Consider the following 142,649-nt stretch of genomic DNA (forward strand, 5'->3'; position numbering starts at 1 on the left):
AAATTGAGTCACCTGAAGTGATAGTAATAATATTAAAAAGGATAATTTTTATTCGGCAAAGGTTATACATCAAAACATAGAAAAAAATTCAAAGTTTTAAATATAAGAAACATAAAGTTTGAAAATTTCATTTGTATATAGTAATTTCTTTACCGTATGGAAAAATTCGGAGTTTAATCATTATATCAAGGTATTCAATTAAAAGTAAATATTGACTTTACATAAAGGATTACAGATCAGCATTGTCGTTTTTAAACAAACAAAGAGTTAGAATTGTTATACGAGGCACATTTCTTATCAGCTATTGTACATGTGGCACATCAAAGGTTGCTGACAAGTAAATATTCTGCACAGTTTATTTGTTTAGTAACGAAATTTGACTAAAAAAATTATATATTTAATACGTATAAAGTGGCCTTCAGATGTGTGTCTAGATAAAACTTGCATGTCTAGACACATGCCTGCCAGTGGCGGTTTTAGTTCTGGGCAGGAGGGAAAGCCCCCCCCCCCCCCACCGTTTATCTGACATTAAGTTTCTTTTATTTTATTATTTTACGCTCCTATGGTATACCTTGCCCTCCTCAAGATTATGTGGCGCAAAAGAGTTACTGGTGCCTGTACAGACGTCAGTATCCAGACAGTTCTCGTTCATAAGTCAATTTTGGTGCTTGGCTTCACCAAGTTGCAGATAAGTATCCAGGTGAATATAAGATCTTTGTGTCTAGGGCTTCAAATTCTGCCAGTTTTGGGGCTGATTCATGACGAACAGTGTCGACTTGACTTGTATAGAAAGTGGGGGGCTGAAATCGCTTAGACTCACAGGCGAACAAATGACCTAACCCTAATAGACTTGCCTGCTTAGAGGCTCAGGTGGACTAACGTGTTTTAAGAGTAACACCTGACCGACAAGTCCTCTGAACTCGCAGGCGAATGGGGAGATCTATAGATTTCCAAGCGTTTTGGCAAACGGCACAGGTAAGAAGGGTGGGAGTAGCTATGACTCTCTTATTGGACAATTTTTGAAAGTAAAATTAAGTTGGTATCAAGCCATGGCTAATTGGAGATAAATCTAAGACAGATAGTTAGTCTGAACGAGAGATAAAGCTACCATAAGCCTTTTATATCATGAAGAATGATGTCAACAAGCATGTCTGGACGAACTTCAATGTCTTGGGTGAACTTCCATGTCTGGGCAACAGTGAATAGCCGGACATACATGTCTAGACAAGGAAGTCTTGCTGGAGTTGCTTGAGCATCACTTAACGAATGCATGAGATTTGTCTGCTGTTTTTTTTCTAACATTGAACCTCAAAATTCGAACAATAGCAGTTCTAATATCTGGAGTTAACGAATATGTAAAATGTTGTTATGTAGATTTCATTTATATTTCGTTCATGCCGTTTACCAAAACACTTGGAAAACTATAGATCTCCTTATTCACCTATGAGTTCAGAGGACTTGTCGGTCATATGTTAATCTTAAAACACGCCAATCATCGCATAGGTAAAAAAGTCGGGAGTAGCTAGATAAAGCTAAGATAGATAGCTAGTCTGAACGAGAGACAAAGCCACCATAAGCCTTTTTCTGTCTTGCTTCTTTTCTGCCCTTTTCTTAGCCTTTTCTTGACTCTGTTTCACTAACATAAAACCCTTAAATACCTTTCTTAAAAACAAAGATTGTGCCCTCATAACTAGTTATTAGATTTTTTGACTGTGTTGAACAAAACTACTATCTCAGAATTTTGATCCGGTGATGTTGGGAAAAAGTGAGCGCGGAAGGGGGCCTAGCTGCCCTCTAATTTTTTGGTCACTTAAGAAATACACAAGAAATTTCAATTTCAGTTTGAATGAGTCGTCTTCCAACGTTCTAGGACCACTGGGTCGATACCATCACCCCTGGAAAAAATAAAATAAACACGCATCCGTGATCTTTCTTCTGACAAAAAAACAACGATATATTTTCACATTTTTGCAGATAGGAGTTTTAAACCTCTACAACATGTTACCCTGATTCAGATACCCTGAATCCGATGGTGTGATTTTCATTAAGATCTTATAACTTTTAGGGGGCGTTTCCACATTTTTTGAAAATAGGGCAATTTTGTCAAGCTCGTAACATTTTATTGGTAATACTAAACTTGATGAAACTTATATATTTAAAATGAGCTTAAAAATCTTATTTTGATGTATTTAGTGGTATCGAAATTCTATTTTTATGGCACTCGCTATTAACCAAGTGACATATACCAACCGCAAATTCTGTCAGTCGGTCTGTCTGTATGTCTATCCCAGTTTTGCTAGCATATGCACTTCCAGATAATCTAGGACAATGAAATTTGGCAGGCGTATCAGGAACCACGCCAAATTAAATTAGAAATAGTCGTTTCTAGATTTGACCATCTAGGGGGGGGGAGTGAGGGGACGGTTAATTTGGAAAAATTTGAAAAAATGAAGTATTTCTTACTTACGAGTGGGTGATCGGATCTTAATGAATTTTGACATTTAGAAGGACCTTGTGTCTCAGAGCTCTTATTTTAAATCCCGACCGGCATTAAGCCTCTGATTTTCTTTTTAAATCAATCTATTGATTCTTAGAATTTTTCTAGAGCTCATGCCATATGAACCCTTGGCTCTTCCGACCTCGTCACAAGTGCCATATGAGCTCTTAGCTCTTATTTAGAATTCCGTATAGTATTGAGTCGGGTCGCTCCTCACATACAGTTCGTTACCACAAACTGTTTGGTTCTGACAAAAGAGCGACATTTGAGCGAAATATTGTTGCATTACTGTGTATCATAATATTGGGTATTATTTATATTCTACTGAAAACAATATTTAGCTCTAGCATAGCAACCTGTTTTTCAACATATCTATTTCTACGGTAACTATATTATCGTATTCCAATACTTTTAAATCATATATAAGTAATTTAAACATGTAATACTGAAACAGGTAGCAAAAAATACATGTAAACAATTTTTTTTGAATTCGAATTTGCTAGGAAAGCCACAGCTATTCAGAACAATCACATCTTAACTTATTCACAAGCGTTAGCAGTCATCGGCAGCTTTAAATTTCCTTTAGATACAGTCTTAGCATTTCTAGAACCTTTATAATATTTTCTCATTTTCGACCTTTTCTGTGTACTGAAATACAACATTGCAAGCGGAACATGAATCGTATTATATATAAAAAAGATAAAAAAATATTTTCTTTACTTTCATCAAAAAGTAACATTCAAACAAAATATAATTACATCCCTATATATCGAATTATCTGAGTGTCATTTACGGTTTACTGTAAGCAACATTTCTTTGTAGCATTGTATTTTTCAACAAATCTCTATTTTTAACAGTAATTATAATATCCTTATTTCAATACTTTTAAGCCACATATAAGCAGCTTAAACGCATATTACTAAAATAGACAGCAAAAAAATATAAGCACATAAATTCATTGAATTCAAATTTACTAGAGATAGCCATAGTATTTCGCTGCTATACATACCATCTTAATTGTATTGCGAGAGCAACACTTTGGTTTTGTCCCGTTTTTTTTTTTTTTTTCCTATGCCGTCTATCTCAGCTTATTCCTGGAAACTGGTAAGGGTCTAACCTGTGCGGTTTTTACGGAAAGTGTGGACCTCAGGCTGGATTGATGAATATGACATTACATTTTGGAAAGCTCCGTAGAACTCTTGCCTGGGGCCAAAAAGGATGGTTTTTGCTTGTCCTCGAGCCAGAGCCTATGGTGTACGAAGTGAAGTGGAGTTGTATAGCCTATGTCAGAAAGGAGTATCTGAAGTTGTGCAGCAAAAGCTTTTGTTTCATCAAATCATGTTTCTGCTTTCGAGTGGAAAGCTCCGTTCTAGCAGGCAAGCAGGCAGGCAGGCAGGCACCAATTTCAAATTGAAGATGGACTAAAATCTATAAGTGTTAAATATATGCGGCAGTTCCCCGGCCCCACAGCCAATATATCTTCTTTGAGTGATAAATAAAAAAATTTACAGAAACAAAAGTGCGATTTTCACACGGGTCCGAAAGTGCTGCCATCTATTGTTTCTACCCACTTCTGTTCGTGATTTCAGCTGACTTTACCATTCTTTTTTTTCTACTTGGGATTGCAATAGAGAAATGGTATCAGATATGCCTCTTAAACTTTAAAAGTTCTCTCATTGCTAATGAAATTAGAATTTATCCTTTGCTCCTTTTTAAGTGGTGGTGTTAGAAAGTTGGCCTCCGGCAAAAAAGTCAACTTTTGAACTAAGACAGATAGAATTTTTTTCCAACGGCAATCGATAGACCTTGATGAGTTGATCAAAGCATATGCCATCCATTTTTTGGTACAAAAATTTCTTCATGAGATACATCACTTTGAAAGTTTCAAGGGGTTGACAACTTCATTGGTAAGGTACACACTTAAACCAAAAATAGGCCGATACCAATTGTGAGATATGTAGGGGACTTTCAAGCAACAGTCGACTATTAGCTTATAATCATCTTTGGCAATGAGGGGTTTGCAACTTTTCTGATTGGTGTACCTGTTATCTGTTTCTGGCGTAATTGATGGTAAGAACAACATGGTTCCCGATTGTAAGACATGTAGGGGAGTTGTAAGTAATAATCAGCTGTTACACTACAATGATCTTCAGTGACGAGGGGTTTGCAACTTTTGCTAGTTGGTGTACCCATTATTTGTTTTCGGTAAACTTGATGTATATCACGGGAGAGGGACTTGTAAGTAAGAATCGGTTGCTAGAGGAGGCTCATGAAGGGCTACAAATTTGTGCAAATTGGTGCACATCTATGGTATTTGATCCTGAAAAAGTTACGGATAGCTTCATAATACCAACTAGATTATATAAGATAATGTTCCAAGTTTCCATCCGTCACGATGTCTACGATTGAAAAGGATAAAGTTCAACTGGCTGCAAACTCAATTTAGTCCCTTCTTCCGATATTCTTTGCTGTTGTTTTTTCAACGCTGAAGAATTTGATCATGTGATTACTGATTGTGTTCTGCTTTGAATATGCCGTTTTGAATGCTTTGATAGTTTTGACAACTTCAGCATTTAACCGATAGCGAAGAAACAAAACCAAAGTGTTGCTCTCGCAACACTTTAATCGGCGAAGCCGGACAAAGGTTGCCGCAACACTTCACGTTGCCCAGGCTACGTAGGTCTAATTTTCATTCAGTTTGGAAGTTTTTGGCTTTAAATTTCAATTCCAACTAAGCAAATTTTTAATGAACCCTTCAGAAGCATGATTCAAGGTCGTAAAAAGAATCGTCACGACCTTGACGGTTTAATGAAACTGGACAAATAAGCGGTATCACGACTAACATCTCAAGAGGTGGAACACGGCAACTGCAAAGTAACAGTGATCTGCACAATCGTGACATAAGCTGCTGTAATAATACATAAGTATACATCAAAACGGAATATTAATAGAAGAACAGTCAACTCTTTTCTTTCTTTATATGAATAAGTCTTATCCCCGGGACTGGTTACTGGAAATTTTTAAAAGAGAATTCGATCGTTTTTTTTTTTAAATTACAAACGATGATATATGTTTGATAGTTATGAATAAAAACAGTAAAATTATTCAAAAATACACGAAACCATAGGAATAATTGTAGTAACCTTGACAAGGAGCGGGTAAAAGCTTAAATTACTAAAAGCCAAGAATATTATATAAACTATGCTCACGGTACATATTTGTAAATTCTGACTGCAGTTTTTTATATTTTTTTATTATATGAAAGCTGATTCATGTTTCTAAGTGCTTCGAAGTACTTCTAAGTGCTTCGAATCACTTCGAAGTGCTTATTAAAACAAAATGCGGCAAGTCTCACAGATTGTCTCACAACTAATACCAGCTTTGTTGTGAGAAATTATCGCATGGAACAGATTGTGCAAGGTCAGCTGAAAAGTACTATGTTGAAATGAAACAGATTTTTGAAAAATATGCTTGAGCCACAAAAAGAATCATTAATGTTGCATAATAATATCAATCTTATTTCAAGTATTTTTCGAACACTAACCACATTTTGAACTTGAAACAGAAAATGAACTGTTTAAAACGCTCCAATAAGGAAAAATGCCAATCACATTTTAAGCATGTTTTGAACAGTAATCAATAATGATATTTCGACAGAAAAACTAAGTAGGGATAGTGGCGTTTTTGGATAAGTCGTTAGAAGCTTAGTGTCTACATGCTGTTTAGTTCATAACAGCGTAAAGTTTGAATCAGACTTAATGTAATTGCGTTATTTGTTAATTAATAATCGTTAATTGTGTTATCTGATTTAAAAGATAAGTAAATAGCTCAAAATTGTCTAATATATTTTTTATTTCTTTCCTGCTCTCAGTGTATAGGTACTTCGGCAACAGAGAGAAGTGGGAATGACTCCTCTGGTTTATTTAGAAGAAACGCGTTAAAAATACTTCTAAAGCTCTCCGTTTGAAAAAATCCCTGACCTTCATTAAAGGCTAAAACTTGCTCCCCTAACATAAAATCCTTAAATACCTTCCTTAAAAGCAAAGATTGTGCTCTCCTACCATTATATTAATAAATATTTCAAATTCAAAATATTTAGAATTTATGGAAAAAAAATTGATGGCGTAGTTTAGCTATGAAAATTCCCTGGCAGTGACCGGGGTTGAATCTCACATCCATTGATTGGACGGAGCGCAACATGTCCACATGACCACTCCCAGGGTATGAGATGAAATTATTTTAAGACGTTTTGCTAATTCAAAGAGCCTTGCTTTGCTCATTAATTACTTCATTTTGTCCTGTAGGTTTTCTAATAGCTGAGCATCTTCTAGAGTTTAAGAGAAAGTTAAAAGATCATTTAATAAAGAATGGTTGAATTTGTATTTGTTTGTGAGGAGATAGGAGGTGGTAGGGAGGTCTAGTTGGCTGTGGTGGTAAGAAAGAGTGGGTGGATGGGTGGTACTGAGGGTGTAGGGTTGTTGAGTTTTTTTTCTTTTGAGGGGATATTGTGAAGGAGATTGATCTTTATTTTTTTTTGTGGTATGTTTTTCTTTTTTTGTTAGCTATTTATTACTTTATTTTTTGGTGTGTTTAGAAAATGGTTACTTTTTACTACTGCACGCCAACAAAAACTTATTTTTTTCCATCAGTGCAGTAGATGTGTAATGTAAAGAGTTATAATTGTGTTTATTAATAAAGTATTGTATCGTATCGTCCAAGGAGGGATGGAAAGAAGTGGTCCCTGGATTTTTATAAGTGGTGGGAGACAGAGTACTGCCAAACAACGGTTTTGATAGTAGGAACATTTCAACTCTACACTTTTTTATTTTGATCTCACAGTATTTTCCGAGTTTTGGAGCTTTTTGAAATTCGCATAAATTCGTTTTTGTCATTGCTTTTTGCTTTTAAGTTTATCAAGGATAATAGGTACCATTTCTGAGTAAGTGTTATCACATTAAAAAATTTCTTTTCTTTGATTTCAGTTACTATTCGGTTCTCTCTTTATTAGGATTGCTGCTACCTCGGATACAAACTATATGTTATAACAATAAAAATCAGTGTGCAAAAAAAAAACATATTTTTCAAATCCATTTCTTTAAATACTCTGTCTCAAATGTAATTGCAATTTAATATGAAATTAAATAAAAATACAAATTTCCTCAACTGAAAGTAAGGAGCAACATTAAAACTTAAAACGAACAGAAATTAGTACGTATATGAGGGGGTTGCCCCCTCCGCAGTAACTTACTCTTCACGCTCAAGTTTGACTTTTTGTTCCAATTATTTAAGAATGACTCCTCATACACAAGGACCATTTAATTGAATAATGAGCTTTTTAAAAATTTAAAAAACACTTTAGTGCAAAGAGTGAGGTACTGAGAAAGGGAAAACCCTTTACGTAATAATTCTGTTCGTTTTAAGTTTTAATGTTGCTCCTTACTTTCAGTTGAAAAAACATTCTTTATTATTTAATTTCTGATAGTTTTGTAATTGTTCTGGGAAATCCGACTTCCCTGCAATGGAAAATCCTTCCACCAAGACTTCTCTGTGGAAAGATCCTCCAGCGTAAGCACTCTCAACAGAAAATATCCCACCCCTCGAAAAAATCTTTATACTTCCCAATAGCCAATGCTGTATGTAAGCAATGGTCAAAGCTCAAAACTTGCAAACCTTCCCTAGGGGCTGTAGGGTGGGGGTTAAATGATCCTCAAAGACATAATCATTAGATCTTTCGATCATTCTGAAGAAAAGGGCTATCTCAAACTTTTGATCGGGTAATTTTGACTAAAAAGGGGGGGGTGGAGGGGAGTGTAGCATTCCTCCAATATTTTGGTCACTTAAAAAGGGCACTATAACTTTTGATTTCTTGTCAAATGAGCCATCTTTTGATCTTCTAGGATCACTGGTTCGATACAATCATCCCCTGGAAAAAAACAAATAAACGCGCATCTGTGACCTAGCCTTTTCGAAAAATTCAAAATTCCACATTTTTCTATATAAGAGCTTGAAACCCCTATAGTAGGATTTTCTGATATTCTGAATCTCATGGTGTGATTTTCATTTAGATTCCTTGAATTTTAGAGGCTGCCCCCCCCCTTTCACAAATAAAGTGAAATTTTCGATGGCTCGTAACCTCGGATGGGTAACATTGAACTTCGTGAATTTTATATATTTTAAATAAGCATCAAAATTTGATTGTTCTGATACATCTATTATTATAAAAACCTGTTTCTTACAGTTTCGGTTGCTATTGAGCCGAATCGCTCTTTGCTTACGTTACCACGATCTATTTCATTCTTGGAAAACTATGTGTACCAAATCTGGTTCTGTCATCAAGGCCGTATCCAGCGGGGTTAGGGGGTTAGACCACCTTTCCTACACGTTTGTCCGACTCGTAAAAACGAAACAAAATGAACATAAACAAGTTTTTCATACGTTTTGTAGCCACAGTCTTTTATAGCCACCCCCCCCATACAAAATCCTGGATACGTTCTTGGCTGTCACCAAAGCCGGGTCATAGGTTTGTTTGATTAAGATGGTGTTGTAAATATCTTGAATGTACCAGATATCCTTTATATTTATGTTTATTATTTTTTTCTTATTTATGAATACATAGTGTAGTACATCTAACAATAGCTTAATTTCTTTTTTTCCTACAACCTTGACGAAAATCTTTGTCTTTCATTGTTTGTTTTTCATATTAGAAAACCTCCTATATAATACTCTTTTTTTTGCTCCACTCTGAGTCAACCCCTAATTATGAGTCGAACTGCTTCTCTTACCCAGTGAAGGTCAAGAACTACCATGTTCTTATATATATATATATATATATATATATATATATATATATATATATATATATATATATATATATCAGTGTTTTACGAGTAACTATTTGTCATGGTGGAGTTATGTAGGCTGATTGGGCATGTGTATGTGCTGAAGAGTGAACTTCAGAACCTTGACCTTTCATGAAATTAAATAAAAAAAAACAAGTTTTTCAACTGAAATTAAGGAGCGACATTAAAAATTAAAACGAACAGAGATTACTCCGTGTATGAAAGGGGCTGTTCCCTCCTCAACGTTCCGCTCTTTACGCTAAAGTTTGACTCTTTCTCTCAATTCTACTTTATAAAACGGTAAATAACTTTAGCGTAAAGAGCAGGACGGAAAAATGGGGAAAACTTTTAATTTCCGTTAAAATGAGCCCTCCTGCAACATTCTAGGACCACTTGGTTGATACGATCACCCCTGGGGAAAAAACAAAAACAAACAAATAAACACGCACCAATAATCAGTCTTCTGGCAAAAAATACTAAGTTCCACATTTTTGAATATATCAGCTTGAAACTTCTCCATTTGAGTTCTCTAATACGCTGAATGCGATGATGTGATTCTCGTTAAGATCCTATAACTTTTGAGGGGTGTTTCCTCCTATTTTCCAAAACAAGGAAAATTTTCTCAGGCTCGTAACTTTTGATGAATAAGACAAAATTTAACTAAACTTATATATTTGAAATCAGCATAAAAATCTGATTCTTTTGATGTATCTATTAGTATCAAAATTCAAAAAGCTAAAATTCGTCACTTCAAACTGTTTGATTTGGAGATTTTTTCGATATTTTTTGTCATTCTCTTATCAATTTCTATGAATTGTCGATTTGCGTTGTTTTAAGGGAATTTATGAACCACTCGCAGTGATTTCTGGTCAGGATGGTCACCTGCAGTATAAAAGTTCCATTTTAGCACTATTTTAGCACTATTTCATCATGTGTAGCCCTATAGTACGTGCTACATTAAATATAGAACTTTTTCTCCTACATGACCAAATGGAAAATATAGACGTATAAAATGCCTTTACATGATGTGTCTCACATCAAAAATATGCGTCAAAACATTTTTTATCCATGGCAATAATCTAAAACATTTAAATGCAGAATAAGCAGCTGTTTCAACTTTGCATCTACATTCGCTTCGCATAACTTAATGAAATGGAGATGGCGCTGTATACCGCTTTACTACTTTTTAATTCAGAGAGGGCTGGGGTGACAAATGTCAAAGTAATTAACGCTGCTCAAGAAAGGATTCAAGAGGCTCTGAACTTTCAGGTATTGTTCCTATTTATGTTTTTACCTAGGATATATAAGGTAGTTGCTAATGCAGTAGCCTTACATCAAAATTCATTAAATTTAAAAAAGTTTTTACGCTTACTTTGCAATGCCATATTAACTTACTATTCAAGACATAAAATAATGTTACATATTTCGTATTCACTAGAGACGATACTTATCTTATCCACACTTATCTCTCGCTTTATAAAAATTTTATATATATATATAGTATTGTATTGTGCTGAAGACGGCCCTTGAACATAGGGCCGAAATATCTACATAAATAATTTCCATTGTCTTGAAAAAACTTTCCCTATTGTTTCTACGTTGTATTTGTTTGATACGGTAAAGGTTAAATATACATCAACATAGATACAAAATTTTAAGTTTTAAATGTAAATACAAATATATATAGTGGTATCTAAAGAAATATAAAGTTTGAAAATTTCATTTGTATATAAAAATTTCTTTACCGTATGGAAAATTTGGGGAAACCTAAAATCTTGGAAAATACTTAGAGTGGAGGGATCGGGATGAAACTTAGTGGGAAAAATAAGCACAAGTCCTAGATACGTGATGACATAAACAGAACGAATTCACTCTCTTTTGGGGAGTTGGGGGAGGGTTAATTCTGAAAAGTTAGAAAAAATGAGGTAATTTTAACTTACGAAGGAGTAATCGGATCTTGAATTTCATCGGAGGAAATTTCATATTTAGAAGGACCTCGTAACTCAGATCTCATGTTTTAAATCCCAACCGGATCCAGTGTCATTGGAGGGGGGGGGGGGGGTTTGGGGGGAGGGGAGAGACCGGAAATTTTGGAAAACGCTTAGAGTGGAGTGATCAGGATGAAACTTGGTGGAAAGAATAAGCACAAGTCCTAGATACGTGATTGACATAACCAAAATGGATTCGCTCTCTTTGGGCGAGTTGGAGGGGGTGTTAATTCGGAAAAATACAAAAATTGAGGTATTTTTAACTTAAGAGCGGGTGACCGTTCGTGGGGTATTTTTGAATTTGATATTAGGAAGGAACTCATGTTTTAGATCTTTTATTTTAAACCCTTACCAATTCTGGTGACATTTGGGGAGAGTTGGAGGGGAAAACCGGAAATCTGGTTAAATGCTTAGAGTGGAGAGATCGGGATGAAACTTGGTGGGTAGAATAAGTAAATGTCGTAGATACGTGATTGACGAAACCGGACTGGATCCACTCTCTTTGGGGTGGTTAGGGGGGTCCAGTGCTTTGGCGAGTTCGGTACTTCTGGACGTGCTAGGACAATGAAAATTGGTAGGCGTGTCAGGGACCTGCACAAATTGACTTGATAAAGTTGATTTCCCCGATTCAACCATCTGGGGGGGGCTGAAGGGAGAGGAAAAACTAAAAATGAAGTATTTTTAACTTGCGAGTGTGTGATCGGATCTTAATGAATTTTGATATTTAAAAGGACCCTATGTCTCAGAGCTCTTATTTTAAATGCCGAACGGCATTAAGGCTCTGATTTTTCTTTAAATAAATCTATTGATTCTTATAATTTTGCTAATGATCTCTTGGCTCTTCCGACCTCGTCTCAAGTGATGAGCTCTTAGCTCTTGTTTTATTCATTTTTTCTCAGAAGATTTTCGACCTAGTGTCATGGTTTTTGCCACTTCATGGCGTGAAAACTGCTGCTAGAATTAGATAGGTTGCAACATCTGCCGTATTGTCTTCTAGTATATTTAAATGTGTGCTTGCATCGTGGCTACGTCCCCTTAAAAGTTCTGTTTCTTACGGTAATATTGGTTTGTCTTCTATTGCATATGCAGACGACATTCTTCTTGTTGCCCGGACTCGCCGTGGATTGCTTTCCAGTTTTACTACATTAACAGTTTTTTTGCTAAGGTTTTTACTTATTGAATCAGAGAATGAACTACTTTATTACCTTTTATCTGTGTTAAAGCCAATCCAAAGTTTATTTTTCTGTTTTCAATATTTTTTCCACCATTCCAACATGTTTCAGAATAACCCTGTATCTTTTCAAACGTGCCAGATTTGACTGAACAGTAATCACCAGAAGTTCAACTCTGCGTGCGCTGTGTTAATCCTGTCATGTGATATGTCTGATCCAATTAAGATTTTTTTGACTGCACTTAATTGTTTTGATAGTCTTTTCCTTTCAAGCTGTTGTGTTGAAAACTGGTTAAGATTATTTTCTTGGACTTCATTGGGTGTGTACTAGCCAAACAAGGGAAACGGTTAAAAATGATAAAACGGAAATTCTGCTTCTTGATTATGATTTCCAAGACAGGAATGACAGGGGGACATTTTATAAGCAAGGTAAGGGGCTAAGAAGCCTTCAGAATGGCTTTAAAAAAGGTAGCATGGGCTTGATATCAGAAATATATATATATATATATATATATATATATATATATATATATATATATATATATATATATATATATATATATATATATATATATATATATATATATCTATATATATAAAAATAAGTTGTCTGTGTGTGGATCTGTGGATGGATCAGGTGACGTCATGTTTGTCCGCATATGACGTCTGAATTATTTCACACTAATACAAAAGAAGAAAAAAAACTAAAAAAGGTAAAAACTACAAAAAAAAAACTAAAAAGAAAAAAAAACTAAAAAAGCTAAAAAACTAAAAAAAACTAAAAAAAGGTAAAAATCTAATAACTAAAAAAAAACTGAAAAAAATAAAAAAAGGCAAAAACTACAAAAAAAATAAAAACTAATAAAAAAACTAAAAAAGCTAAAAAACTAAAAAAAACTAAAAAAAACTAAAAAAAGGTAAAAAACTAAAAAAAACTAAAAACTAAAAAAGAAAAAAACTAAAAAAAAGGAAAAAACTGAAAAATAAAAGAGAAAAAGAAAACTAAAAAAATATGAATAAATATATATAAAAATAAGTTGTTTGTGGGTTATGTCTGTCTGTCTGTCTGTCGAGTGACGTCGTGTTTGTCCACATATGACGTCTGAATTATTTCACACTAATACAAAAGAAGAAAAAAAACTAAAAAAGGTAAAAACTACAAAAAAAACTAAAAAGAAAAAAAACTAAAAAAGCTAAAAAACTAAAAAAAAAACTAAAAAAAGGTAAAAAACTAAAAACTAATAAAAAACTGAAAAAACTAAAAAAGGCAAAAACTAAAAAAAAAATTAAAAACTAATAAAAAAACTAAAAAAGCTAAAAAACTAAAAAAACTAAAAAAGGTAAAAAACAAAAAAAAACTAAAAACTAAAAAAGAAAAAACTAAAAAAAAGGAAAAAACTGAAAAATAAGAGAAAAAGAAAACTAAAAAAATATTAATAAATATAAATATAATATAAATTAGCAATCAACAAAGCACCGAGACACAAATGACGACCGGGACACAGGGAGTATAAATGACGACCAGGACATAAGTAAAAAAAAAAAACTAAAAAAACTAAAAAAACTGTCTGTCTGTCGAGTGACGTCGTGTTTGTCCGCATATGACGTCTGAATTATTTCACACTAATACAAAAGAAGAAAAAAAACTAAAAAAGGTAAAAACTACAAAAAAAAACTAAAAAGAAAAAAAACTAAAAAAGCTAAAAAACTAAAAAAAACTAAAAAAAGGTAAAAAACTAAAAACTAAAAAAAACTGAAAAAACTAAAAAAAGGCAAAAACTAAAAAAAAACAAACTAAAAACTAATAAAAAAAACTAAAAAAGCTAAAAAACTAAAAAAACTAAAAAACACCGAGACACAAATGACGACCGGGACACAGGGAGTATAAATGACGACCAGGACATAAGTAAAAAAAAAAAACTAAAAAAACTAAAAAAATGGTAAAAACTACAAAAAAACTAAAAACTAATAAAAAAACTAAAAAATCTAAAAATCTAAATAAACTAAAAAAGAAAAAAAAGAAAAAAGGAAAAAAATAAAGGAGAAAAACAAAACTAAAAAACGAATGTATATACAGACCGGGACACCGGGATACAAATGACGACCGGGACACAGGGAATATAAATGACGACCGGGACACAGGGACACAACTACAATGGGGACGCCGGGGGGCACAGGGGGATATAAATGACGACCGGGACACCGGGACACAAGGAATATAAATGACGCCCGGGACACTCAAAGAGAAATCACAGACTGGAACACCGGGACACAAATGACGACCGGGACACAGGGAATATAAATGACGACCGGGACACAGGGACATAACTACAAAGGGGACGCCGGGGTGCACAGGGGGATATATAAATGACGATGGCGACTCAGGGAATGGTCGATTAGCAATCACCATCAACAAAGCTCAAGGGCAATCATTAGAATCATGAGGTATAGATCTGAATACGGATTGTTTTCCCATGGACCATTATATGTTGCATGTTCAAGAGTCGGTAAACCTGAAAATCTATTTATATGCACAGACAATGGGACGGCAAAGAATGTTGTATATTCGCAAGTTTTACGTAGTTAAAAACATATATATATATATATATATATATATATATATATATATATATATATATATATATATATATATATATATATATATATATATATATATATATATATATATATATATATATATATATATCTATCTATATTCACAGGTGGGACATAGGGACACAACTACAATGGCGCGTAACTAATATGGCGCGTAACGACTTACGCGCGCGGGGGGGCTTGGGGGGGCGCGAAGCGCCCCCACCAACTAGGTGTTGGGGTGGCGCGAAGCGCCACCCCAACAGCTAGTATATATATATATATATATATATATATATATATATATATATATATATATATATATATATATAGTATATAAATAATATATATATATATATATATATATATATATATATATATATATAAATATATATACTAGTATATATATATATATATATATATATATATATATATATATATATATATATATATATATATACTAGCTGTTGGGGTGGCGCTTCGCACCCCCCCTCCAAGCCCCCCCGCGCGCGTAAGTCGTTACGCGCCATATTAGTTACGCGCCATTGTAGTTGTGTCCCTGTGTACCACCTATGAATATAGATAGATTTATATATGTGTTTTAAACTACGTAAAACTTGCGAATATACAACATTCTTGGCTTTCCCATTGTCTGTGCATATACAAAGCCTTATGTACTAATAATGACGTCATATGCAAACGCTCTTTTTACAAACAAACAAACATGCATATATACAACTCGTTTTTATATAGATAGAGAGATAGATAGATACAATACAAATTAACTGCGTAAAACTTGCGAATATACAACATTCTTCGCTGTCCATTTGTCGCTGCATATAAATAGATTGTCAGGTTTACCGACCCTCGAACATGCAACGTACAATTGTCCATGGGAAAAACAATCAGTATTAAGATCTATACCACATTTTTCTAATGATTGACCTTGAGCTTTGTTAATGGTGATTGCAAATGCTAATCGAATTGGGAATTGCAATCTTTTAAATTGAAAAGGCAGATCCGTTGGAATCATGGGAATGCGAGGAATAAGAACAGCCTCGCCCTCAAAAGGCCCTGTCAAGATTGTGGCCTCTATTAGGTTTTCCATTGTTGTTTTTTTTTACGGCAAGTCGCGTGCCATTGCAAAGCTTTGGTGGGTTGATATTTCTTAAAAGTATTATTGGTACGCCTATTTTTAGTTGTAGCACGTGTGGTGGAAACCCTGAAAGATCCACGGAATTTAAAAATTCAGATGGATAATTAACCGCTTCATTTGGTTGCAAAATTGTGTCAACTGACTTGTAAAGGACTGCCTGGTCTCGAATCCTGGTCAAAACAATATTGTTGATTTCGTGGACGTCTATATTTTTGGGTGCAAGAATCGCTCTTTCACTTAGCCATTTATTATTTTTATAATTTTTTAGAATATTCGGAAACAATTTTTCAATCAATTCATTTTTGGACGTCACTAAATTACAGAAATCAGCAGGTAGTTGTATACGTCCTGATATTGAGTCTACTGGGAGCTTTCCGTTTCCAATTGCCAGCAATTGATCTGAAAATGTTTGACCAGAGTCATCGTTTTGCAATCGGACACGCATATTTGTAGTTAATTTTAATGTTTTTACGTGTGCCCATAAATTAGAATTTTTCAGGCAAGCATTCATTTCGTCTGCAGCGGTTGATCTAGGTATTATAGGTAATGTTTGCCTGAAATCTCCCGCAAGCAATATTAATGTTCTGCCAAAGGGTTTCGACTTCCCTCGCAAATCTTTCAAGCATTGATCCAGAGCCTCGAACGATTTTTGTGTGCCATTGTGCACTCATCCCAAATAATAAGTTTGCATGGCTACAATGCTTTACCCATCCCAGATGATTTGGAAATATTGCACGTGGGAGTTTCTGTAGAATGCAAATTCAGAGGCAATTTCAAAGCGGAATAAGTAGTTCTTCCACCAGGCAGCAATGTTGCGGCTATTCCGGACGACGCAATTGCCAACGCTAAATCATTTTTTGTTCGAATTGATGCCAGAATCAGTTTTATCACAAACGTTTTACCAGTACCTCCTGGCACATCCAAAAAGAAAATTTCTCCAACGTTGTTATCGACACAATGCATTATCGTATCATAAATGTCTTTTTGTTCCGACGTTAACTTGGAAATGTTATTTTGTACATACGACAATAGATCACTCGTACTGTAACTTTGTTCACGATCCAATTCTACACATGTCGAAACAGCAGCGATACGGTTAAGTGAAGGCATTCCAAAATCCTGAAGAGGTTTATTTGCCATACGTACGCACAAATCTTCTATAATAACTAAAGTGTAGTTATGAATTTCTGATGTAAAATCAAAAGTCATATCTGACGTCTCTAACTGTTTTCGATGGAGTATATCTTCGGACATTTTTGACTTATATTTTTCCCATAACTCTGTAGGAGCTGATGGAGAGCAAGTTGTTAAAATGATGGCAAACAATGCACGAATTTGACTTGGAGTTGACGTTTCGCACGCGTCATTGATGCAGTTATCCCAGTGTTGGTCATTCTCCAATAAATTCAGAGCTTGGCATGCACTACGGTAAGTGTCATGTATAGTACCGTTTACAGTTCTCAAATACTCAAAGGATGTCGGACCGGGTACATTCACCAAAAGCAGGCGTAGAAAGAAGCATTCATGTTGATTGGGGTGAACGGTGTAGAGTCTTCCTATCGTGGTATCTTTGAAGATGGTAGGTTGGCCGTCGACTGACTTACCCTGTTTTCGACGTTCAAATACTTTATTTTTAGTATTCCACGTGTAGATAGATAAGAGATAAGATAAGATATTTATTTCGAAAAAATCACTATCACAAGCCCTCAAAGGGCCGAATTCGGACTTTGGAGTCAACTAATAAAACAAACAAAGCAAAAAACACAAAGCTAATAATAATAAATAATCAAATTTTTGTAAAAAAAATAAATAAAAAAATATATAAGTCAGAAAAAAAAGGAAAGGGGACAAAAAAAGTATAATAACACAGAAATGAACAAGAAATAAACATATATATCTACAAATTAAAAGGGACACTAAAAAAAAATCCAAAAACTCACAAAAAAAAAGAACGAAGCATAAAACACACGAAAAACACATATGAATTAAAAGGGAAACTAAACCAAAACAGCGGGAGGCAAGCAAATTAGTGTAACGACCTAAAGCACCTCACAAAAAAAAAGGGGGGGAGGAGAAACTAGTTGGCTATTTTATTTATTTTTTCTGTGATGAAGGGGACAAAGGCTTTTTCATATCTGGAAGTAACGCAGCGAATGGGAGACAAAACTGGGATAGGCTCAGAAACAGCTCGAGGCTGTCGTAATCTGGATGGTGAGTGACGTTTGGGGAAAATACTTGCCGTCCGAGGGTTCGTTATTGCATTTTTTTGAAAAACGGAGGCACAACGATGACCTCCTTCGCTCAAGGGTTTCCAAACTAGCTTTTTTTTAGGAGCAGAGAGTAAGGCACCTTGCCTTCTTTGAAAATTATTCGCAAGGCTCTTTTTTGGATTGACTCAATTTTGTCTGATTCTTCACGGGAGATGCCAGGGTGCCAAGCTGGACAAGCATATTCAAGATGTGGACGGACAAAAGACGTGTACAACCTTAAGGAGTGAGAAGGGGGGACGCTATATTTATTTAGGAGCTTAAGGAGGGCGATAGACGCATTAGCTTTATGGATAATATCTTTAACGTGGATATCCCACTTTAAATTTGAAGAAATTGTGACTCCAAGTAATTTAACCGAGGATGCATAAATTTCAGGAGGGATAGGATTAAGAAAACAGGGCGAGGATTTGAGGAAACAAATCGGCATTATCATGGACTTAGAGGGGTTTACGGTCATATCTAGGTCCAAAGCCTCACTTCCAATTTCATTGAGAATACTCATAGGGTCACCTAGTAAATTTCTGAAGCAACTTTCAACAATCGTTAGGTCATCAACAAATTTCCAATGGTCAGGAACTTCCTTCGCAAGGCTGTTAACCATGACTGAAAAAAGGAGGGGGCCTAGGAGAGTTCCTTGGGGTATGCCATTGTAGATAGGGAGAGGATTTGAGTAATGGTTCTGGTATTTAACCACCTGTGATCTATTTGTTAAAAAGGAGGCAACCAATTTTACCAGTAAGGGATCGATATTGAACTCGCTTTCTAGTTTCTCAATTAAAATATTGTGGTTAATAAGGTCAAAAGCTTTCTGAAGGTCAATAGAAATTAAGTTTAGCCAGGAATTAGGTTTTTCGAGGATTTTCCCGATGTTGTCAATAAGAGAAACGAGGTAGTGGGAAGTAGAAGTTGATTTTAGGTTTCCAAATTGTTTCAGGTCAGTAAGAGGTAGGATTTTTTCCTTTAGCAAATCTGCAAGGAATCCTTCATACAATTTTGAAAAAATAGGAGTAAGCGTAATAGGTCGAACGCCATCAAAGCCAGGCTTTCCGTTTTTCTTTTTCAAAGGGGTAATAAAACCCTGTTTCCAAATTGTTGGAATTTGCCCAGACTTAGTAATTTCGTTAAACAGGACAGACAAGGGCTTAGACAGGAAGTCACCGAAGGCTCTAATAAGGGGAAATGGGATATCCAAAGGACAAACACTTGTCTTTCTTAGTTTATTAATTCTTCTTTCAATCTCAGACGGGGAAACAGTCGGGAAAAGAGGGGATGGGGCTCCTGTTGATAATTGGATTGGCAATGCTGGAAGGCTCTGGACAATGGAAGCGAGAAATTTATTTAGACTATTTGCAGTAACATCAGGGGGCTCTGGTAAGTTGAAATTAAGCTGGTCAAGACTCCTGCCAAATAGCTTTTTAACCTCGGAATACCAGTTTTTTGGCTTATTAGTGAACAATTCTTCGATCTTATTTTTGTAGTATGATCGTGCCAATTTACGAATTTCTCTTTTAATTGATTTTCTTAATATATTAGCTTGATCGAGTTTACCATTCTTAAACAGCTTCAATTTGGTTCTAATTAGTGTTTTTATTCAGATAACTTCGAAGACCACACTGCCTTTCCATGACGAAAGTAAAATAGTTCAAAATAGGGATGATACCTTTTTATTGACAGTGAAATATAAAATTATTTAACTGGATATTTCGAACACATATACAGTGTTCATATACAGTGCATCATATATCATATATGTGCAGCATATACAGTGAACACTGTATATGTGTTCGAAATACCCAGTTAAATAATTTTATATTTCACTGTCAATAAAAAGGTATCATCCCTATTTTGAACTGTTTTACTTTAGTGTTTTTATTGTTTGATTAATAAAGGGTTTGTCACTTGAGCACCTTTTAAACCTTTTTTCTGGGAAACAAATTTGATATTTATCAATTAGCTTTTTATGAAACGTGGCTGTTTTCTCATCAAGGTTTTGTAAGCTATAAATGTCGAACCAATCTTCAGTACTCAGCCACATACCAAAAGAAAGAAGACCAGAATTTTGAAGGGGGCGGTAAGTGCTATAAGTCTTTGAGAAAGTATGCTTAAAAGTTGAGGAGGGGGACAAAAGAATGGAAAGATGATAACTCCCACCTAATGGGGGCAAAGTTGAGGGAGGGGTGTAAAAATTATACAGATTAGTTAAAATAACATCAAGAGAGGTATTTCCCCGAGTCGTCGGTGTTTTAACAATTTGCTTTACTTTAAGTGAAGCACAAAAGGAATCCATTTTAAGGTTGTTGGCATCGCCAACTAAAAAAAGGCCAGCATTGGGGTACTTAGAAATAACGAAATCAGCACTTGCCTGTAATTGCTGGATAAAATTACGTTTTGACTCGATATTTTGATTTGGGGAGTAATAGAAAACAGCTATTACAATAATACTAAATGGACGAGGGAGTACTTTTGGTCTAACACTTAGCCAGAGGATTTCATCATACTCGGATAAGTTAGGGACTTGAATAACCTTTGGGTAAAGGTGACTCTTAGTAAAAAACAGAACTCCGCCACCTTTTTTCCCGAGTGGGTGGTCTGAAGGACGGAGTTTAATAAACTCTGAATAATTTGTCAGGTGTAGGGACCCTGGGTCATGGGATTGAACTTCAGTAACAGCTATAATATCTATCAAATGTGATTCTGAAACCACCTCGAGTTCAGTAGGCTTTTCAAAATTAAGACTTTCAGCATTAGTAACTAACAGCTTAGAAAAAACAAACCGACTGGGGAATCGCGACAGGGAAACTTGATGAGTTTGAGAATTTCCTGGGGGGTAGGGTTTTAATTTAATTTTATTATGCTTTGGAGAAGAGGGGTAAGGGAAGGATTTGCTTTGGGGATTTGGATGTGGGGGGACGGGCAAGGATATGGACGAAGCACGAGGACTTATTATATGACAATTATTGGACGGAAAAAGTCTCAGACCTGAGTCACGTTTACAGGGTAGGCACGAGGGATAAAACGAATGGGCTGGGGTTTCGTAAGGTGCTGGGAAAGGGGGGCTGGGTGGGAATAGTGATTCATGTCCGTCAAGAAATTGCTGGTTTGCGGCGGAGTAGGGAGGGTATGGGGCAGCATACTGTAAGGGGGAAGGAAATATGACTTCTGTATACGGAGAGGGAGAGGAGATAACAAGGGGTAAGGGGGGGAGTATGTAATCGGGAAGGGTTTATTAATTGTTGATCTGAGAATACAGAGGGATAAGAATGAAAGTCGACAGGAACTTGACCAAGGGGAGGAGGGGGTCGTGAGTGCCTTCGACGCTGCCCTAAAAAAGGTTGGGTTTTAAACCTACCCCCCGCGTCTGATGATACATGAGCAAAATTACACGACTTAAAATGCTTAGTAGATTTAGCAGGATTAAGGTGGCTTCTGGGCAGCCCAGTTTTGTGGAGCCTACTACGACCTTTAATTGGCGATTCAATATGAGCTTTTGTACAGCCAAAGCACCTTCCACTTGAAAACTTTTTACAAATATCAACATGGGGGTATTTACACAGACTATTTGTACAGCGGCTAAAAACAAAAAATTTACGAATGTGTAAATATTTACAATTATTAGAAATACATCTACTATCTAAGAAGTTAAAACACACATTAGGTTTATTACACGTAAAATCATTAAGCTCATTTTTTTGAATATTTGATTGCATTGTGTAAGAATTTCCGCTTGTCAGTTCAACTGCATTGTCACTTTTTAAAGATGTGTCATTAACTCTGGATTTCAAGAATAAATTATCTTCGGTTGGAGCGAGGTCAGTATGATTAGGTTGCGTAACCTTTTTAATCCCTTGAGAAAATTCTGACGAAGGAAGTTCACTAGCCCTTGCTTGATGAACCGAAGAATTTTGGTAATGAATATTTGCGGAAGTATCAGCTAAATGAGGAATTCTGGGCTGTGTAGGGGAATTTAAAGTATGTAAAGCTTCAACAATTGCGAGCTGAAAACCGACTTTTAACAATTTGATTTCTTTGTCCTTGAAATAGATTACTATTCTGGCGCTCGTAAAGATCAGACAAGCTATCATAAAGAAATTCGAGATTAATAATCCGTTTCTTGAGATTGACGATTTCTGCATCTTTTTTTAGGCAATCTTCACAGGTATGGGGCTCAAACACACTAGCCTTTTTGCATTGCACGTGACTTCATCTTTACTGGAGCAAGAAATTTGTGGGGTAATTTGGGGTTGATGGTAGGTGGTAATTTTTGCAGAATCAATCGATCCAGGGGAACTATTTTTATCATTATTCGAAACACGAGGTATGGATGGGGAATTAACAATACCAATTGGAATGATCACTTCCAGTTGATTATCCTTGGAATTAGTTGAATTTTCTTCAATAGAAATAAGGTGAGGCTTTTTAACCTCGGGTGGTTGATCAATACGAAGGCACTTCAGTATACAGCAGTTTTTTTGCAAAAGAATCATTTTGGCAAAGCGAAAAGAAAGCGGTTAACTTTGTATCCGGTGGATTCAGGGCTCTTTGTTGCGCGTTGGTTTCCGAGAAATAAACACGTTGACCATTCTGTAAATGTACCGCTAAGTGAACAACAGCTGGACTACGTTCATGTATCGGCAATGAAAGAATTCGCCAAACAGCTTCATTACTGCTTATGTATCTTCCAGCCTGATATTGTACGATTTCGTCGATATCTTTGATTTCGGGCTGCAAGCCAAAAACTGCCATGTCACTGCCTTTGTTGACGTATTTACATATGTATTTGATTGCCTTTACGGAGCTACAGTAATCAACGTTTATGTGTGCATTAAATGTTTTTGATAATATTGGGGAATATGGAACAACCCACTGGTTATCTACTTCGATGGTGGTACCGTTACGCTTCTTTATTTTGCTGTTTTACCGCCATCTTCAGTAGATCTTCTTCTATATTGTGGGTAACCATCATTGCCAGTAATTGTGTTGGATACTAAAAGTCGAAGATATTGCTTTGTGCACCTTCCTTTGGCCATGCATGGTGAATTTTCGTTCAGTGCACCGCAAGGTCCATGTATCATATTTTTTACAATAATATCATGTAACCCCTTATCGATATTTTCCTCAGGTTTTTCAGTGGAAATCACATCATCAATTTCGTTCGAAGAAATTTTTTTATGTAGCCAGATTAGTATATGTGCGTGTGGCAAACCTCGTTTTTGCCATTCCACTGAGTACATCCAGCATCGCACTGACCCAAACACTTCAAGTTTTACTATCTAGTTTATCAGTGATTTCAACTTTTGCCGGAAGACACGGGCCGTAATGTCATGTCTATGAACCGCCGATCCCAAGATTGATTACATGTAAATGTAATAAATAAATCTGGACGACCATAGAGACGAACATACGCAATAGCATCTTGAGCATATTCATGCATATCACGGGGACTGCCAGCATATGACGAAGGTAAAATTGTTAATCTTCCAACGTTTGTGGTATTACCTTCATTTACAACTGCATCTCGGAAATGAATGTATTGTTCAGAGCGGAGCTTGGTCTGATTCAGGCGGATATATAGCAAACATTCTGATTCAATTTTAGCATACATATCAACGACGTATTGGTGAAACAATTGACGGCATTTTAAAATATAATTTTCTCCATCCTGCCGAATCATTAGTCTATAGGAATAATAATGCATTGCACTGCATTTCTTATTCATTTCTTTGTTAGTGGCTGGATTCATCAATTTAATATGGATTAATATTAAAGTGATAGCCGTCGGCTCCATCCCAAAAAATGATAGGATATTGTAGGGCATCGTAGCATCGATGAGTTTCAGCAATTCTTAGCAACTGGGCGTTTCGCTTATGAAGAACAATATCTCGAGGTAAAAACTGATCACTGACCGTAACGATTGCCACTTCGTCGATAGTTGGAGCATTGTATCTACGCATATGTTGGCCAGGAGGCGTGTTGTCAGTGGAAATAACAATTTTATGCGTATCAGTAGGCATCAAATCGATGGCTGTTTTGAACAGACGCTATAAATTATTATTTTCGTGGAAAAGATGTTGCAATTGGGAAACAATTGTCCTTTTAACGTTGGGAGAAATTTCGCAACATGCATTCAATTCAGAATTTCTATCACTGATGTAGTACAATTGTAAAAATTTATGATTCTCGCCTGAGAATGGTAGAAGGGACCCTGCTTTATGATAAATTACTTTGAAAGTAGACATAAATTGATCTGGATTTTCGATTTGGGCTCCAAACGACGTCATTTGGAAACATGAGTTATATTTTCTGATTTGTGATAAGAAACGCTTAGATTCTGACGTAGTTTCAGTAAGGAAAGTCTTCAATGACTCTGGTGGTGCAGCCAATAAAGGAAGTTTAACTTTTCCTGAGAGGCAACACACTCCCATTGTTTCACCATTGAATTTCAAGACCTTGCAATAGGGACAAATTTTAGACATAGTGCCGATTTAACACATCTACTCAAGCTATAATCATCGACTGGGCTGTACCTGAATGCCAGGCGATAACTTTCAGGTTGCTCTGATTCCTCGGCACGCTTTCTTTTCTTACTTTCTCTATCAGCAGCAAGCCTGATTTCTTGCTGTTCTTGTGATTCCTCGGCACGCCTTCTTTTTTTACTTTCTCTTTTAGCAGCAAGTCTGGTTTCATGTTGCTCTGGTAGTTCCTCGGCATGCCTTCTTTTTTCACTTTCTCTTTTAGCAGCAAGTCTGGTTTCATGTTGCTCTGGTAGTTCCTCGGCATGCCTTCTTTTTTCACTTTTTCTTTTAGCAGCAAGTCTGGTTTCGCGTTGCTCTGGTAGTTCCTCGGCATGCTTTTTGTTTTTTCTTTCTCTATCAGCCTCAAGCCTGTTTTCTTGCTGTTCTTTTGATTCCTCGGCACGCTTTCTTTTCTTACTTTCTCTATCAGCAGCAAGTTTTTTGGCATAGACTCTTTGAGCATCTTCCTCGGCTGTTGCCATTGTAAGTTCATCAGTCATTTTACAGTTAAACATTAACAGATTTCTCCGTGAACGCATGTCTTAAATACCTTTAATGACGTCAGTCAACACACAAACATGATGTCACCCGACAGACCCACACACACACAGACAACTTATATATATATATATATATATATATATATATATATATATATATATATATATATATATATATATATATATATATATATATATATATATCATGAAAAGAGAAATAACCAATGCAACAGCACAAACACATAAAAAAAAAGAAAAAAAAAAGACAGCAGGAGAAAAGGAAGACTGTTTTCCTAAAGTAGTGATTAATATAGACCAGCACTTGAATCAAGCCTTAACCCTACTCATCGATACAATCACATAGTTAAACAGCACAGCCAAACACAATCAACCATAAAGAATAATCCATGGATAGCAGTCATGTCGTCAATAAGTATAAGTCGTCATTTACCAAACAATAGAAAAAATAATAAAGATCAATAATTCAGAGGCAACAACCCATCACAAGGGCTCATCAGGAGAATACACTGGCCTATAGGGTTTCGCCACTTTAAATTCTCTACCCAGCTTAGTGTTGTGGCTACCACAGAATATCCATGGCATCCCCGTGTCAGGTATCACCCCCAAAATACATACCTATGAATATATATATATATATATATATATATATATATATATATATATATATATATATATATATATATATATATATATATATATATATATATATATATATACTAGCTGTAGGGGTGGTGCTTCGCGCCACCCCAACACCTAGTTGGTGGGGGTGCTTCGCCCCCCCCCCCAAGCCCCCCCGCGCGCGTAAGTCGTTACGCGCCATATTAGTTACGCGCCATTGTAGTTGTGTCCCTATGTCCCACCTGTGAATATAGATATATATATATATATATATATATATATATATATATATATATATATATATATATATATATATATATATATATATATATATATATATGTTTTTAACTACGTAAAACTTGCGAATATACAACATTCTTTGCTGTCCCATTGTCTGTGCATATAAATAGATTGTCAGGTTTACCGACTCTTGAACATGCAACATATAACGGTCAATGGGAAAACAATCCGTATTCAGATCTATACCTCATGATTCTAATGATTGCCCTTGAGCTTTGTTGATGGTGATTGCTAATCGACCATTCCCTGAGTCGCCATCGTCATTTATATATCCCCCTGTGCACCCCGGCGTCCCCTTTGTAGTTATGTCCCTGTGTCCCGGTCGTCATTTATATTCCCTGTGTCCCGGTCGTCATTTGTGTCCCGGTGTCCCAGTCTCTGATTTCTCTTTGAGTGTCCCGGGCGTCATTTATATTCCTTGCGTCCCGGTGTCCCGGTCGTCATTTATATCCCCCTGTGCCCCCCGGCGTCCCCGTTGTAGTTGTGTCATTTATGTTCCCTGTGTCCCGGTCGTCATCCCGGTATACATTCGTTTTTGAATTGGTATATGATGAAATAAATTTTTAATTTTTTCCCTTTTTTTCCTTTTAGTTTTTTTTTATTGGTTTTGACCTTTTTTTAGGTTTTTTATTTTTTTTCTTTTTTGTTTTTAGTTTTTTTTGAAGTTTTTATCTTTTTAGTTTTTTTATTTTTATTTATATTTTTTTAATTTTCTTTTTCTCCTTTATTTTTCAGTTTTTTTCCTTTTTTTAGTTTTTTTTTCTTTTTAGTTCTTTTAGTTTTTACCTTTTTTAGTTTTTTTAGTTTTTTAGATGAAAATTTTTTTAGTTTTATTCCTTTTTTTCTTTTCAGTGTTTTATTGGTTTTTACCTTTTTTTAGCTTTTTTAGTTTTTTTTAGTTTTTTCTTTTTACTTTTTTTTTAGTTTTTATCTTTTTTTTTTTTTTTTTTATTCTTAATTTTTTTTTATTAGTTTTTAGTTTTTTTTGTAGTTTTTGCCATTTTTAGTTTTTTCAGTTTTTTTTTAGTTTTTAGATTTTTACCTTTTTTAGCCTAACCAGGATTTGAACCTGGGACCTTCATTCTCCGTTCTGACACCCTCTCTCACCGAGTGACTACTCCAGCATGTTCATTTTGGTGTTTTAAATGGTATATTATTAACCAAATTAATGTGTTTTACAATATACTAAGCATCGTCATAACAAAAATGACGACAACTAATTTCATGACGTCAGTCAACACTGAAATTAAGTTCTGAAATTAAGTCATGAAATTAGTTGCCGTCATTTTTGCTTTGACGGTGACGTCATTCAAGTTATATAAGACATATGTTCACGTAGAAATCTATTAATGTTTAAGTTTACAATGACTGATGAAGATGCTCAAAGAGTCTATGCCAAAAAACTTGCTGCTGATAGAGAAAGTCAGAAAAGAAAGCGTGCCGAGGAACTATCAGCAGCAAGTTTTTTGGCATAGACTCTTTGAGCATCTTCATCAGTCATTGTAAACTTAAACATTAATAGATTTCTACGTGAACATATGTCTTATATAACTTGAATGACGTCACCGTCAAAGCAAAAATGACGACAACTAATTTCATGACGTCAGCCGACACAGAAACATGACGTCACCTGACAACTAATTTCATGACGTCAGCCGACACAGAAACATGACGTCACCTGATCCACAGATCCACAGACAGACAACTTATTTTATATATATAGATATATATATATATATATATACTAGCTGTTGGGGTGGCGCTTCGCGCCACCCCAACACCTAGTTGGTGGGGGCGCTTCGCGCCCCCCCCAAGCCCCCCCGCGCGCGTAAGTCGTTACGCGCCATATTAGTTACGCCCCATTGTAGTTGTGTCCCTATGTCCCACCTGTGAATATAGATAGATATAGATATATATATATATATATATATATATATATATATATATATATATATATATATATATATATATATATATATATATATATATATATATATATATATATATATATATATATATATATATATATATATATATATATATGTTTTTAACTACGTAAAACTTGCGAATATACAACATTCTTTGCCGTCCCATTGTCTGTGCATATAAATAGATTTTCAGGTTTACCGACTCTTGAACATGCAACATATAATGGTCCATGGGAAAACAATCCGTATTCAGATCTATACCTCATGATTCTAATGATTGCCCTTGAGCTTTGTTGATGGTGATTGCTAATCGACCATTCCCTGAGTCGCCATCGTCATTTATATATCCCCCTGTGCACCCCGGCGTCCCCTTTGTAGTTATGTCCCTGTGTCCCGGTCGTCATTTATATTCCCTGTGTCCCGGTCGTCATTTGTATCCCGGTGTCCCGGTCTGTATATACATTCGTTTTTTAGTTTTGTTTTTCTCCTTTATTTTTTTCCTTTTTTCTTTTTTTTCTTTTTTAGTTTATTTAGATTTTTAGATTTTTTAGTTTTTTTATTAGTTTTTAGTTTTTTTGTAGTTTTTACCATTTTTTTAGTTTTTTTAGTTTTTTTTTTACTTATGTCCTGGTCGTCATTTATACTCCCTGTGTCCCGGTCGTCATTTGTGTCTCGGTGCTTTGTTGATTGCTAATTTATATTATATTTATATTTATATTTTTTATATTTATTAATATTTTTTTAGTTTTCTTTTTCTCTTATTTTTCAGTTTTTTCCTTTTTTTTAGTTTATTCTTTTTTAGTTTTTAGTTTTTTTTTGTTTTTTACCTTTTTTTAGTTTTTTTAGTTTTTTTAGTTTTTTAGCTTTTTTAGTTTTTTTATTAGTTTTTAGTTTTTTTTTAGTTTTTGCCTTTTTTTAGTTTTTTCAGTTTTTTTTATTTTTTAGTTTTTTACCTTTTTTTAGTTTTTTTTAGTTTTTTAGCTGTTTTAGTTTTTTTTCTTTTTAGTTTTTTTGTAGTTTTTACCTTTTTTAGTTTTTTTTCTTCTTTTGTATTAGTGTGAAATAATTCAGACGTCATATGCGGACAAACACGACGTCACTCGACAGACAGACAGACAGACATAACCCACAAACAACTTATTTTTATATATATTTATTCATATTTTTTTAGTTTTCTTTTTCTCTTTTATTTTTCAGTTTTTTCCTTTTTTTTAGTTTTTTTCTTTTTTAGTTTTTAGTTTTTTTAGTTTTTTACCTTTTTTTAGTTTTTTTAGTTTTTTTAGTTTTTTAGCTTTTTTAGTTTTTTTATTAGTTTTTATTTTTTTGTAGTTTTTGCCTTTTTTTTATTTTTTTCAGTTTTTTTTTAGTTATTAGATTTTTACCTTTTTTTAGTTTTTTTTAGTTTTTTAGCTTTTTTAGTTTTTTTTTCTTTTTAGTTTTTTTTGTAGTTTTTACCTTTTTTATATATTATATATTATTTATATACTATATCTTCTATATATATAAAAATAAGTTGTCTGTCTGTCTGTCTGTGGATGGATCAGGTGACGTCACCTGAAAAAACTGGATCAGGTGACGTCAAAACTGAAAAAACTAAAAAAAGGCAAAAACTACAAAAAAAACTAAAAACTAATAAAAAAAATAAAAAAGCTAAAAAACTAAAAAAACTAAAAATAGGCAAAAACTACAAAAAAAACTAAAAACTAATAAAAAAGCTAAAAAACTAAAAAAACTAAAAAAAGGCAAAAACTACAAAAAAAACTAAAAACTAATAAAAAAAATAAAAAAGCTAAAAAACTAAAAAAACTAAAAAAACTAAAAAAAGGTAAAAAACTAAAAAAACTAAAAACTAAAAAAAACTAAAAAAAAGGAAAAAACTGAAAAATAAGCTAAAATAAAGGTAAAAACCAATAAAAAACTAAAAAAAAAACTGAAAAAACTAAAAAAAGGCAAAACCTACAAAAAAAAACTAAAAACTAATAAAAAAAGTAAAAAAGCTAAAAAACTAAAAAAACTAAAAAAACTAAAAAAAGGTAAAAAACTAAAAAAAATAAAAAATAAAAAAAAACTAAAAAAAAGGAAAAAACTGACAAAAAAACTAAAAAGAAAAAAAAACTAAAAACTAATAAAAAAACTAAAAAATCTAAAAATCTAAATAAACTAAAAAAGAAAAAAAAAGGAAAAAAATAAAGGAGAAAAACAAAACTAAAAAACGAATGTATATACAGACCGGTACACCGGGATACAAATGACGACCGGGACACAGGGAATATAAATGACGACCGGGACACAGGGACACAACTACAACGGGGACACAGGGGGATATAAATGACGACCGGGACAAAAAAACTAAAAAGAAAAAAAAACTAAAAACTAATAAAAAAACTAAAAAATCTAAAAATCTAAATAAGCTAAAAAAGAAAAAAAAAGGAAAAAAATAAAGGAGAAAAACAAAACTAAAAAACGAATGTATATACAGACCGGGACACCGGGATACAAATGACGACCGGGACACAGGGAATATAAATGACGACCGGGACACAGGGACACAACTACAACGGGGACACCGGGGGAAACAGGGGGATGTAAATGACGACCGGGACACCGGGACAGGGAATGGTCGATTAGCAATCACCATCAACAAAGCTCAAGGGCAATCATTAGAATCATGAGGTATAGATCTGAATACAGATTGTTTTCCCATGGACCATTATATGTTGCATGTTCAAGAGTCGGTAAACCTGACAATCTATTTATATGCAAAGACAATGGGACAGCAAAGAATGTTGTATATTCGCAAGTTTTACGTAGTTAAAACCATATATATATATATATATATATATATATATATATATATATATATATATATATATATATATATATATATATATATATATATATATATATATTCACAGGTGGGACATAGGGACACAACTACAATGGCGCGTAACTATTATGGCGCGTAACGACTTACGCGCGCGGGGGGGCTTGGGGGGGGCGCGAAGCGCCCCCACCAACTAGGTGTTGGGGTGGCGCGAAGCGCCACCCCAACAGCTAGTATATATATATATATATATATATATATATATATATATATATATATATATATATATATATATATATATATATATATATATATATATATATATATATATATATATCTATATATATATATATATATATATATATATATATATATATATATATATATATATATATATATATATCTATATATATATAAAAATAAGTTGTCTGTGTGTGGATCTGTGGATGGATCAGGTGACGTCACCTGAAAAAACTGGATCAGGTGACAAAACTGAAAACTGAAAAAACTAAAAAAGGCAAAAACTACAAAAAAAAACTAAAAACTAATAAAAAAGCTAAAAAACTAAAAAAACTAAAAAAAGGCAAAAACTACAAAAAAAACTAAAAACTAATAAAAAAAATAAAAAAGCTAAAAAACTAAAAAAACTAAAAAAACTAAAAAAAGGTAAAAAACTAAAAAAACTAAAAACTAAAAAAAAACTAAAAAAAAGGAAAAAACTGAAAAATAAGCTAAAATAAAGGTAAAAACCAATAAAAAACTAAAAAAAAACTGAAAAAACTAAAAAAAGGCAAAAACTACAAAAAAAACTAAAAACTAATAAAAAAAGTAAAAAAGCTAAAAAACTAAAAAAACTAAAAAAAACTAAAAAAAGGTAAAAAACTAAAAAAATAAAAAATAAAAAAAACTAAAAAAAAGGAAAAAACTGAAAAATAAGCTAAAATAAAGGTAAAAACCAATAAAAAACTAAAAAGAAAAAAAGAAAAAACTAAAAAAAATTTTCATCTAAAAAACTAAAAAAAAATAAAAAAGGTAAAAACTAAAAGAACTAAAAAATAAAAAAATAAATGACGACACTCAAAGAGAAAGCGACCAGGACAAAAGGAATGTTCGATTAGCAATCAACAAAGCACCGGGACACAGGGAGTATAAATGACGACCAGGACATAAGTAAAAAAAAAAAACTAACAAAACTAAAAAGAAGGTAAAAACTACAAAAAAACTAAAAAGAAAAATTTCAAGCTCATTTTCAAAATTTTCGAAAATGTATTTTAGTAACAAATTTTTACTATTACGATAAACATTTATAATAGTTGTTCCTGAATAATCTTTAAATGAAAAGTTTTTCTCACTCGGTACTTTTTTTTCAAAAAGCATTTTTCAAATTTTCGTCACTTAAAGAAAAAAGAAAGGAAGGAGTCTAAAATCAAAAAGGAATAAAAAGAAAAGAAAACAAACCTGTATATACACTATTAACTCCATGAAAAAATAACAAAAGTAGAGTATGTGTTACAATACAATGAAATACTTTGATAACAACATAGTGTTCCTTTTCTTATTTAGATTAAATAAAAAAAAAAGTTTTTTAAATGAAAGTAAGGAGCAACATTAAAACTTAAAACGAACAGAAATTACTCCGTATATGAAAGGGGTTTTTCCTCCTCAACGCCCCGCTCTTTACGCTAAAGTTTGACTCTTTCTCTTAACTCTATTTTTAAAACAGTAAGAAACTTTAGCGTAAAGAGCAAGGCGTTGGGGAGGAAAAGCCCCTTTCATATACGGAGTACTTTCTATTCGTTTTAAGTTTTAATGTTGCTCCTTACTTTTATTTAAAAAAAACTTGTTTTTTTATTTAATTTCTGGACGTTTTTGAATTGATGCATGTTTTGATCTTGGCTCTCCGCACATAAATAATTAAAACGAAATTTGCATATTAATTAATCGAAAGATTTTGAGAAAAAAGGAGCGAGGGAGGAGGCCTAGTTGCCCTCCAGGTTTTTGATTACTCAAAAAAGCAACTAGAACTTTTAATTTTTTAAAAAAGTTTTCGTTGGTAAAAAGTATACGTAACTTACGAATTAACTTACGTAACGAATTTCTATATTCGTATGTTTATATTGCGTATATGAGGGGATTCAACCCTCGTGGATACCTCGCTCTTTACACTAAAGCTTAAATTTTGTCCCAATTCCTTAAGAATGACCTCTGAATCACAAAGGCCGTAGAATAAATAGTTGAAATTACTAAAAATACTTTAGCGTAAAGAGTGAGGTATAACGAGGAGGTAAACCCCTCATATGCGTAATAATTTTTGTTCTTTTTAAGTTGTAATGCTGCTTCTTACTCTCAGTAGAAAAAACTTTTCACATTTATTTTTTCATTGTTTTTTCAAATAATGCTAGAAAATCCTGCACCCCCTTCATTGAAATTATCTTCCCCCATGAGAAGTTTCTCCGTGGAAATATCCTCCCACGCAAGCCCCCCTCAACTCTCCCCCCAAAACAAAAAAATCCCCCTAAAAACGTCTGTACACTTCCCAGTAACATTACTATATGTAAATACAGGTCAAAGTTTGTAACTTACAGCCCCTCCCACGGGGACTGCGAGGGAGTAAGTCGTCCCTAAAGACATAGTTACTAGGTTTTTCGACTATGGTGAATAAAATGGTTATCTCAGAATTTTGATCCGGTGACTTTTGAGAAAAAATGAGCGTGAGAGGGGGCCAAGGTGCCCTATAATTTTTTTGATCACTTAAAAAGGGCACTAGAACTTTTAATTTCCGTTAGAATGAGCCCTCTTGCAACATTCTAGGACCACTCAGTCGATACGACCACCCCTGGAAAAAAAAACAAAAAAAAAACAAATAAATACGCATCGGTGATCTGTCTTCTGGCAAAAAATACGAAATTGCACATTTTTGTAGATAGGAGCTTGAAACTTCTACAGTAAGGTTCTCTGATACGCTGAATCTGATGATGTGATTTTCGTTAAGATTGTATGACTTTTAAGGAATGTTTCCCCCTATTTTCGAAAATGAGGCAAATTTTCTCAGGCTCGTAGCTTTTGATGGGTATAACTGGTCTTAATGAAACTTACATATTTAAAATAAGAATTAAAATGCGATTCTTTTGATGTAACTATTGGTATCAAAATTCCATTTTTAGAGTTTCGGTTACTATTGAGCCGGGTCGCTCCTTACTACAGTTCGTTACCACGAACTGTGATTCCTACATGTTTCTGGTTGTTTATATTATTTCTTTACTGGTTCTTACTGCATAAAGAGACGCAGAGAATACCTTCAGATATCTAGTGTATGACGTCACAGGCTTGTAAAAAAGCAGGAATGAGCTGACATAGCCAATTATTATATATAGATGTTTTGTTATTACATTTAGTATTTGCTTTTTTCTATATCTGTGTTATGTTTACTTTTGGCTTTTCAGACATCTGTTTATCCAGGTTTTTGAATACTTGCATGCTTCTGATAGTGCTTCAAATCTTACTTAACAATTAATAATTACTTATTTTGAGCCTTTATATTGTTAGCTGAGCCGGACACATATGTCAGACAGTTCAATTTCTCTAATGCTAATCCAAAGAAAGCATGAAGTCCAGAGTCTGAACCAGCGATACTGTGTGCTACTTGATTGGTTTAAAAGTAAATAATCACGAATTGTTGATTGTTGATTGTATTTAAAATAGCCCCTTTCAAAATTTTCATGGGGTGCTATTGATTTATTTTTGGTTCTTTTACTGGTCTTGCATTTTGCTATTTCCTTTTGATGCTGTTATTACTAATTTTTTTTAGAAAATTTTTTTGTTCAGTTTTAGAGTGTAGTTTTGGCGGAGGCCGTCAATCAAAATTCGCATGTATTAAAATACTTTGTCATTATGTTTCTCCAAGCTCTTTAGTTCGTCCTTTTTCTTTTTTTTTTTGACAAGGCTCTACCCGAAATTTGGTAAGCTGCAAATAGGCCAAATATTCCCTCCCCCCGATTAGCTGTAAACATTCCCTAGTAGAAAATTACAAAATACCGAGCATAATTTTTTATTCTGGTTTCCGTTTCTACATTCTGACCCAAATCCGATATTTGATACAACAAATATTAATTTAATGACACAATGTACTTTTGAAGTTATGAAGGGATTAAAGAAGTAAAGACTCTGTTATTATATGTTCGATTAGCATCCAACACCGGCCCCCACCCTGGTAGAAAATTAGAAAATTGTGAGCGGAATATGTGTCTTTCTTCCGAACTGCCAACCAAAATGAAATATTGTATGCTATAATTAAACTTTGGCGCATTAATATAATGAAATAATTTAAGCTTTGCGTTTATCGAATATTATATATGTTCGATGCTAATCGAATATATAATAACAGAGTCTTTACAAAACTAGTCTTCACTGCTACCGGCCATTAACTCCAAGTGCGATTTTGCACCTTTCCAGCTTGGTTTCAGAAAAGGTATGGGCTGCGTTCAAGCTCACCATATTGTGGGTCGGCTAATGAAACAAGCTGTTACTAAAAAAAAAAAAGTCTGCTGTATTGTTTGACTGTTGACATATCTAGTGCTTTTGACGATGTAATTCATTAAAATGCTTTGTTTTCTCTAGCAGCCTCAGGTGTTATCCTTTCTATTGTTTCCGTGCTTAAGTATTGGTATGCTAATTCTTCAGTTAGGGTGAAGTGGCATGGTACTGTAGGGGAGTATATTCCTGTTAAAAAAGGTGTTAGGCGAGGTACCGTGTTATCCCCGAGCATATTTAAATTTGTTTTAGCTTCGTGTCTCCAACGTCTTCAACCGTCAATTTTTTACAATGATAATTTAGGCATTAGTCACGTTGCATATACTGATGATGTTCTACTTCTTAGCCGGACAAAACATAGTTTAAATACCAACTTTGACCGGCTTTCAGCCGCACTATCCACAGTAGGCCTTTCAGTTAATGCCTCCAAATGTGAGTTTATTCTTTTGGGAGTCTTCCACCAGCATCACCTCTTTGCTTGGGTTCTTCAACTATACCATGTTCAGCAAGTATTAAATGGTTGGATCTCTCTTTTCCACGTCAGTTTCGTCTACTTGCTCCGCCATTACGTCCACCGTGCTGAAAAATATGCGGGTTGGTTACGGAAGAATTTCACCAAATTGTGGTCGGTATAATCGAAAAGGACTATGCCGTCTTTATTCTGGTTTTTGTGCCCCTGCTGTTTTTTATCTTTCTGGTTTTGCTTTCCTCCTTCGCAAGAAGGATACAAAGAATATACGCTCAGGATTTTTTAACTATTGCAGGCATTTGCTGCGTCTGCCTCGGTGGTGTCGAAATCATACAGTCGTTTCTAAATTTGACATCGTTGATGCGCCCTCGCGACTGAAACATTTATCTAAAGATATATCTCTTAAAACTCAGCAAAAGATTGGTGTTTTTGACCCTCTTTGGCCATTTTTTGAATTGAGGTAATTTATTTATGTTGTATGTTGTTATGCTGTTATGTTATTTATGTTGTTATGTTTTTTTTCTTGTTTTTTTGTGTGTGTGTGTTTACTCCACAGTTTAATGAATTTTGTTGGTTATAAATAAATTATTTTTATTATTATTTTTATTATTATTATTATTATTATTATTATTATTATTATTATTATTATTATTATTATTATTATTATTATTATTATTATCATTATTATTAAAAGGAGTCAAAACTCGATTATAATTTGCAACCAAGTCTGTATGTCTTTCCAAGCTCTTTAATTCACCTTTCTTTTTTTGAAAGGGTTGTACCTAAAGTTGGAAGGCTGGAAATAAACAATTTTTTCAATAAAATTAATAGGTTCTATGCTCTAGAGAGGTCATAACATTCAAAAAATTGTCTCACGCTGTTCGAAAGTCTACTTTTCTGGTTAAGAATCAATCAATACAAAAAAGTAATTTAGGGCTCAAACAGAAAGGGGGTGTTTAAGGTTGATACAAATCTACCCCTGAAACCCTTAGATGCTGCATCATATGTATTTGCCAAAAATGACTAACTTCGGGTTTTTAGCTGAAAATGAAGAGATGGTATCTTATTCAAACAGATTATGACAGGAGCTGACCAGGGGTCAGCTCCCATGAATTTTGGAATAAAATATGGTTAATAAGTTATTTTTTCTAGGGGGTTCTAGTGTCCTTTTTAATAGTTGACAATCATTGGAGGGCAACCTCACCCCCCTACTCCCATCAATTTCCCAAACATATCCAATCCAAATTTTGATATAAACATTTTGTACAGTGTAGTTGAAAGGTCTGGAAATTATGTTCAAGACCATGAACACCCCCCCCCCCACAGCTCTCATATTAAGTGCTGTGAATTATGCCCTTGGGACATATAAGGTTTTTAAAGAAAGTTTGGTCGTATAAAGTTCTAAGGGGGCTTAATGGACTCTTAATCAGTAGTTCTAGTGTCCTTTTTAAGAATCAAAGTGATCAAGGGAGCAGCTACCTCTCCTATTTTGGTTTTAGAATAGGACACCTCGTATAGAAATAGTTGTCGTTGAAATTTCGGAAGGGACTCATTCGATTGGAACTTGCAGCGTCTAGTGTCCTTTTTAATAGTCGAAATGGTTTAATGGGCAACCAGTCCCACCCCCCTAGGCCCATCATTTTCCAAAAAATATCCAATCAAAATTTTTAGATAATTATTTGTTTAGCGTAGTTGAAAGGTCCAATTATTATGTATTTGAAGATGACAACCACCCACAGCCCTCAGGGCAAGGGTCTTAAATTATGCCTTGGGGGCTATATAAAGTATTTATGGCAAGGGTGGTTGTAAGAACTTCGGTCGGGCCAATGGATCGGCAATCAGAAGTTTTAATTCACTTTTAAGAGTAAAAACTGATCGGAGGGCAACTAGCCACCCCCCTCTTATGGTGTATTTTTCCCAAGTTTATCCAAAAGAATTTTAAGACATTACTTTTTCAGAAACAGTCTTCCTCATATAACAAGGCCTTTAAGGTTGCCAAAACACCCCAGAGTCTTAGGATAAGGGCCGTAAGTTATGCCTTGGGGGTATATAAGCTTTATATGGAAGGGTGATTGAGTGGACTGTAGAGGAGGCTTACTTGATTGGAAATTAAAGCTCGAGTTCCGTTTTAAGAGTCAAAAGTAATGGAGGACAACCCTTGATACTCTTTCCCCAAAACACATTCGATCAAGATTGTAAGATAGTCATTTTATTCGCAATAGTTCAAAGAGCATATAACAAAGCCTTCATGTTGGACACAACCCTCCAGAGCCCAGGGGCAAGGGTTGTAAGTTAAACCCCGTGTATATAAGTTTTTTAAGAAATCGATGATCGTATAAACTTCAGATCGGATGTGGCTCATTTCATTGGAAATCGTAAAATCTAGTATCCTTTGTAAGAGTCAAAAGTGAATAAAGGGCAACCGATCCCTCCCCCACAATCCTGTCATTCCCCAAAACAAACCCGATAAAAATTTTAAGAGAACTATTTTGTTCAGCATTGCTGAAAGGTCCAGTAAGTATGAATTGGATATGTCAACCTCTCCAAAGTTCTCAGGCTAATGGCTGTGAGCTTGGCAATTCCTTAATTTCTACGCATAGTATATTGTTGGGGTTCTGCCGTTTTTCTCTTTTTTTTCACATAAATAACGGGTTTCATTTTCTTGATTACATTTGCTCATAGTATAATTTCAAAGAAAAAGCTAATTTCCCGTTGCCTAAGTGATGTCGCAATAAATAAACTTTGGTTAAGAAACCCTGTCCGGACATGGCCATTGATAAATAATATTATTCAAAAAATTCGTGATTTTGAAGCCCTCATTTATTGGGTTGGCCAAGGTAAATTTATGGTCTAAACCTCCAACAAATTTCTTTGTGCTGAAATAGAAATTTTTTTTAGTCAATTTTAAGAGTTCGTTTCTAGACCACAAAATTTTCTCCAGAGTTTATGTATAGAGCTCATGTTTTGTCGGAGTTATCACTTGGAGGAACAAAAGTGAGTTTTTGTCCCCCGTGTGAGATTATTTTTCCCAAGCCCAGGTAGGGTAGGAAAGGAGTCATGATAAGCACTGTGATTGATATATTGACAGGAGGGTCCGTTTAGTCGGAGAAAGAGTTAGTTGGAGAAATATGGATGGGGACACAGGGTATAATAATAATAATAATCTTTATTCTTTCCCTTTATCACAATGCAATAACATGGGTATCGTCAAACAAACAAAAAAAAGAAAATAGAAAAACGCAAAAAGACGCAACATAAAGAACACACATCATGAGCTATCACTTCGATTTGAGGATATTGTCGTTGTAGTGCTTCACGAAGTATGGAACGAAGGAGTTTAAAAATCTTGTCGTTGAGTGTGTAGGCGGACATTCTAACAGTTCTTTTCCCTCTTTAAAAGTTGCCACCCTCGTCTTGTGTGCGTGAGTCACTGAAGTAAACTGAGGCAGGATATTTTGGTGCGTTGGGGACTTCAGGATGTCAGCTCCAAACTTCATCAGTGTTTCGTACCTCCTTTCATCCAGGGTTGGGAGCCTGAGTTCGCTCAAGCTTTCTTCATAGTTTTGTAATTTGATCCAAGAATTATTTTCCAGGCTCTTTTCTGAATTGTTTTAAGCTGACTTCTTTCTTTCTCTGTGAGCGATGGGTGCCAGACAGGACAGCCGTACATGACTATGGGCATTACATAAGTTTTGTAGCACGAAAGAAGGAGTTGTTCTGTCATTCCAAACCTTTTGAGATTTGCAAAGGATTTTAGAAGACCAGCTGCTTTTGCTGTGATCTGGTTGATGTAATCTCCGAACCTAAGATCGTCACTTAGTGTGATGCCGAGTATTCTAACTGATTTCTTTATTTGGAGAGGTGCAGGTTCGTCAATGCTCTTCTTCTTTAGGAAGTTGACACGCAACACACAGCTTTTCTCAAGACTTAGCTGAAGCTTCACTTGATCAGCTTGATCCCGAAGCTCTGCAACCAGGGGCTCGAGTTGGTCGTGTGTTTGTGGAAGGAATCGTAGTAGACTTATTGAACAGTCGTCTGCGAACTTGTACCTTTTTTATGTTGTCTCATCAGTTGGTTGATTACAATGACAAATAAGATGGGACCTAGCTTGCTTCCTTGGGCTGCTCCACATGTGATGTCTTAGAAGTTGGATGCTTCCCCGTTTTCAAGTTGTACGCACTGTTGACGACCAGAAAGGAAACTTGCGATGATGCACAGCAGAAACTGCGAGACCTCCAGGGCACGGGCTTCATTGATAACAGTTTCGTGGTCAAGGAGATCGAAAGCTTTCACGAAATCAGAAATTATTATATCAGCAAGGGCCTCCGAAATTTCTAGATGCTCTAGTAGATCATGAAGTAATCTGACCAGATAATGTGTTGTGCTGTGCCCTCGACGAAAACCGAACTGCATAGGATCGATTTTATGTTCTACTTCTGCTAGTAGCCACTGTAGAATAAAGTCTTCAAAGACTTTCGAGATGATGGGCGTCTTCGAAATCGTCCTAAGGTCTGACGATGAGGTCGGTGATGTTTTCTTCGGAATAGGTGTGATAAATGCCTTTTTAAACTTATCTGGAAAAACGCCTTCCAGTAGACACTGGTTATACGTCATAGCCAATGGCGTGGCCAGGAAGGAGGAGCATGCGTGTATCAGCCTTATAGAAATTTCGCCAGGGTAAGAGGCTTTCCTAATATCTAGGGGTTCGAGTTTTCTTGGACCTGGGAAACTGTGATGACAGGGATGGTTTCAATCGGACCATTCTGTGGTAAAGTATTGAGGGGAGGCTGTTGGCGGCAAATATTTGAGAAGTGGGCATTAATTATTTATGCGGTTAAATTCTTTCCTTGCTCGTCCTTCAGAATGGATTTTGACTTCTGCTGTCCTTGGATCACTGGCTGACAACCTAGCGAATATTTGGTGTCCATACAGACGCCTAGCTTGCTTTAGTAGTCTCACTACTATATTTCTCTTCCGTTTATATTCATCACAATGGGGCTTTGTCTTGTAAAGTATGTCTCGCTCTCTCATTGCAGCTTTTATGTTCGGGTTAACCCATGGTTTGCTCTGTGGCTTGATTGTAACTCGCTTCTCAGGGAAGTTTCGTTCGTACTCTCGAGTCGTTTTCTCTTAGAAGAGTTCGGTCATGCTGTTTGCATTTTCGTCTTTGAAAAGGCGGAACCAGCATACCGAGTTGAGCCATTCTCTGTAGCCAATTATGCCTTCCTCTGTGAGCGGACGGTAAGTGAACTGATTTGGTTTACTAGGTTCCACTGTTGACTTTGGTCGCAATAGAACAGTTGCGTGGTCGCTGGTTGAGAGTGGTGCTTCCGCCGAGGGATCTAAGTAGAGATCACCAAGTGTAGTGAAGATCAAATCGAGGGTGTTTTCTCTTCTTGTTTTTACATTAACTATTTGACGAAGGGCTGTAGAGCTCTCGATCCAGTTCTGCTTCAGGTCGTTGAAGTCCCCGCAAAGAAAGATTCCAGCATGTGGGTATTTAGTTCTGATGAGGTCGCAACTTTGTTGGAGATACCCCACTAGTTGTCGCCGGTATGGTCCTCTTGAGGGAAATATACTGTGGCATATATCAGTGACGACACTTGACGAGGTAGGCCTTTCAGTCGTGCCCAAAGCCATGAAACTTCGATTTCATGGGTCTTTGGCACTGAGACATCCAGGATCCTGTAAGGCTTGTTTTCTTTGCAGTAGAAACCGACACCGCCACCGTGCGTCATAGGCTCACCTGATGCGCTGCAGCGTGGGGAAATGTAACAGGAGAACCTGTCGATAATGGCCAAAGCAGAAGACGAAATCCATGTTTTTGTCATGCACATGACGTCAATGTCGCGTTTCCTTAAGAAAACTTCCATATCTTCTGTCTTGTTGTTGAGAGAGCGAACATTCGACAGGACTATTGTTGGAAAGCGGTAAGTTTGGGTTGGCTTCGTATTAAAAACTGTTTTCTTTTTCCCTCTTTCCAGATCGCAGGAAGAAGAATCAGGAGTCTCTAGACTTAGACCTTGAGTATTTATTGATGTGGAGGCGGTGATGATGCATTTTGGATTTATTTTGATTTGCTGTGGCCAGGGGAGTCCCTTTCCGGGTAGAAGGTTATTTGACAGTCGATTTGGTTTGGGATTTACCTGTTTTCCTCCCTTTTTGCAGGTCGTCGTGGTGATTGTCAGATGGGCTCCTCAAGTTGCAGAACGCTGGGCTGGAGCTTTGTTGGTCTTGCTCCCCATTTGACAGATTATATGGTGGAGGTATGTTCCTGTAGAATTGGCACCTAGAAGACGACAGCTCAGATAACGGTGGGTTGCGGATTCCTGGCCTTTTCATAGTTGTTATTTGTAGAGTTGATGGTGGGGGTGTCAGCGGGAGTAGTCAAGTAACATATTATTAACTGTTTTTGCCTATGGTTCTTTGTTGCTATTGTTGTGTTTGATCTGTTGCTACTCGCTCATGGATGGCATTTTTAATTCTTTTGAGATTCCTTCTTTCTGCTTGAGTCTGTAGCTGGAGTCGTGTAAGATCAGGCCCTATGTAGATCTCACGGCGGGTCTGGGGATCTGCAGAATTTTGCAAAATTTTTGCATTTTTCAGAATGGTATTTCGTTTTGCCAAAGTTGAAGCGTCATCTTGGAGCTTTACAAGGAGCTTTCTTGGTTTGTCATTTTCTCTTGTTCTTCCTAGTTGCCTAGTCTCAATAAAGTTATCAATTTCTAAGGTGGCTCCTAAGCTGTTCTTTCGGCAAAGTTCAATGATTACTTGTGACTCTATTCCATTAAGATTATCAGACTCAGGAATTCCCGCTATGACTAAGTTACGTCGTTTTTCTTCCCGCAATTGCTTCTCCTTTTCAGCTAATAGAAGCGTTTCGATTGGATTGGTCACGTAGCCTGCAGTTGGTATACTTGCACCAAGACCGGCTCCTCCATTTTGAGACACATGGGAATACAGTGCTTGATCGCTGGAATTTAGGGTTGATCGTCCCTGTTCATTTGGATTGACGGTTTTCGTGCGATCTGCCATTGTCCTAACTTGTAGCTGCAGATGGGCTACATTCCGCTTGGAGCAGGATGAACACTCGTATCGAAACAAGATTGATTTTGGTTCATGAAGTTTCATCGAGAAAACAATATCAGAGTTTATTCCACGGCAGGAGGCATGCTCCCACTCACTACAGAAAAAACAGCGAAATGATGTGCTGGCTTCTGTCTGGGTGTGGCAATAACTGCAAGGTTCGCTACGAGATTGTATGGTAGGGGTTTCGTGAACCAAAGGACTTTCACCGATGATCGAGGGTTCATTGTTGTTTAAAGACTGCGTTGAAGTAGTAGATACAGTAATGGAGCCTTGATTGTGCTGCCTTTGGCTTTTCGGAGTTCCGACTGTCGTGACTTTTGGTGTGTTAGTTACTTCTTTGCATCGATGACATTGCCACTTCCCCAATAATTTTTCAGTAGCTTCTTTGCTGTAGGTGACGGATGCACAGGAGAAATGTAACGACTTCATGCAGGTACGGCATTGAATTCCGCCTTGAGCTCTTGTAACGTTTTTCTTACATCTGAGACATGGATCACCAGCCATTTCTCAGAAAGCTCGTGTATAATGTTGTTTCACTATTCCACAATCAGTTCATCAGCAAGCACAAGTCGCTACCTATAGGATAGGTTAATTATAATCTGAAGAAAGTCTATTTCAAATCCACGCACTAAGCACTGAATGAATACCCAAGTTACTGAAATAACCCAGAAAAAAGGGAAGCGTAAGGACCCCCTCACCTATTCCCTGCAATTTACGGGTAACCGAATACCGGCGGGTACAATATGGCACTTCCGGGGGGTTCTTTCCCCTCTTCTGCTTGTTCTGAGACAAAATCAGCCCTTAATGAATGGCACTTAATGAAAGGTTTCTCCAAATGTAAAAGATAAACGACTCAGTGTAATTAATCTGCGGACTTTTGGAAGACAGATACTTGGCAACTATAGACCGGCGCTATATGAAAAGCCACAAAAATATTGCTATATGAAAAAGGCGATGTAGATGGCGAGCTAGTCAATATGAGAAAAGAGATAGTGCTGATAAAAACATCCAGAGAAAAAGACCTATACTAGGAATTGGAGAAAGTCTCTCAAATTCTCCTTAGCTAAAAAATCTATCTCTACAGTGTAGAAATTAATATGAAAATAACCTCAAAGTAATGCAAAAGCTTTATCCCATTAACAGCAAATAATCAAACTCAACCACAATCACCCTGGATTTGATTTTGGCATCTTCTGCCAAAAGTTTGACCTTTGAAAAGGTAGTACGCGTTTCACACACATACTGGTGGCAACTCCAGCACCCAAAGAAGTTGTAGAATCTTTTTGATCACTCGATAACGCTAATGTACTCTAGCAACACCCTTTAGAGGTATCGGTATGGCTTTAGAGATCAAAGAATGTTAGCTTATAGAATACCATATTAAACTGCTGATAACCCCAAGGCATGCAGTAAAACAGTGGTGGTAGCTTCAGACTAAAATCACTCCTGAGCTAGCGATAGTGAAAACAATCTGCGTTTCCCGGAGATATGAATTAATTACCCTACATCAGTAGGTTATATCCAAAATAAAAATTTACTAATTAAATTTTGCACATTGCATAGTCTAGCTAGATAAAAATAAAATCTTGTGAATTAAAATAGCACGCGACTAATTAGCCTTCAAATACAATCGACTAAGTAAGACAAAACAAGTTTTTACCAGAATGCCGGAAGTAAAATTAATCATTCAAACACACTTTTTGATATTAACACTCAGTTAGGGAGGGATTTGTCCCAAGTTCCAAAATCACAAAATGTATGATGTGCTTCAATGTAACGAGGGATAAGAGTCACCTTAAATGTCAATTTACCTTGTTATGTGTAGTTTGTAGAACAGTTATCGTGGCTGGTAAGGACCAGTTATTTTTCAAACATCAGTGTCGCTCTTCTAAACGTTTTCTTTAGACATTATTTCCACGAAAAAAGATTTTTATTATGGCATCCCTGTCAAAAGGTTTTCTTTTAAATACGTATTTTGTGGCCTTCAAAATAGGCTTGAAATATAAGATAGAAAGAATTAACTTTTTAAAAATCTATTTTTAAAATACTTAATATGTAATTCAGAATTTCGAGCTAAATTTTAACGTACTTGTATAATCGTAACGCACTTGAATTATGAATTTACACCCTAGCTGAATTGTACTTTGAACTCTTATTTCTAAGCTATTATAGTATTATTCTGGTCTTCTTTTTCTTGTAAAAAACGTTACTTTTGTTGGAACGGTGAGTTCAAATCGAAAGAACTATAATTTCTAAATCTATCTCTTCTTGGCCTGACTGAACACTGCCATGGTATAGGTCTTGTAATCCCAACTGCTTTGGCCTAAATCTGAAAAATTTTGTCTTCGGGAATTTAAAAATGAGTAAAAAAGAATCCTATTGTTTTATCTTGAGTGTAGATTTGGTAAAATTCTAGTCTAGAGACTTCTTTCTATCTTGGAAATGGGTTAGGTTTGGAAAATGAAACTTTCAAGGATTTACTTGAATTTTCAGTTACCAGTTGCTTTTTCTCTGCCTTTAGTTTTGAAAATGCAATTCCTGTTATTTCAGTAGAATTCTGAGCCAAATCAATGTTTTTTTTTTCATAATTTAGGAAATGTATTTGCATATCTTTAAAACCTTATAGCCTAAATTGGGATTGAGCAAAGTTGCAAAGCTGAATTTTTTTTTTTTTGTACTTCATTCAAGCATAAGATCTATTTTGCAAGGTTTCACTTTTATAACACACATATTTTAAAGGTCAGAACCCTCTAGAGGGAGAGGGAGTTGAGGTAGGTAATTCAGAATACCTTCCCGGGATATACTTTAGCCCGTAGACCCATCCTTGAAAGTTTCATTTTCCTGACCTAACCCCTTTCTGAGATAGCAAGAAGTCACTAAACAAGAATTTTACCATAGATATTTTCCTGAAAGTCTGGTAGCCTAGTTTTAACAAGGTCCTGGTTAATTCACTAGGCTGAGCCAAAACATGATCATACCACTCAATGCACCCCTTCAAAATTTGAAGTCATACCTTGTTTTATTTTTGTCAGCAGGCCCAGCAATATGACGTAAAGAAATCTAGTTTAGGCTATTGTTTGATTAATGAACAATGACATAAAAACAGTATGCACTCATCAAAATCTAGCTATATGCAGTGATTAAAAAAAATCCCAAAAAACTAAAGTTTCCTCCCTTTAAACTTTTAACACCACATAAGCTTGCCTGTGACTAACCACAATTCCTGGGGAAAAGGGTTGCAATAATGAAAGATCATGATCTTAACAAACAAGGCTTAACCAATCAGCAAAAACTAATTTGTAAACATCAACTAACAATTCAACCAATCAGCAATAAAAGTGATGTTAAAATCAACCAGTCACAGAAAGCATAAGAGTAATGCTTGCACAGACAAGGTTAGGCTAGGTTTAAAAAGTTTCTTTTTCTTCTTTTTACTCTTTGAGACTCCGGGCCAAATAATTATTAAATAAATATAGAAAACAGACCTTGCCCCACTGCCTGTAGGGCTCATATACTGATACACTTTACTCTATAGGTTATGTTACCTGTAAGCAAATTGTAAGTTGCACTGCCTGGAAAACTGTATGATCTCTATTTCATCAGAATTAACAGAACAGTTGATAGAACAACTTTTAATTAACAGAACACAAGCTTAATATTTAAATAATTGCTGTGATTTGTGAAGTTCAAATTTCATCACAGGTCAATGTCACAACAGCTATTCTTGTAATTGTTCAGAAACAGGTGTCTAGTTTAAACTTAAAGTGAAAGCAAATCATCTTGGATATTAGCATCAATGGATCCATGAGTTTTTTAAATTGTTTTTCAACTTTCTACTCTACAGAAATTACCAGTGATTACTGGAATTAGTATTTAAAATATAATTTCATTCATATTGTACAACCTCAACTTTTCCCTTGGCTTCAAAACCCTGCCCACTTTACATATTTTTAGGTTGCCCCATAAAGGAGGAGGGTCAACCAAAAGTGGATGTGCTTCTAGAATTAGCATTTCTAAGTGCTATAGTATAGAGACTATGGTGCTTTGCAGCATAGTTTCCAGTTTAGACAGCTTGTGAGAAAAGTAAAGAATAACCAAATAGAGATGTTTTTTTTTGGCCAACCCTATTTTACCACATCATGATGCAATGGGAGGTTTGGGAGGTTAGTAACTAGAGCCCTGCCTTCTTTGGTGAAATTTCTTCAATAGCTTGTCTGTATAAATTAAAAATGCAATCTCTGTTTTGATAAGCAATTAAAAAAGAAAAAATTATAGCACTTTTTGAGCCCTTGAAAATGATGAATTTTCTATTAAAGTATGACTTATTGGTCATTTTCAACAAAAAAAAGTTCATTTTCTCTGTGCCAAAATTATTTATAAATAGGTTAGGTCAGGTTAAAAAGTGCTTAAATTTGAATCTATGATTGAAGCAATTATTGTATTCATAAAGAGTATAAAAAAAGGCATCAAGTGGTATGTTCACTTTATTGGTAAGTCAATTATATGAACTGTGATACATTTACCCATAATTTTAATATTAACCATATTGATGTATAGCTTAGATTTTTAGCTATTCATTGATGCATACAGTTTGTCTCAATTCCTCTTTGGTAACAAGGTGTAAGGGTTTGTATTTTACAAAATTTTTGCTCAATTGGATGCTGTTTTTTTACCCTTTTCCACTATATTTCACAGTCAGCTATAATGACCAAATCTGGTAAACTGAACAATCTATAAGTGTATTAATTGTCCCATGTTAGGCTTGGTAAAGTAATGTTATAATCACTTCTAAAGGAGACATGTTAATAAAATAAACTAGTAGCCTAGGATTAGATTCTTAGTCTATTATCCTTCCAAGTGTTCTTGTTACTTTTTCAAAATGTACACCCCCCCCCCTCTGATATTCTCAAATATAACCAAAGAATATATACAAAATAAAAAAAAATACTAAAGCAATAAAATTCTTAGGCTAATTTAAAATATAGAGTGTATTTCCATTAATCAGATCATCATATATGATTCCAATGTTATCCACATTTTAAATCATTTAAATGGTATTTTCATCTAACAATTATAGACCAAATGTTTTAAGAGTATTAGCAAACAATTAGGCCAAATGTTTTTCATGAGTCAAGATGGTGCAAGTATGTTCCTCCTCCCAATTTTTTTTTTTTTTTTTTTTTTTTTTTTTTTTTTTTTTTTTTAGTGTAGTGTCTTTCTCTCAGCAGCACCCTTGAAAGGTTATTTTGGGAGACCACACTGCTTGCCCATAATAATAAATAACAGTTCAAATAGGGAACTTCCAAATATCCAGTATTTTTTTGCTGTTTTTTTTTTCACTGTAATAGAATGATGTATCTTTATTTGAACTCTTATTTATTTTCCACAAAATAAATTTTTCAAAGAAGAGGTGTTTTAAACCAAAAATGAACAGAAATAAAGTCAAATAATTATTCAAGTGTAACACTACCACAAATCACCATCAATAAATAAATGAAACCTAAAACAGAGAGAAGTTACGAGATGTAACCAGGTGAAACTCAAAACAAGCAGAAATTAACATGAGTTGGACTGATCTGCATAGGGGTGCAGTTAAGGAGGGAGAGTCCCCCCCCCAAAAAAAAGTTCCAAGTTGGCAGCATGCAGTTCTGACACCTAGGAATGTGGCTTATGTTTTTAGTTTAATGTAGCTTATGTGCTGCCACACTGAATGATTTTATTGTCACATTCTTTATATCCCCCTGTATACTCAAGCTGCTCCTCCTGAAGACCAGAACATAGTTTATACTTTACTGGGGAAAAAACAGCAACAAATGAATATGGATTGACAATTTAAAATATACATACTGATATTTATTCCTTAAAGTCTTTATAATTTTGGATTTATTAAAGTTAAAAGAATAAGAATGTTCACTTTTCAAGACTTCTGGCAGCTTTTAGCTGGTTCCAATCCCATGGGTGCCCATAAGATAAACTTGGGGGGGGGGGGCTCACCTGGTCTAATCAGCACTTCCAATGTTGAATATTGATCCCAGCTTCACTCTGTCACATTACTTGAATACTGCCCACAAGAGGGCTGATTGACTGCCACCAAAGTGTCATAACACCATCAGCAGGCTGCTACTGGTTGAGGAAGCAGCATTCCCTTGATTTTGAATTAATTTGAGCCAGTTCTTCATTGTACCAACCACAATGTTGGAGCTTTTCTTGTTTGGCTAAGGATTTTGATCCTCCTGCTTAGAAATCTAGTGTGGCTTTCAAAAAAAAAAAACAAGTGCTCACACAAATAGTATGCAAGAATTCCTTGCACATCCAGGGTGAGTTTTTATTCAGCACTAGTTCTTGTAGCACATCCATTGAAAAGAAAATTGTCTTTTGAACAAACACCAGCTTAAATTCCAGGTAGGAACTTGAAAATCAAGGACCTCTTTATTTTGAGACGCCTTGGCATAGCAAAGAATCAATATTTCCTGAGTCCTTGCCATAGGTAGGCGTTTATAAATACTGATATTTTGATTCCATGACATAGCAGCATTACTTGAAATGGTAGGTTCTGAAAATTCTCAATTTCCTAACTGTTAAATTCTGAATTTCACATTAGGGACAATAATGTGTTTCCTTATTTGTCATAAACCCACCCTAGGCGTAATAACTAGGAGGTGTTTAGTTACAGGACTGGGACCTATTTCAGACATAAACAGAAATGAATAGGAGGGAAACTACAAATGCAGGTATCCCTAGTCACCATCTCAATAGTTATATTTATTATACCACCTGGAAATTTAATTCTTCATTAGTAAATCTGTCTAAATTTTCTTAATAAGTATTTCATTAGTTTGAACACTTCACCCATGTACAAATGCAACTATTTTAAATGCACAGACAGGTAATAGTAGAGACCTAATTTTAATTGCAAATTTTTAGCTTGACTCTAAACTTGGAAAATCTTGAACAAATGATCTTAAAATGAAATATCTCCATCGTGGACAGATTCAATCACTGATATGTGGTGTGGAAAATGTGGGGAAGAGTAATCATATTTAAATGGGCTTGCTTATAAGACTATAGTCAGGAAATCCCAACTATTTGCATCATGTCCAAAATTAAGAAAATGCTGTCCTTGTTTAGGGAAGATACATTTTAGTCATAACATTTGTCCAAGGTCACACACTATCCAAGTACTGGGGGTTATCCAAGTCCTCTTTCATGTAATAGATATGATCTGGCTGCTCCAGGCATTTTCATCCATTACCTCTCCCATCACTCATAGTAGTCAAACTGACCTCTACAGTTGGTTCTACCTTCTCCCTACTGACACTCCTAGATGACTTTTACAAAGTTGCCAATTGCAACCCATATCAAACTAAGTTCACATTCCTTTTCAATATCTTACCCAAGAAAACTTTTTGAGTTGTCATTAACAGTCACTGTCTGAACCTTTTTAGTTTCACTTTCACCCTCAGTGTTGTCTTCACACCAAATCTCTTTACAACCTGCTTTTTTGTTTTCTTGCTTTTGTTCCTTCAATTTTTTCTTTTCCACCTCTTCTTTGCCTTCCTTTTAGCAAAGGCAGCTTCAATCTTGGTTTTCACTGATGTATTAGTGAGCACTTTTGTTCTGCCCTCCTTTCTTATTTGTTGCATTTTTTTTTCTTGGTGGTGCTGGGATGTGGTTGTACTTGTTCAGGTATGACTATCCTTTTCACAGTGGCTGCAAAATCACAGGGTTACTGAAAGCATTGGGTGAGACAATGGTAGTGTAGGTAGGAATGGGGATGGAGTTAGAATCTGTGATGAGCTTGGCAATTTGCAACCAGCTTCATGGACAAAAAAAACATTTGGTTTGTCTGTATTTAAGAGCAGAGGTCTTCATTATCAAAGCAAACTGGATTGAAAGGGGATATACCTTCCAAATCCCTTTTGGATGTTTGATGGTATGAAACATAAGGGGAAAGATTTTCCTACCAGCCCAGCTGTGATGTAAATGGTGACGGTTCTTCTTGATAGTGACTGTTGATCGATGAAAAAAAGTACTATTAATTTTGATCACTAATTCTGTTAGGAATACATAGCTGTTAGATATTTCAACTATTATCAAAATTTAACTAAACAACTTTGCTAAAATTTTCAGCTTGGACTTGCCAATGAATACAAGAGTAACTCTGTACAATGGCAAAACATCATTGCTTCCTACTTCTAGTAGTGGTAGAAATTTAGGAGGCCTGTTGGATGACAGTCTAAGATTCCATGAAACACTGCTCAAGCAGTTTCAAAAGCAACCGCAAAATTTGGGACTCCTGAAAAGAACCTTCAATAGTCAATTTTCCACCGTTTTTCTTAAACTATTCAAAGCTATGGTCATGCCAATCCTGGATTTTGGAATATGTCTTGCTGGTCATTTCTACAAGAGCAACATCCAGCTCATTGAAGGTGTATAAAGGAGAGCCACCAAATGCATTGATGGTTTATGTGGTCAGCCCTACTGCAGTAGATTACAATCTTCTAACCTCCCAACACTTGTTTTTTGGCATATTCATATTGACATGATGATCACCTACAGGTACATCCAGCAAGCTAACCAGAAGCTGTTCACCTTCTTTCCCCACCGAATACAAAGACAAGGACTTTCCAAAAAGCTGTTTAAATCCACCGTTAAGACCAAGGTCCAACTAGATTTATTTCAGCCAGCAAGTGGTAAATGATTAGAACCAACTAAGCCATGAGACAATTTTAACAACCTCCCCTGAGGAATTCAAAAAGAGGCTCAACAATGGATCAACAAAGAGGCTTCAACGAATGGGAGGCCAAACCATGAAGATTCCAGTGGGAAAACCCCTCCCAGCCCTCACTACCACAACACTCTTGGAGGACAATAGAGGATCAGCTTGGAGGATGATGTGGCTAGTCATACCCAACCATCTTGCATGCTCAATCCAAAGTTGCTGTTATGTAGTGGTGCCAACTCGAAATTGTTGGAGAATGGTTCTTGAAACCCAACTACCATGTGATCATTGTTACTGGGTGGACTTAAATTACATCCTTCCAGCACTCTCTAGTACATCAACCACATCAAGAAAGAAAACAATCAAAAATGGGGTTTTTGAAGTTTTTGATTGTTTTCTATCTTCATGTTATGGCAGGCCAATGTCCATGTGCTGCTTCCAATGTCCATGTCCTTGTGCTTGTTTCTGTATTGGGCAGACCACTAATAATTGGGAGAGAGGCTATTTGAACGTAAATCTTTAATTAACAAAGGCAAACAGATACCTGAGAATTCACTCTGCCTTGGCTATTATGTGCCAATACAAGTCATTTTATTTTGTTTGGTAACACCTGCGTTACTGCAACCATTAAAGCTCTTTTGCAAGTTTTCAGCAAGGCAATTAAAGAAGTATATCCTCCGAAATTTGGCCATAGTAGATTCCCTTCCCCCTACTCTTTGGGGAAAAGTTTTTTCAACTAATAAAAAACAAACAAAAAACTACCCCCCTCCCAGGATATAGAAAAATACCTTTTTTGTATCATCATATAAAAAAAATGTCCCTTCCTCTATATAATGTGAATTAACACCAGTTTTTGCCTGTCTCTGACCCCTAGCATTTAAATTCCACCCACATAGTATATGTGATCTGATCTGAGAGATTTGAGTCTCCTCTTGACAGCAATGTCAGTTGTGACTTCTTTCAATATGACTAATTTTCTTTCTTCTCAGCACTTCACCATTAGCTCAACTACTTTCAATACAGCAATTATTATTTCATATCAGCTTCAAACTAAAAAGAAAAAACAATCTTCCTTTATAGCATGTTTTTTTTTAATATTACTCATCAAGTACCTAAACCATTTGTAAAACACTTAGTCAGGCAGAGTCTGCATACACATCAATCCCTTTTACATCACTATCAATATAACATTTACAATATTATCAACATCAGATAAAATCTTTTTCTCTACCACTTTCACATATAAACTTAATAAACAGGTCTATCATCCTATACTTCAAGGATTCATCATCAATCAAAATTCCTAATGCAAGCCCCACTGAATGCTCTACTAAATTTTCCTCTTTACACAACATTATCATTTCTTTTCTTAAATTTTCATATTCTTTACAATCAACATAATGGAAAATACTTTCTATCTCACTACAATTATCACACTGAGGACTATCAGCTTCGCCTATGATAAACAACCTATGCTTAATACCTACATGGGTCAAGCGAAAGCGGAAAATTAAGCAACTATATTTTCTTTTCTAATCTACTGTAATTTTTCATATCAAAACCAGGTTTCTTTTTCTGGGTAAGAGCTATGTCACTACTATTATCCCTCATTTCCTCAAAATGTTTTTGGCAAATCCTTCTAACCATCTCTCTAATCTGTTTATATGGTTCTGTAGGAGGTATAAGAACTAAATTTTGTGCTGTTTTTTTTTTTGGCATATTTATCTGCTCTTTCATAATATAGTATATGTGTTTTGTGGGTATGTTTTTTCTTAAATACAAAAGAAACTTTGTCACACCCCATTATGATTGTAACAGAGTTTTGGTTCAAAAATATTACGGATGTCCAAAAACAATGAATTCCACAATGGAGTAAATGACTGTAAAACCACATTTAAGAGAAAATGCAATTCTTGGTTTGGAAATAACTATTAATTTTCTAATTTTGTATTGTGAGCACAAAATAAAGGTCTGCAAGTTAAGGTCTTATTGGTCTTCACTTATTCAAAGATATTTGCATTTTATTTTATTTGCCAGGCTTTTTATTTCATGTGAGGGTTTCAGATTATAATCAACTACATAATCAATATGTCAGTATTACTTGCAAATAAATTCAAGCAGCAGATAAAAGAAAAGCTATTAGAACAAGATCTATGATATAGAACAGATGCAAATTTACATTTTGAGAAAAAAATACCAGCTTTCAAGTTACATTTGTCTTGTTTTTATGGCATTTTGTATTTACCAAGTGACATGTAGCAATTGCAATTTCTGTTGTCTGTTGGTCCTGGTTTCTCTACTTTGGGCACTTCCAGGTAAGCTAGGACGATGAAATTTGGCAGGCGTATCAGGGACCAGACTATATAAAACTTGAAATAGTCTTTTCCCCGATTCGACCATCGGAGGGGGAGATGGTTAATTCGGAAAAAATAGAAAAAATGAGGTATTTTTAACTTATGAATGGGTGATCAGATCTTAATGAAATTTGATATTTAGAAGGATATCGTGTCTCAGAGCTCTTTTTGTAAATTCCGACCGGATCCGGTGACATTGGGGGGAGTTGAAGGGGGAAACCTGAAATCTTTGAAAACGCTTAGAGTGGAGGGATTGGGATGAAACTTGGTGGGAAAAATAAGCAAAAGTCCTAGATACTTGATCGACATAATCAGAACGGATCCGCTCATTTTGAGGGGGTGGGGCTTAATTCTGAAAATTAGAAAAAATGAGCTATTTTTAACTTACAAAGGAGTGATCGAATCTTAATGAAATTTGACATTTAGAAGTACCTCGTAACTCAGATCTCTTATTTTAAACCCAGGCCAGATCCAGTGTCATTCGAGGGGGGGAACTGGAAATTTTGGAAAATGCTTAGAGTGGAGAGATTGGGATGAAACTTTGTGGGAAGAATAAGCACAAGTCCTAGATACGTGATTGACATAACTGGACTGGAACCGCTCTCTTTGGGGGAGTCGGGGGGGGGCACCTAATTTGGTAATTTGGAAAAGTTAGAAAAAATGAGGTATTTTTTAAGTTACGAACTGGTGATTGGATCTTAATGGAATTTAATATTTAGAAAGACCTCGTGTCTCAGAGCTCTTATTTTAAATCCTAACCAGATCTGGTGACATTGGAGGGAGTTGGACGAGGAAACCAGAAATCTTGGAAAATGCTTAGAGTGGAGATTGTGATGATACTTGATGGGAAGAATAAGAAAAAGTCATAAACTGATTGACATAACCAGACTTGATTGGCTCTCTTTGGGCATTTCGGGGGGGGGGGGTAATTTTGAAAAATTAGAAAAAATGATGTATTTTTAACTTTCAAACGAGTGATCAGATCTTAATGAAATTTGATATTTAGAAGTACCTTGTGCCTAAGAGCTCTGGTTTTAAATTCCGACCGAATTCGGTGACATTGGGGAGAGTTGGAGGGGGAAGCCGGAAATCTTGGAAAACGTTTAGAGTGTAGAGATCGGGATGAAACTTGACGGGAAGAATAAGAACATGTTTTAGATACGTTATTGACATAACTGGACCGGATCTGCTCTTTTTGGGGGAGTTTTGGGGATTTACTAGTTTGGGCACTTCCAGATAAGCTAGGACAATGAAAGTTGGCAGGTGTATCAGGGTCCAGACTAGATTAAATTAGAAATAGTCTCTTCCCTAATTCGACCGTCTGGGGGGGGGGGAGTGAACAAGTGAGTCGGGAAGAATTTTATTTGCCGATATAATAAATGATTGTTCTTCTTAACTATGGCTTGTGGTCTAGGGGTATGAAACTCGCTTAGGGTGCCAGAGGTCTCAGGTTCGAATCTGGGACCACCCCAATTTTTACATGAAGAAAATCTGAAACTAGATGCGTGATCAATATTGCGATTGCTGAAAGAAGGCAGTTATATCAGGGACCCGACCAGATTAAATTAGAAATAGTCGCTTTCCCGATTTGACCATCTGGGGGGAGTGGAAGGACGGTTAATTTAAAAAATGAGGTATTTTTAACTTATGAATGGGTTCTTAGATCTTAATGAAATTTGATATTTAGAACGACCTAGTGTCTCAGAGCTCTTATTTTAAATCCTGACCGTATCCGGTGACGTTGGGGGAGTTGGAGGGGAAAACCGGAAATCTTGACAAACACTTAGAGTGGATAGATCTTAATGAAACTTAGTAGGAAGAAGCTCTTGGCTCTTCCGACCTCGTCACAAGTGCCAAATGAGCTTTTGGCTCTTGTTCATCTATGTAATATTAGCTGTATATTTTCTTTTACCAGTCTTCTGATTTTATGATAATGTTTGAAATGGCACTTTAAGCCACTATTTATCTTTGCTTCCAAATGGACCTAGCCAACAATAAAAAGAAAAACAATTCCCTTGCATCCTTGTGAAGTCTTTCTGTCATTATAGATGTAATATTTAGATTATAGCTTAGGGGCACTTATGAATCATCCCATATTTATATCATCTGACCCCCTTTTTTATCATTCCATTTCTTCCTAGCTAAATCCCAAAGTTCATTTTGCTGGAATAAATGATATGATTTTTGTTCTAAATACACAGATTTTGTACTTTTTAGCATTACAAAAATCTTGCAAGTCCTTTGGGGACCTTGAGGTGTAAATTAATTTTATGCTTCCCTTTTTAGGAATTTAATAAATTTTTTTCCATTGTAATTGTGCAATGTAATGAAAACAAATAAGAAAGACTCCTTTCTGGCTCTTTACTAATTAAAAAGTCTATGGTGTGGGTGTGTCACGAACTAGATCAAAATAGGTCTGTTCTTATTTAGCTAATTTTTTATTAGCTAATTTTTCTAGCTCTTAGAGCTAATTTTAATTAGCTCTTATTAGCTAATTTTTCTTATTTAATAATTCACTGTGTCTGGTCAAAAAACATGCTAGTATGACTAACTGTACTGTATACCTCTTTTTAAAGGAATAAGGGACACATTTAGTTTTTATTTTAAGGTAGAAAATGGGTAGTTTTTTATTACATGCCTGAAAAAGTTAAATCAAATGCTGGAATAGATATTCAGTTAAAAGTTAACATCAGCAAAACGCTTAAGGATGGTAGTAGTACTGGTAATTATAGTTTTTTTTTGTGTGTTTGTAGCCTGGTGACATTCCTATGTGCAGTTCTAGCCAATGTTAATGTTCTAGAACTGATTATGTGTATATATTTGAAAGTAATAATGGGTGATATTAATAATAGTGAAAATAGCAAAAAAAGCCTAAATTATTCTAGTTATTATTTACATGCCTTCACACAAGGGACTGGAGGGGGCTAATGTGTAATAACACACCTTCTCCAAAATTCACCTTTTTATTGCTAGGTAGAAAGTGGTTAGTTTTATTTTTATTTTGTTTTCAGAATGACATGCCTGAAGAAGTTAAATCCAATACTGGAATAGATATTCAATTAGAAGTTAACATCAACAAAACGCCTAAGGATGGTAGTAGTGCTGGTAATTATATAAATTTTTTTGTGTCTATAGGGTGATATTTCCATGTGCAGTTCTAGATAATGTTCATGTTCTAGAACCGATTATGTTTATATATTTGAAAATTATGATGGTTGATATTAATAATAGTGAAAATACCAAGGAAAAGCATGTAACTATTCTAGTTATCATTTACATGCCTTCACACAAGGGACTGGAGGGATTTAAGGCATAATAACACACCTTCTCCAAGATTAGTATTAATCACAATCTGTACTAAGAATATTTTTTATCTTAGGTATTAGTTGTTTTTGTGACCTCTCTGTTTTCATAGTATGTTATTTTCACAGAGTTGCATGTATTATGTTGTCATAGAGTGTGTTTCAGCACTGTAATAAGTTGTAATATTTGGTGCGACCAGCTTGGTAAGGCTTTCTGCATTTGGGAATTAATCTATATATATAAAAATAAGTTGTCTGTCTGTGTGTCTGTCTGTGTGTCTGTCTGTGGATCAGGTGACGTCATGTTTCTGTGTCGGCTGACGTCATGAAGTTAGTTGTCGTCATTTTTGCTATGACGGTCACGTCATTAAAGATATTTAAGACATATATGTTCACGTACAAATCTATTAATGTTTAAGTTTAAAATGACTGATGAACTTACAATGGCAAAAGCCGATGAAGATGCTCAAAGAGTCTATGCCAAAAAACTTGCTGCTGATAGAGAAAGTCAGAAAAGAAAGCGTGCCGAGGAATCAAAAGAACAGCAAGGAAACAGGCTTGAGGCTAAAGAACGCAAAACCGCGCAGTTAGATGAAGATCCACTATTGTCGTATGTACAAAATAACATTTCCAAGTTAACATCGGAACAAAAAGACATTTATGATACGATAGACTAAATTTCAGGACGTATACAACTACCTGCTGATTTCTGTAATTTAGTGACGTCCAAAAATGAATTGATTGAAAAAGTATTTCCGAATATTCTAAAAAATTATAAAAATAATAAATGGCTAAGTGAAAGAGCGATTCTCGCACCCAAAAATATAGACGTCCACGAAATCAACAATATTGTTTTGACCAAGATTCAAGACCAGGCAGTCCTTTACAAGTCAGTCGACACAGTTTTGGAACCAAATGAAGCGGTTAATTATCCATCTGAATTTTTAAATTCCATAGATCTTTCAGGGTTTCCACCACACGTGCTACAACTAAAAATAGGCGTACCAATAATACTTTTAAGAAATATCAACCCACCAAAGCTTTGCAATGGCACGCGACTTGCCGTAAAAAAAAACAATGGAAAACCTAATAGAGGCCACAATCTTGACAGGGCCTTTTGAGAGTGAGGCTGTTCTTATTCCTCGCATTCCCATGATTCCAACGGATCTGCCTTTTCAATTTAAAAGATTGCAATTCCCAATTCGATTAGCATTTGCAATCACCATTAACAAAGCTCAAGGTCAATCATTAGAAAAATGTGGTATAGATCTTAATACTGATTGTTTTTCCCATGGACAATTGTACGTTGCATGTTCGAGGGTCGGTAAACCTGACAATCTATTTATATGCAGCGACAATTGGACAGCGAAAAATGTTGTATATTCGCAAGTTTTACGCAGTTAATTTGTATTGTATCTACCTACCTATCTATCTGTATAAAAACGAGTTGTGTGTATGCATGTTTGTTTGTTTGTAAAAAGAGCGTTTGCATATGACGTCATTATTAGTACATACGGCTTTGTGTATGCACAGACAATGGGAAAGCCAAGAATGTTGTATATTCGCAATTTTTACGTAGTTTAACTCCTGCAGACGAAATGAATGCTTGCCTGAAAAATTCTAATTTATGGGCTCACGTAAAAATATTAAAATTAACTACAAATATGCGTGTCCGATTGCAAAACGATGACTCTGGTCAAACATTTTCAGATCAGTTGCTGGCAATTGGAAACGGAAAGCTCCCAGTAGTGGGAAAGTCAAAAATGTTGTATATTCGCAATTTTTACGTAGTTTGAAACACATATATAAATCTATCTATATTCACAGGTGGGACACAGGGACACAACTACAATGGCGCGTAACGACTTACGCGCGCGGGGGGGCTTGGGGGGGCGCGAAGCGCCCCACCAACTAGGTGTTGGGGTGGCGCGAAGCGCCACCCCAACAGCTAGTAAATAAATAAAAATTAGTCTATAATGAAGAATTTGGGTCCAAAAACATGATTTTTTTTTTTATTAAAATGCAATGTAAAACTGCCGTTGAGATGTTATTATAGTAAATAATAACAAAATGCATGTTTTGGAAAGTCAATGCAAGATGCTAGTTTTTCATCAGAAAATGCTGGTTACATACCAAATATAAAAATTTGTGTCAGGAACATTATAATTTTCGATATTTGATGTATAATATTTGTTTCATCAAAATTTGACAAAAAGAATAAATTATAGCTTTGAATTTAGCAAAAAAAAAAGGGTTGTGTCAGGGTTATATTTTCCCAGCTAGATCATTCAATGTAATTGCGACCATGCCTTAGCATGTATGGTTTTGGATTTTCTAGAAACTTCCTTGGTTTAATCCCTTCATGGGGATAAGGGGCCACACTTTATTTACTTCTCTACTACCTTTTTTGTTTTGGCATATAATTGAAGATAATTAAAGAAGGTTTAGGAATTATACTAATTAATAAGTGTCACTAAAGGTTCTAATGTGGTTCCAAGGTTTTAGTGGTAAAATATGTCATTAAAAAAACATTGGTTTTCTTTTAAACTGTTCAACAAGGTCTATTCTGGACTACAGAAGATTAAATTTTGTAGGGCCTATGTATTTACATGATTTTTAACCTTTTTTCTTTTCTGCCTAAATATCTTGCAGAATCAACTTTAGTTTCTTTGTGAGAAACTGTCACTATTGTTATATGCATCAAAACTTGGAACGTTGCTATAGAAGTACAACAAAAGCATGAAATGCAATTTTCAAAGGTTCTGTGTTCTGAAAGGTTGGGTGAAGGTGCCACTTACAATAGTGTTGAAAATTGTTTCTTTGATAAAACTTTTCAAATGTATAACCAAGACAGCAAAACGGCAGAAATAATTCTTTTGCCATCTTTTTTCCGAAAATTCTCCCCCCCCCCTCAAAAAAAGTTTTATGAGCCTACTGCCATTTAGGGACCTCTCCCAAGCCACTCAGCGTGTCCCCAGGTGGTAATAGGGGAACTCCCTGCATATATTGTAGGGTAACTCTATGAGAGGCACGGACCAAGGGAGATCGCTTTCCCTGGGGGTCCATAATAGAAACAAAGACACCCTCGCCTGGGGCCATAAATACAGGTGGAGGAGGAAGAAGAAGCCTCAAATGTACACTCAACAGGGCCCACCAGCATGTCCGCACGTCTCATTAGTTACAAACCTTTTCCCAGTAATGGGTTGAATTGCATGGTGATGCAGAACACCAATGTGGATAGGAGGACAACTTCAGCAGGGCGTAAGATCCTGATCCATGGACAAAGGCCTCTGCAAAGAGTTGCCTCGACCCTTCTGGGGTATATGCAAGACTGGGGATCTTGTGGTCAACTCTATTCTCACTCGAAGAGTGGCGCCCCTCGAGGTAATTATTGCCTATTAAACGACACAACATTTACATGGAATTCTGATTAATAGATAATTCTTCTGGGCTTGGTCTGTTTTGACGGATGTTTTTGGGCTGAACAACCTCTTCCTAGCTAATTTATCTACTATGGGCTGCCTTCTCGCAGTAGAATAATATTTGTAGGCATGAATATATAATGAGTCGGAGGTAATAGGCTTGTGACTGCCTGTACAGGATTTCGACTCTTGTTGATAGAGGAGCATCACCAAGTGCTGAAAACTATGTTGTGATCAAGATTGACCCAGGATTGCACAAAGCCTCCATTCATACTGGAGGTCCCAAGGATTTCTTGTTGTCCGGTTCTAAGCCGGCCTAAGCGCTTCGGTGAAGACTTGAGAAGATATGCTAATCCCCATCCTGCACTTGTATCCGGGATCATTGTTTTTCCTGAGGCCAAAATAATTGCAATGATTTGAAGAACATGAAAATTGGAATTTCGGAATGTTTTGACGTTAAAAAATGACTATGGTATTGACATTTTGACTGACGAATTCATACGATTCCATTTGGACTTCAGAAGTTTCAGAAACTCATATCTCAGGGGTAAGAAGGATGAAATTAGGTGATAAAGAATTTGTTTACTCAGGCAGGAAGGATGGAGTTCATAGACAAGGAGTAGGGCTCATGATGAATTAGGAAGCTGCTAAGTCTTATTTAGCCTGGGAAGGTATTAATAATAGAATACTAATTGCTCATTTTATGACTAAAAAGTTCAGGTTATCAGTTATAAAAGTATATAACCGACTGACGGAGCTACTAGTGAATGAGATGAATTTTACTTACAGTTACAGGAGCAAATAGATAGGGTCCCAGGTAGAAATATGGTGTTTTTAATAGGAGATTTTAACACCCAGGTCGGTAAACATAGGGATAGATGGTATCCTAGCCTAGATAAATTTGGTGTAGGAAAAGAAAATAGTGATGGGTACAGACTGTTGCAATTTGTAGGTATAACAATCTAGTTATAACAAACATGGTGTTTGGTCATAAAATGGCCCATAAGTTGACATGGTATTCACGTGTTGGTGAGACAGCAAACCTTATTGATTATGTTATACTAAACCGAAAACTTGCAGGATCAATACAAGATACTAGGGTGTATAGGAGTGCTGTTATTGATCTTAAAAGTAAAGACCACCATCTAGTAGTGTCTAGGGTTAATTTAAAGTGGAAATTTTGGAAGGGTAACTACCTCTTGGATAGTTATTATGTTGGTAGACTCTAGGATAAGAATTTGAGAGAAACTTTCCAGGAACAGTTGAATACTAAACTTGATGGTTTAAAATCTGACAATGTGGTAGATGTTTGGAATAATTTTAGAAAAACAATTTGTGAAGTTACTGATGGTGTCTTAGAGAAGAAAGTTAAGACTTCAGCTAGGAATATTAGTGAAAAATCTTTATGTTTAATATGGAGGAGAAGGGGCTTGTACAAGAATTAACTAAGTCAAACACCAAAAACTAGAAGAACAATAGGGGATTTCTCAAGACAGTGGGAAAAAAAAATTAAAATGAATATTTCGGCCCTATGTCCAAGGGCTGTAGATTATGGACGGACGTAGATTATGCTGATGATTTAAGCATCCTAGGTGAAAGTTTGAGCAAAATGAATGAACTTTTAGAGGTTTTGCGAGTTCAGGGTGCTAGAATAGGTTTGAAAATTAAGGTAAGAAGACTAAGTCACTAAGGCTAGGAATAAGTGAAGATGAAAAGCTGATGTTATGTAACGAAAAGATTGCTTCACTTACCTTGGTAGTATTATTAGTGAAAACGGTGGGAGCAATGAAGACGTTAAAAGTAGAATAGCCAAGGCTCAGGTTGTTTTTTCCCAGAAAAAAAAAGTTTGGAAGAATAGGAAGATAAGTCTGCAACCCAAGATTAGAATATTGGAAGGTACAGTAATGACAGTGGTCAAATATGGCTCTGAAGCATGGGCGCTCCGAAAAGCGGATGAAGATTTACTAGATGTTTTCCTGAGAAATTGCCCACGGATTGTTCTGGGTACCCGACTGACTGACCGTATTTCAAACAGTAGGCTCTACGAAAAATGCGGTTCAATCCCGTTTTCTAGGGCTATGATGAAAGAAAAGTTGATATGGGTAGGGCAAGCTCTGCGGATGAAGGATGACAGATTGCCGAAGATTGTCCTTTTGGGCAATTGTCTAGGGCTAAACGGAAAGCAGGTCGTCCTCGTCTGGGATGGGAGGATGTCGTAAAGAAAGATTTAAAGGAAATGGAAATTTCTTGGGAGGGTTTGAAAAGGGATGCTTTGAATGGCTTGGGATGGAGGAGCAGCGTACGTAGCTGTGTTAGCCTCAGGTGGCTTGGTACTGTGGTGTGTTGTTATTATTAGTAATGGCACCACAAAGAAAAAATCATTGACATCTGTAAAATAGCGGAATGTGGTATGAACTGTTTGTCACAATAAAAACTGCAATAGGACTTTGAACTTGAGTTCAGATGAGTCCTTACTCAATCATATGCAATAACTGATTTGATGCAAACACCAGTGGAACGAAAAAAAACCAATAAAACAAAACAAATGAACCTGCTGTATGACCAACCTTCTCAGGAAAAATCCAAAATGCCTTATTTTGTAGATATCAGTTTTAAGCCTTTTGTAGCGTAGTTGTCAAACATGTTTGATTTCATATTATAATCTTCTTAAAAAGCACATCCCTTTTGGGGGAGTTTAAAATCCTTATCTAAAATGATATTAATTTTTGTATGCCAAGGACTTTGTATGAGCAGGTTTAAACTTAGTAAATACTACATATTTAGAATCAGAATAAAAATAAGATTATTTTATTTGTGCATTGTAATCAAAGTCTTCTTTTTAGAGTTCTGGTTCTTATTGACGAAGACTGCTCTTTACTTAAATTGTGTGTGTTTTATTTTTGTTTAACATGGTTTAGAGAATTATAAGCTCTCTGAAGGTATGTATCCATTGAAATATTTCTTGAGGAATGGGGGCGGATCTTTAATGTTGAAAAAATATTTTAGGGTTATAATCATCACGTTTTAGGTAATTCTCCCGTTTTTCATGTTTTAGATACCCCGTTCCCCTGCAAAAAAGGTCCGTCGAGACCTCTCCCTAATTGTTGATGAGTAAATATATACTATTTACACTAATTATAACTGATTGCGAATCAAAAATTAATTATAATTAATTGTGGAAGTCTCAAAGGAATCATGATAACTTGAAGCTTAAAAATATTTGTCTATAGTAAATGCTTATTTTGTATGACTCTATATGTCTTTTGGGAAGTAAATGCTACTGTATGACACTATTATCTCTACAACAAGGACACTATGTAAGTAGCTTTTTGGTTATTTTAAATTGATTGTTTGTCTCAGAATTTTTATTCAATAGTATTTTGGCCCTCTTCGATTGCAAAATATTGTGCGTACCACAGAATAGAAGAATCACCACTTTGCTATAATGCAATGTATTCTGTTATTTTGAAAGGGCACTAAAATTCAAAGTTCCTTTCGAATGGGCTCTTTTGAAATGTTCTATCGCCTCTGGTTCAATACAATCACGCATCCAACACTCCTTATATTGCAAAAAAATGACGTTTTGAATTTTTGTACAGTGGTACTTGGAACCTCAACTTTAGGACCTTCATATATGCTGAAAATGATGGGCTAAATTACATCAAGAATGTCCACATTTTTTTCTAGCTTGAATTCCCACAAACTACCACACTGACAAGAGAAAGGTGTTCTAAATTTTACAAATTGCCACAGATCTGTCAAAAATTAATGACCATCCTTTACCCTAACCGCTCCCCGCATATTTTTTCTCTTCCAACGAGGACAAAATTGCTACGACCGGCCATTAGCGGAAACAAATCCTTATTAGATTAACCTTAATAAAATGATCCTGTCTCCAAGCTGAAATCGATCATTTTCATATGCATATTGTTATCAGAATCGCTTTTTTAGTGTAAGTTCTTAGTGGCATAGTTGGTCTTTACTTACAGGCTGTAACTGCCGATTCCTACTAGTGATGTACAGGATACCCTCAAAGAAAAACAAAACTTGAATTTATCTTTTATGGAAACAAGTCCATATGTTTTTTTTCATGACATTCAGAAGATCTCCAACATCGAATTTAAGAATCCTTTAGTTTGAGGATGCTCTTGAATAGCCTCAAATCATACAGAGCAGAGCACAATTTTGAGAGCCATTTCAATTTAGAACCTACCACACTAAAATAAAATTCGCTCCAAATCTTGAACTTTAAAAATGTATTACTTTAATGCTACAAAAGTCAAAATAATTCTAACCATCTTTTGTACGGCGGAAGGAGAGGAAATCTGCGCCTTTCCCATCCTCTGGAAGATCTTTGCTCCTTTTGCCAGTATTTCATTATTAAGAAGAATTGGTTAACATTTGAGCTTGTTATTGTATCAAATTTCTAAGCAGTGAATTAAAACAAAATTGTTTCCCTCTCAGGCAGAGTCGATGAAATGTCCTTATATACTCATAGTAAATTTTTCTCTAGTTTCTGTTAAAACCTATCAACCTATTTTAATAGATGTTTCGATTACAAGAGCTTAAGCTCTCTCCCCTATTCTTCACTAAGGTAGGATTGGCTCTGAACTCTAAAAGAGCAAAGTAGAATACTAGCTCTAACTTTCATGAAGTATGATTTCACCTTAAAAACACTTCTGATAGATATAATGATGACAAAAACGAAGGAACCTCCTCAGTTTCTCTATGTAGATATAGGATTATATGCAAACACAAAAAGGTATGGCTGTGATCCTTCTTCTGTTTGGCTGTGATCTGACGACCCTTCTGGTAGATGCCTAACAACAAGAATTTAGGGACTTCTTTCCCTTACCTTGTCCTTCAAGTCTTGCTGAGATCCTTGAACCCGATGTTGTAGATGTTCTGGTACCTTTCATTTAGTATTCCTCCGCCCTGTCCCATCCCCCAAAGAGGTGAATACAGTCCTACACTCCTAAAGGCATTGCTAGGACATTTCCTCTAACTTCCCACTATGATTGGTCAAGATCTGACTGCCCATCAAGATCTGGTTGTTCCAATGAGTGAAATTTAGACTCATCAAACGGAGGTAAGCAGAAATGTAAAAAAAAAAAAACAAAAAAATATTTGTTGCACCATGTCTTATCTATATATATATATAAATAAGTTGTCTGTGTGTGTGTGTGTGTGTGTGTCGAGTGACGTCATGTTTGTGTGTCGACTGACGTCATGTTTGTTGATTGACGAAATTACACACCGGGACAGTTGATTGACGAAATTACACACCGGGACATCGGGACACAAATGACGACTGGGACATAGGGAATATAAATGACGACCGGGACACTCAAAGAGAAAGCGACCGGGACACAAGGAATGTTCGATTAGCAATCACCATCAACAAAGCACCGGGACACGAATGACGACAGTGACACAGGGAATATAAATGACGACCAGGACACTCAAAGAGAAATTACAGACTGGAACACAAATGACGACCGGGACACAGGGAATATAAATGACGGCCTCGACACTCAAAGAGAAATTACAGACTGGGAAACCGGGACACAAATGACGACCGGAACACAGGGAAACAACAACAACGGGGACGCCGGGGGGCACAGGGGGATATATAAATGATGACAGGGACACAGGGAATGTTCAATTAGCAATCACCATCAACAAAGCTCAAGGGCAATCATTAGAATAATGAGGTATAGATCTGAATACAGATTGTTTTTCCCATGGACAATTATATGTTGCATGTTCAAGAGTCGGTAAACCTGACAATCTATTTATATCCACAGACAATGGGACAGCCAAGAACGTTGTACATTCACAAGTTTTACGTAGTTAAATATATATATATATATCTATCTATATTCACAGGTGGGACACAGGGACACAACTACAATGGTGCGTAACTAATATGGCGCGTAACGACTTGCGCGCGTGGGGGGGGCTTGTGGGGAGGCGAAGCGCCCCCACCAACTAGGTGTTGGGGTGGCGAAAAGCGCCACCCCAACAGCTAGTTTCTTACTAAATTTGATTGATATCTAGCTATCCTTATGGTCGATTAATTTTTCCGGAATATGGAGGTATGATCCAATCTTTCTAAGGGTCGGGAAGGGGATTCCTAAGTTTTTGGCTTTGTCATATGTACAATAAGAGGATATTAGATCCTAATTGAACTTAGCGGAAATTATGAATGTGTCCTAGTTGTACCTTTCTGGTTCCATACTTGATATGTCCGGCTTCTTTAGGAGGAGGTGTTCTCTAAATATCGTCAGCAATTCATAGTGTAACTTGCAAACAATACATAAATACAAAATAAAAGTACTATGAAAGGGGAAATACATCTACCAGTTGCAACAAGTATGAATGATTTTTAATAAATCATTATAAACCATTATAGAAAATGTGGAGCGATTACCAAGAAGTGGAGAGGATAATGCACCAGTTGAAGAAGAACAAGCAGAAGAAGGAGAAGCAGCTGCACATTCAGCGCTTAAACCGTCAGCCACAATCCGAGAAAAAATTGGTCACCGAAGAGTTATGGAAGGTGGCCAAGTCACTTATAAAAAAGTAAGTCCGTTTTTTATGAATGCTAATTTGTTATACAAATCTGTATGCCTAAGAAGATTACTTGCTTAATAATTTTCTGACTAAAATTGTCTGCCTTCGAGTGGTTCCGCACGCAATTACTGATTGAATAGTATGAAAATTAAAGATCTTCTGCCTTGAGGTTTCAAAATAAAAATACACTGAAAATCATGCTATTGTTTAGCTATCCCATGGATAGAATTGTTAAGCTCTCCCTTACGTTCCTACTGTGGTTAAGGTCGAACTCAACAAACTTGAATTGAGAGCTACTATTACATAAAGGTGTACCATGCCCAGAAAGAAAAGACGCATGAGAATTGCTCAGTGTATCAGCATGCTTAGTGGCTACAGCATTTTCGGAGCTTGGTTAAATATTCACTCGTGTATCAAGCAATCTGAAATTGCTCCAAATTTATACGTGATTCTATTTATATCAATTTTTCCTGTATATAAGAGACCAATAAGATCTGTATATGACAGATCAATAAAGAGATGTTTGCCGCATGGCAAACCCGTCTGGTAGATCTTCTGAAGACAAAAAACCTCTTCTCCTCCCCTTCAATTTCGTTGAGATCCAACAAAATGATTTTATGGTTGTCCTGAAGACAATGTTTTAGGATCCCTTTTCAACTCTCCTTCCAGGTGAAATGCAAAGAGATGAATCAAGCCCTTATCCGCAAAAGGCATAAATGCTCTTACTTCCCGCCAAGTTTGGTCAAGATCTGGCTTTTTTGTAGGAAGCCTTTTAGCAAGGCTTTTAGTAAGCCCATCAGAAAGCCTTTTAGTAGGCTTTCTGATGACAAGAATCTACTAATTTCCTATTGTTCTTGCATTTTAAATTCTCAGTTGTCTTTGTAGAAGTCGACAGTTTTTTCATTTTTTGAATGAACTATGATAATATCTCTTAAGAGTTGAAGTAGTTTCTATATTAAGTAATTCAATTTTGTTTGACCAATTTCCACTGATGTTTAAAAATTCGTTCATTTCTGAGTGGGAGTATATAAAGTGGCCACCGAACTTGGCATAAGATTACGTATTCGAAGAAATATAAACTCTTTTTATTGTAATAATAATTTATTATGCTATTATCTCTCCCCTCCCCTCTTGGTACCTGCAAAAGAAATTCATGCCCCAGGAGCAATTTAAGAAAGAGAGAGAAAATACTCAAGCATGACAGTAACACAGAATCAAGCTATGGGCATATTGCACTTTGAATCCTTGGATGATTTCGCTTCAAACTAGGTACAACTTGCCTAATTTTCTGCGAAAAGATTGGAAGTAGGAAGAATGGGTTGGAAAGGGTTGCCACTGATGCACTTTGCCTCTTTAATCATACAAATTGAAAAACCTCACGTGATTCTGGTTTAAAAAAAGAAGCTAATACTTGAAGCATGCCAGGCGGGTGGGGAAGAGGTGAAGAAACTACCAAGAGTTAATTCTTACTTTTAGCTGGTTTTTATAACCAAAAAGGTTAAAGCTCGATTTTGAGCAGACCGATTATTTGATTTTTTCCAGCGTATACCAATACAAAGAAGTTATTAACCTCTCAAAATTTTAAGCAATGATGTACCTCCACTGCAAATTTTGTACAAAAAATTGATGAAATATATATTCATTGGCTCTTTAAAGAGCGTTGATCATCCTAAAGAAGAAAACTCTTAGATCAAAAGCTAATTTTCTTTCTGTGGGCCAACTTTCTAATTTGAATACACTACGATTAAGAAAGGAGGAATGGAGAACCTTCAATTCCTTTAATAATGAAGGAACTATTAAAGTTTAGAAAGTGCATGCCATACCTTACTATGCCACAGTCTCAACCAAGAAAATAAATTACTTTAAAGTACTTAAAGATGACTCGCAAAAAAATATGGCAGCACTTTAGGACCTGTAGGAAGTGCTTGTTTTTGGATATCTACACTTGTCCATTTATTATTGGTCGTAAGATATTGTAGTAACAGGGCCAGGAGAATTCCTAAGGACAATCAGGACTTAAACCTAACATCAATTTGAAAGCGCTGCCTGCTTTGCATTCCTGCTTTAGTGCAGAAGTATGGATATGAAAAACAGTTTCAGCTATTCCTATATGAAACAGAATATAGAGCCTAATTCTCCTGGGCTCTAGCTTAAGGTTAAGGGGAAACCATAATTTTTGCTCCAGGTAAGAATTATGCGTAACTTCCCAAAATGGAATTTTATTGTCGTAAATTTTGCCTGTGGCTGCTCTATTTGTAAAAGTGGCAGTGAAAGCCTCGCTATTTTCTCAAAATAAGCATTGATCGGCGGCATAAAAAAAAAACACAGGACAAAACCAAAGTTTTGCCCACTTTGAATTAAACCAACATCAATAGTTGCTTTAGCAGATTTCTAATCCCTCTCAGACTAGGATGTCCACATACATTGTGTTGACTGGGGACTGCAAGGGTTTTTTCAGGGGGAGCAAAGTTTTAAAGATTTTTAAGGAGGAGCAAGGCTAAAGGTATTTTTTGTCAGATGAAGGCATTTTCTTAATTATTTTGTTTGGTAATTCTAATAGAAAAGGTTTTCCTTTTGGACCCATTTTTCCTTAATTTTCGATATTCCTCAGCGTTGGAGCACACTGAGGGTCATGTTTGAAAGGAGTTTTATAGAGGTTGTAAGTTTATATTTAGAGCAATATTTTTCTTTTTTTTTTCTTTTTCTTTTTTGAGAAGTTCGCCTGTCCCAACGTAATATAATGATTCCATAAGAACTGAAAAACACCGGATTGGGTTGAAGAGCTATTGAAAGCTTTAACTTTGTTTTTGAAACAAATAGTGGCCGTGTTTTTCACTTAGAAAAATAAATGAAAAATTGATTCACAGTTAGGCTTAAGGACATAATGAAACGATCTTTAATATTTTCTGAAAGAGTTATTGGAACGAACATGAATTGATTTCATTGGTGCATTGTTGTTTTATGGAGTCTGATAAAAAAAATTCCCCCTTCACTCTAGATTCAGTCGTCGCAAATTACTGGCTCCATTCAATTGGGGATTCACCAAGCGGTCGGAGGGCTCGCATCCAAGCCAGAGAGGGACCTGTTAATGCACGATTTTTATGCCGTTGAAACTATTTATTTCCCACAAGAAGGTTCTGGCAACACGCTTCGGCATGATTACTCGCCGTTTACATTTAAAACGTATGCTCCTATAGCATTTCGATATTTTAGAGATTTATTTGGGATTCAACCCAGTGATTACTTGGTAAGTCAAACAACATTTTATTTTCTATGATCTTATTTCTCCCCTTTTTTTCCTCTCAATTGTTAATCCATGTAAATGCAAGTTTAATCTACAGTTTGAAAGCATCTTTTTGAGTGAGCATTAAAATAATGTATCTAAAATTATAGTTGTATATAATAGGGATGGAGGCTGTTCCCTCTCTGTAGTCGGGAAGTTACAAGTGAATGATGATGGTGTTAATAATAACGCATGAGTGATGAATTATCATTAACAGTTATTTGACAAGTATATAATCGACTTCTTTTTATTAATGTCAACTAATCCAACCCCAGTTATTCTGGAAAACAAAACTATTAGGGATTAGGAAATATAACCTGTTTTAGTTCTGTTTTTTAGACTAATATAAACAGAAAAAAAAACAGCTGAGAAAAAAACAGATATCTCTTTTCGAAATAGAGATAGACGTTTTTATGGCACTTGGTATTAACCAAATGACATATAGTAATCGCAAATTCTGTCGGTCTGTCCCGGTTTTGCTACTTTAGGCACTTCCCGGTAAGCTAGGAGATGAAATTTGGCAGTTGAAAATTGCCACTTAATAATCTTTGAACCTTCAGCAACTCACAAGGAAGAGAATGTTATTCCACACAAAGGGAGGACCTATCGCTTTTGAATTATGCTGATGATATTCTTAATTTGAGTAGAACCCTGGCTTTAATAGAGAAGAATTTTGCAAGTTTAAGTGAGGAGTATAACAATATTGGTCTAAAATTCAATCCGAGTAAGAGTGAATGTATTAAGTTTAATTCTAAACGACCAGGTTCTGATTGTACCACAGTCACTTTGGGTGATTCTGATATCGAACTTTCGTCATCCCTAACTTATCTGGGTTTACCCCTCGGTACTGACCTGAAAAAGTACGTGTGCAGGGCTACTTGGGCATTTCAGCCCGAAGGCTAGAACAACTTATGGACTACTAGTTAATGCTAAAACACGTTACAGTAAGAATGTTTTGGCTAGACTCTATGACGCTTACACAATCCCTCATGTCCTAGCCCTAGCTCCTTTTTTGAAGCTATTTACCATGACTGACTTACGGATTTATTACAAGTATGCAAAGTATCTTCTAAGTCTTCCTCTTTGGGCTCGTAACCGCAAAGTTACGCAATTATATGGTGTTACTGATCCATTTGTGGCTGTGGACCAACGACGTGCCGAATTTGTTTCATCTCTAGACCGTAGCCACTCATATTATTGTGTGTTTATCATAATCTTATTTTTGTTTTCTCTTTTTTTCCCTTTACTCCATATGGGTACTTTTGTGTCATTATATATGGGTCAATAAAATTATTGATTGTGATTTTGAAAATGACTTTCAAAATCAAATCTAATGCTACAATTGGTCTCTGACGCCTTGATTTAAAACTAAAACGCCAAGTACAAACGGTTTATCATCCTGAATAGTCACAAAATCAGCCTTAAAATTTTCCGCTCGAAGGTAGCTCCTCACTCTTGCTTGGCTATATGTGATAATTTTCCTTAATAAACAAATATTAAATGGATGTAAATCTGATTAATTTCGCTCTTTACACAACGAATGACAGGTAGTCTGAAACAAACAAGCAAAAAAGTAAATAATGGCTGATATTCCTAAGTTCTATAACTTTTTAAAATGTGTTGCGTTAAAACTAAAAAAAAAATTGTGCTTTGAATTATCCCTGAACAAAAGATCTTGCAGACATAGCTTTTTCAAAATAGAGTCGCCGTATTTTGCCAGCATGTTTGTTAGGGTGTCTTAAAAAAAGGATTCTTTCTCCAAAATTGCTGCTCAAGCAATCCACCAGAAGAACACTTTAAAAAAGTATTGTTCAGGAGTCTACCCTTTTAAAGGTGCTATCTAGGACTAGAGACGAACCTTTCGTGGTTCTGAATTAGGGGGCTCGAGGTTTATCGTTCGCATTATTGTAAGCAGCATCCGCAATGCTGAACAAAGGAGATAGAAGCAGAGCGTGCGTATTTTTTTCAAAGATGCTTCGTAAACGTAGCGTAAGCGTGGCTGGCCAAGGGGGGCAGGTCTACTGAAGTGCTGACCAAATGTAGTCGGGTGAACCGTACATATGAATGAAGGGGGTTTTAAAGTGTAGCATGAGCTTTATCGTCTAAAGGGACCCCGATTCATGTGGAGTCGAAAGAGGTGCGATATGCCTGTTCTTTCAAATCTGGGTATGGGGAGAGTTTTTAGGGGATAGGCCCAAGAACCTCACTTTGGAACCATCAGTCATACAGATTAAAATCCTTGTATGACTGATTTCAGCAGCATGAATAATATCCACCTTTATTTTAAAATTTATTTATGAAATCTCTGTCTTATATGAACCTTTTATAAGATAAGATAAGATATTTATTTCAAAAAAATCACTATCACAAGCCCTCAAAGGGCCCAATTCGGACTTCGGAGTCGACTAATAAAACAAACAAAGCAAAAAACACAAAGCTAATAATAATAAATAATCAAATTATGAGTCAAAAAAATAAATAAAAAAATATACAAGTCAGAAAAAAAAGGAAAGGGGACAAAAGTGTCCAGAGTGTCCAGGGACAAATGAGGATCTGAAGATGTTTCAAGTTACCCTTCAGCCAGTTTTGACTCTTAAAAAGGTTTAGAACTAAGAACTTTTTATCGATTGTTCCCTTCCCCAAATTTCTAGGATCACTTCTATATATAGTGACAACATGGAAAATGTAGACGATAAATCGATCTAAAAAGTCAGTGGTGTTGCATTTATCATGAAAATGTGTCTATGAAGCATATGTTTTACATGGGCTTTTTGAGGTTTTACCTCTTGGACTGCCCCTATTGTGTATCCTTTTCCCTTGAGGCACTGTTTTCCCGACATTTTGACCATTTATTTTCCATGGTAATCCTCAAGCTTTGATCTAACGCCACGAGGGAAGGGAGAAGTTGCTGTTCAATCAGTTTTGGTCCTCAAAACAAGCTTTAAAAACTTAATTTTCCGTTGAAAGAGTTTTCCCCCAAATTTCTAGGAATCTCTTCCAAATGATGAAGCCAGAAAAGAAGTGAAACATATTCTCCTCGCTAAGCCATTGCTATTGTGCTGACTAGGATTGACTATGATGTTACTCAGATTTTTTTTTTGTTTCAAACGTTCATACAACATTTTTGTTAACAATCTGGCGGACTACCGAAAAGCATTCGACCTTATCAAACACAAGACTGCATCAACTAATCTGAAAGAAATGGGAGCTAAAACACAAATACTACTATTAGTAAGAGAATTTTTACAAGGGAGACGGCAATCAGTTTGCCCTTTGTTTGTAGAAGATACCTGCTCTGAGTGGTCAGAATTAACCTGTGGATGCCCCCAAGGAACAAAATTAGCTGCTCTTTTATTTCTTGCCGTTATCAACCCTATCCTTGCAGAATTTGAAGAGCGTTTCAAGTTTGTTGATGACTTATCTGCACTTCTCAAATATATAGTAGAAAATGCAGTGACAAAGCAGCAGTATGACCCGACTTTCTTCACAGACTTCATCAACCAGTGTAAGTCGAATAGTCTACAAGTGAATGAACAGAAATCAAAAGTTTTACGTTTTAATCCACTCAAGCGAGATATCACTATCCCAGATGCTCTGTTTCCAATTGTTTCCTCTGCAACAATCCTAGGCGTAACATTTACAAGTGACTGCTCGTTTAAGCTGCATGTAGACAATATTGTGCACAAAGGTCACTTCAATCCAGAGTTTAACAAGTATGCGCAGGTTAGGCTTCTCTGATCGTCAGCTCCTTCTGGCGTATACAACCTACATCAGGCTTTTCCTCGAGTATTGCTGTCCTGCTTGGGGTCCCCAAACTCAGAACATAGCTTACATGACAGATGAACTAGAACATGTCCAAAAACGCGCTACTAGAATAATACTAGGACCCAGGTTCAGCAGCTACGAAAGTGCCCTTGAGCTCTTGAATTTGCCCACCTTATTCGACCGAAGACATGAGCTGATAATGAAATCTGGGAAATCACTATTAACAAACGAGAAACACCGATCCATACTTCCACCATCCGCATCAATCAGCAGATATACTAGGCATTACAACAAACTAGAACCAGTCAAGTGCCGTACGAACAGATTCGCAAACTCCTTTGTACCATATTTTGTAAGAGCATTTAACAAGTGTTAATTGTAATTTTGTGATTGTAAAAATAGCATAATTTAGCGTTCATTTTTGAGTGCTACGATAGCTATTTAAATAAACGAATACGAATACGAAAAAAAGTATTTAGCTTTGCCTTAAAAAATGGAATTTAGCTGTTATAATGTTGAAGTAACTGAAACATTTAAACTGCTGTTCTAAAATAATTTTTATTCAAGATGCACTGCTACTACTAACAACTCACCGCAGCACCAAGCCGCCTGAGGCCAACACAGCCACGCACGTCTCTTCTCCATCCCAATCTATTCAAAACATCCCTCTTTACACCCCACCCCCCGGAAATTCTCATTTCCTTTAATCTTTCTTTATGATATCCTATCCCAATCGCAGACGACCTGCTTTCCGTTTAGCCCTAGACAGTTGGCCAAATAGGATAATCTTAGGCAATCTGTCATCCTTCATATGCAAAACGTGCACTAGCCATCTCAACCCCCCTCTCATTATAGCACTAGAAAGTGGGATTGAATTTCTTTTTATATCCCTATTGAATTTATTTATTCTAGGTATCTCTGGCAGATAGACCCTTGAAAGAACTTACAAACCCAGGTGCCAGTGGCAGCATGTTCTTTTTAACTGAAGACGATGAATTCATCATTAAAACCGTACAGCACAAAGAAGGGGAGTTTCTACAAAAACTTTTACCTGGATATTACATGAATTTAGTGCAAAATCCAAGAACCTTACTTCCCAAATTTTTTGGTTTATACTGCTATCAATGTACCTCCAAGAATATCAGACTTTTAGTGATGAATAATTTACTCCCGAGTGACATCCAGATGCATGAGAAGTACGATTTGAAAGGATCTACTTACAAACGAAAGGTATTCATAGAAAAAATCGGATAAATATGCTCATAGAAGCTGTGATGCATCCTCGTCTTGTCGCCATTTTTATGTCACATATTTTAATATGAGTGGGACATTTTAATCTTGGGGATATTTTAATCTTGCTGAAATTTTCTGTAAATAATATTAGCACAGGAGGCTAAGGGAATATTCCCTTGTTTTATTGGTCTGAAAGACCCCCTCTTCACCCGCAATCTTGGGAAATTTGGAAGACCTCGGTCTTAAAATGTTCTGTTCAAAGATATCAGAAGCTCTTCCTATGGATAAATGTTCTATCTAAATAACCTTTCTAAAATTTTTGTTGTTTGACTCGCAGTTACATTATATAATATGCAACGATGAATTACCGACTTTTAATAATATAATCACACTTGATATATCATATTGTTAATCAAGAAGAGAAATGTAATAATTATAAAATACAGCAAGGTATAACCTATGGCTTTTGTATAGAGAGAAGTCTATGGCTTTTATATCTTGGCAAACCTGTGCCTTGCTCAGTTTTTTATTTAAAATAAATAAGTAAAAAACGTAGAAAGTACGTAGAAATGCACAAAAAACGTAAGATATACAATTCGTTATGTATGATCTTGATGTACATACTGAAGGACGAAAACGCAACAGAGTTCAATTGCCAAAGATAACAAGAGCTAAGAGCTCATATGGCATTTGTGACGAGGCAAGAAGAGCTAAGAGCCAAGAGCTCATATGGTATGAGCTCTAACAAAATTCTAAGAATCAATAGATTGATTTAAAAGGAAAATCAGATGCTTAATGCCGGTCAGGATTTAAAATAAGAGCTCTGAGTCACGATTTCCTTCTAAATATCAAAATTCATTAAGAACCGATCACCCACTCGTAAGTTATAAATATCTCATTTTTTCTAAACTAGTCAGACTAAAAGTTTTGGAGATACTAATACGTTCTAATGTCTAAACAACTTCAGTGTACTAACGATTTACCGTCTTCTTATGCTGGGGACTTGATTTTTGGAACTACTGGTTGAAATGTAATTTATGTGAAAATTTAGGCGTTTGGGTTTTGAATCATTTGATTGTTGAGCTGAAATATTATAGAAGTATTTAAAATAGACTAGTAACTCTGGATCATACCTCTGTAAATCTGGATGAGTACCACTTAATATTAGAGCTACAGAAGAGACGTTTAGCATTTCTTGGGATCAATTTAACTACGCTTTCTACAAAAATGCAAAGATTTCTCAAGCTCTGTTTTTCGTTTCTATGCAGTTCAATTTGGTCAAAAGGACCAAAATTGTGTCGTCCTAGATTCACAGCTTCTTGAACCTTGTTACGTAAGCAGGGCTGCCATAAAATCGAAAATCGAGGGAAGGCCCCTATTGGTTCCTTAAATTGATAAAGGTCCCTTAAAAATGATCAAGTCCCCTTTTATTTTATTTTGGTTTAAAGCTCCGTATCCTGAAGTCTACCAATAGCTGTGAGCATACGGTTTTCAGTATTCTTGTTTCGATTGAGATTCTTGGACTCTTTTTTGGATTGTCTAAAAAAGACAAATCTTGTTGTTACATAGGCTACAATGTCTGGACATAGCAGACGGACTATTAACGAAAAGGAGCGACCCCGTTTGCCTCTGGAGTCAATAGGCTAGGAGGCGCCAAGGTTTGGTTGATTTTGTTAATTTACTTAGAAAACTCTTTTCTGGGTGTCACTTTGTTGCACACAAAGGGGGGGGGGGAATAAGAGAATGACTCGAAGTACAAAATAGTAAGAAGGCGGTGTTAAAACCAGGTTTCTTGTGCGATTTTGAGCTTACATACAATTCTTAAACTATTAAATTATTTCTAAGTGTCCGTTCTATTTCAATAAATCTCTCGTAATAGCCTATATATTTCTCTACTAACTTCTTTTCTTTTTTTAAAGTTTAGGGTGTTCAGTTTGAATTTGAATGGGAAAGCACAAATCCTGGGAGACTTGGTTGGAAGAGAAAGACGCAATAATACACAAAATGAAAAAGTGGTTTTGAGCCATTCCGGGAGATCTGTTTTCTTTCTACTCTTCTGTCTACAAAACATCGCTTGTCTGCCATAAGGGCTGCTACGCTTTACTGCAGAACGTCAGAACTGCTTAATATAAGAAAATGTTACCACAAAGCTTACGCCGAATCAGCTTTATCTCTCAGCAGCATCTTCCATGGAGAGCGGCAAAACTGCCCATGCACCTAGGCACTTACGTAGTGTGGGATAAAACGACAGTTGAAGAAATTACATGGGCTCTGAAGATGAATGAGTCTGACTCTTCTGGGAATTCCGTAACCGACAAAACAGGTGTATATGGAAAAATGTTCAAAGATACAGGGTCAAAAACTTTTCCTTCGGGCAAACTAAGTTTGCTTATTTTTTAACCGAAGTTCTTGGACCCTATTTCCCGAACATGACCCTCGATGAAGTCGACTGGAAGCAGTTAAAAGCGTTAACTTTTCTGCATCCCGATGAAGTTTCAAAGCCATTTTATGCTCACAGTTTATTATGTATTGCCAGGAAGTTACCCATCGCGACTTTCGTTGACCCCTGACATGTTATTATTGCCTGTTTAAATTACCCACCAAGACATATTAGTTGACGAGTTTAAGCTAGTCTAGTTATCCGGACTTTGGTCGGAGCCAGGAAGGATCGACGACAAGTGGAACAATGTGATCCAGGGAGGAAAATATCCAAACTTGTTTGAAGTCGTAAAAAAATGCTTTAGCCATCACAGGTCAACATTTAGTGGTTTTTCTCCCTTTCCGGGCGAGTCCTCAGCAAAAAAAGAGCTTCGATGAATGAAAGAACTTTGAATGCAAAACTGTTTGTGGTAGATGAGTGGGGCAGATTTGGAGGACGTGCGCAAAATTTTGCTGTCACTGAAGACTTGATAAAACCGGCCAAATCCGTTAGAAAGAGTTATGATTTCTACCTACAGAAAGAAAAGGCCTTGAAAGAAAAAACTGAGAAAGAGTGGCAGTATTTGGAGGCAAAAGAACGACTGAGAGAGCAGCAACTCGCTAAGCCTCTTTGATAAGACACAATAGAGACTCTCGAAAAATCTCGCAAAGAAAAAAAGGAGCGTTTGGTTCCAAGGAACAGGCACAGACGAGTTACTGAAGGAAACTCATAACCGGCTTAAAAATGGTTCTGAAAAGAAAGACATGGTCAAGATGCATTTAGCGCAGGCTATGACAGATGGGACTCAAAGAACCAGTAGCAGTTGAATCAAAGAAGTAGTTACTGATCACATCTTTGTTCCAGTAGAAGGCACTGCTAAAAATATGGAAACAAATATGTTGTGTGTTCCAGTTATCGTACCCTTGTCTCTTTCATCATATTTTGTATCTGATTTTGTATTCGAAAGTAAAGCGTTCAGAAAAAAAAGAAGGATAAAGCTCCTCCCGTGACATGATGGTTCTCAGGTGGTCGGTTTCTTAATTAACACTTGGCCTCTCATCATGGACAGATGTCTGCAAATGATCATTCCCTTTTTTTCTGAGTCAGGTGTTATTCGCTGTTGTGTCACTGCTTTTTTTTCAAAAGCTTTCTGAAAAATGAGTTCCAGGGTCTATTTTGCGTCCAGAATGGTCCCTAGAGAGGTCCCTAAATTTCAATTTTTCACCATTTAACCTTGTGGCAGCCTTGCGTAACGACCGAGATGCTTGCATATATTTTCCTCATAAAAGATGTTTAAAAGAAATTAATTACGTTAAAAATAATTGTATTAGTGAGACTGAAAATGAGTATTTTTTTTCTAGAAACTGCTTGGATGTCAGCATTATCTGTGGTTACGTTTGATTTTTTTTAATCTACTATTTATCTTTTATGTAAATCTTGAAATAGTTTCATCATTTCCTGCTTCTTATTTAAGCCTAACGTTAATTTTAGTGACAAACTTGAATTTGCGGGATGGTCTTTTGGACTCCTCTAAGGAAATAGAACCCACCTGTAGGGAAAGGGCTAAACTTAATGCCCGGTTCATTTCCTTGTATTTTCTAATAATTGAGCTTGTGAGGTTCTTCCAAATCGCAGTTACTGTTTCGTCTCCCTTTAGTAACATTTTGTTTTTTTAGATTTAGAAAGTTGTCACTTCAACTTTTGTCCTAAGAATATTTCAAAGCTATTCGTTGAATAGTTTAGTGGCTATTTGAATATAAGAGCAACAGACAAACACATTCCAACACTTGTATTTATAGAGAACTAGTCAAAGAGCCGCTTCCTATGTTTTGTACCCCATATCTTTGCTAAATCTTGATATAGCATAAAATTCTATTTCAATCAATGGAATTGTGTTTTTAAAATATACAGTAAAAGAAAAGTAGATTTAAATGAAAAATAAGGAAAAACTGTTGATCCTGAAGTTAGAACGATTCTAGGCGTAATAAGTGAAACTTTAATGTCCTGACTATAAAGAGAATAGAGAGCTTGGCTGTGTACAATACTATTGAAAGCTTCAGAAACATCAAGGGCACAAATGTGAAGACCATACCCTTTAGCAGAAGCATCTTAAAAAAAGAGGAAAGAAGCATATTTCATTCACGTTGAGCTTTTGTCATATTTTTGTTAATTATAAGAAGAAATGCGTGAGTGATAAACTCGGATTTTCCAACTAAGATGATTGATAAACTACTGTAGCTTGACCCTCCTAAGTCAAAATATATTCTGTCCTTTTACAGGAACTAGTCAAAGAGCCGCGTCCTTAATGGTTCGTGCTTTGTAATGAATTTACAACCTTGCATCTATTTTTTTTTTCAGGCTTCCAAGGAAGAAAGATCGAAGAAATCTCCCACTTTCAAGGACCTTGATTTCATGGAGATCCATCCGGAAGGAATCCTACTGGAAAGCGAAACCTATGATGCCCTTATGAAAACGATGAATAGAGATTGTAGAGTATGTTCCGTTCGTTCTTCTTTTCATTTCCATCACCTTTTAGCTCCAGACTTTTTTATATGTTTGCTTTTTTATGTCGCTTAAAAGAATAAAGGACACGGGAAAAAGATTGAACGGTAGCATCCTAATTTGGTTTAAATAGCTTGCAAAAATGGTAGTGTGCATGTGAGAGTGATAGAAGTGCATCCTCGTGGCTGGTCTCCCAAGGAGAAATTAAATTCACGCAGTGGCATCTTGAAAAATCGGAAAATTGGGCTTTTTTAGTTGCCACCAGGAACAACTTTTGTGGAATCTGAAAATAGTTGTGCTGTTACTTCGTCTGTTGATTTTATTATTGGTGCTTTTCCTTTCTTTTTCTATTTTTTGTTTTGTTTTTGCTACTATGCTACTTAGCATACTGTATGTGGCGCTAACAGTTTTTATCTCCATTGCTTTTATCCTCATGCAACAAAAGTTTGATTCCATTTAGTCTCCTATTTTCTTTGAGTTTTGGCATAGACACTTGTGGTACCCATGTGAGTTAAAAAAAAATAAATAATAAAAAAAAAAATTAGTTGTTGCCAAGAATGCTGGTGCGCAGTGTTCATTAAATCATGTGATTTAATCATCAAAATATGGTTCGAACTATGGATGCAAAAAAAGTATTAGATTAGAAGGATAGTTGCGGGCCTCTCCTTAAGACCAACAGGTTGTTGATTTAAAGTTGAAAATTGTGAAATATCTGCATAAAATATCCCTTGCTGTTTTTTATTATTATTATTATCACGACAATTGTCTTGTAATAAACAAAATAGTAAGTATATCTGTTATATTCAGTTTTTAATGTTCAAGTTAGTAAGTTTAAGTAAAACCACAAAATTGACGAAGCAGAATCCTATCGATTATGAGAATTGGGGAAGACCGGTAAAACTTTAAAAGAGAAACTAGTAGACCTAACAATTAAGGTATAAATCAAATTTCACTACTGTATACAAATACATTGCGTTTAGTCAGTATTCCATGTTATTTCGTTTATACAAAACAGTAAATTCTACAATGAAAAGCTAGAAGATTGCCAGTTGTGCCTGTTGGTACAGGGTTGAAAGCTCGGACTAGTCACCAGGGAATATTGGGATCTACTCAGAAACAAGTCCGAATCCGGTCCATGAATAGAGTGAAGTCCATGTACCAGAATTTTGAAGTTATGGAGCAAAAACGATTTAATTCGAAGCTGCATAATTTTTGTCCTGACTCTGTGAAAAAATAAACTAAACCAAACCAACTGACTTGGATAGCATGATGAACCTTGTTTGAGCCAGAAGTGTGTAAAAATTTTGAATCTTAACGGTTTGAGGGCAAAAGTGGGCGAGATTTCTTAATTGTTGATTTGATAAGGCTAAGTTTGACTTCATTATTCATTTAATTTCTGGTGATTTTGTGTTTCATGTTTTGTTTTTTATTTGTCAAGTTTCAACTGACGTTATGTCTACCAATTTCAGGTTTTAATGTCATTGTTTTTTACAAAATTACTCCTTGGAACCGTTCTTAAATTAATTGATATAATCGTTGGTTCTTAGTCCAGTTTCGGCTACATGTATCGTTTCCACAGCTTATGTTTTAGGAGCTGTAAGATTAAAAATTCGGATTTCAAACCGCGTCAAATGCTTAATAGTGTTAATGTAGTGACAGAAAGAACCAGGAATTGGTCACAGAATAACATGCTCTTGGAGACATAAATTCATATGGTTTACAATGCTTCCAGGCATTGATATTAAATTTTTCTGGATTCATCGAGAGGGTTTTAACAAACTGTCTGTCTTACGACCAACAAAAAAATAAAATCAAATAAATCAATAACTAAGAATAACAGTAGATTTTCCTCCTGCAGCTCCAGTGTGTCTATGGAGTTTAATCAAGACAGGTCCCAGAGAAGACATTCATTCCATTCATACAAACAGGCTAAGAGAACTGACATTAATGTCATCCACTCGTTCCAGTGTGGGTACAACCGTACTTCCGTAGTCGCTTTTGCTGCTCGTCGGCATTTAGACTCCTCTTGTTTCAATCCCCTAATGCTCTTAACTCTCTCAATTTCAGGAATGCCTTTTGTAACAATGTCTATGGCTTAACATACTCAAATCTATTGATAAAGCCTAATTTCGGGTGAAAAATAATGATTGTTTTGAAATATACACTCAGTGTGTTGTTTTTAATTTGCCTCTGTTTTTACCGTGGGAGTCTGGCACAAAAGTCTATCCCTCATTATTAAAAAAAAAATTAGCTTCTATATTATTAAACTTTAAAAAAAATCAGATATACTAAATAAATGTCTCAACGAAATTAATAGAAGCTGTTTGTAACTTAAAAGTGACAATTGTCCCGTCTTTTTAAATGTAATCGTGTTTCCGGCCATCATTTGAAAAAAGTTTCGGGAAGCCCTACCTTGTGCTCCTTACGGAGACTAGCGTGGTTTTGCAGATGATGCGAAGTAAAAATTAATCAGTTTATCTAAACGGAATCTTTATATTGAATAAGTCAGACTTTAAGAAGTCTAGGTTCTTTGGGAATAGGGGTAGACATCTGAGAATAGATCTCCTCGGGAAGTTTTCGTGGAACACTTTGAAAAATTAACTTTTTTATGATCTGATTTTACTATAAAAAAAAATAAAAGAAATTCTGGCATGAAAATTGTCTCATATAATCTCAAAAATCTTTTGTCTGGCTATTTTTAGTTATTTTCAATACAAAACGCTGGAGTTTAGACTCTTGATGTACTTTAACATTAATGCATATCTTTTCGTCTACCTTTTTCCACCTAACAAAAATATTATTATTCCAGGTATTAGAGTCATTCAAAATAATGGATTATTCGTTGCTAGTTGGTGTGCACAATGTTTCAAAAGCTAGAAATGAACCAGTTATTGAGGAGGTACTTGCTAACCTTTTTTCTAGAATTCAGTGTAGTAAGTCAAACCATAGCGCTAAACATAGTCAAAAGCTGGAAAATAAAATGTTGAAAAGACTACGTATTTTTTTTTTGTGTGTGGCCGCTTCCCCCTCAATTCTTCCCGGCTCCACCAGCTCTCCTAAAAAATATCTATTGTTGAATTTTGATGCCTGTACGAATTTGTATGTTCTTGCATTACCATCAGGCACGTCCTTGAGTATTCTCTTGGATAGGTGAATCTTGGATAATGTGCTAATGGTAAACCGTTATTTACATGTGGATTTGTTTATTTGCATAAATAGATCATAGATGACAGACTAAGAATTCAAAAGATTCTGTGGATATATTATATAATAATACTTATCAAGTATATTATATGCGGATGTAGATTATGTGGATATCTATAAATAGGCGTCTTCAATATAAAATAATTTTCAGAAAAGACCTGATGGCTTCTCCGTACATTCCCCGTTCGCTGCAAGATGTGCTCAAAGCAGCTTGCTATTTGAACTAGAATATCAGAAATTGTAAATTTTTCTTTACCTATGAAGTTGTATATTTTTACACACTTTGTATTTTATGTTTGCCCTTTTAGCTGTATGCGGCTTGATTGTCTACTAGATTTTATAATTTAAAAGGAAAGTTCTTAATCATACCAAATTTAAAAGATATGATGGGAAAAGAAGCTTGTGGTGCCTAATTAGTTAGTATTTTTATTTTTTGTAGCAATTTGTTGATGAAAAGGATTAGTATAAATAATTGACTTAGTTGTGCGTGAAGTATCCAAAAACACAATTGAACAAATTGAGTTGGAAGTATAAACTTGATTGCAGGATAAATGTTTGGTTATAGGGAAAGCATTCCCTATAACCAAACATATATAACCCTATAACCTATAATATATAGCCCTATAATATATATAACCCTAAAACCAGAATATATAACCCTATAGCCTCGACAGCTTTACAAAGAGTGTTACCCGTGTTTTGAATCTGCTTTATTCTTGTAATATTTTAACCTTTCGCAAAATCCTTAAGTCACATCGGAAGTTTTTTTTATTTAAAACTGTCAAACAAATTTTAAGCGATTAGAGTTGTTTAACCTCGTGGTTACGAGACTTTCTTTGTATCCAAGCCAACCATAGCATTCTAAGTGATAACATGTCATTTAACCATTTTAATATTTCTTTTGTCATAAATAAGACGTTGTAACACACGTATGTTCTTGAAAACGATGTGATATTATAGTATAGTATAATAGAGACATCATAAAAAGTTATCTTTAAGCATCATAGAGATGTCTTTTCTGGGATATGATGCCGTATTGAGTGGCTCTGTTGCTTAATTCCCTGTGGTTTTTATTTGGTAGATCGTGCTAAGGAAAAACTGAAGGATTTTTTCTTTGTGTGATATATCCATACATGATCAGTGGCTTATTTACTTGTTTTAGTTTGGAGTTACATTTAATAATAATATTATTTTATTACCTGTCCAAAACAAACAAAAGAGACTGAGTACATAAAAATCCAAGAAAAAGAAGAGTAGGCCAAGACACAATGCATCCAGAATTGATACTCACTGGCACGAAAAGACTGGTTAGACCCTGGCGAAAACACAAATACATGAAGTCCTACTGGCGATGGATTTCAAACCACGGATGGCTTTTGATGTTACTGTTAAGCTTTGAGATCTGATTAAGGGTGACTGAAGTGGGGTCTGTTATGCTATATTTTCTAATAAGAAAAGAATTTCGGTACCAAAGTGGGAGACGAAGCAAAAATAAGTAAGTTGCGTCACTTGATGTTTCACAAAATTTATTATCTTACAAGACCCCAACTTCATAAGCACTTGGATACAAAAATTCGATTCCAAAGGGTTCTTATTTTGATGTCTTAAAAAATGATAAACAACGTAACTGAGTCAAGGTAACAGGAACAAAATTAATTCGCGCTAAAAAAAAAAAAAAAAAAAAAAAAAAAAAAAAAAACGAAGAAAAAAAAACGGTCATATTTGGAAGAATCGTCATTTAAAGCTGATTCAGGAATGGTAACTCTGATTTTGTTACTTTGAAGAGCGGTTTTGGTAAGCGTGATAGCACTAAAATAAGATAGCCTACAATATTTGACAAAATGTACATTTTTTTTTTTTGGTAGCACAGCCATTAATGACAATGGTGTTCGTTCTTTACTAGGTTCTTCCTAAGATAAACCCAAAGGCTTTTTCCTGTCTGTAATGTATACCATGATTGCTTCATCTGCTGTGACCTAGTAAAGAACGAGCTTGAGCCATAGAATCGAAAATTTAAAATGCGTCAAAATAAAACTCAGGTTGGGAAGAGTCACCCTGTGAAACTAATTTGGGACCGGTAGCTATTATTGTCAGTAATATAATGTTGAAATAATAGTTCAATAAGGACTTTAAAATGTGTAAGAATGTCAAGCCTATACTTAAGAATGTCAAATATTTTACAATTTATTTTTGCACTCCTGACAAAAATGAGTAATTTTTTCATATTTTATGAGTGCATCAAATATATTAGACTAATTAGACAGAAACCTTAGAGACTCAATCAAATAATTTTTCCATTGCTACAAATGCAGGAAATTGTTGGGATGGAAGGTGGCCTCTGTTTTACGTTCCTAAAACCCTTGAGGTTACTAAAAGGGTAGAGCTGACTGAAAACTTCCCAATTAGAAAGTAGTGACATCTTCGTGATTTTAGGTTGAAAGAGACGACCAAATTGATGTTGAAGACTCTTCACGTCCACCTTTAGCGAGATCCAAGTCAATTAACCGTCAGCGGCTCATTGCTAACTCCACTGCCTTAGAATCTATTCAAGTAAATCAAGAAGAAGAAGAAAATGATTTCCCGTAAGATTTAACAGGAATATAATCATCTATTTATGCTCAATGTGATAAAGCTGCTTTACTCCGCCAAAAGTTGTACCTGGTGGTATTGGGTCGCTACGGTCTTCCTAACCTGAATTACTATTCTTTTGTAAAGTTCTTATTATTTGTTTCATGTGAGACTGGATACGTTGACTGAGCAAATAAGTTAGTATTCTATCAGGCTATGCATGCTATTATTACCGTCTGCTAAGTCAAGTGTCTGTCTCTCTGTCGCTTTTCTTAATTTGTAGGTAAACATTTAAGGTAGAAACGTGGATATTTATGCAAAACAATTTTTAAACCGTGAGAATGGACATAAGCTATAACCATAAAAAAAAAAGGAAAGCTTGTTCGGAAAGGGCGATGGTCTAATCTTTCGATCTTAGCTCGTAATATCTGAAGACCTAAGTGGAGGGAGGAAGCAACAAGATTGTTTATTGGCGAGGGTTAAAACGATCTAAAATCTGTGGTCTACTTGAAAGGGTGGTGGTTTTAACTTTTGCTAAAGAATTAACCAGTCTTAAATCTGTCAGAAGTATATGGATAAGAGCGGTATGGTCAATCGAGTATAACCATTCTAGAGATCAACCCAGACATTGCTTAGCTAAAAACTAGGGTTATTGTGGTTGTGTAAAAGTTTTTTTTTTTTTTTTTTTTTTTTTTTTTTTTTTTTTTTTTTTTTTTTTTTTTTTTTTTTTTTTTTTTTTGTGCTAAAGCTGGCCTGACTATCCCTGTTTTGGATCTTCCGGAGTAGTGCCGACTGAGCTAAAAGTACCCAAAGCCCAAAGAAAAACGTTCAGCCAGGATGACTGTCTTTTGGCAAAAGAGAGGGATGATCGTATTGGGCAATAGAAGGCTTTTAGAGCAAAGAATTACTCCAATTTTAGATGAATTACTCCGATCTGTTTACTCGAGTTGCGCACTACAAGAAAGACCAGCTCAGAAACGGATTCTTGAACAACTAAGCTCCTAACTCTCTTGATGGTTTCGTTCTTAAAGATCTTTGATTAAATCAATCTCAAAAGATCCTCTTGAAGAGATTGGGACACATTAGAGGATCTTTGTTCTTTGGGATAGTCACATGGGATGTTATATCGTCGGCAATACGACTTAGAGGGTTCGCTAGATTGTCTCTCTTGTTAATTATGTTCATAGATCATGGTATTTGTGTATAAGGAAGAGAATGGGAAACCTACGGGAGGGGAAATTGTCAAATACAACCTTCATAGATTGACCATTGAAGAAAATATCAAAGACCCGATGTCTTCTGAAAATAATATTCCATTTCCCCAAAAGAGTGCTTAGAGTCTAAGTTTGGAGTTTTCATCAATTCACAGGGATAGTACAGGGGCCTATCACATACAGACCAAAAATTTCTTTAGGAAAGTCTAGTGTATAGCCATCTCAGAAGGCTGACTCATTTAGTCTCATCTTTTGATGGGAAAAATAGGAGGATGGAACAAAAAAGAAAATCGGCACTGATTAATTTGCGTTTGTAAGAAATGCCACATACGGCATGTTGCATATTTAATATTCATATGTGGTATATTCAATGCCACATGAACCTGAGAATAGCGGAAATAAATGGTGTAATGTTTAACGTAATTGGATTGAGCTGATTGTAGAGGCTTAGTTATATAAGACTACTAAGCTATGCCTGGGCTTATAGTTTTGTGTCTGATTTGATTTTATGTAGTGTTAAATTGTCGCACTTAAGTTGTCCTTGTGTTGATAATGTTCAAGTGAGTGAGCTACGTTGGCTCAAAAATTTGTGTTTTAGTGATAAGACAACTCAAAACGTATTTTTGCCTAATGCACAGTTTTAGGCATAATTTTCCTTCTGTAGAATCTGGATGTAGTATTTTATAATGTGTTGTAATATTCAAACTTAAGTTTTTTTCAATTCAAAACGTCTTATAAAATTGTTCCATGTCTACTCTGTGTCTTGCTGAACAACAGCCCTTTTGGTTATGCTTCAGTCGTTTCTCATGATCGATTAGCTCTAACTGTGGTCTCAGAAAATAAGACTGAATCTTGAAAATGGTCCAAACATGACTATACTATAGAGAAAGTTACTTTTTTCTTTTTTTCTTTTTTTTGTGCGTGTGTATAAACATTCAGGTATCTTTATTGCAAACTCAATTTCGTATCTACAAAAATCAAAAAACTATAATCATAACTGACAGAAAGATAAACGTTTTTGAGCGCTAACTATTATCTCACTTCAGTCTCTTAGGAGAGGGACGAAAATAAGCACAAAATAAATATTACTTATATTTTATAAATTTAAACAAGCTCTTTTAGGGTCGTCCTCCAAGTCCTGGGTATCCCAACCCCACGGACTCCATCGCAATGTTCCTAGTTGTTGGAATGATGTTTTTGGGTGATGACGAGTAAAGAAATGTGTAACCTAAGGAGAATCATCATTGTTATTTGTTAATTCTTGGTTAGATGGGTTTTTTTTGTTTATTATTATTGCAAAAGGTTTCCCTGTACTTGTTCTTTGTTCTAGGTCTGGTGCAATCCCTGCATGGAATGAAAGTGGTGATCGTCTAGCTCTTTATCTTGGTATTATTGATATTCTACAGTCATATCGCTTCAAGAAGAAGTTGGAGCATGCTTTCAAATCTCTAATTACTGATGGTGTATGTTTTTTATTATTATTATTTTTCTATTATTATTATTTTGTTATTATTATTATATTATTTAGTTTATTATATTATTAGTTTATTAGTTTATTATATTATTATATTATTAATTTATTCATATTATATTATTAGTTTAGTATATTATTATATTATATTATATATTATATTAATTAAATTATATTTTTGTATTATTATGAATATTGTTATTGTGAGCAAACATGTGGAATTTGCTTGTGAGGCTTTTATCATGGTGGTAAAATAATCCACAAGTTTATTTCCAGAATTGTTCATATAAACAGCTTAGACTCGAGCTCTGATTAAATTATAGCATTTATTTATAATAACAATGTTCATTTACATACATAATCAAAAAGCAGATTGTGAATGAAACGTTAAGAAAAATGAACAAACAGTAATAATCGTAATAAAAAACTAGTAAAACGAATTGATTAAACCATGATTAGTAGCAGGTGATTGTTTAGGTGGCAGGTGATTGCAGGTGACAATTGAACTTGGTCTTTTAAAAAATTATTGTCGGAATAACCTATGAGAGTGAAGACAGTCGGACCTTTGGTAATTTATCAAGCTCTTGTTGAAATGGAAATTACTTGAATATTTAGGATTTGTAGATATTGAACTCTAGGTTAATTGTTTTTCTTTTCTTCTCGGATCAAAACGCATTCACTCTTTACTCTTAACAAATAATTAATGAGGCCTGATAGCTACTAAATATATTTAAAAAAAAGACGGCGAAATTATGAAAGAAATTGTACCTTTAGAATCACAGTGCCAAATTTTTCCTTTTTTAGGACTATGAACATGTAATTCTTCAAACGATAAACAATCTGATTATTCTAACAATCGCAAAGATTGAAATTCTTGGATTAATCCAATTATTTTACTATATTGTTATCTGAAGTAAAATATTTTATTTTTTTTAATTTTAAATCAGGTATTTTCTATTAGGTTTACGTTGCTTTATTTAAGAATAAATAATGGGTGAAAATTTTAATGGGTTACCAATGTTTTACTTTTTTAAGCTAAAAAGGGGTGTAATAGGAAAGGAGTGGTCTATGCTCTATTCACGCCTGTGTGTGTGTTTAATTATATACCCAAAGTCTTCTCTATTTTTGTTTTGGGGGGGGGGGATTTCGCTCTTATGTTTATGATCTATCGTGATCTCAGCAAGTATAAGTTTGAAGGCTGCAACAATTGTTGAAAGTGCTAAAGCAAAAACCCAGTTTTTTTCTCATTCCAATTACCTTATTTTTTATCCTCTTTGTTTCTCATGTTGGGAACTGTACAAATAATCTACATCATAATTACGGGAAGCCTAAGCCTGGGTGGACCACTAAATTATCAGTTAAATAAGAAGACATAAAAAAAAGAATAATGTCGTATTGGGGTGCCTGTGTAGGAAGGATGCAGAAGAAATTCTTGGCAATATTTTGTCCGTATCTAAAGCTCTTCCCCTGTCCCACAAGGGAAACACAGGGAAATGTAAATATTCTGACACTTAATCTTGAAAGTTAACATTTCTGAGAAGTGTCAGGTTCCCCTAACAAAGAAATTTTCCTGATATCCAGAGTCTCAGCCTTTTGCACATGTTTTTAATGACCTTTTGTTTTTAACGACATGTTTCAGTGACATTGAGTTGATTTTTTTTAGGATACTGTTAGCGTGCATAGACCCAACTATTATTCCAAGCGCTTCTTAGACTTCATGAAGTCCAGAGTTTTCAAAAAAATCAACACCCGTAAGTCCATTTACATTCTTTTCTTTTTCGGATGCTTGCTTCTTTTTTTTTGGCTTGGTAATACATTCAGTCCTTTATGCTGCCCAATAAAGCCCAAAAGACGCATTGTTATTTTCTGTTTTTGATGTACTGTGGAATTTGTTTTGTTAATAAAATATTCTTCGTTTTGGCAATGAGCACTTTACCAAAGCAAATATTACTGTTTTATTGGTCGTTCAAGAACCTCATTATTAATCATTCACTTTCAATTCAAAATAATCAGCTTTAACTAGTTTAGTTGAGACAAATTAGTAATAACTAATTTAGTTAAGATATATCTGTTTTATTTAATTTAATTTTTAGGTGCAAGGACCTTAAAGGTCTTTTGTTCCTTAATATTACGTTGTGTTAATATTAGTTTTTTTTTTTTTTTGTTTTTTTTTTTTTTAATGATAGGGCCTGAAAAACTGGAAAACAGTGTACCGGTATGTAAAAACAATTGCATGGCCTGGAAAATCTAAAAGTTGTTTTGTCTCAAAAATTCTACCTGTTTGTTGGTCTATTTCTTTATTTCCAAATTCGTTTTATCTATTCCTTTATCTATTTCTGTATTATATAAATAAATATTGCAATAAAAAGATAAGTTGGTACTGTCGTAAACCATCCAAGAGCAGTAGAAATCAATTCAGTAGTGCAAAATGCTCCTACCTCTAATATAGAAGCCATTCTATTTTTTAATATTTCACTGATGCCCTGTAAGTACTCTACTGTTTCCCCATGGTAGTTTTTACATGCTAAACTGTCTTACCAGTAAGTCTGAACTAACCTAGAGCGATCACTTGCGTTTTCACATTTGGTTTGGGGTAAGCAACGTATACTTTACCCAGTGAATCTTGATGACGATGTTACAAGGTGTGACCCATACACTAGGACCAAGTTTTTCTGTTTATTCGGTGTTTTGATATAACTTTGAATCATAATTTTGATGTTTTCTTAGTGACATATAGGTTTAATTCTATGTCTCAAAAGCCCAGGATATTTTCTGATTTTAATGTTTTGTATTTGTGTCCCAGATAATTATTGGAATATCACAGTTCTCCATGACCAAAAGAAGATGATTTTTAATAGATAAAACACTTGCAACCTTAATATTTACAATGGTTGTAAATTCATAATTTTACAACCTACGTTGATGTTAAAACTCTATTCCAATTTAGCAGCTATTCAGGTGCCGCCTTTTCTCCAGTATTAATAGTAAATTAGTTGTTAACCTGTTGAATAATTCATTGCTCAAAGCAATTTTTTTCTCGTCCGTCTCCAAGGTAGTAATTGTGATTTAAGCACTTGTTTTACTTTTAAAAGGTCATGTTTATGTTAATTTAGTAACGTGTTGAACTTGGTTCTTGTCGGTGGTAAGTAAATCACACTGTAAGTAACAAATATGATGCTGTCAAGCAAACAAAAGTAATTTCGTTTAGAAGCTTAGCTTAAAGCTTCTTATTGAAACAGTGACTTCTTTAGTAACTTCGAATAAAGTAGTATATTTAGTTTTCACTGCAAAAATTATAGGCAGAATGATTTTAAATACTTTGAGGACATTATCCTGGTCAAGCTCGTTCGGGAAGGATTTTGGTTGGGTGACATCAAAATAAACGATTGTAATTTTAAACTATGTTCTCGGGATTGAAGACTCGAAGCTGCAATCACTATATATTGACAATACGGCAAAAATGTTCCTAAAGTTGTAGTATTATCCCAACCTTTCGCGCTTCTGACAATCGACAGAGAAAACCTCTCGGATAGTCATGATCTGTTTAATTTGGTACCAAGTAGACATTACCAACCTCGATTGCACAGATGGAATAACACAATGTTACAGAAAATGTCTGTAAGGGCTAACTCAGTGACACTTGTTTTCTTCTTCTTTTCTTTTCTTTCTTCCTTTTTTTGCACGATAAAGCTGAATGAAATGCTATGAAGACTAAGGATATTGTTAGTTATTAAATTTCTGTTTCAAAACTGTTTGTTGTTCAGTTGAAGATTTTTGGCATACCAGGCGTGGCTCCTAACCTAGAACTATAAAATGCCGTACTGATTAATTCAGGGGGTGGGTACCTAGTTTGAAATCCCCCCCTGAAATTTTTGCACACAGAAACCTTGATTATATTTAATCTTTTTTGTAAAACCCCTCCAATTTTTTTGTCCCCTCTTCTCCCCCGAACAGAAATCTTGGATACGATTCTGCTTGTCGGTATAGCATGTAGTTGACTCATTTCATTCAAAAAATTGTTCTTTCTCTTGCTCGAAATCAACTACCTGCCAGATGCTGGTGAAAAATTTAGAATGATTTAAAGCTGTTACATGACTTGAAATAAACCTGTGCAAAAATGGCCAAAACTTAGTTCAGAACCTTGAGTCATTTATGCCTGAGAACGCATACTTTATGCAGAAATTCATGTTGCACAAATTTAGGGATGGGAATTTAATTCTGGAAAGGTGTATTTCACTCTTGTACTTAATTGGCTTAACATGCATGATATATTTGTATTAGAAGGATAGTATATAGACAAGTCCCGTATGCTGGGACCTTTTGGGGAGAGAGGTAATTTGAAAACGAATGCTGAACTATGAATACTACTTACGTTGATGATGTAGTCTGCTTGTGTTATTACAGCCTTGAGACATTCCCCATCGAAGAAGAAAACCTTAAACCGGAACCAGCGACTTAGTGAGACACTTAATTCGGTATCAGATCCCTCACAGCCCGGACCAAGCAGGGATGTGACAGATTCGAGTGAGTCTTTCAATGGCTTGCTTGCTCCCCTCACCCTCTTTATTCATTTGCATGATCTCACTGCTGTATCTACTTTAATTATTCGCTTTTTAAAATTTTGCCTGATATACAGGTCAGAGAATGAATGTTGCAAATTTTATGAATTGTATTTGTAAAAGTTGTACGTTACCAGAACAAAATTTCCTGTATAGCCTACTATGCTTTATGGTACCGTATTTTTGAATGAATGTATTTTACAGTTAATTGCACAGCAACCTGTCTAAGTATTATGACTATATTGATGCTGTTGATAGTATGTACTTTGCAAGCTAATTCAATAAAACGAAATCAATTTGTACATTTACTTGACTTAGCGAAGGTTTTGCTTTGGTAATAGCCACCACTCATTACTAATCCTCCTTCTTTTTTCACTTTGTTGAACGCTTTTTACCCGTTATTACTTGCAAAATGTACGGTTCAGAAGCCAAGGTGATTTACTGAGTCTTTTAAATTCTTTTAGATGTTAGTATCAATGGACTTAATTGACTCTTGGACTACCCTCAGATGGTGCCAATCTTGTCGAGTTTTCTGTAGTTGTTTTTCTAGCGACTTCTCTTTGCGATTTCTATAGTTTACTATAATGCTGCTGGCTTCAAGATTAATCTGCAAAAATTTTACGCTCATTGCTTGGATAGCTCAGCTTAAGCATATCTTCTATCTTGTCCTATCAATATATTTAAAATCAGGTCATGTTTTTTTCTGTCTTTGTACTTAGTGGCTACATTAATTGAGCTAAGACCTTCAATTTTTTTCAGAATAACCTTGAAGCCATAAGAATGAATATAACCTGTAGTAATAAAATAAATCTCTGAAAAAAAAGAAAGCCAGGAAATTCGGACTTGAAATAATGTTATGGGAATACCGAAGGTCAAAGCCATCGGGTGCTTTGTGTGGAGGAAGACGGTAAGAAATAATGGAAAACTTTCGACCATCAAGGGCTAAATAATTTCTTTGAAGGCAATTTGACGGAGTTAAAAATAGTCTGACGTCTACGATGCTCTTAACAATATTTTGACCATTCTCTGTCCTCAAGTACTGAAAATAAATATATAAAAAAATCCTAGATATTGTTTTCCACATGTCTGGTGCAGTTGAACAGAGCCAGCTGTGAATTTTTTTTTTTTTTTTTTTTTTTTTTTTTTTTTTTTTTTTTTTTTTTTTAATTCAAGTCCAGATATTTTTATGGATTTGATGAGTTTGGCCTCGAAACGTTTCAGTGGTGCAGCAGAAAATTTATTTTCCCCTTTCTTCTGCGACCACCCGCTTTTGTTGTTAAAAGGACATTTGCATGTGAGGTGTTAAAAGGTGCATAATGATATATACTACAGTAGTGACATTAGTAACTGACAATGATTGGCCAGTAACTAAAATGATGGTGGCAGCGCGTAAACATACCAGAGAAGTTAATATGAATATCACTGGTTGTTCTTTGTACCACCTGTACGTTTTCTGATGGGGTGTGGAGGATATATATCCCGTTGAATATGTAGGCAAGGGAAAAAGAAACTAATATATTTCATATATAATCATCAGCTATATAATCTATACTTGTATTCTCTTCAGAATGTCAAGATATATTCTTAAAGCTACATCGTATCGATAATGAGCCAAATCAAAAACGTATTTCGTGTGACGGAATTGGCTTAAAACTTTAAATGTATAAGCTAAAATTAGTTCGAGCGCGGTGGGATAGGAAAAGTTTAATGGGATATTTTAAGAATACTTCTACTTATAATTTGTAATTTTGTTCATTTTGCTTGGCTGACATCCACATGTTTATAACTTAGAAGAGTTCAGATGTTAAAAAGGTTTACAATATTTGTTAGTTTTACCTGCAAATACTCGTAGTTGGTGTTTATAATAAAAAGGTAATAAATTGTATTCTGTGCATAAAGCATGAAAATGAAATATGCCGCAATATATTAAAGGCGATGAGTTCGTAGAACACCCAAAATGTGCAAGAGGTAAGATGCATTGACGTTTTAAGAATTCCTGGTTTGCGCCAGTTTGCAGATTAGTTAAAACAAAGGAATCTGTTGGTAGAAAGTTACGTGGCTTTCAATCATGAAAGACGATGCTCATAGTTAATAATAACTACCCAAACATTAAGTGTAATTGAACTTGGATCGGAGTAGTACTTTTGTAGTTGACTTTGAGTGACCTTTTCTTCAGTTCAGAAATTAAACTGAAAAATAGACGAAAAAACAAAGTAGAAGATTTTTTTACCATCTCGAAGATCAAATTAACTAGGTCCTTTCTGTTGGTAAATGGAACGAAAAACTGACACAACTCTTAACTAGGGAATAGTGCTTACTGGGAATCTAATGGGAGAGTATATTTTTTGTTAATTGCTAAAAACGAACAATCCTAACTGTATTGGATGTGGTATTAAAATGACATTGGTTGGCCAATTGAAATGACAAAAAAAAAATAGAAAAAAATGTTGCTTCTAAAAGACTCGGTCTTAACTCCAGGTCCTGGAATTATAGTCTCGAGCATTGTAATTTTCCTCCAGAGTTCCGAGACTGTTGTTAGTTTTTTTTTTTTATGAAACCCTTGAAATGAAATACTTGCATTTCAGTTTACAAGATGCGTGAGCAAAATAGAATTCATAGCTTTGTTTCTTTAATATTCCTCGAACTGTTAGGATGCTTAGCAACATGGTAAATAAAGATAAGTATACGTTTAAGTAAGTTTTTCTTGGAGAGTAGAAAACTAAAATAACAAATAGACACAGACTGAAAATTAGTGTTTCCAAATGATGCGATATTCGATATTGATATTTGAGTCTGTGCTACTCTTTTAAATTAATGTAATGTCCTGAATTCTCCAAACTTGATTTGTCGAAGAGATCTATTCACTTTGCTTCGCTGTGCTCTAAAATATGAGAAATAGACTTGTGCCCATTTTACAAGACGGGACATGATGTTGTAGAAAACTGAAAATTTTTAGAGGATTCTGTGCCTGGTCGTAACTTAACACCCTTTCTTCATTCTTTTCTACTTTCTTTTGCTTATATAGAGTCCCAGAGAGAGCCTCCTTCTGTCAGTGTGCCAACTTCGACAGCTTCTCCCGTCAACACCGTGAATCTACCAGCAGTCTTGAAAGATAGAGTCCCCTCTATGCGAATTGGCAAAGCTCCCCCTCCTCCTGTTCCTCCACGTTCGCCAAAGCGATCAGTTGAAAGTTCGACCACGGCACCAGGTGATTTTGGTGTCTGCATGACAAACAGAACTGTTGTCTTTTTTACCCTACATCCTTTGTATCATTTTGCTTCAATCCTGAATTGATTGAAGTGTATGACAATTCAGTTTTCAAGTTTTATTTGGATTGACATGTTTTTTTTTGTTTTTTTGTTTTTGTTTTTTTATCTTGCCTTGTTTTCAATTTTACCTTTTGTCATATTATTGGTGAATGGCTTGCTACGGTCTATCATGCTCTTTTTAATTTCTATATGCTTCTTTTTAACTGAGTTGTGTATCCGCTCTAGTTCATACCCTCTATACTACTTTTGTGCTGTGTGTAATTTATGTTGACTTATATTTAATATTATCCTCTTTTTATTTCCCCAGTGTAAGAAAAGTTGGAAGTTAGAATTGTGTATTGTATCTAGATCTTAGGCGTGAGAATCAGGCACGTATGCAGAAACTTGTTTAAGGAATACTGATATTATTCTTGGGGGTTATGATCCAAAGTCCTACATTAAATTAAATGGAAGTGAAATTTGTCGACGGAAATTTTGGAATTCTCAAAATGCTATAAAAACATGTCAAAGAAAAAAGTAACTGAAATCATGTCATTTGGGGTCATCTGGTATTAATGACACCACATTTTGTTTCCTTTGTTTATGATTAAGGAATTTTCCAAATTTAGTTGTATTGTTTAAGCTTTTTTCTTTTTCTTTGTTTCCTGTTTTTGAACAGTTTTATATATTTCTACTGTTGCTTTAAATTATTTTTTGAAAAAAATCTTATGACAATTCAATATTGATCTTAGAAACCTACAATGTATTTTATCCCAAACATTTTTATGTTAATTTTTTCACTACATAAAAAAGGCGGATCTTGCAATGGGTTCTGCAATCAATGCCTTTTGGCTACCTGTTTTTTTCTGATGGAGAGTAAAAAATTATCTTGAATCTCCAATAATGCTTTTTATGATTTTTGTGCAGCGAAAAGGATTGTTTAATTCTCTTTGCTTGTTCATATTTCTTCATTTTTGAGTAGTTTTAAAGCAGAAAAGGTGGTTTGTCTTTTCTTCATTTTTTCCTGGATTTCAACGTCAAATCAATTATTATGCTTAATTTAGTGAGCGTATAAGAAAATTCTCGAAAATTAAGAGGCCCAAAATGACCAAAGAATGAAAAGAAAACATTTCAGCCCTTGAAAAATAAAGGAATCTTTACAAGTCAATTTGTGTTATCCATACTTTAATTGGTCAAGTGTATGTACAAGTAAATATACTAAAATCATGAACATTTTCTACAAGGTGATTAGCATATCATAATCCAGTACAGGATCTCATTTGTTATTTTTCCCCAAGATTATTTTTTTCATAAATTCACGGATTCTACTTGATTCACGTCGCTCAATGTTTTATTATCTTTCATTTTGGTATACAGCATCAATGAAATTACCTGTCTTAATCGATTTGCAGTTATTAAGCCTTACTTGAGGATAAATGAGACAAAATAATTTTTCTCTTGAAATACATGAGGTCAATGTATCTGTTGCTGAGAAATTACCCTATGTTATTTTTCATTTGTTATTTTTCCCCCGAGTTTCTTTTTTTTTCCAGAAACAAAGTAATTTTTTCGCTAGGAATACTTAAGGCTAATGTATCCTGTTGCTGAGAAACGACCTAGATAAATAATCCTAGTCACCATAATACTGTTTTCTTGACACTTGAAATGAACAATTCGCCTTATTAAATGCAACTAAAAATATTTTATATAAATATACTTCAGTAAACGGCATGCCAGAATCAGGACTTTTTTTTTTTTTTTTTTTTTTTTTTTTTTTTTTTTTTTTTTTTTTTAATCTCGTTTAGCTATTATAGCTAAATTTCAAGCATAAGCATTGAAACAATTAAAGCGAACTGTGATTTACTATGAAACACAATGGAAAGAGTATTCAGAATTTGCCTTAACATTGCTTTTTCTTTAGAGAGTTTCAAGACTACACGATTTCTGCATATAGATGGTATTCCTAGTAGTTCCTCAACACCACCTCCCGGTTTTGAAGAAGCTCTGGACTCAAAAGAATCTCCTGTCACCACGACTGATGCTGTCATTTATAATTCTTATCATAGAAGAATCGCTATGAACTCTGTTGCCGGAAGTCCCGGCTCATCTGTTAATTCTGACGGTCCAAGGTATGATCATTGTATTACCTGCTTTTGTGAACCTGCGAAGGCAAATTAAATATTTCACAGTTAGCTCAGCTTCTAAAATGAATGCTATCTGGGAGGAAACGTAAAAGCTTAGGAAGGAAAAATATATGAAATGGTTCTTTTGCTTCAGAACTGTTTATTTTTGAGTCTTAGAGTAATATGTGTTGTGGTTTTAGCTCATACTATATTTAAAGGGAATATATTACAAATATTGCTTTGATTTTTTATAATACAGAACAAACAACATGTAATACAAAAATTGCGTCTATTATTATTTGAAAATTAACTGTTGAAGCTGGATCACAGATATAAATTCAAATAGATCTAATAATACACCCCAAAGATTGCGTGGGACGATAAGGTGGAGTTGAACTAAAAAAAAAGGGTAATAAGACTGAAATTCAGCACTGCCGGTTTGGACCTTAAGGATCTAATGCCGTCTTACTTACTTACTTTTTTTCCCTGGTCCTTAAGTAGAGTCACTACACTAGCCTATGTAATATTCTTACTCGAAGAAGTGACACGGAGGAAAGGGCACCACATAATTTTTTTGTGGGGGGTTTGAAATCATTGCAAGATTTTTGAGTGAAATGACAGTAAATGTGCTTTTTTTCAAAAATTAGTAGCAATCATGTTTTTGCAAACTATCCGTTTCATTAATCAATTATTATTTAAAAGCATTGTCGAGGTTAGGGTAAGGTTAGCTCCTGTATGTAAGATTGTGTCCAGACCTGCGCTCCAATTTAAATGACTATACTTAAAAAAAAGTAATAATAATAAAAAGATCGCTCCGATCATTGATAAAACAAACACATATCAGATCGTATCTTGTTTTTTTTTTTATTTGTTTTCCGCCAAAGAATTATTTATGGACCTTGTGCAGTATCATCTCGAGATTCTCGAACTTCTTGCCTCGGAAGCCCCAGTGGTCTTACAAATATATAAGCAAAGAAATAAGCAAGTTCTTGTGAAGTCATTTTACTTTTTTGGCCAAAGCTATTGACAAGACAACTAGGCAGACTTTAGATAGCATCTTCTTTTGATCTATTATTGTTATGAAGGTCTGAGTTTCTTATTTGTCAAGTTCCTTGTCTTTTATATTGTTCTTGTTTATCTTATCCCTCCAATTAATGCCATAAAGATATTCCTAGTCAAAATTTCAGATCTATGTGTTACCAAATCAGTCAGGGGACATGCCTTATCAAGAAACGCGTTGTAGGGACAACAAATCATCTTTATTCGTTTAAAAAAAAAGAAAAAAACGTTATATGTGCATTTTTTCATTTAATATTGTCACTTAACAAAAATAAATCCGTCAGTTTGCTACTTCTGGTTCGTCAATTTTGTTATCTCTACCATAACACTAAAACATCATGTTAATTATTTTCTTATCCAGACGTATAAATTGGTTTACTTTGAATTCATAAAATTGAAGGGAAAACGTTTCATATTATTTTGCCGTATCTGGCTACGATTTTATTATTTTATTGTTTACAGAGTTCGTGGATTGAGTGACATTCAAGAGCGTTGGGCTGGCAAATCTTCATCAGTAGGCAGCGATTTCCCACATTTTATCTCGCCGACTCCAACATGGACTGAAGGTACACCATCTTACACAGAATCTTCAAGTTCCGAAATCTCAGGTAGAACCCCTTTCCCCTCCCAAACGATTTATTTTTTGCTTTATATATTGTTTTGGTTGTTTAATTTTGCTATGTGGCTCATCTTTAATTGACGTTTTTTGTATTGTTTTTCTTTATTGCAAAGGAAAAACGTAAAATCTAAGATATGTCTGGTGAAAACATTAAAGCACCAATGATTGTGAAAATAAAACCTTATTATTTGAACTAGTTAAATGAAACGTATATAACAATACATATATTAAAAAGTTATAAAAAATTGAAAATTCATTTATTAATGAGAAAGACCTCTACATGCAGTTAGGTGGTTTTGTGGTAGTGGGTGCAAATTAAAAAAAGCAGAAAAAAATTTGGGCTAAAAATCAGCCAAAATATAAACTAAAAACATTTGACACCCAACAGCTTAAGAAGGTGTCCCTTTCTTTTGAAAGAATAGTTGTCTTTGGGAATCAACAGACTATTAATATTTGAAATTTTACGTCAAAAGCGTTGCCAAACTTAACTTAATAGTTTTGGTTATTTATTTTTACGCTTCAAGGTGGTAACACTGTCTAAAATATGACACTCTTCTAAAACTTTTGTAATCTTGAAGCAACGAAAAGAAAAGCCTAAATAAATTACGGCTTTCAGTCATGAGTAGACCTAAGATGGGTTTAGGGGGGGGGCTAAAAATGCTCTGATTTTGATGTTCTTAGTGCCTTAACATTTTGAGATGATATTTTGCAGTAATTGCTTTGGTTTGTTATTGTTTGCGTGGTACTTTGAAGAAACACCAATTAAGTGCTTTTAATGATAAGGTACATGCATCTTCATTTTTCTTATTGTACATGCCGTTTTCTGCTTTTTTCACTTAGAAAAAGAAATCAAAGTCTAGGTATGGTAGAGCTGTCAACAGGAAAATTTTCATTCCTTTTACAGACTTCTCTTTGCCAATTGTGGTTTCCCAATACTTAATTTGACAAAGCATACAAGCAACCAATTCTCCGAGTAAAATCTAATTAGACCTTTTCGACAAATAAAGCGATAAAGTTTAAAAGTCACCTACATTTTCACAAATACCAATTACCTTTTTTCAAAGATGGATACTATCAGAGTACTGGCACTCCCAGATATTAAGAGAAGGTATGTTATTTATATTGTTGAAATCACTTTTCGTGTTTTGTGGGCTTTTTCTGTGAAATAGTATAAAGAATGAAAAATGAATGTAATTTTAATGCCTTTTTATCTCTTTCATATCATTGTTGTCACTGCTAAAGGTTGTACTCACACTTTTGAGATAATTTCTTAGAATCATTTGCTAAGGTGTGTTCCCATAAAGAGGGTCTACAGCCGTGACTTTCAAACTGGGTTACAGGCCCACCAGTGGGGCATGCCAATATTTGGTGATTCATATGCTGGACTTACACCCATCGGCTGACCATAATCTAGAGCCTCAATTTTGGAGGAAAAAAATTTCATGTGAATGATGTCGTATTCATATGCATTTAAAGAGCAAAAAAGATGGTAGTATTGTAATGACGTCATGCATTGTATAAAAAGTGTTGTATACAGATAAATATTTAAACGTCTTTCAGTTGAATAGGCATGAAATTTGAGCAATAAAATTTAAAAATCCCGAGAAGGCATCAGAATTTTGAAAATGAAATATTGCGCATTCAATCATACTTTGATCTCCCTAATCTATATTGTCCTGCTGAACCTTCTTTTGATTAAATTAAAAAAAAAAAAAAGTTTTTTTTAAACTGAAAATAAGGGGCAACATTAAAACTCAAAAGAAACAGAAATTATTCCGTATATGAAGGGCTGTCCCCTCCTCAATACTTTGCTCTATACGCTAAAGCTGTTAAGACTTTTGAAAAAGCTTCCTATTCTAATTAAACGGCCCGTGTGTTTCAGTACCCGCTCTAAAAAAATTTACAGTCAAACTTTAGCGTAAAGAGCAAGGTATTGAGGAGAGGGCAACCCTTTATATATGGAATAATTTCTGGTCGTTTTTTAGCTTAAATGTTGCTCCTTACTTTCAGTTAAAAAAACTTTTTTTTAATTCAATTTGTGCTTGTTTTTCTAATAATGTAGGTACATCTGGCTCATCCTCCATGAAATATACCCCCAACCCTCACTAAAAATTCCTATGTGAACATGTCATCAAACGTAAAGTAAATTTCCTCCTTCAAGTTCCCTCTAGACAGTTCGATCATTTCTGAAAATCCCCCTCCCTGTAAGATTTCTTGCGGACGATTCAGCCTGAAAAGTTATCCTTAGCATACTTTCATTAAAAAAGACTTTAGTCTCTAATCGGTTTCTCGATCTCTCGAAAAATGCCCGCTTCAGGGGAATTTTTTTCTAGAAATCAATACACGCGGAAAATAGCTTCCGGATATTTCCTCTGGAACATCTCCACATGCAAAATTGAGTTGGCAAAGAGAATGTAAGACAGTTAAAGATAATTTCGTATAGGAATTCTGTCAAATCCCCCTGGTTTTTCTGGAAAATTCACCCGCCCCCGGGGAATATCCCTTCCCAAGGAAGATTCTCTCAATGAAAATCCAACCCAAGCACAAAATCCACCCCAAAAATCTACTGTAAACTTTCCAATAACAAGTACTATACGTAAACAATGGGCAAATTTCATAACGAACAGGCCTCTCTACGGACTGTGGGGGTTCATTTTACCCTTAAAGGCATAGATATTTGACAGATAACTTCGGGAAACAGGCGTGGGAAGGGGGCTGGTTGCCCTGCAACCTTTTTTGCCACTTAAAAAGGGCACTAGAACTTTTAATTTCCGTTTGAATGCGCCCTCTCCTGATATTCTAGGACTATTATTGCAATAGGAACACCCCTGGCAAAAAAATCAAATAAACACGCATCTGTTATCTGTCTTATTGCAAAGATAGCAAAATTCGACATTTTTGTATATAGGAGCTTGAAAATTCTACAGTAGGGTTCTTTGTACAATGAATCTGATGGTGTGATTTTCATCAAGATTCCTTGAATTTTAGGTTTTTTCCCCCTATTTTGAAAATGAGGCATACTTTATCAGGCTCTTAACTTTTGATGGGTAATACTAAACTTGATTAATCTTATATATTTGTAATCAGCATAATAAGTTGATTCTTTTGATGTATCTATTGATATCAAAGTTCGGTTTTTTTAGAGTGTTGGTTATTATTGAGCCGAGTCGCTCCTTACTTACAGTTCGTTACCACGAAGTGTTTCAAAATAGACTAGTAAGTGCTTTTCGGCATTTATCTCAGTAGTGTGAAAATGTCGGATATGACCTTTAGGCATGGCAGCAACGATAAATAACATTTCTTTTTTTGAAACATCTGAAAGTGAACTAGCAAAACGTGAAAAAAAGGTTGGACGCAGGGCTTTAGGTAGTGAATTTCACTGGTCTAATAAGGTTCCCTTATGCATGAGCTATAAGGTGTCCTCGGAGTTAAACATGAGTGACTAAAAAAAAAAACTAAAGACAATACAAACATAAAAAAAAAGAAAGTTAAGAGAAAACGGAAGAAAAACAAGACCTATAGAGAATAAAACGATCATAAGACGTACATAAATAAGAATATAGGACTAGTGGTATACCAATAACGTATTACTCGTGCTCTAATATTACTTGTATTAGTTTTCGCCAAAAAACTTGCAAATTTTTAAATAAATGTTTCTTAATTTATTAATTTTTAATGATTGTTAAAATTTCAAATTCAATTTTGTTGTTGACTTGGAATATCAATTTTTGCAGGCGAAATATTTTTAACATTTCGTCGTTTGAACCGAGGTTAGAACCGAAGAGGCTAGATCCTCTTTTATTACTTCTTTTTCTACAACTTCTGTGATGCTAATTTTTTCTCTGTCATATAAATTTAGTCGCCCTTCATAGCATTTAATGAAGTATCTGCGTAAACAATTGATAATAATGATTGAATAAAATTATAATATATTCAATAATATAACTTAAAGTTCTACACAAATAATGTTATAAGTTGATACGCTGAAAATAAACTGATAAAGGTGGTATTAATTGTTTTCTGATTTGGACTAATTGACAAGGAAGACTATATGGTGTGTGTTAGTAAGAATTGTAAAAAACGTAGCACGAGTCAGCCTTAAAAAGTCAATTGATGCTTAGTTGTTTTTTGCTTTTGTTTTTTCAACTTAATTTACCTTGTTGTAACTTTTGTTGATATACTTTGCTATATTTTCTAGGTACTTGTTTTAGCTTGTTAATTTTCTTTGTTTCGTTTTTCTGTATTTGTTAGATTCATATAACTTTTTATTTAACATTTATAGTTTACTTTTTTTTTGCCTTGAGCAAAACAATTTAAAAAGCTGAAACAATTATAAAGAAAGAAAAACATACAGTTAAACTGTAAAAACGAGGACGTCCAAATTACTTTATGGCCTCTTGACTTGATACAACCTAATATAATGCATATGTGATTTTCTAATGTTCGAAATACATTTGAAAATATCCTAAAGCTCTTATGTCTGATATGGCTTACCTTTGAACCATAGATCTCCATAAGGTGAAATTGATGCTACTTTAACTCTATGCCATTTTAACATTAGTCATTTTAAAAACAAGGTCAATTTGAAGTTTCGTATTACTTTTCTGTACTATGAGCCGTTTAAAATCCAAATTGAATGACTCCATATAAACAGGCATGGACAAAAATTCAAAAATGCGATATCAAGAATAATGTAGTAAATTAGTATGTTATCACTGGTATTATGGTTTAAATTAGGAACTTGCTTGACATATCGAATTGTTATTCCGTCTCCGAAAATTGAATTGTGTCCGAAGATGTATTTTCAAAGTTAAATATTCAGTAAAAAGCTAAAAATATTGAAAATTGTCTCCTTGTCAGATGTCCCAATGAGGACTCTTTCTTAAATTTTAAGTTAAGTGATTAAATCATTTGCACATGTTTTAGAGGGGTTTTCATTTTATAACGTTTAAGGAAAACACAAAATATATCTAGCCTTTTAACTGGTCGATTTTTCTGCATATACCCGTTAGTGTATATTCAGTATTCACCTGGGAGGAGGGATAAAATTCTCGAAGATCCTCTTTTTATAATTTTTTGAAATAACTATTCCCTTTTTATCCATATTTTTATACGTCTTAGACGGCAGAGGGGTCATATCCCCTGTCTAGTCTTATTTGCCAATATATTTGTCATTAAAAAAAAAAAGAAAGATATATGTTCAAATTTCTCGATGTTCATGTGTGCCACTAGAAGACCAATTGTTTTTGGTTCACTCTTTCTGCGTAAAGAATCATACCTTATAAGTAATTGTTGAATATTACGTAAAATCAACCTAAGTGTGAAATTTTAAATATATCTTTGTTGTTTACTTTGGACGTGAAACAAATAGAATTAATTTGAAATAAATTTGAAAATAAATTGAAATTCAAATAAATAGAAACTGAATTTGTAGCTTTAAAAAAAAATTTATCCTTCTAGTTCGTTGGTCCCCAGCTTTTGTTGCTTAATTGCTTCTTTCTTTTGTGTTTTAATAGCTTTATCTACGTCAGTGCGTTCTGGACAAAGATTTCAACATGTCATTGTTTCTAAGGATTCACAATCAATTGAGCTGGTAAGTTCTATACTAGCATTTATATGGGGTTCGCTTCCAGTTTTGGTGAAGTGAAATAAATTAAAAAATATTGATAAAGCTATATTTTACTTTCGAGAAATTCCAGAAATTTTCCTAAAAATTGTTGCGTCGTATTTTGTTAACTGCAAAAAAATCTTCTGTTTAAGTTTTTTCATTCGTAAGTAATTTCTTGGGTCAGAGTAACTTCCAATTTATAATTAAAATGAAACGAGAATTGAATAAAGGGTGAGAATTCAGTCAAGATAGTGAAAATTTAGAAGAAAAAAAAATATGCGCATATAGTAGTAAAATTCCAAATATTCGATCTTCATATCTTATCACTTGAACAAAAAGAAAAAAACTTGATGAAACAATTAACAAACACTAGAAAATAACAGTGATATATACTGCCAGGGTATTCTAATTCCTCTTTTGCAAATATAATTTTTGTTGTGTTTCGAAAGGATTGAGAAGCAAAAAAAAAATATGAATATATACTAATAGAATTTCAAATGTTTGACATATGCATTTGATAATGAAAGTTTATTCTAACCACTCTTGTATTCTGTCCCATTTACACTTATTTAACTAGAATTTTTGTAATTGATTTCATGTCCTCTTTATATGAGTTGTTTGTTGTTTGCTTTTTCTTTCTCAGCTTTTTGCCCTTTCTATTCTTTTTCTATTGATTTCCACTATTGTAATTTCGAGTTTTAAACAGAAAAAAACGCATTTTCGTCTTTTGTTTGGGATTTATGTTCCCCGTGCAAGTTTTTGTTATGTTATTTTTCTACCGTTTCATGGTTTTAATTTTTAAACTTTAGACCACAAGTTTGCCATAATTCCATAATTAATATTCAGCATTATTAGTCCATCAAATTCTCGAAATTTATTTCACCTTTTCTTATAGATTGAAAAATATTTGAGAAATTTGTTTGAAAAATGAGAAAATATAAAAAAAAATCTTTTGTTTAAGTAAGTCAATATTAGGCTCTAAGAAATATTCTAAGCTTTTCGCAAAATCCTACGTTTCTGAGAGATTGTAAACCTCAAGGCAGGAAAAATCAATAAATAAACATTATCTAGACTGTTTGTATTAGCATTATTAATGAAAATGTGTTCTCAATGCTATGGTGTTGCTTGATTAAAAGTTTTAAGATAAACTCTTACTTTGATTTATTTTGTTTATTTGCTTACTTTTATTTATTAAGATATGGAGGGTTAAGTAGCAAATTGAGGCAATTCTACATTTTTATTATTTTTGAAAGCAGCAGTATTCTAAATGGTTGAAATTCAATAGTTTTTATTGTGTTAATGAACTACGTCTTTATATGTGATTAGTTTTCTCAAGATATCTTGTTTAATTCCAAAACAATAGTAAACTCAATTCACTTGACTGTTGCTTGGTTTATTCTTCTCAGCCTCCGCATGTTATTTATTGGACTTCTTGTTACAAATTGTACTTAACAATTGTTAGTTGTTACAAAAACTATAGTTCAAGTAAGGAATCCAATTTTAGTCATTTACATAAATAAAAATTAATGTATGTCTTGTCTGTGTGTATTGTATGATATGCTACACTGTTCATCTGATCGCCAAGAAACTTTGATAAGTTGTTGAATACCTTTTACGAAGGTTTCTGGTATTTCCCCCCTCCCATCTCCCTGGATTCCCTTAAGCTTTCGAATACTTTTCCACGCTGACTGAAATTAGAGACCCTTTAACCGAACTACTTGATAGGTCCTTTTCTTTACATTTTCTGGATCCTTACTATCCAACAGCTCCCCATGGGTAAGTTAATAATCATAACCGAATTTTTCAAAGACTTCTAAATTTGAAAATACACTCGTTATTTTACAAAAGGGAAAAATTCAAAGTGGTGAATTTTCAGGGGGGATATGCCGAAGCCCGGACACAGTAGGGTTTAATCAATGGCTAATAAACAAAATTACATATTTTCATCCAAATACTTTTGTTTCAGCTAAGCCAACCAAAGACTGATGCAACAGTTCACGTTGCTAGAGCAGCATACTTTTTATTTAGCATAGTCATTATTTTAATTTTTAGGCCTTCGAATTTCCTTTCTTTTGAGATCCCAGCAACTCCTGACGCGTAAGATAACTTAGTTATAAAAGCCTATATCCTGGAAACTATCTTTCCGGACTTAATTCGCTGTTGCTTAAATTTCCATACGGTTAAATTTAAATTATTTAACCATTATCGGATCATCCTTTTTTCGTTTTTCTAGATTCTTCATTGGTATGCTCGTTTTCAACTCCTCATTAATTTCTTATTCTCTTTGTATTCCTGGAAAATAAGCTTAAATGTCCTAAATTTTTGTGTGTGAGTTTTGTAATCTTTGTTGATCTGAGTTTCATTTTTTTCTCAATTATATTGAGAGCCTAGTATGTGTTTACTTATCTTAATGGCTAAAATGCATAACAAATTAGCCCCGTGGGAAAAACTGAATACTCGAATAAAACCCATAAAAACTGATGGATAGTTGCCATGTTTCTCAACTTTCGATCAAGACCGAAAATAAGGATAATCGTCTCGTCCCATCCTCTTCCCTCCTCCCCCCCCCCTAATCACATAAACACAAAAAAGGTTAATTTTAACAATTGTAATTTTTATTTTGATTACTTTTATTTCAGACAAAATTGTGACTGACGTCTGAAGGTGAAGGATTAAGTATGCATCATTTATGGTATTATCAAACTAACAACTTGGTACTGTTGAAGCCTCCAAAGCCTTTTTTGCTGTTAGCTTATCGTATTTAGATCTTGTTATTGTTCGATGTAACGTGGAAATATTTACTGCTTCTTTGAATCCGATGTTATATTTAGAAGTTGAATTTACCTTTATAAATCTCTTGCTTGGGTACCAGTCAAAGAATTAGACCTAGTCAGTATAATGTAAATACTATGTGTGTAGATACATTAAAGAGATGGGTTTATTTTGAGGTCTGGCTTAATGTTGAATAGTCTAGTATATTATCATCAGCGGGTTGAGATATAAGATAGAGGCGAGATTCCACAATTATATATATATATATATATATATATATATATATATATATATATATATATATATATATATATATATATATATATACTATGATTTTGACTTTCAGGTTAAACATTTGTGCCTAATAATCAGTGAAATTATCATTATAATTATGTGTGTAGACTGGGGAAGGTCTAGAGCATGGAGGGGGCTTTCTTTTAATGTTTTTAATCCCTAAAATTGGAGGAACTTTATCCCAAAAGGATTAACTCTTTTATTTAGAACAAAACTGGCTTTTGGCATGCAGTGCTTCTACCATGGAGATCATTTCTCCACCCCAGTACAAGAAACGAAATAAGTGTAAAATAGGAACATTGAGAGAAAGCTCCTTCTGTACTCTGGACCCTCCCTAGTCTACACACATAATCGTTCTGATAATGTCAACGATCGGTTAGACACAAATGTTTAACCCGAAGGGCAGCGTCATAGTAAATATATATATATATATTATTGTGGAATCTCACCTCTATCTTGTACATCTACCTGGTGATAATAGAATACCAAACTCTTTAACACCAGACTATTTAACTGAAATGGTGCGTCTGACTCCAATTGCTAACAGAGGTGCCGTTTCAGTTTTTCCTGAAGGAGAACGAGCCACATGAGTTTTTTGAGATGGGTTAGGGGGGTAGGATTGCGGAATGAAACCGTTCTTTGACCTATGTTCAAGAAAATAGTCCCTTTTTTGCATATATATATATATATATATATATATATATATATATATATATATATATATATATATATATATATATATATATATATATATATATATATATATATATATATATATATATATATATATATATATATATATATATATATATATATATATATATATATATAGAATAAATTTAGGAATTTTGGTTGGTATAGTCCCCAAGACCCTCCATTAAATGGTCGGCCTGCCGGTCTGTGCCTTTCCAGGAATACTTTCAAACGAGAGTTTACAGTTTCCATCCTGTTTAATTTTTCTTAATATTGTTCGTCTTTCTTCCCTTTCCAGATTGATTTATCTTTGCTGAGCAATCAATGGTGATATTTCGCTTTATTTTCAGTGTGTAATGTTAATGCCAAGGCTTTAGTTATGCAAAGTTTTACTTCAATTTTATTTTGTTTTTGTCGTATTCCCTCGAGCTGTGCATAGATTTTCAAAAATTATCTTAATTTTTTGCCAGTATTTTATTTTTTTTTCTAATACCAATGTACGAAAGTTATAAGTGAAAAACGGAACGATTTCATCATATAATTATAAATGGAGGTAAAGTATGTGATTTTTGATACCATTCCTGGAATGAATTGGATAATTTAGATTTGTACAACTTTTTCAATGGTTTTCTGAAGTTACAGCTAATCTATCAGTAAGTGCTTCTTTTTTTTTTTTTTTTTTTTTTTTTTTTTTTTTTTTTTTTTTTTTTTATACTAAAAAGCTATGGAAAAATTTGAGCTTATTTTTGAATTTCAGGGTAGTTACTGATTTAGAAATTATATAAAATTACTTATTAATCAAAAGCTATGTGAAGTTTCCAGCGCACTCAAGAGATGTTGAAAACGTCCGACTTAATTCTTCTTTTTTTACTTCTGTTCCTTGACTTTAATTGTCTGCTTAATATGTCTAAACATATCTGTCATTTCTTTGTTTGTATCTTTCATTAGTTTTTCTTCTTTGTTTATATTTGTTGAGTAGATTCACTAAGAATTTTAGTTTTGGTTCTGAAACTGTTTGGTTGCGCTGAAGAAACACCTACCATAGGTGTACAAAGGCTAATTCTTATGTAGCAAGGGAGAGGGACGTGTGACAATCGTCTTGTTATGTGACGCAACTAAAAATATTGGTACATGAAGGTTTTACTGTTTTGGTTAGATCATTCTAAAAAGAACATGCGAGATCGCACTTGCTGCCTTTGAATCACTGTGTCCATCTCTTTTTTAAGGGAGCTAAAATTGATGGTTTCAGATTGATCTAAATAGTTATAACTAATTTTTTTAAATAGTGATAGATAAAAACAACTCTACAACTACAAGGGTTGATTAAAATTGTTGCTTTTCGATGAATTTGCAAAAATTTGTGTTTATCTCTCCTCCTTGTAGCTGATAACAAAGCGAGAAGATAAAAACAAATCATACCATTAAGAGTCAGATTTCAGACTTCTGCTATTTCTCAAAAATTTTAAATAGAATCCATGTCAAATCTTTCAGAAAAATCGTGAATCTTCTGTACCCTCTCCCAGTTATTTAGATTATTTGTAAAAAAAAAAATTTCCACAAGAAAATGGAAACTCTCTTTAGACCAGTCTTGTTGGATCGAATGTTTTATCTTGGACAATTTTTTCCGAAAATTGTCCTAAAAATATCAGCACATACTTTGACCGAGAATTCGCTCAGCTGCTGAGAATTCGCTCAGCAAGACCTGACCTTCATTGCCCATCGTGGCTGGATGATCAGGAGTGGATTTGCCCATATTACCCCAGGGGTAGACAATCAATAACTTAAAATATGTTTGTCTTTTCCTTGTATCATTTTTAAAAGCGTGTTTGGTATACTGAAATAAAGCCATTATCTATAACTCTCTGGATAACCAATCGCTTCATCCAACAGACAAAAAGGATTTTATCTATGATTATCAAGTATAGTATAAAACTGTTTTTTCCGGATGACCTTCTCGTGCTCTAAGTAGAGCCATTTCAAGGGTTTTTTGCTTTATAGCAAAAATAATTTTAATTTGATTTTTCAATTATCCCAGTCTCTAAAAGATTGGACAGAGCTGTCGCAAACCAACAAGATATAAGTGTCATTTTCCTAACTGTAGAGAGGAATTAACAGACGAAATTAAGTTTTCATAGATGTCACTGCAAAAAAAAATTTGATGGTTTCATGCAAAACGTGTTTTCTTCAACAAAGAATGGTGTATAGATTCTTTCTTTAGGGTATCCGAATAGGAAAGGGACACCGGAGTAGGGGTCTTCATTAATTTTTAATTTGCCAAGAGAATAACTTTTTTTAAAGAGTAATATCGGTGATGTCTTGCGTACTTTTTCTAATGTTCTTTCTTATTTTTTCTTTTTAAATCTTTCATCCGCTGGATCGATTTTCATTCTAAGCCATTCACAAGGTTCGTACAATTTTAGGAAAAGCGTGATTGAAAAATGATACACGTTTACTCTAGGTAGTTTTATTACTGTAAGCCTAGTCCTAGAAATTGTTAATACAATGTTTTAAACTCTTTGAAGCTATTTATTTTAATAGGAAACTTCTATAGAGCTGTTAGGCCCTGAACATTGTTGAACATTAAATTTTGTCTTGATTCTAAAATATTAAATTTCACTGTTGATCATATTTTACCATACATATTAATTTTTTCTTTTTTTTTTTAACGTCTGAATTTAAATTTAAGGCTCTTTATAATAACTGTCGTATAGTTATTTTTCATGTTACGTCGTATGTCATCTAATTTAGATAATCTATGTTGTATTCAAAATTAGCTTAGTTCCTAAAATTAGCTTCACAGAGTTCCTTAGAATGCAAAAAGATTGGCTGTAATACCTCAGTGCCAAAATGAAATTTGGCTCTAACATTTTTGTGAAGCTTTCTAGAAGCTCTACAGTGGTGACAAAAGCACTATTCCAAATCCATTTTCTGTAGATTATGTGTGGCAAATAGTTAATATTTGTAATTCTAAAATTGACAAAAAAAAAGTAACATTGCCTCACATGAATAATGATAAACCAATGTTAAAAAAAAAAAAGTTTCTGTAGATTATGTGTGGCAAATCATTGATATTTTAATTCTAAAATTGACAAAAAAAAGTAACATTGCCTCACATGAGCAATTATACGCCAACATAAAAAGAAAAGAAAAAAAGATGAAAGTCAAACACAGAGAAAAAATATTCCTGTACATAAATGAAATACCACTAAGTATTCCTGCTGCAATGCCAATTTTGATCGAGTCTAAGCACTCTGCTATTAAGATAATTCTCCCAAATCTGAGTTTATTTGTATTCAGAAAATTTTTCTCCGGTAATAAAACCTGTTTTGTTGTGTGTTTTTTTTTTCTTCTTCTTTTTTGCAACAATACAAGGTGTTTGCTGATTCTACATGTATTGTCTTTGTTTTCTAGTTATGTGTAACCGAGTGAAACAATTTTTTTTTCTAAGCATCTGTTGTAGCTTCTTTCCATCTTCTTTTGTTCGAATTAAACGTTAATTTTGTGGAATTTCTCACGAGTTTACATATTATTTTGAAAATTTCATAGAAAGCTAAGTGTTTAAGTTGTCATAAAATTATTAGGAAAAGCAGGTTAGGTATCTGAACAAATAATTTGTTTTGAATTGGTACTTAGAGTGCTTTTTATTTTACGGATAACCATCATGGAAGCAAAAATTTTGGCCTAACAATTGCTAAGTTGGGAAAAGGAGAGACGCCTCTTATGGGGAAATCCTGAAATTTTATTTGAATAGCCAAAACGTGGTGCGTTGCGGGTCTTTTGGCTAGCAATCACCCAACTTCTTATCACCTACATCCAACCGCTTGGGCCTTTGGTCATCGCACCTATGTTATCGTTACACCGCATATCCTTTATTGGAGCGATGTTTGAGCCTTCGGCCCTTGCACGCATGTCATTTTCTTTCAGTGTTATTTTCTGCTTTTAAGCTTAATTGTAGCATTTTCAACAAATCTGTGATTTTCAAAAAACATTCGTTGGTGTTTTAATCGAACATACTGCATAATGAGGCAAAGATTTGCTAAGTAGGAGAGCTTTGTGTATCTGGCTATGAAGTCACATAAAGTTTATAGACATAGCCAATTGGTACACAGGATAGTCGACCTGTAAGACATTTTCTGGCCTGTAGTTCTGAAATTTATAAAGTGGTTTAGCTCTCCTCTTATAGACTTCTTCCATGACTATTGTTGAGTAAAACGGACTATTATTGTTCGTAGAACTGACAAACGAGTAAGTTAGAGGGTAATATAATCCCAGTAATTTGTTTATTTCAATCCATACAAAATATTTAACCTTTGTTTGCCTTATAAAGTTTTCTATATTAAATTATCATAAACCAAGACAAAATTTAATTTTATAGAAAGCATACAAAGCTCAAACATGCAATTTAAGTTATAGTACAATTTTAAAGTCTTTTCAAGTCTTCCAACTCCTCAACAGATAGAGATGCATATAGAACGTTGTTGTGACCTTGCCGAACCGATTATTACGGATCCTCTTACCCTCGCATTTCCTATTTGCTTCGAAAAAACAAACAAAAAAACAGACTTTTTTATGCTTTAAACTTATTCCCTAGGATTATTCTTTGAAATTATTTAAAACGTCAATTTTAGTCCCTGAAGATGCCAGTTCCAATACGCGCTAGTGCCTGTCACAATACCACCTTCCCAAACCGTATTCAAAGGCTATATGCAGTGGTGTATTGCCAAACATATTTTTCACTAACGGATTCGCTCCTTTTTCTAATTAAATTTAAAAAACAAGACAAGTTTTTTCAACTGCAAGTAAGGAGCGACATTAAAACTTAAAACGAACAGAAATTATTCCGTATATGAAAGGGATTGTCCCCTCTTCGACGCCTCACTCTTTACGCTAAAGTTTGACTCTTTCTCACAACTATGCTTTTAAAAACAATAATAAACTTTAGCGTAAAGAGCGAGGCATCGGGGAGGAGTCTGTTTGTTTTAAGTTTTAATGTCGCTCCTTACTTTTAGTTGAAAAAACTTGATTTTTTTTCTTTCTTTTTTGATCGTTTTTGAATTAATGCATGTTTTGATTTTGGCTCACCGTACATGAATAACTAAAACGAAATTTGCATATAATTATTTTTTTTGGCTAAATGGCTTTCTTATAGTTTTGATCGGACGATTTTGATCAAAAAGGGGTGGGGGAGGAAGCCTAGTTGCCCTCCAGTTTTAGGTTACTTAAAAAGGCAACTAGAACTTTTAATTTTTTATTCGAACGTTTTTATTAGTACTAAAATATATGTAACTTACGGAGCGAACTTCTATATTTTTATATTTTATTACGTGTAAGAGGGGATAGCCCCCTCGTCAATACCTTGCTCTTTGCACTAAAGCTCGGATTCAGTCCTAGTTCATTGAGAATGATCCCTGAATCACAAAAGCCGTAGAATAAATAGTTCAAATTACTAAAAATACTTTAGCGTAAAGAGCAAGGTATTGAGAAGACGACGAACCCCCTTATGTTATTTTCGTTAAGATTCTATGACTTTAAGGGGGTGTTTCCCCCTATTTTCTAAAATAAGACAAATTTTCTCAGGCTCGTAACTTTTGATGGACAAGACTAAACTTGATGAAACTTATATATTTAAAATCAGCATTAAAATGCAATTCTTTTGATGTAACTATTGGTATTGAAATTTCGTTTTTTAGAGTTTCGGTTACTATTGAGCCGGGTCGCTCCTTATTACAGTTTGTTACCACGAACTGTTTGATAGGCATTGTTTGATCAATGGGTTTTTACCCAATCCTTGAAGTAATTTTCTCTTTCCTCGAAAGATCACGACCATCTCTTAACTCTTTTAATTTTTTACTTCGTTTTATAAATTCTATAGTAAATGTTTTCTCTTTCGTTTCTTCTTTCAATGACATAATGTAAGACTGTCTTACCTGTAAGATCGATTTTGTTTAGATTTGCTCCATTTTCTACAAGGTCTTCAATCAACTTTAAGTAAATGTCTTTACTCTTGACAGCAAGATGTAGGGCTGTCTGTCCGAACGAATTACTAATATTTGGATCTGCGTTGCTGTTTAGAAGACTTTCAACTATGTATGTTTGGACCCTTTTTTTAACAGCATAATGTAAGGCTGCCTTACCTTATCTTTATTTGGGTTTGTTTCATTTTCAACAAAAATTTTTATTACTTTTCATTTGTTTAGATCCTTCTCTCAATTGCTTGTCTTCCAAAAACAAGTGTTTTTGTTCTTCATTTTGGATTTTCAATATTTCAGACAATTTTTTAATGGGACAATCGTTTATTTCGTCGTAAAACTTTCTTCAAGAAACTTAATTTATCCAGATTTTTGTCTTCGAAAATTATATTTTTATTTCTTCTTCATGAAACTAGTTGCATGTTGATTTTTCTCTTCGTGTAACTTGCACATTGATTTTTTTGCTCGACAAACCGATTTTGTCCGTGGAACTTGTTGCATGCCGATTTTTGTTCATGAAACTTAATGTATCTTGCTATTTTCCCCTTAAAACTTGTTCTATATTGATTTATTCTTTCGTGAAACTCAATTCACCTTAATATTTTTCTTCGTGAAATTTGTGACGTGAGGATTATTTCTTCAAGAAACTTAATTTATCTTTATTTATGTCTTTGGGAAACTTGATAAATTTTTATTTCTTCTTCATGAAACTGGTGCACGTTGATTTTTCTCTTAGTGAAACATGTGGATTTGTTTTTCAAAACAAGTTGGTTTTCAGGTCTGAAAAACCAATTCCGGAATACAAGGATTAACCATTAAAAACTGTTTGTTTCTGGGTGATGTTCAACTTGATTTAATTGCCGTAATCGTCAACAAAAATATTTTGGGGGCTTATAATGATTACAATTTTTGACTTTGTTGATTGGCTTAAATAAATGTGAGTTGACTGTTGTGGTCGTTTAATTTACGACTTGATTTATTGACTTATCAGCTAAGCCAAAACAGTTGACTCATAGATGGAAATTAAGGAGGTGACCAATTTAGTTTCTCTTTTTTTCTTACAGAAGATATAATTAGCTTGGTGCTATTAAAATAAGGAAATGAGTTAGTTTAAGAATATTATCTTACTTAGAAAAAATTAGAATAATTGAAAATAATACAAACCCGGTGTTCCCCCTGGGAACACCCGGTGCTCCCAGACGGTCACCCATCCAAGCATTGACCGGGCCCGACGGTTTTTTACTTCCGTTTTTTGACTGTGTACTTTCAACGTGGTATGGCTGTTGGCTGAGAAACTTAGTTACAAAATAATTGTTGGTCCACCAACTTACAAGAAACAAAATCCCTAATTGTAGAATCGTGAAGCAAGGTTTTAGCAGACAAAAATTTAGAAATAATCAAAACATGTTTATCCATTGTTTTTTGTTTTTCTTTTAATCTTTTTTTTTCCTTTTGAAACAAACCAGTAAGCCACAAAATGTTTCTACCTTTGACGACTAAAATTTAACGGTTTTTACGGAAAATACCTCCCCCGACTCCAGTAAGTTCTTGAAAAAGGGTTCATAAATATGAACCCTTTTTACATTCAGTTTACTTAATTTTATAACTTTGTCCTTCCAAAGTGATCACACGCTATAGTCTCATTCAATTAATGTGTAGCCTTTAAAAGGGCTGTTGGTTAATTTGGGGTAGGGCCTAGGGCCGATGATAGATTCATTTAAGCCTTGGCCGACTCTTCAGTCTTTTTTAGTAGAAGGACTGCTCGAATGTTGGACAAAATGCCTCCTTGGGCAATGATAACCCCAGACAGAAGCTTTTTCAGTTCTTCGTAATTTCTGATGACAAGCTGAAGGTGACGGAATGATAAGAGTTTTTTTGTTGTTTTGTGCAGCATTGCTACTTAGCTCAAGAACTTCGGCAGTCAGCAACTCCATCAGTGCTGGAAGGTAAACGGCAACCGCTGCACCAACTCGCTCTACATAGTTGCCCTTTCTCAGAAGACGGTAGATCCTTCCTACAGGGAAATGGAGACGCGCCCTATTTGAACGGGACTTTGCCTTTCCTTGCACTTTTTCGCCCTTTCCTCATCCTGTCATGATTCCTAGGTAATAAAATTCCCAACAAGTCCCAACTAATCCTAACAAGCTTAAAATGATGTCTGTTTTTTATACCTAAAGCGCAAATAATTTATACTCGAGCCTGCGAACCTGAGTTCCTCTAACAAAAAAATTGTGCGCAAACTTTAGCTTCTATTGTGTTTTGTAAAGGCTATTCATTTGAAAATTAAATTTCATTAAGGGATCATTAGCTGTGGCTCCAAATACTTTAGGAGAAGCAGGAAAGGTGGCTGGTAAGGTGCAAAAAAGCATCAGTTATACTGATAAGAAAAGGAAAATAAAGAGGAAGGAAAGCTACGCTATTTACATTTACAAAGTTCTGAAGCAAGTGCACCCCGACACTTTTTGTGTCGGGGCCTTACTAGAAATCCAATTTCTATTAAGGCAAGGAACATCATGGAGGTTAAGGTGTTTTTCGTCAATCGAGGTCAATCGTGTACCCGACTGACTGACCATATCTTAAACTGAAATCTGTACCAAAAATAATGATCAATTGCACTTTCCAGGACTATAATGAAAGAAAAAATAACATGGCTAGAACATCTTCTGAATATTTAATGATGCCGTATTGCCCAAAATTTCATGTTAGGGTAAGTGTCTAGAATCAAACGTAAAGCAGGACACCACCAAATGGAGGGGGAATAATTTGTAAGGAAAGGTTTAAGGTAAATGGGATTTTCTTGGAAGGGTGTAAAGACGAAGCTTTTGAATGGATTTGGATGGAGGATGAGTGCGCATCCATGTTAATCTAAACCGCTTTAGTGCTGGAATGAGTTGGTTGTTGTACTAGCAGTAGAAACATGCTTGGTCCCTTCGCATCATCCTTTATTACTGGATTAACCGACTGTCAAATTTTATTCAGTTGATTAATTAGTTCTAATGCTCCTTACCACTCTGCAACATTCACAAAAATCACTTAAAAATAACAAATTTGGTCAGCTTCTGTTATATTTCGAATCTAACCCTTGACTTTCTAATTTCTGTGTCAACAAGAAACACAGCTTACCTTTTTTCTGACCAAAAGACAGCAAAATGTCGGAATTGTGTCAGTCAAATGCGGCAAAACTAGTTTGCTTCAAGATGGCAATCTTTCGCAAAAAAATATAAATATCACACAGAAAATGGGATTTTTGACTGGTTTACTAAAGTAGGTAACATGTAATTAATTTTGTGTGGTGATACAAAGAGAGAAAGCTGACCATATATTTCTTGGCAAGCAGGCATAAGAATAAGGTATAGACCTGGGTCTATTTAAAAGGCTTACTTTTAAAAATAGTTTTTTGGCTATGCCTACACAGCAGAAATAGGCCAGAATAAACAATTGATTTCCAAAGAAACTTTCTAGAATTTGTATGTAGAGTAATCTAGATAAAATTCTAGTTAATTGACTTCTTGCTATCTCAGAAAGGGTTTAGGTTAGGAAAATGAAACTTTTAGGGATGAATCTACAGACTAAAGTATGTCCCAGGAAGGTATTTTGAAGCAACTACCTCCACCCCTTCTCCCTCTAGGGGGCCCTGATCTTTGATGACATTTAAAAATATGCATGTTATAAAAGTGAAACCTTGCATATAGATTGTCTGCTTAATTGAAGTACAAACAAATTGTTTTCAGCTTCATAACTTTGCTCAATTCCATTTTATAAGGTTTTAAAGATATGCAAATGCATTTCTTAAATTTTGGAAAAAAAAACATTGGTATGGCTAAAAATCCTACTCAAATAACAGGAATTGCATTTTCAGAATTAAAGACAGAGAAACGGCAACTAGTAACTGAAAATTAAGGTAAAATGTTGTTTTTTCAAAATTTCAATAGGTATATACCTGTCATGTAGACAAATTTCAGGGCCATCTAGAGGGAGAAGGAGTAGAGGTAGTGTGCCCAGTTTCAAGATACATGTGAGTAATCACTATCTTAAGTTTACTGGCACAATGTAAATAAAGGGAAACAAGGTTCTTGTTCTTGTTTTGTCCTCTATATTTGTCACTTATGAAAACGAATTCTTTTGCTCCTTTCTCTACCATGCTCACAATAAAGCTGTAAACACAACTCCCAATTCCTGATGAGCCTTTTTTAGTAGTGCCTGCTTACCACATGTAGTAGTTTCCTTTGCAAGTCTTGCAGTTATAGAAACTGAGATTATAACAGTCAAGTTGTAACTTATAGTAATTAAAAGAAACTTCTCCACACAGACACTATTGGACCTTTTGCAAGTCAAAGCATGCTAGGATAATCCTTTCAGGGTCTGTCTTTCCTCTCTCTTGTTTTTTTGCCATAAACTTTCTACTTTCTTCCTTATTTCTGATGTGCTCACTGTGCTGTACAGTGTATGTGCCTCAGCAGTTGTTCCAGATTGCAAGAAGTGCATGTTTGAAGAGTCCTTACAAAGTAAAGGAAATGGGAATGTCTAATTTCTATGATCTTGATAAGCTATGTAGAGAGACCAGTGGTAATTTTAACGTTTATATCAACATGGTTAAGGTGAACTTCACAGAAATCTGAGTGTTGAAAGTTGATTACACATTGCCTGACATGATTAGTGTTTGGACCAGTTGAACACATCAAGATAATTATAACAATCAGGAGGTCAAGAAGGGAGAAAGCTTCAGAGAAGAAGTCAGCTGGGTCATACAAATTGCAAAAGGTGCATTCTGGTCCAGTTCCAATTTGCAAAAGAGTGTACCATGATGTTCAAGATCTTTGTAAAAAAAATTGATTCCCAAAGCTTACCACCAGTTTTTCAGAGATCTTCCATTCAATTGTTCAAAAAAGGTTCTTTGGAGTTGAACAATTCTGATTAGCTTTGTTTATTTTTCACTTTTGATTTGATGAATAGTAATTTTTCATTTTGTCATACCTCAAATACGAATTAAAATTATATATGGTGAAATATTTGATATAATATGAACATAGGATGGACTGTGCCTTCCTTCAAAAGGGATTCTCAGATCTGCAACTATCCTATGTCCAAAAATGGGACTTCAGATTGTTTTGTTCTGATGTGGATAATATGACTACCATCCTTTGTCCAATTTTTCAACATTCTGACCTAAGCAGGTCAAAAATATCTTCACTAATACATAGCCAATACGAAAGAAACTCTACAGTTTGGTTGTTCCCCTATAACCTCTTTTTGAAGTACTGGAAAAAAAATCTTAAAAACTTCAAATAGCTCTCCTGAAAAGTAGCAGTTTTGGATGTAGGATAGCTTGATTTGTAGCACATTTGGAGGTAGGATAGTTTCATTTGATGCCCATTTGAAGGTAGGATAGTTTCATTCCAGTGTAGCAGTATCCACTCTCTGATCTCTCTGAATCTTAAAAAGGGCACTAGAACTTCTGATTACCAATCAAACGAACCCTCTCTGTAGTTTATACAATCATACTTTCTATATATACCTTATATACCCCCAGGGCATATCTTCCCTTGCTCTGAGGGCTGTGAAGGAGGGCCATCCTCAAAGATATAATTTGTGGTCCTTTCCATTACATTGAACAAAATGACTATCTCAAAATTTTGATTGGATGTGTTTAGGGAAATATGGCCAAGGGAAGGGGTTTAGTTGCCCTCCAGTCAATTTCGACTATTTAAAAGGGCAGTGGCCCTTTCACTTTCCAATCAAACGAGTTGTTTCTATGACAATGGAAACACGTTTCTGTGACAACAAATAGCCATCTCAAAATTTCTTTCAGATGCATTTTGGGAAAATACAAGGTGTGTAGGTGTATCCACCCTCCAAGCACTCTGAGTCTTAAAAAGAGCACTAGGAAAGTAAAACAGTTCAAAATAGGGATGATACCTTTTTATTGATGTCTTTTTCGAAATATCCAGTTAAATAATTTTATATCTATTCACTGTCAATAAAAAGGTATCATCCTTATTTTGAACTGTTTTACTTTCGTCATAGAAAGGCAGTGTGGTCTTTGAAGTTATCTAAAGAGCACTAGAACTTCTGATTACGAATCCAATGAGTCCCCTCTGAAGTTTACACAGTCACTCTTTCTATATGTGGCTTATGTGTCTTCAGGGCATAGCTTACAACTATTGCCCTGAGGGCTGTGGGGGGTTGCCATACTCAAAGATATAATTTTCGGACCTTTCCTTTATGTTGAATAAAATGGCCATCTCAAAATTTATATTGGATGTGTTTAGGAAAACACATCCAATATAATGTGTTAGTTGCCCTTCAATCCCTTACAACTATTGAAAAGGGTACTGGCCCTTTCAATTTCCAGTTGAAGGAGATGTTTTCGAAGTTTGAATGACAACAAATGGGCATCTCAAGATTAAAATCAGATGCGTTTTGGGAAAATACAAGGTGTGTGTGTTGGGGGTGGTATCCACCCTCTGATCACACGGAATCTTAAAAAGAGTACTAGAACTTTTGATTACCAATCTAATTCGCCCCCTCCTAAGGTCATACAATCACCCTTTCTATGTATACCTTATCTGCCCCAAGGGCATAGCTTACAACCCTTGCCCTGAGGGATTCAGGGGTTTGTCATCCTTAAAGACATAATTTCCAGACCTTTCAACAATGTTGAACAAAATGTCAAAATCTCAAAATTATTATTGGATGTGTTTGGGGAAATGATCGGGGTGGGAAGAGTGTTAGTTACCCTCCAATTGCTTTCGACTATTAAAACGGGCACTGCCTATTTCAATTTCCGATTCAATGAGCTGTTTACGAAGTTTCTTGGACAGCAAATGGCCATCTCGAAATTTCTATCAGATGGATTTCGGGAAAATAGAAGGTGGGGGGGTATCCACCCTCTGATCACCTTGAATCTTACAAAGGGCTCTAGAACTTCTGATTGCAAATCCAGTGAGTTCCCTCTGAAGTTTATACAATCACCTTTCTATATATAAATTATATGTCCCAGGGGATAACTTACAAACCTTGCCCTGAAGGCTCTGGGGAGGTTGTTATCCTCAAAGACATAATTTCCTGACTTATCAGTTATGTTGAACAAAATAGTTATCTAAAATTTTGATTGGATGGGTTTGGGGAAATGGATGACTGGGAGGGGGGCTGGTTGCCATCAAATGAGCTCTTCTAGAAGTTTCTACGATAACAAATTACCATATCAAAAGTTTTATCCAATGCATTTCAGAAAAATATAAGATCTGGGGGATATCCACCCTCCAATCACCCTGAATCTTAGAATGGGGACTAGAACTTCTGATTACCAATCCAATGAGCTCCCTCCAAAGTTTATAGGACCACCCTTTATATATATGCCTTATATGCTGCTAGGGTATAACTTACAACCCTTGCCCTGAGGGCTTTAGGGGGTTTGTCATCCTCAAAGAGATAATTGCTGAACCTTTCAACTATGTTGAACAAAATGGTTATCTCACAATTTTTATTGTATGTGTTTGAGGAAATGGTGGGTGTGTGAGTTGGTTATTCTCCAATCACTTTTGATTATTAAAAAAAGGACTAGCCCTTTCAATTTCCAATTGAATGAGCTCTTTTGAATTTTCTACGACAACAAATGGCCATTTAAAACTAGATTCATTTCGGGAAAATACGAGGTGTGGGGGGTATCTACCCTCTGATCAATCTGATTCTTAAAACATGGCACCAGAACATTTGATCTCCAATCCAATGAACTCATTCCAGAGTTTTTACGATCATTCTTTCTATATATACCTTATATACCCCAGAGCATAACTTATAACCCTTGCCCTGAGGGCTTTGGGGAAGTTCTTATCCTCAAAGACATAACTTCTAGACCTTTCAATTATGTTGAACAAAATGGCTAGGTCAAATTTTTATTGGATGTGTTTGGGGAAATGGTGAGCGTGGGAGGGGGTAGTTGCCCTCCAATCACTTTTGACTATTAAAAAGGGCACTAACCCTTTCAATTTCCAATCAAATGAGCTATTTTTGAAGCTTTTACGACTGCAAATGGCCATCTTAAAGTTTCTATCTGATGTATTTTTGGAAATTACGAGGTGTGTGTGTGTGTGTGTGTGTGGGAGGGGGAGGATTCACCTTCCGATCACTTTGAAACTCGAAAAGGGCACTAAAACTTTTGATTAATTATCCAATGAGCCCCCTCTGAAGTTTAGATGATGACCCTTTCTATATAAACCTCAAATGTACCAAGGGCATAACTTACAACCCTTGCCCTGAGGGCTATGGGTCGTGTTGTCATCTTCAAATACATAATTTCCAGACCTTTCAACTACGATGAACAAAATGTTAATCTCAAAATTTTGATTGAATGTATTTCGGGAGATGGTAGGTGTGGGCGGGGGGCTAGTTGCCCTCCTATCACTTTTGACTATCATAAAGGACACTAGCCGTTTCAATTTCCTATTAAATGAGCTCTTTTTGAAGTCTCTATGACTACTAATGGCCATCTCAAGCTCTTTCTGAAGTTTCTACAACAACAAATAGCCATCTCAAAATTTCTATCTGATTCATTTCGGGAAAATACGAGGTGTCGAGGAGGGTATCCACCCTCTTATCACTCTGAATCTTAAAAAGGGCGCTAAAATCTCTGATTAGCAGTCCAATGAGCCCCCTCTGAAGTTTTTACCATCACTCTTTCCAGGTATACCTTATATACCCCCAGGGCATAACTTATAACCCTTGAGGGCTCTGGGGGGGGGAGGTTGTCATCCTCAAAGGCATAATTTCTGGATCTTTCAATTACGTTGAATAAAATCGCTGTCTAAAAATTTTTATTGAATGTATTTGGGGAAATGGTAGGCATGGAAGGAGGGTCAGTTGCCCTCCAATTACTTTTGAATATTAAAAAGGGCAATAGCATTTTCAATTTCCAATCAAATGAGTTTTTTTTTGAAGTTTTCACGACTACAAATGGCCATCTCAAAATTTCTATGAGATACATTTTAGGAAAATACGAGGTTTGGGGGGGGGGGGAGTCCACCCTCTGATCACTCTGAATCTCAAAAAGTGTACTAAAACTTTTGATTAGAAATCCAGTGAGCCCCCTCTGAAGTTTAAACGATCACCCTTTCTATATAAACCTTAAATGCCCCCATGGCATAACTTACAACCCTTGACCTGGGGGCTATGGGGGGAGGGGGCTGGGTTGTCATCTTCAAATACATAATTTCCACACCTTTAAACTACATTGAACAAAATGGCTATCTCAAAATTTTGATTGAAAGTGTTTGGGAAAATGGTGGGCATGGGTTAGTTGCCCTTCAATAACTTTTTACTGTTAAAAAGAGCACTAGCCCTTTCAATTTCCAGTTAAATGAGCCCTTTTCGAAGTTTCTGCAACAAGTGTTGCAATACAAAGTGCCCTGGGCTAAGACCAAAAATATATAATGTATTTTGCCCACATTACTCTTTACTTAGGCAGCGCTATGCCCAGAGGGCTTTGGGGGATTGTCATCCTCAACGACATAATTTATGGAACTTTTAATTACGTGGAACAAAATGACTTATCTCAAAATGTGATTGGATGTGTTTGGGGAAATGGTGGGCATTGGAGGGGGGCTAGTTACCCCCTGAGCACTTTGCACTATTAAAAAAGGCGCTAGCCCTTTCAATTTCCAATCGAATGAGCATTGTTTTGAAGTTTCTACGACAACAAATAGCCATCTAAAAATTTCTATCAGTTGCATTTTGGCAACCCTTGCTCTGAGAGCCTTGGGGGAGGGGAGTTCATCCTCAAAGACATAATTTCCAGATCTTTCAACTATGTTGAACAAAATGGCTATATCAAAATTTTGATTGAATGTGTTTGGGGAAATGGTGGGTTTGGGAGGGGGGTGGGTTGCCCTCCAATCACTTTCGACTATTAAAAAGGACACTGGCCCTTTTAATTTTCCATCAGATGAGCCTTTTTTCGAACTTTCTACGACAACAAATAGCCATCTCAAAATTTCTACCAGATGTATTTTGGGAAAATACGAGGTGTTGGGGGTGGATATCCACCCTTCCATCACTCTTAATCTCAAAAAAGAGCACTAAAACTTCTTGTTAGCGATCCAATAAGCCCTCTCCAAAGTATATACCATCACTCTTTGTATATAAACCTTATATGCCCCCACGGCATAACTTACAACCCTTGCCCTAAGGGCTCTGGGGGGATGCTGTCATCCTCAAAGACATAATTTCTGGACCTTTAAACTATGTTGAGCAAAATGGCTATCTCAAAATTTTGATTGGATGCGTTTGGGGAAATGGTGGGCATGGAAGGGGTGTTAGTTGCTCTCTGATTACCTTAGACTATTAAAAAGGGCACAAGAACTTCCAATTTCCAATCAAATGAGCCCTTTTTGAAGTTTCTATGAACACTCCTTTGATACGAACTGCCCTGGTCTAAAAGAAAAAAAAAATGCATTGCGCCCACATTTCTCTTTACTTAGGCATCGCTATTGCGCTGCCTTTGATATACGCCCTATCACTCAAGGTGTTCATTCATTGACAAATTATGGGAGCTTTTTTTCGTTAATTTCTTTCAGCTTTGCGTGAGACAAGACAAAGAAACGTGACAGAATAATTTGTGATGTACATTAGAGGGGTGGGATAAAGGATTTCGACAGGTCGAAGTTAGGAAACAATTCTTACTACATAAAATGCAGAATAGTTTTACCTAAGACATTAGGATGCAGACCCGCTATACTTTACCCCCACCCCTCCTAACGCGCAAATATAGAGCTCAAATTTGTTTCTAAAGTATTATATTTTTATCTTGCTTTGGTATATTTCATTAGGATTGAGTGTCAGAGAAATATATTAGAAGAACATTAGGTAAGGTGTCTATCATACAAGTACCATAAAGTCTTGCGGTAATGAAGGTTTGATAGTAGGCTACGGCTAATTAAGCGTTTCCTCACCCATGGAGCCACTGCCTCTAATTGTATAGGTTGAAATTCCTTGCATGCTTCCAATTATGACAAGGTGCAACATGCTTACCTTTCTTTGATAAAAACTTGTGGAGGGAAGGGGTTAGTCTTCAATAATACTGATTGAAAATGCTTGTATGATTTCAGTTCAGTAAAGGTGCAACATACATACCTTTATGCTAAAAAATTGGAAGTGAGAGGAATTTTTGGAGGAACTGGCTGTTGTTGGAGCTGGCAGTTGAAGGTTGTTTTTGGAGACGCCAATGACCAGCTTTGATTCTCCAAAAATAGAGTTTTAAATTATTGCACTGTTGTGGTTTGAACAAGCTTCAAAATGTCTACTTTTTGCAAAAAAAAAATTGGCGATTGGAGCATTGCGGGGGCGGAGGCGGGGGGAATCAGAGGTGCTATAGGTAAACTTTGTGGTTCTGGTAGGTAGTGTAGGTTGAAAATGTTTGCATCACTTCGCTTCAAAAGGTGCAAATATCCTCAGGGTAAAAATATTAATTGAACAGGAATGAAAAAGCCAGCAACATCCTTAGTGTCTACTGCTCGGTTTCATGCTAAGCTAATAAAGATTTTGTCAGTTGTTTGTTGTTTTTTTTGCGATCATTATAAAAAAAAATCCTAATGCGCACTGCAATAATGATATTGTCAGCCCCCTGAGAGTTCTTAAATTATATATTCCGCATGAACTAATTTTTGTATAAAATATGATGTTGTATACTGTTATCAGCAATCCAAGGATTATTGATCAAGATTAAAAACGAAAGTTAAAATTTCTTAGTTTGAAGGTGGATGTTCTTGCCATATTGCAAGTAATGTTACAAGTAAGAAAGAAGCAGATTATAAGCTCCTATCTCTTTAACAATGAGAGAATTATCGAAGCATAGCAGACAAATTTGATAGATTTCATCTGCCTTGGTCTTAAATGCTTAAGATTAAGTAACAAACTCAACTGAAATCAAACAGAAGTGGCTTATAAAAGTAGATGGCAGCACCTTTAGACCTGTGGGAAAACGCTCCTTTGAACAGAGTTTTCCTCTTGAAAGTAGAATCAAGGTTTGAAGGAACAAAAGCTTGGCAGAACAACTTCAGATAATCCTCTCTGGAGTTGACCATGTAACTCCACTTTATCTCTTGTACTGGAAACTCTTGCTCAAGGACTAGTTAAAACAGTGGTATTTAGTCCAAGGAGAATATTACATGGAGCTTCCTAAAAATGTAATGCCTTATTTACCAATTCAGCCGGAGGTCAGCATTTTCTGTTAAAATTACAGAGGTTAAACCCAACTGAAATGGGCAGCATAAGAGGGGGGGGGGGGATGGAAAAGTCAAAGTATTATTCTCACACCACAATATTTATCTTGAACCACCATATTTTACGTATGCTTATTTTAAAAATAAAAGAATCTAGAAGGTAAAAACAATTTGACCTATAGACAGCTGGTGTGTTGAAAAATTTAAGTCGTGTATATATTGAATTACAGCGATGCCTAGGTGTGCATTTGCTTACCCTCTTGCTTAAGGCATCTTCCAAACAGCGCTTAAAAAATAGCTTTTTAGTGAAGTCATAGTTTGCTTTCTATAGTGATTGGCTACATTATGTAGAACGCCTAATAAGAAAGCATATTCTATTTAAGGATGCGACTTTTAAGTTGCCTTTGATTACTGAAACAATTTCCAGGGAATTTTATAGATGTTGTTCTTTATCTGAATTTTCACTATAGAAGACAATTATGAATGTTTATAGGCAAAAACAATACTATTTGGATTGTGGTTATTTTAGGTTGATGCTTCAACTTTGTCCCAGCCAGAATTTTGACGAAATTACGCCACTGTTTTAAACACTCCATTCACTGCCCATGTTCATGCTCACTTGTTTCTCCCTGATCTATTACACACCAAAGAACAGCCTCAATAATTCACCATGGATTCCAAATAAAGTTCTAGTCTGGACAGTGCAACTGGGGCAAGTTTCAATATAGAAAGCACAGCTTTTCAGCATTTTCTGCTTTCAGATACCCTTGTTTTTCATCATAAATGTTCCCAACTGGGTCGAAAACTCTTTCGCTTAGGCTTGGGACAGAAGAGGGTGGACAGCAGAGATACTTCCAATTAAGTTGTACCAGTCTCTTGAAACGACTGGTGTTATTTCGCCACCACTCTAACGGACAGCTTTTTTCCGTGATTGACAGCCTCACTTGTATACCCTTCCAGTTCCTGATCATTATTATCTGCTGACTCTTCTTCCTTTCTCGTTGAAGTTGTAAGCATGTTATCAAAGAGGCAGTCAATTACACTTGCTGTGCAACTTGCTTGCAGTCCAGTATTAATAACAAATATACTTTGTCTTCATTTTGACTCACCTCTGCTGCTCTCCACCATGGTCAGACTTAGCTGGTCGCTCCGCCACCATTGAATTGACAAGCAAAAACTACCTGAGGAAATCTGGCGCCATATTCTGGATAAGTTGGCCACAAAAAAGTCCGATAATGATACTGACCCATACCGGCCAATATGTCGGTCGGGCCCTGTTTATAATATCTCAAATAAAATGATTAGATTTACTTATCATAATTCTTTTAAAGGAGGTAAAGACCAAAACGGTAGAGAATAGAATAATAAGAGAAGCTAGAATATTGCCTACCGAGGGTACATTTATTATGCTTCCCGTGATTAGCAACAATTTTAGGATACCAAATTAATTATCAATCTCAGAAAAAAAAGCTCCCCACAAAAAGCTTAGAAACCATATTTTTACTTTGATCTAGAATTATGGAATACATCCTTTCATTCTGACATGGCAATTAGATAAGCCATTGATAACTATTACTCTTTTCAGATTATCTGCCAAAGGTGGAATTGTTGTTGGAACATTTTATTTCACTGTTGAGCAAGGAGTTTGGAAAGAAACAAATGAAGCACTAAAGATTTATGAAAGACTAAAGAGCGAAGCTTCAGATATTGATAAATATATACCAGGAGCAAGCAAGCATTTGGAGAGAATCAACCCTCAAAAGGTATCCTCTTTATTTTGGTAAATAAAGAAGATGACAAAAACTACAAAGGCAACACTATTAAAATCAAGGTTAAATTAACTATATGTAACAGAAAATAATGTTATATAAACAGAAAAATAAATTCTTTCATTTCAAAAGATATTCTTTTAGCTTGTTCTAATTTTTTTTTAATAAGATTTTTCTATGAAAAAGTTTTATCCCATCTTTTTGGAAATTCCTTAATATTGAGATTGGTGTTTGACTATCCAGTTGAAGGGTGACATGAATATCAACGAGGTTAGCTTGTGGCTCTTAAAACAGAGGAAAGATAATTTTCCCAGATGTTGGTTACTGGCATTAGCTACAAATCACTAAAAAAAATCCTCCTAAGAGCAGTTGGACATTTTTAAACCCACTCAAAATATAAATTTCTCAAGTTTACCTGTTAATTTATCAAAACTGACAAATAAAAATTCAGTTTTGAAAGGTCTATGATAGGCCTTCATTTTTTTTATTCTTTTTTTTTATGAATTTTTGAGTGTAATTTATCCATCTGTTGAACCTAAAACTGCAGCTATATTAGAAATTTACGAAACAACAGGTAGGCAGAGATTTTTTTTTTCTTGTAATATGACTAGAAACTACTACTGGAAAAATCATCATTTGGAAAAAAAGATTTGGTGATGAATCACTATGGATAGCAATATTCTAGGCATTTGCCTCCTAGAAATAATTGAAAAGGCTCCTTAGGTGAAGATCTTTGTTGTATGATCAGATCATTACAGTCCTTTTTCCTTTTAAAACTCTGCATTTCCAATTGTGTTTGCTCGTCATATTCTGCTCTCTTAGAAAATTCAAACAGACTCTTTCAGGCATGTACGTATGGATTGGGTGCGAGACCAGGAGGGAGACTTAAGAAAGATGCAAAAAAGAGACGTGAATTATAGGAAAATGAATGAAAATTATGGTGAAACCATAACAAACTTGATGTTTTTCCATACATGTAATGGCTCCTTGACTCATAAATAATAATAGAGACACAGACATAGAGGAACTCGAGTAGTTGTAGTACCTTGCAATATGAAAATATTAAACTTTAAATCCTTCAAATTAACTAGTTGTGTGATTTTTGTTTAAATGTATGATTTTTGTGAAAAAACTGAATTTAGCTCTATGCTACGATAGTTTTTCAATATACCGATCTCTCTCTCTCTCTCTCTCTCTCTAGTTTTATATGGTCGTAAATGTTCGAGTAAAAATTCGTTAGATGCGAAAGAAACAACTTTAAAAAATCTGTAGATGTCATCAAGTACTCTAAAATAAGACCAATGTTGCATCAAGGGCATGGTTGTGCCTCTAAAGGGGGTGACAGGTGGGAATGTTTATTTATTTTAGGTTCCAGTTACTATATAGAAATTGAAAAATCTTAACTAAGAAGCAGGTCAAATGTCAAATATATGACTTTTCTTGGTAAGGGAACCAAGTCGGAAGTTAGGACCCACCAATTTCAGCCCTTCTTCATCGTCGTCTGACGATGTAATTGGACTCGATCAAACTTGGAACTCAAAACTAAACTTCGTTTTTTAACCTTGTATTGTTTAATAGACTAATAATGAACAAAATATTTTTCTAGAAAGTGTCTTGAAATTTAAAAAAGCTTACTAATTGCTTTTCTTCTCTATTTGATTGTCTCTGAATTGAAAAAAGATCAAACTTCTATCTCTTACTGTTTACAAGCTAAAGACTGTAATATGCCACGAGAAGAAGAAAAATCCCCAAATGCAGTTGTGGTGCTCATCTATACAAAACAGATCCTTTAAAGTGATTTCTGCTCGTCTTAGTTTTCATTTTTTATATTTGCTTATATCTGCTCGTCTTAAGTTTGATCCTCACTTTTCAAAAAAGAAAACTTAGTTTTTAAATTTAATTTCAGTTTGTTTTTTAACTGAATAAGTTCTCTACATATTAACAGTAGTAGTTTTGTCTAATCAAGTTGTATTAGTGATCGCAATTGATGTGAATTAATTGTACAAGAACCGGTAGCAGTATTTGGGGTTGGGGACGTCATGGTAAGAGGGACATCTTAGGGGTAGCAGTAGTGGTAGCTGTGGTAAGAGTTGTCGAAATGATTTCTCATTTCAATATCCGTCCCGGAGTTTTTCGGTTGTTGGTTTTTTAAAATATGTTTTAGAAAACTCGTAAAACACACGGATATTTGGAAAACAAAATATTTGAAGGTTGGATTTTCTCTTGAAATTTTGATTAAACAATCTAAATAAGTTATAAAGAATTTTGGAAAGAAAATATGCTCTAATTACTTCAAAAGGTATATTGGATCTATAAATCTGTTTAGCCGTTGAACCAAAAAACTCGATTTATTAAAATCTCTAGAAATTTAACAATATAAGGTTAACCGGTGAAATTCTTGTTTTCATCTTGTACTGTTGTTATCAACTATACAGAGACGTGCTTTCACTTTTAGTAGTTTTCCACAGTATTTTTGTGAATTTTTCAAATTGACACTTTTCCTCGTCCAAAAAATATGTATGTTCTTTATGAAACATTATGTACAAAATTGTACATTATGCAAGTATGAGGTACTTCACTCTTGATTGTGGCCTACCAAAAACACCAAAAACGTCAGCAGCAGTTCTTGTTTTTAATTCTCTAAAATATTATAGAAATGAACCATTTTTATCAATTTTCTGTTGTCTCTCGATCTTTTGTTTATCATTCGGGCGTATAATTTAGGAACTACCCCTAGTCTAATCTATGCAAAATTTAGTCAAATCCCTTTTATCTGCTGAAAATATAATTTAATTATTTTTTTTTTTAATTTTTTAAAAAAGTAATTTTACTTTTTGCCACAACTTCAAAAAACATTGAAATATTAGTCTTATCTGTTTTTGTTTTCTTTGAGAAGTATAATTGGTATTAAGACAAACAAAAAGAGTGTTATTTCTGAAAACCTTGCTAACATATACACTCTTAGACTTTAGACTTTAGACTTTAATATCTTTAGACTAAGGCATCATTGCCTTAATTTTATAATTGCCCATTATAAAATATGCCAACTGCGTTTTGACCTTTAGACCTTTTACACCTTTTCGAGATCTTTAGGTGTTTTAGACCTTTTCATTGCAGTATTAACCTCAGATATATGATCAACACCCTCAGAAATCATTAAGCATGAGAATAAAACATTAGTTTAGAGATGTGTACTTGATGAGTATTGATTTAGAACTTTTAGGTTGTAATCCATAAGCTCAAAAACCTTTTAAATACCAATTTTGTTGACAATCAAACACTGTTTGTATTTGTGCCGAGTTGGGTCACAAATCATGGATAAAAATTGCTCCAATAAATCACCGTAATTTTTCTGGTTTATTGCCGTAGTAATTTTGTACTCCTCCTCCCCCTAACAATATACTGGGTATATGTCAGTCAACTGATTTGTTTGCTTTATTCTTTGCATTTTTGCTTACTTTTGTTTCAATTTTAGGGGATATTTTGGTCAATTTCAGCCCATAAGCCCCTTCCTGCCACCTGGAACCACGGTGTTTATACAACTTTCAAATTTCTTGATAGACTTCCAGAAAATATTACCCAGTATTCTTATGAAGCCAAAAATAAAGTTTCAGAAATGATAAAATAAATAGCGAAGTGGATAGCATTCCAATTGATTATCTGATGTATAAGGTAATTTTAAATAAATCAGGAGTATTTGTGAAATTGTGTTATTACATATTCTTCTGATAGATAGGTTTATTTTGTACTTCCAATTGAATATGGGAAAAGGACAGTAATGCACAAAACCACATTTTTCAGCTGAATATCAGCTAAGTTAGCTGATATTCGCAACAAAATTTTATTATGCATTTACTGTCATTGCTATTGCCAATGTTCGTTTACAGTTCCGGATGGAAATTATTACAATAGTCTAATTGTGGGCATTTTAGAGTCGTGGGATATTACTATTTTTCAATTAAATACATTTGGAAGCAAAAGAGTTAATGCTATATGTAATAGAAGTTGTTAAGTGGTTAGTTTTAACCATGCTGATAATTGAAAAAATTGACTGCCGATATAAGTTAGGCCATCAAAAAAAGTAAAACAAGAACAAACAACGAGAGAGTAAATAAGATTGCTTGGACAGTATTCATTTATCATATAAGGATACTCCCGCTATGCAAATTCTCATTTTATAATTTTTTACTACCCAATTATCAGTTTTCCAAATTCCATTATAAGAAGGTTTGAAAACTCTACAAGGGATGACATCGCTTTTCAGTAATCCTTTCATTTGTCTTGCCGTGGTAGCGGAAAATGACCTCTAATTTGATGTAGATAATGTTAGTAAAGGATTTTCATTTGTGTGTGTATCAGTGGTAGGGGGGGGGGGGGTACTTTCCCTGGGTAAGGTGGTCAAAAACAAAAAATGTATTTTTGACTGAAATATTCATACCGTAACTATTTCTATTAACAATTACTTTTTTTTCACTATTCCCTTTTCATTTTTAGCCCGTTATTTCTTTAAAGTCTAGAGCTTGAATCAATATCGGATGAAAGACTTCTCCTATCCTCCCTGTTTTAAAATGGTATAAAATTGATTTTTATATATATATATATATATATATATATATATATAGAACCGGCGGCCAGTTAGAATATTTTTGATCAGAATAAGTTCATTTTTTAATTATGGAGCAAATGCTTGTAACAAGTCAACTTTTTTGTCAAAAACAGTAATATTTATTGCAAATATTTGTAAAATTTTGTATTCTTTGATCTTCCAAGGGAGTTTAGGGTGACATGCCGGGTCGCTTCCCTTCTTCTGCTCCTACAGTTCCCCCATGATAGTTTTTATGCGCATGGTCAATATGTTTTCGGTTGTCTGTTTAATGTAACGTCAGACGCCCTATGTGCCTTAAAAAGAACGTCAAATAGGAGTCTGGAGTAGACCAATGAGTGACACTAGATAGACCCCTGACTATGTCATATAAAATTAGCCTGTAATGTACGTATTTTTTGCTATCTGTATTGCTACATTATGCAAATTAAGGATGTGTCATGGATTGGAAATCCATGAAATAAGGACTAAAAAATTGAGTCTCCTTTAACACGTGGGCGTTCCTTTAAAAACCGGCTATGAATGATTTTGGAGCCCAATTAAAATAATAATAATAATTTAATTTTATGTGCTAACTAATGCAAGGTGACCAAAAAAGAACTCCCCAACTTTCACCATAACTTATTCCTTTGTTTTGATTCAGCTGAAGAAAATCTGTTAGTTCAAGTCGTTATGGTTAAAATGTGTAAATCTTAGAGCTTTTTTTTAGAATTTTAAGACAGATGTTCTGGATAACACTATATCTTTCCTGATGTGTAGCGCAAAGCTGTCCGTTAGTTTGGAATAGGTCTAGTCGTTTACCCCCGGAAAATACCCTGTGGATTTATCAATTGCTTACAGAAACTCTATGCTATTGGGAAACATACGAACATTTTTGTTGGGGAGTTTTCTGTATGGGGGGGGGGGGTTATATTGGGAAATTTTTGGGAAAAATCACCCTGAATCTTTCTACAGAATTATTTCAATTCGTATTTCTTCCTCTTAGGATGCTCAATTTTGCATATGGAAAGAATTTTGCGGTGGAATGGTCCAGGTTAAATTTTCAGCGGAGATTAAATTGTCTGGCAAGATTTTTCCACAGAAAATGTGGTTAATATCCACTAAGATGCTGCAAGATGACACCTCCCTCCTTATTGCACAAAAATATTTATGGCATTTATTTTAATTCACCAAACGTAACTTTAATCAATTTGATCACCACTAGGACACTACTACTCTCAACTCCCCCGTCTCAGCATCAATAATAAAGGCATAGACTGAATGCATGCGTAGGAAATGCCAACATTTATCCACATTTTTCGTTGCAAAAATTGGGTCAGACAATTTGATCCCCACCCAAAGAAAATTCTTCCCATAACTTTTCTCCCCCCCCCCTAAAAATTCACCCAAAAATCCCTGATTTTCTGACTATGTCTTGAGGCATAGTTTCCCAAACTATGGGTCACATCCCACTAGTGAATCGCAAGCGAATATTGAGTAACAGCCACGATCATTAATATCTGTAATGCCCAGATTCCTCAGAGGCGAGTAGTGGAACTAATTTGTTCTAACTGAAATAGAAAAAAAAATATCAGTCTTACCAGTATGAATGAAAGACTATCAAGATAAGAAACACGACTTAAAATATTTGTTATTACTTACTACTTACATAACTGTACCAGCAAGTTTTTTTACAAAGTTATTTCAGTGGGAAGAATATATTTGTTCCGATTTTCCTTCTAGAGTTTCAGCATCAACTTCATTTTTAGTTACTTTTATCGCATTGCGTTTTGTATGTTCATTATATTTCTGTACTTAGTCTTAATGTAAACAGCCGAGAATCCGGCTTCACATAGGTATGAGCTACTAGTTAGGGATAGCTCAGAATGGGTAGCTGTGATACATAACTTCTTCTATATACAGAAATTCGTTAGCTTCCAGGAGAAACGTGCTGATACGGTTAGTAGAATTGGATAGTAAAGTCAAAATTTACTTGGAAGAAAAAACTGAATATATTAAATATATAATATATACTGGATGATGAAATTCATTCTCAAGCTCACTTATTTGGCGGATATTTTTTACCAAATGAAATGAACTCAGTTTTTGTTTGCATGGTTCTTACGGATGAGATATTTTTGGAGATGACCTGGTGTGCAAAAAGTTCCAAAGCTGCCAGTATAATTCCAAAAGCTACCGACACTTTAGCAGCACAACTTTGCCCTAATCAGATCCCAAAAATAAATAAAGAATTACTGCTACATTGTAATGTGGCTGTTTTAGTCTACTAATCTTTCACATTCCAGCTTTCCCATTACCTGCTTTAACTGTAAGTACACCTTCATAGCTACCAACCCTCTTAAGATTCTTTCAACTGAAGAATAAACAATTTGAGAATATATGGCTATGTGTTTGAGATTTGGACAAATATTCACTTTCAGTTGAAGAGAAGTGGAGTAATAAAAACTTGTCCGCAAGGCAAAAGGATATCAACGGCTTAAAAGTAAGTTTTCACATAGCGACATTGAAACTCAATGAGCTTTTAGTTTGACAAGTTTTAAAAAGCAGCAGCATGAGAGCTCACTCGCAAAGTGGGATAGTACGTTACTTCTCTAAATGTTTGCTTAAGTCATTCTAATGTACTAATTGAATTTGATACCAATCTTTATGATTACCAATATCTTTGTCTTGAAGTATTAAAAATCAGCATTGCATAATAGTTTTTATGAGAATATACGACATAATGGTATTCAAAAAGCAACTAGAAAACTGGGCTTTTCGGAGCTAATCTGGTCTACTACTCCACTAATGTGATGAAATTTAGGTTTTGAGCACGATCGGTTGTGCATAAGAAATGCCACTTCTTCCGTGAACCGAAGTGAACGTCCAAGGCCGCTTCAATGAATGGCTTACATGTTTCATTAATAGGGGGACTGTGTCCCTTGATAACTAACTCATTATGAAGAGCATCAGAACTAACACTAAGGCCACGAGCACGTCTGTCCACAATACTGCCCATACTCTAAACAACAGATTCACATACGACAACACATACAGCAGAATAAGAGGTGAAGAAATTCGGGAAAGCCAGTGCTGGCTGCTCAAAAAATAAGTAAAACTTTTGTTGTACACTATGAGAGGTATGCTTAGGATAGCGCTTGCGCTAGAAACACAATCTAACCACGTTTTGTGCTGGTCGAGAACTGTACTTCGTGACAAATTTTGAAAACCCTCTGAATTTGCAAAATCAATCAAGTGTAAGTTGATCAGATTTTCCGATCGTCAATTCAACTGAGCTGGTGGGTTAATAATTGCTCAAGCATTAGAAGTTTTGGAGATAGACCAACTTGGTAAAAAAAAATTTAATGCCCTAATTTGATCTATTCCATAAAATTTCATTCACTTAATCAACAACTTTACAGTTGAACCACTCAATCAAGCATGGACGCCCCCTAAAAATATCCTAGGGGGAGGGCCCCAGAAGAGTAATGGTGAGGGGAGGAGGAGGAGGGGGATCCATTTGAAGATAAAGGGTTACATGTAAAATAAAATTCTCGAGCAATAAAGAAAAGTACTTAATTTTTACATACCAAATGAAGCAAAATTAAACAAATTTTAAAAAGAAGAAGATTCCTGGTAAAAAGATCAATTCCTTTAATCGGCACTTATTTATTATACCACCAACACTCAAGAAATAAAGTTTGGTTAATCCTAATGAAAAACACCAAAATATAATGAAAATATAATACTTTAGAAACAAATTTGAGCTATATATTTGTACATTGGGGGGGGGGGGGTAGTCTGAACTAAACAACCCCCCCCCCCACACACACACACACCCATAATGTGCAAATATATAGCCCATGTTATATAATTCCAATGTATTCTGTCTCCTGTCGCTTGTTTTCCACTGAGCGTAAGCCAACTGTTTCTCAATGTAGACAGATAAAACTGGTTTGTTCTCGAGTTTTGCACTGCGTAAACTTGAGGGTTGGCTGTAAATACATAAGTAACCTTTAATCTATCACATATTCGATTATTATGTATTTAAGATTAATATATTGTGTCCAAAACCTAGAGTAAAAGAAAATAAGACTCAAACCAATTTGCAGAAAGTAAGAGTAAAAGGTATCATCTTAAAGGGTCCATTTAATCTCTTAGTAAAACAATGGTAATATTTTGAAAGAGCATAAAAAAGTCCTTAGTGGCGTGTTCGTCTAACTTATAGCTCGACAATGAAAATATCTCCAAATTTATCACGATACCCCCTACTGCATAGGTACCATGCTTTCCCTTTCCCATTTCAGAATAGTTTTTCAATCTAACTCCCTTATATTTTCAGACCTTTGAAAATTAAATAGAATAGCATCAAAATCACACTGAATGTAAAATGTGTTCAAATGAAATTCTTTAATCCGAGTCACAAGATAATCATTGATGAAAGGGTATAGTCTTATAAACAGTATGCCTTTACTAGCATAAGAAGAAAAGTCATTAATTCAATTATCTATGTCTGGTTTTTTATGTTTAGTAAATTATTGAGGCAAAAACTTTGGAAAGTAGTCAAAAATTGTCAAGTTCAGTGAAAGTGATAGTTACTAGAGGTGTATTGTCAGTAGTGATTAATCACTAGGGGTGGCAACCCTGAACGAAAGGAGATTTTTGGGGAACCGATGTTTTTGAGAAGACAGATTTTTGGGGACATCCCCGAACATTCAGGGGTAGTGGAAGCACTGGTATTTTCAGACAAAATTTACCAACAAATTTTTACTAGGCCATGAAAAATGCCAAGTAGTATTGCTACTATACTACCCCACTTATTGGATGGTCCTCCCCCCCCTCAATATGCAAATATATAGCCAAATTTTATAAGTCCAATGTATTCTATCACCTGTCACTTGTCTTTGTTTGCTATGCTATGAAACCGGTTTTGTGAGATCTGACCTAAGCGTAATTCTTGAGTGTGTTTCGTTTAGTTAGCAAGTACCAAATTTAAAAACTCGCTACTTGATTATAATTCCTTATTGTTTAAGTTATAAAATACAGAGGCATTGATTCATAATGACCCACTTAAAAAACAATTTACAAATCTTTTGAAAATTGCCATGTTTACTTTAAGTCGTTAGCATCACTCTTGTTTAAAATCTTGCACCTGTAAACTGAACCAACTGGGACAAAATCAATATCCAGAAAAGCGCATGGGAAATGTATAATTTGGGTTGTATTCTTGAGTGTTAGGGATGGGGGAGTCAGGTAGAGAAAATTTCCAAAGCTGCTGTCAGCCAATAGCATAATTCGACAGACTTCCAAAAGCTGCCGACACTTCAGCAGCATAACTTGTGTTCTGACAGCCTTTCTTTAAGCAAAAATTATTTTTATGTATAAAATTAGTATTTTCAGATAAAATCTGCCAACAAATTTGAAAACTGTCAAGTAATATTTCTACGTCGCTAACTCACTTTTTGCAAGGCGGGAGATCACTATAAAATTCATGTGCTTATGAAAAAGCTTATGCTGTAGAAAAATTACATTGATAATGGCAAGTATGATTGTTTTGAAACACTTGAAACTTTTACTATTGCAAATTAAATGTAGCCTGAGATGAACATATTGTCTGTAATTTCCAGTCATTTCTCGCTTAAAAATAATTTTGACGGACTATTTTGAGGAAGAGATGAAAAAGTTTAGCTGGATTTGTAACCCGTGTCAAGACGACTTTTCAACTAGGCAACTAGTATGTAAAGGTCTGAAAAAATGCTTAAAATCTGGTTGGACCTTGATTATGTCAAAATTAGAAATTGGTGGTTCATAAACTTTTGCCCAATTTAAAGCTGGTGCTTGCCCAATTCTGCCAAACTAATATTGGATATAATTTACATTGCAAACTAATTGTAATATTGGGAATTTTGTGGCCCCCACTATTGATTGACGATGTTCAAGAGGTGATGTTGGCACTTTTTGTCTCTCTACTCCTCCCTCCCCCCCCCCCGGGAATAACCTATTGTTGTAAAGGTTTTGGATATAGGACAGAGTTGATAATGCGCTATCTATTATTTCAAATGCAGCCACGAGAAACTTAACTACATAGATTACTGCCGAAGTTATAATTGTGTTTGGCCACCCATTAGAATTGAAATATGCTGAAATTCTCAGGTATTCTAGCCTATAGGTTTTAAAAGGTTTCATGTACTCTTCAGAAGTGAGGGAATGTAAAACCTACTGGCTCCAAAAAAAGGTATGGTTCTGACTGTAAAAAATTCCCATGAATTGGGCTTACTGTTAACTAGAATTTAAGGTTGAATTCTAGACCTAGTTTAGTACAGAAATCACATACTAAAAAAGTGCTTTGATAGAATTTTACTGACTTTTAGTACTCTGAATAATTGCTACCATTCCAATAGCTCATCTTTGCTATGACTTGAGTGTCTTATGTTTGTGTTAAAAACTCAGTGCCAGTTAAGGCTAAAAGAAATTTGCTGTTCTATTCCCCATTCAAAACTCCCTCTTATTGTAATAGATACTGCTCTCACAAATTATGTCCTAGCATCTTCCCCCTAATGGTTCCAGATACAGCCCTATGGTTGCCCTAATGCTCCCAGCACCCAGAGACTGCCTAATCTTGGAAAAAGCATTGTGATTGAAAATGTAATTATTGGTAAAATTCCTGACAAGCTACTTTTTAATATCTTGGAAAGCGGTAAGGCCAGGAAAATGAAACTTTCAGAGGTAGACCTACAGACTAAAGTATGTTGTGGGAAGGTAAGGCCTACCTACCTCCACTTCTTCTCCCTCTAAAGGTTACTGACATTTGATGGTCTTTAAAAATCTTTATTTTATAAACATAAAACCTTGCAAAATAGATCTTCTGTTTAAATGAAGTACAAAAAAGGTATTTTTGGCTTCACAACTTTGTTTAATGATCTAATACATTTCTTAAACTCAGAAAAACCCATTGATATGGCTTAAAGTTTTACTCAATGAATATTAATTGCTTTTTCAGAAATGAAACCAGAGAAAAATAAATTAAAAAGTAAGGTAGGCTATAATGTTGTTGTGTATATATCCTAATAGGTAGGCTATAGACTTGTTAAGTAGCCTATATAAATTTCTAAGATATAGAAATCATTAAAGGGGTGACATGGTAGCTTGAAAGTACCATGCTGGAGTATGATTTTGGTCATGGATTCATTGCTGAATAGGTAAAATTCTAGTCCATTGACTTCTTGCTATCTTGGAAAGTTGTTGGGCTAAAAGTTGAAACTTTCAGGGATGTGTCTACAGGCTAAAGTATATCCTGGGAAGTTATTTTGAGGTCCCTAACTACACCCCTTCCCCCTCCTCTATATAATGCAGCTTTTTGTGCATTACAGCTTATATTTTGGTCAAATTTGATCCTATATTACTATTAAAAGTGTAAATCCTTGCTTACCTTAGAAAAATTCAACTTTTCACTGTTTTTAAGCTACTATATTCCTTAATTAGTTCACCAGGATTGAAAAACAATTATTACCTTTTATGGTATAGTTCAAAATGGAATGTAGGCATTTAAATACACCCCCTGTTTGAAACTCTTATCTTTAAATTGCTTTTCACAGAGGAAATACAGGTAAGACATTGAACTTTTAAGGGGATTCTCACTCAAAATTATGATTGTTGCTACAATTGGGTAAGGCTTATGTTATATATGTGTCAATAACATCTATTTTGTAAATCATAACAGCATAGAGAAAGTCAATTGCTGCAAGAAGGCCCAATAATGATTCTTAGAAACCGAAGAGAGGCAAAACAGAAATTTAG

The 142,649-nt window shown here is 34.9% G+C and overlaps 2 protein-coding genes across 9 annotated transcripts; both read left to right on the forward strand.

Moving 5' to 3' along the window:
- Positions 1–10,473: 10,473 nt before the first annotated feature.
- Positions 10,474–113,824, forward strand: LOC136031315 (phosphatidylinositol 4-phosphate 5-kinase type-1 alpha-like). 8 transcript variants are annotated; one of them, XM_065710784.1, is made up of 16 exons: positions 10,474–10,605; positions 57,395–57,488; positions 67,523–67,692; positions 70,682–70,930; positions 75,644–75,961; positions 80,742–80,876; positions 83,695–83,784; positions 86,523–86,671; positions 89,202–89,334; positions 91,006–91,093; positions 93,747–93,866; positions 96,927–97,109; positions 99,071–99,278; positions 100,794–100,939; positions 106,467–106,543; positions 109,198–113,824. In XM_065710784.1, the coding sequence occupies exons 1-16, from the start codon at positions 10,489–10,491 to the stop codon at positions 109,207–109,209; spliced, it is 2,289 nt and encodes a 762-aa protein (XP_065566856.1). In that variant the 5' UTR covers positions 10,474–10,488; the 3' UTR covers positions 109,210–113,824. The 8 variants fall into 8 exon arrangements, with proteins under 8 accessions (XP_065566856.1, XP_065566857.1, XP_065566861.1 ...); XM_065710786.1 differs by lacking the exon at positions 10,474–10,605 and adding an exon at positions 45,336–45,530; XM_065710787.1 differs by lacking the exon at positions 10,474–10,605 and adding an exon at positions 45,383–45,446.
- Positions 113,825–119,412: 5,588 nt separating this feature from the next.
- On the forward strand, positions 119,413–133,975 carry LOC136031317 (MICOS complex subunit MIC13 homolog QIL1-like). Its single transcript, XM_065710794.1, has 3 exons — positions 119,413–119,550; positions 130,087–130,264; positions 133,746–133,975. The coding sequence occupies exons 1-3, from the start codon at positions 119,525–119,527 to the stop codon at positions 133,896–133,898; spliced, it is 357 nt and encodes a 118-aa protein (XP_065566866.1). The 5' UTR covers positions 119,413–119,524; the 3' UTR covers positions 133,899–133,975.
- The last annotated feature ends 8,674 nt before the right edge of the window (positions 133,976–142,649 follow it).

Source organism: Artemia franciscana, chromosome 9 (assembly GCF_032884065.1).
Source record: "Artemia franciscana chromosome 9, ASM3288406v1, whole genome shotgun sequence".
NCBI classification, from domain to species: domain Eukaryota; kingdom Metazoa; phylum Arthropoda; class Branchiopoda; order Anostraca; family Artemiidae; genus Artemia; species Artemia franciscana.

Bases quoted from the DNA above. Each gene is read 5' to 3' on its own strand.
- LOC136031317 (XM_065710794.1), top strand. From the start codon at position 119,525: ATGGGATTTTTGACTGGTTTACTAAA. The intron at 119,551-130,086 runs GTAGGTAACATG...TACTCTTTTCAG, and splicing joins TTTTTGACTGGTTTACTAAA to ATTATCTGCCAAAGGTGGAA. The intron at 130,265-133,745 runs GTATCCTCTTTA...TTTCAATTTTAG, and splicing joins AGAGAATCAACCCTCAAAAG to GGGATATTTTGGTCAATTTC.
- LOC136031315 (XM_065710784.1), top strand. From the start codon at position 10,489: ATGGAGATGGCGCTGTATACCGCTTTACTACTTTTTAATTCAGAGAGG. The intron at 67,693-70,681 runs GTAAGTCCGTTT...CCTTCACTCTAG, and splicing joins GCCAAGTCACTTATAAAAAA to ATTCAGTCGTCGCAAATTAC. The intron at 93,867-96,926 runs GTGAGTCTTTCA...TTGCTTATATAG, and splicing joins CAGGGATGTGACAGATTCGA to AGTCCCAGAGAGAGCCTCCT.